Genomic DNA, 118,832 nt, shown 5'->3' on the forward strand with positions numbered 1-118,832 from the left:
GGCTTAAATCCTACGATGCTCATGTATTTCCTTTTTTCCTCTCATCGGTTACTTCCTGTCTTCTTTCTCTTTGTCCTTCACCTTTCATGAATTTCTTACACACAAACGCACACTCTCCAGTCAGACTCCTCCATGTGCCACTTCTTTAAAGTTGCTGAGGAGGCAGAAAGTAACCAATTGCTCCATCAATCCCATGTTGTTACAATCACAGGCAGCTGAGAGAGAGAGAGAGAGAGAGAGAGAGAGAGAGAGAGAGAGAGGGCGCTTTACAAGTTAACTTCTGCAAGAGCGACAAGACAAAGGGGAACAAGAAGGGAAAGGAATGAGGAATGAGAAAGAAGATGGTGAGTTTTAGAGTCTTGGCTTGTCGTGGCTTGTCACTTGAGGTCCTGGATCTATTAACCCTCTATTCAAACTCCTTGTGTATTTCTGAAAGTCTCTAGCAATCCCTATGCTTCGATTTATGTGTAAGAACATTTTGGCTATTTTTTGTGGAGCATTGAGTTGGATTCTGTACATTATAACTTACAGAGAGTTATAAAGGGGAGCAGAAAATCACTGATAGATGCAATGTCTGTCTCTTCTTGTTAGAAAAGACCAGCCAGCTTAGTGATAAGAATCACAGCAGTGAGTGTGAAGCGGAATTTGTCTGCTGTAAGAAAATGGCCAGCACTGGCTTAAATTGTATCCTGGGGCTCTCAAGGAGACTGTACTGGCAGAGTTTAACCCCCACCTGTCCAAACACACATTCTTTGTTGAATTACCTTTTAGGTTGAGCCAGTACTTCACAAAACACCTAAATCTAATCTAATTGGCTCAGGCTTTGCCATGATTTTATAAGCAATATATTTCAATATTCCAATTTATATAATTTTCCACTGCAAAAGCATACATACACATACAGCAGACACACTGATGTAGACTTATGCATCACTTACAATCCTATTTAAACCACACAGATGCACACACAAACCCTAATTGTCGGGAGAACATGCATTAGAGCATATTAATGAATGAAGCAACCACATGTTCTTGTATGTTTTTCCTTAGTGTGTAGTTGTTTTGGGACTATAAACAATCCTGAATCCTGAAGGAATCATTTGTTGAATTAGCCATTTTCATTGATGCTGATCTGGAGAACCGTCCTGTCTGTCAGTGACCACCTTAGCACCCAAGCTTTGACTTGGCAGCTTGGTATATAAGGAAAGCAGGTCAAGAAAGGGGTCAAGAGGAAAAATAAATAATTCATTGGTCACAGATCATAAGGGCCAATGCAATCAGCCTTTCATGCATCAATAAATAAATACATTTTATTCATAATAATCTGCAATCTACTTTTTTTCTACAAGGACCGCCACAGCACAACACTACAGACTTCCAACGCATCATCGGGATGTGTCAGAACACTCAATCCCTCTAAATAGAGACTGCAGATAAAGTGCAGATGCTGCTGCCTTTAACCCTTGTGCATCCTTTGGGACTTTTTTGTCCATCTGGGCATTTTTTTTTACTCTTTACCTGGATACCAGGTTTTTTTTTGTCTGTGTTGGCGCATATTTTTTTTGCAACTGATACTCTCTCTTGAAATCTAATCTAAACTAATACTCAATAATCAATAGAACAAAGTTAAACACATTTACTACACTCTTGTGTCATTATAGGGACAAAAATGTCCACCTCCAAAAATATCGGTGGATACTTTTGTCTCTAATGACTCATGTTTTTGGAAGAGATTCTGGTGAGGATCATAAAACAGAGTTTTCAGTTCTGACTGGCTGAGTCACGTTTAAGACCATGTAGAATCCTGGTAAACACTTGAATGTGACTGCTTAACAGCCCTTCCCACTGTGCCTAACAACACCTCTGAGCACTGTTAGTGCTGTAAATGACAGTGTGCTGTGGCTCTTGTTGCCTTAAGTTTAGATGGACAAAATGTGTAAATGTGTGTTAAAGGCCAGTGAATTTAATTAACAGATGGTGAAGTGTTTTTAAAGGCTGAAACAAATATTAATTTGTTAAGTTTTTATAGCAGTTTTTGGAAGTGGACATTTTTGTCCCTAGACTCAAGAGGGTAGTAAGTTAAAAAGACACCTGAGGGTTAAATGACTGTAAAGAGACAGCGGAGAAAGGGAAGGCATTGACTACTGTCTATCTGTCTTAACTCACTATCCTTCACTCTGATTGGCTGGTACTGATGCCATAAATACTATGTCTGCATGCTGGAGAAAAAATGAACTCTCAATTACCGTAGTCAAAGAAATAGCCTCAGCTCCTTTTTGCCAAAAAAAATTGTCATTCTGGTGGGCCCAGTGGTGCCACAGAAACAGATACCAATGTTCTAGAATTTACACTTATCAACAGTGTATTAGTACAGAATGTTCCCAGTGCTGCGGATGTATTTACCTGTAGAGTGCAGGAGCAAATACTCACTGAGTTGGTATCTGCACTGAGGTGAGGTAATCCTTTGTGACACTTCCTGCAGACAACAGGAAGTAGGAGGGTTTATTCCAATTGTACTTTTCAAAGGTTATTTTAAATGTTCTACCTCTGTGTGACAGCTTTGGACGCAACAGAGCAGGTGTTCCTGTTAAAGACGGCCTTCTGCACCTTTAAGTGTTGGAGGTTGCTTTGAGGATTCACTGCATTCCTGTGAGTCTTTGGAAGCAACTCATTTTGCACTTGAGTGTGTGTGGGGGGAGAAGTCTAAGTCTAAGAACAACAATGAGAGCAGCGAGTTTAAGAAAATCTCACTTTCAAACATATCACCAGTCACTTTCTAAAAGGCACATTAGGTAGGTGTTGAAACTAAACATTGTGTAAACATAGCACTTGGTTTCTGAAGCTAGGTCCTTAAAAGGACAATATAATATCTCCTATGTTAAGGTTATCACAGATAATGTGCTTATTAAAAATATTGAAATATATACTCACTAATCCAGCTGCTCAGTGTGTATGTTCAGTTCGATTTGTAGTTGTGCTGTTGTGCCACAGCCTTCAGGCAGGTTGAGGACCAGTTGAACTGGAGACAGAAAAGCAGACAAATAGCCTTCTGTCATTTTTTTTCTCCACTTGGAATCTAATTCTCAGGTCCAAAAGAAATGTGTCAGCTCAGTGCCAGAGAGGTGTCGAGGCCAGCGCTGTCTCACAACCTTGGTGATTCTGGTGAGGATCATAAAACAGAGTTTTCAGTTCTGACCGGCTGAGTCATGTTTAAGACCATGTAGAATCCTGGTAAACACTCGAATGTGACTGCTTAACAGCCCTTCCCACTGTGCCTAACAACACCTCTGAGCGCTGTTAGTGCTGTAAATGACAGTGTGCTGTGGCTCTTGTTGCCTTAACTTTAGATGGACAAAATGTAAAAATGTGTAAAAGGCCAGTGAATTTAATGAGCAGATGGTGAAGGTTTTTTAACCCTGTATTTCACCCCTAAACTACATTTTTTCCTAAATAACCCCAAAAGTTAAAATAACAATATTATAAATAAGAATGCATATAAATAACAACTGGTGATGTTGAAGCTTAGAGTAGAGGCTCGGCCATGGCAGCACCTCCAATGAAACCAACATTGTGTAAGCCACTAAGCTACAGTACCCTTGGTCTAGAAAGCATAATATATGGACTGCTCTCACTAGTGGACCTCAAGTGAAGGCAAACTGCCTGAAAATGTCTCACAGGAAGAATCATAACTCATTGTTCATCTAAGTGGACTCTTATTCTGTTAAATGTATATGAAAGCAAGAGAGACATCCGCTTGAAGGAACATGTAGTCACACACTTGAGAGGACCCATATATTCTGACCTATTATGTAATAGTGCTTACCAGCAGCATAAGTCTTTACCTGTCATTATGAGACTTTGAAAATTCTTTGTAGTTTACCTTTTGCTAAAGATGTGAATTCTTACTTTCCAGCTGCAGTCTACTTCTCCCTCTCGTCATTATGATTGATGAAAGTAGTCCCAAAGTCATCAGCAGAGGGGAAACTATTGTTTTCTCATTTTTGAAATTCTGACATGCAAAGCTAAGCTCAGACAAATGATCATCAAACACCCCATTCAGCAAGAGAAGGGACTGTGTGGAGCTTTCTTTATCCCTAGAAACTGAATAATGGTACTTGAACAAAGCACTTAATTCCCATTACTTCTAAGGGCTTGGTCAGCAGCCAGCAGCAGAAGTAGGCTGTGGTCATTTTTATGCACTAGCAGGTGTGAATGAGTGGAACAGGATGAATGTGATTAATCCAGGGAAAGCGTTTCGGTGTGCTCAGCAGCCCCTCCCTGGATACATTTTAATTTGTCTTTTTTTCTCTTGAGGGGAAAATCAAACACATGATATTTTGCATTGTAATGGGCTAAAGTGGTGCAAACTTCCATTCGATTACCTGTTCCTCAAGCAAAACTAATCTCAAATTATTTCTACTGCTCGGGGACCCATAAATGCCAAGTCAGGGCCCAGCCTCCCAGACCATATTAATGCTGTTTATCAAATTATTCCTATTGTGAGCAGTAATGGATTGAACAAAGTAAAAGCGGTCTATGGAAATGACAATGGAGAACTTTGTCTGACAAGTGAATGAATGAGAAGTGAAGCCTTCACAGTGCTAGGACTGCATGTGTAATTGTAGACTCTACCTGCTTTGATGTGTTCCCTTCCTACTGTGAAATAAAAATGGCTCATGAGTTGTTGGGTCTAATCTAAAATAGGCAAAGAGGTGAGTGGATAAGTGCTAGGAAGATTGCTAGTGACCTGTCACAGTATCCACCTGTCACTCAAAGTGATCACACCCTTAATTATGTATCATTTTGAGCCTTAAAAGCATCTGAGTGTTATAAGACTTTATTATTCTTTTGTGCTCTTCCGTCGTGACCTCCACTTCAGCAGCACTGAGTAGGCTATGACTAGTATAGCCCACAGCACCATATTCCAATATAGAAACATGTGATTTGGATGCACTGCTGGTCTGAGATCAGCATACCTGTGCTCCTTAAATGTCACGCTACTTAATATGTCCTCCAGGTTCTCTGGTCATATTTTTTACTCCCATTTTATGCTACAGTGTTTTTTCACAGCATTCTCACAATCTCCTCATTTGCTGGATTGAAGATGATTAATTAGCTGGAGGAAGATGGATGCACTGTGTTCTATGTAAAATAACATTTAGATGAGACTGAAAAGAGTTGTGATCGCTGGCAGTTTAGCTTCACCGCAGCTCTGAGGAGACATTATTCCTTGCTATCTCCTGCACATAGGACATTTCACTTTAAGAGATACACCAGGACAGAGTACTTAGGAGGTCAGTAATCAGTTAATGTACATCTCATTGAGCGATGTGGGTCCTTTTGTAGTCTGACAACAGGGCTGCTAAACCATAAGGGCCTCATATGATCAATATGTGAAAGGCAGATCACAGAGATGAATCCTATTTGAGAATGTAATGAGAAGCACTCACAGTCTGCTACAGAAGAAGACAGGATTTCCAATAGCAAAGCTGCTTTAAAGAAACAACAGGTTTTAATCATAGGCTGTAAAAAAAAATGGATGACCCATCCATGATGTAACCATAGGGTTTCTGAAGAGTGTTTGGAATCTGTGTGGGAGGGGTTGACTGCAACCAATACAGACATAGAGGTGGAGTGTGAGTGAAGCTGAGGTGGGTGGGCAGTCATGGAAGCCGGCGATGTGTGGAAAAAAAAAAAAAACAGCGATTTCTGGCCTGCAGAGGTTGTGAGTGGAACTGCATTTCTAGAACATACAATACATGTATCTGCAGGCTGATTGTTAGTTATGTGCTATACATGTGCAGAGGTAGGTACACATATAAACAGCAAGAAAGTGCACAGTACAGTAGAATCAACAACATGATTCAGGTCAAAGAATGTTAGGATATCGCCTTAAACGGACACATTCAAATGTTTTGTGTGATCATTGAGTTCGTTTAATACATCTATGTGGTGATAGTATACAATGCAGAGAGAGCTGACACTATCTCTCTTCTTCCCAGGATCCCAGACTCTCTCTCTCTCTCTCTCTGCATGTGTGTGTGTGTCTTCAGATTGACCAGAATCAGAGACGTGTCCACTCTGATTAACACTTGTGTAAATGTTAACCTTGTTTGTAGTGCAGGTAATGAACACTGACTCTGGATGGGAGAGGAATACAGAATAAAAGCAGGAGAGGACATTAAGGAAGGGGGAGAAAAAAAATGTGTAAATGGAAAGAGAAAATGTAAAATTGCACTTTGGAGTACAAGGGGACATGATGGTGAGAGGGGAGCGATAGGTGACAAATTTGGGGCATTTCATCCCTTCTTTGTCCTTCCTTCCTTTCTTTTGAAAGACAGGAAGATTATTTATCGACAGTAAATAAACCCAGTGAGCCATGCTTGTAGCTGAACACGTTTCTTCTCTTCCTGCCCTCCTGTTTCAGCTCTTTTGTTAAATGGGCTGCACTGCACCTGCACTGCATCAATCTTGTTTCTCCTTTCTTCTCCATTCTTCTCTCTTTTTTCTCTGATCTGTTCCTTTCTTTTCTGCTCCCACAGCACAGCTCTCTTCATTTCACATCATCACTCATGTTTTTTTTTCCTTCTACTGCTTCTCTTTTTGTGATTACTCGTATTGGATTTCACAGAGAAACTGTAGGACTTCTGATCTGTAGTTATTTCTTTTTAAATTTAAGCCTTCACAAAGACTGTACGGTCACTTTTTACACATTCTTTACTTTATTGAAAAAACTCTTCTTTTTTTAACATAAAGAACTGTCAATGAGGACACTGTGACATACTTTTAAGGATTGTTCCAAATCCACAGCCTTCTTTTAGAGCTCTCAGTGAAGAGGTGATAGGGTTCACCTTTGCTGTGTCTTTTCATATGCCATCTTTTTGTGAAGCCTTTGTGCCCCTGCTGCATTAAAGCAGGCTGTTGACATAACTTCTTAAATTCACCACTACTCTTCTGGCAAAAAAAGAAATTGAAGCATACTGACAAAATATTGTGTTATTTATCACATACAACCATTTCCATGAAGCTGTTGTGTTGTAGTGCTTTCCTTTTTGTATGCTTCCTGATCTAATATTTTGTAATGTCATTTAGTATTAAAATCTAGTTATCATAATATAGTCTATGCAGTGCAGCGCTCTGCTGTGTGTCATCCTGCTCCGCTGAGTACTATTTCATTTTGCAATGCTCTGTTTTAACTGGAGCCCAGGGCTACTGGAGAGGAGACGAGAGGAGAAAGGAAGGGAGGAGAGGAGAGGAGAGGAAAAAGGAAAGGAGCTCAAGGCTATTTTTTTAGCACACACACACACACACACACACACACACACACACACACACTCCCTCCCACCCCCCAAAATAGTTCCCTTATTTTTGGCTGTCCCCAATAACAGGAGAGTGGCTGCAGGTGAGGGAGAGAGAGAGAGGGAGAGATGTTCTTTCCTGGGCAATAGCACAGTCTGAATCCATGCACTAAAAACCATTTAGCTTTGTGTGGCATGGGTCAAACTACATGATCTGACACACACACAAGCGCATACCTGTAAGAGGTAGTGACATCTGACTGAAGAGTAACTCCTTGAGCAGACAGCAGAAACATTAGGCATGCTTGTGTGTGTGTGTCATGCTTATCACGTGTCTTTTTTGTAATAGCTGTGGTAGCTCTTAAAAGTTTAATCATCAGAAGTTCAGGGTTCATGCTGTCTGAAACAATCTTAAAAGCAGTGACTGGTTTCTTCAGCAGAGACATGGCTCACTTTATAGCATCCAGGTTTACAAGTACGGCTGAATGTCTGCTGGCCACCTGCACATCTTGGCAACTTCTTACAGAGAAAGAGATAAAAAAGATGGTTGCACACTTTGTGCAGGGTGTGTGTGTGTCTGTCTGTCAGTGTTTAAGGACAGAGCAGACTGCAGGCTGGTCTCTCCTCACAGCTGATGTCTGATACTCTCCCCTCTTTCATTTCACCTCTGTTACAGTTTTTTTCTATCCTGACATTTCAGGCTAATCTAGTTCGGCAGACTGATCATCGCTGCCCTGCAGAAACCTCACTCAGCAAGGACAACCTTTCAACAAACCTGCTCATTTATCTCATGAATTCAATCTATTTTTTCACTTCTTTGTTTTTACTGTATAGGAAACTATGAAATAGATAAAATATAAACATATTGTGATGTTATCAACCAATCAGGTGTTTTATTTTTACATTTTCTGTGGCAGCACAGATGCCATGGTGTCAGTGAGTGGGTATATTTTTTCCACCTGTGTCCTGAGCCAATCATGTTGCCTTGGAATAGGTGCACCAGCTGATACTAAGAGCGCAACACAATTATCACTGCTTAAAGCACACACACAACAAAAAATGTGGCTTAATCTGGATTATATCACTGCCAAAGCACACAGGTTATATTTTCAATAGTCTCTGTAAAAACATATCTGCACAGGAATATAAAGAATCTGTAGTCTGTAGTATTGACCAACCAAGTGAGAAAGCATTGGTTGTATGGTGTGTGGGTTTAAACTATTGACTGTGTGTCCATGCATTTTCATGTGAGTACAGACTTTTCAGTGGTTCTCACAAAACTGGGAAACCGAGGGAAGTCTAACAATAGCACCTACTCTACATAGAATGAAGCTCAATAGGTCAAAATGGAGACTTGTGTGGAATGGAGCTTAAATTGAACCCATTTGCTGTGTCTTCCTCTCTTGTGCACATTGCTGTCTGTATTGTGGGGCTTAAGAGAGCTCACTGACTCGTCAACATTCGGCCCTATTAGCAGACAAAATTATTCAGACTGCAGCTTTCATCCAGTTTTACACCTGAGTAACCAAGACTATGCTTGATGAGGTGATTGTTTAAATCAGCCAAAATACCTTAGCCATAGATGGCATCATTAACTGGGTTTTTACCTGCATGCTTCTCCAGTTAGAGCTTCATAGTGCTAACACTTTGTAGGGACATTCAGTGTTTCAATTATTGTAACTGTTTAATTTTATTATTTAATGTGCAGTGAAGAGAAGAAGACGGGTGAGGGTCAGAGTGGGGTGAACATATCAAACATTATGGACTCCCCTACACACTGTCTGGACTAAGAGTTGTGTGTGTGTATGTGAGAGAGAGAGAGAGATGCTGAGTGAGTCAGCTTGTTTATAGATGTTCCCTCGGGTGGGATTACTCACCTCCATCCTTCTCCAACCTCTGTGTGTGTGAATGTGTGTGTGACTGATTGTCTCTATGCAAATGTGTAATAAAGTATGTTCCTGGAGCATGTGAAGAATTATTGACTTACTGTGATTTACACGGCTGCTTAAATATCTATCGACTGTAGATGTATCTTTATAGTTATCTATGCTTATTCCCAGCCTTGCTTACTGAATTGTTACCATGGTGTAAACATACAAAGTAGCAGCACCATAGCAAAGACAAACTAGACATTCATAAGTAACGATTTGTCCTTTTAACGATAAGAACACCAATAAAAAAGAGCAAAAGATCATCCAGTGGTCTGTCTGACCCACAATATCTGTACATTTAAAAGTTTTCTACAGACGGAGAAACGTCCTCTGAATGTTCTCTTTATATGCTCATTTTTTACTTTACAAAGTTACCCTGACCTTTCACTGTGATTGACAGGGCTGCCTACATGATAATTCTTAGCTCCCTTCTTCTACAACTGTCTGTATTTGCTGTGAAACCGAAGCACAAACTGCTTCCAGATTGGTCTGTAATAGGGCGACTAATATGGAAATTGGATCCACTAACAAGTGAATATACATTACCACATGAAGGCAAGAAGATAAAGCAGATATTATAGGTAAAGGATTCCTTGTCATTTTTAACACATGATTTAGCAAAGAACCTTCTAAACATTTAAGCCATTAGTTGCTTTTTACCTCCGCTGCAGGTGTCCTGAAGAAGCTCTGAGGTTCACTCAGCTGCTCTTGGACAGTGTTGGAACATGTCAGAATATTTGCCCCTCTGGCTTTTTATGTATCATTGTGCATCAGCGTGATCCTGGCTACACACACATACACACAGTGAGTATAAGTGGTTGCGAGTGCTTGTGGGGAGAACGAATCTTGAAAGAAATTAATTAACGTGCTTTCTCTTATTCCCTTTGTGTGTGTCTATAAGTGCGGACTCTCTTTGTAACTGCATGATGAATTGCCATCTTTAGCAGAAGGTCTTTCCCATATTTTACTCTGCCACCTCCAAATTATACTAATATGTAAATTATCCTATTTCAAAACAGCAGTCTAGCATTATCATAAACAGGGTGACAGTCTAATAAAATGTGTTCCCGCAGGGATGCAGCAAGTTCCTCTGCTTGTTTTCTCAAAGGACCGTACCCCAGTAAGAAAAAAAATCCCCTAAAACACAGAAGCACAATTTCAAATGATTTGCCCCATCCTGTTTTATGTAAATAGTTGCCTTAAACTCAAAGGTTCAAGGCTTTCTTTATTGTATATTCTTTATTTGTTCCACAATGTCACAACAGATTTTTACTAAAGGTATGTAAACATGGTTTGATAATTGATTTCCAGGCCTTTGAACCATCCAGTGTGTATGTATCAGGCATGCAGAGAGAGCGAGACTCGAAAATCACAGCGAGAAATTAGACATTTGTTTGCAATGTAAAATGTTCTTTAAGGGTGTTAGGTGAAAATCAACAGTTTAAGAGAGGGAAGAGGGAAGATTTATTGTCTAAAAGGTGTTTATCATTCTACATTGACAGCATTGAGATACCTATACCATGTGCACAATATCACTTAACCATCACAGATACTGCTTTTGTACCATGTAGTGATAACAAGCCGGATGGTCCCTCTCCTCTTTAGTGTGTTCAGTATTTCTCTTCATGGGGTTCCTGGGCAGCAGAGTTCCTAGATCATATGATTTGTTTTAATTTTTAATTTTTTTTGGCATGGTAAACCCTCTTCCAGAGCTCCTATAGTTGTACCAAGATTGTTTGATTGACAGTTGTGAGAAAGCCAGTGCTCTAAGGAGGCACCCCGGCCTGCAGCTCCCCTGAATTATGAATGAACTGGCTGAAGCTTTTACCTTCCAGTGTCAACTTCACATCTGCACAGGGATGCCCCCACCCCTATGCCTGCCTGCCCACTTTATGGAAATACTGTGACAGAAATGTAAATTCTGTACAATCTTATCATACACAAGCATAAAGGATTTGACTACAATAAAATCCTTTAATTGCAGCATATCTTTATAAACACCTCTAAAACACGTTGTTGCTGTACAAAGCCAAAGAAATCAAACAGGCCTGAAATGACTCGCTGAACAAATGAAATTGTCATTCTGTTGGCCAGCTTTATGGCTGCTATTTGCAGCCTGTCCTGTTTCCTGGTCCCTGAAGACCTCCTGTGTCAGAGTCCCAGTCTTTTCCCCGTTCAACACCATCAGCCTGCCAAACATTTAGTAAATCAGCTGGCAAACGCTTTTTTTACCAGTAGGCAGATTTTGTGGGATCTTGGCTTGTCATCTTTCAGGAATATCAATTCAAAGCAGTCAGCCCTCTGACCCCGATAACCAGCTTTGCATCGCCTCTGTCCACCATATTAGCTTTTCAGCAGCAGTTTCTTTGTGATGTTTTAACATCTTGTTTGCCCTCTGCTTCTTGACGCTCTTCCCTCTGTAGTAGTTCTGCTTCTGCTCCTCTATGAATTTGATACCAGCTCCCATTCTGTCATTCAAACTGCCCAGACTTGCATCTGTTTTTGTCTCTCTAGCTGACCCTGTCTGAGCAGAATCTAATTCTTTCTCAGCATGAGCTTCTAGCTGCCTCCCTTGTCATTGCATGAGCTTGTCTCTTCTGTTTCACTGCATTTATCTGTCCATCAAGCTACAACCTGTCCCTTGTTCAGCATCTGCTCTGGTGTCCCTGTCGGGTTCCTCCAACCTGGGTCTGTTCCAAATCTGTACATGAAATTTGTCAGTCCAGTTTGTTTGATCAGGTCACCAGGATCTAACCTTTTTAGAGCAGTGACTTTAGTGACAAACTGGAGGAGTCATTGTGAGGCATCCCTGCACAGTCGGGAGATGAACTCTTTAAATGTGCTCTGTTACTGTATTTCTATGTATTTCTATGGCCTGCTCCTTCTACCTCTGCATCCAATGAGGTTCCCCTTCTCTCTGGGGTCACCTGACCCAGACACCTGCCAACCCAGCTGTTCCTCATTCTCAATTAACCCCAGTGAAAATACAAAGGCCGCATTTCAGACAAGTTTTTCTGCACTCTGCCACATAATGGTGGGTGACCCCTTTCAGTTTTTTATCATGTCACAAGTTTGGATTTCCTGGTGCAGGATTTTAGCTTCTTTTTTCTCCGGCTGTTTCACTATGACGCTGTATAGGGTGAGTCTTAGTGTCTGCATTTAACAATAACAGTAATTCTGACCAAAAAAAGTACAAATATAGGATACGTAGGAATAATGGTCCTTATATGTAATTATATGAATTAATTTTACTGCAGTCATTCTGTACAAGTACTCCACAGTAGTCGACCCCCTTCTTGCCTAAACACAACACTTACATTACAACACATGGCAAGCATAGAGCGGATGTATGGACTGTGAATTATGTGAGAATGTATTTGACTCCATATTATATACTGTATGTAGCAGAAACATATTTTGTGCAAATCCTTTCTAGAGTAGCATCATTTTTTCTTTGTTGCTTACGTATTTTATTTTGCACCTCGTATGCTTAATATTTGGCTATTACATGTTAAAACTATACTACTACTACTACCATGTTTGTTTGTTTTGTTTTGTTGTGGTAAAACTTCCCAAAGGTCAGTTCGCTTTAGGACTTGTGGACTAAGCTGCTTGGAGCACATTTTGTAAACCAAATGGGCGGTGTCAACCCTGTTGCCATGGAAACTATGAATGAACTTTCCCACAACGCTGACTGGCTGATTTGTGAGTGATTTATCAATGGATTGCTATCAATGGGGGGAAGAAATAGGTGGTTGCCATTTAAATTAGTTATTTTAGGTTCAGGGTGGTTTTTGAGACATATTGAGTATTAAGTTTAGCTGATATTCATATTTGAGTAGTGTAGTTGTATTATAAAGTTAGTGACAAAGTGACACACCCTTTATTTTATTTGTCATTTATAGATGCTCTGTGAATTTGACCCCTGATTTTTACAACCTTATCATATAGAGTGAATGGACACCTGCTAGCCAATCAGGAATGAGCATGTTTCATAGGGTAAGAAGTTGACTGAACGTAGTAAATGTCACATTTCCTCTTTCATATGACGCTTCCCCATATGAAGTGAGACAGACAGGAAGAGTGGGATGTGACATCTTTCTGGACCGTTTTCAATGGGATATTGATATTAACCCGAAGGAGGAGTGAAGAGAAAAGAGAGAGAGAGAGTCGGGGGAGAAAGAAAGCAAGATATGTGTGTGTGTGTGTGTGGACACACACAACCGCCGAGAAGTGAGGGAGACGCGCACACACTCAGCAGAGAGAGAGAGAGAGAGAGAGAGAGAGAGTGAGAGAGAGGGAGGGAGGAGGGCGAACTGATCCTCAGTCGGTGTGTGAGAAGAAAAGACGAAGGAGAGACCTGCTCACACGCGGACACACACTCTCTCACTCACACTCTCATAAGACACACGCAAACACACACGCGCGCGCTCCTTTTTCTCTCTTGCGCTTGCACGGAGCGAAGTGTGGGGGGGGAAAACGCGAAGGGAAGAATGAGGAAGAAGTCCGCCGTGCTGCGCGCCTCGTCCCAACTAATGCGGGTTTGCTGATGAAGCACCGCTCCGGTCATCCGATCATACAGGTCACTCAGGTCGCGCTGTATGGAAACCAGGAGTAGGCAACTGCAGAAAAACAACAGCAACAAATAAAAAAAAACTGTCAGTGCATGGGAATCCGGACTCCTCTCCCCTCCTTTTGTGCGTCTCGGTCCGTGGATACGCCGACTTGGCTGGCGTATAAGAGCTCCCTGCGTCTCCATTACCATTCCCCACTACTGGCTTACCTCTACTACCACCACCACTCCTCCTCTTACTCCTTGTGCTGCTAGTATTACTAGTAGAGCTACCGTGCTGCTTTTACTACTGACTGTCTTCTCCGGATTGTGGACACGCACGGGATTTCAAAGGTAGGACGTTGTGCAGTTTTCGGGGGTGCTTTTTTCAGTGGGCATAATGAGGTTAATAGTGATGAATGAGTGGGGTCTTCGCCTCTGTTTCGCGGCATTGTCTGGTGGAAGGTTTTTTGAGGGAGAGAGGTGGAGTGTATGGGATGCAAAGGGGACCGTTGCCTCTCAAGGAGCCCCGTTTGGAGACTTGAAAGCACCATGCGTCGGAGGGGTTTGGATGCGATGTGGAGACGATGTTTCCTCACCTCATCCTCCCCCACCACGCGTTCCACACAGCGCCTTTCCTCCTCTGTGGTATGGAGATTGGGGTTTAGAAATCACTGAGTGGGATAGGAAATTTCATTTTTGTCATTTTTGTGTTACTATAAACAGCTAGTTAAGGCATTTTTTTTTGTTTTTCGTTTTTCACTCCCACTCCCTTTCCATGTCCTTTCCTCACATTTTTAAAGTCCAGCCTGCCTGCCTCACTTATTTATAGAGGAATAAGAATTACGGATGCAGAGCACGTTCAGATAACCACGCTCTCACCTTTTTATAGGCGCTCAGTGTGGAAGTCGGGTGACAAACATGCGCAGTCCCGGCTACATTTTCCCTAAAATATGGTAATCCTTGCAAAACGCGAAATGCGCATTGAGGGGCACATTTGCGCAAGTCTGCAGGTCCCCCATCTTTTGCGCCAGATGCTGCTGGGCTGATGGAGTGGCTTTGCGCATCAGTGCAGAGCAGGTTGATGAGAGAATCTGAGTCCGGACCCAGAGGTTGAGTTTCAGTGTGTTTCTCAGTAAATTGGAAAATGATTTTTTTTTGTGAAATGAGAAATCGTGGAACCAGCGCGATGCCTGCTTTGGGAAATGTTTCCTTCTAAAAGAGTAATGGAGCTTCACACATCAGATATTTGTCCTCATAAATCTGGCACACACACAATCTTAGAGGAGGCGGCAAACGGCAGCTTTTGATTCCCCTGATGTGACACTACAAACGCCTTGTCTTGTGAGCAGTGTTTGGCACATCAGGCAGGTACCATCAAGGCTTTCCAGGCATTTTTTTTTTCCTCAGCTGACTTCAGTCGAAGCATTATGGGCACGGCACAGAGGAACTGCAGCTCATCTGCTGAGGGTGGCATGAAATATTTATTTACAATATGAAAAAAACGGCAGCCAGGGGTCTTTACTGCTTTATTTATCTTCCAGCAGTAATGCAGTTAGTTCTTGATGACAGAAAAATATCTTCCAGCAGTGGTGCTTGATTGATTTTACGCATCACAACCTAATGTAATGTGTTATCTAATGATGACACAATCAAAGAACTTTTTCTTCACATTTGAATTCAGGTTGACTCTCAGTGAGTCCACATAAAGCAGTGATTATGTCTGTTTTTAATGTGATTGACTGCACACACCAGGCTCATGGCTTCAGGTCTGAGCCCCATTCTTGGCTGAACATTATTGTATATTGTGTAATATATGATGATAAATTGTCATCCAGTGGCATTGTTGCCATCAGTGTACTGCCAAATTCCAATACGATTTTACAGTGGTGCCAGGCTTATTATAGCTTTAAATTGTGGTGGAGTTTCGAACATATTAAAGGGCCGGATCAATTTCAAGATTTCTCATGCACCAAAAAATTGATTATAGTTTACTATAAACAGGGTCCGCTTTGCAGGTCAAGCCATGAGCATGTTGCTGCAGATCAGATTTTTCTTTCTGTCTTTATATATATATATATGTATTTTTTTTTCAAATCTTCCTTGGCCAGTCAACATTGTGGCTCAAGGTACTTATGCTAATATGTGATGCTGTGACAACAATAGCTATTAAGCTAATGGGTAGCCACCCGTGTCAAACCCAGAAGCAGAGTTCATCTACTAGAAATCAATAGTCTGATTGGTAGGTTTCTGCTATATGCATTCATCATTTAGTTTATACCTGAATGCACAGCTACATTCAGTGAATGTGAGTTGTATATATCCTAGGCAGGAAGCAGGCCACTGATTCTGTCAGTGAGAAACATGCCAGCTCAGTATCACAGTAATGCAAATAAATCATTGCCACATTAACTTTAGGAAATGCATGGTAAACAATCCAGGTATAACCACTGGGAGGATCAGCAGCGTTTATTAGCCAAAGTGCTACATTTAATGCTACAGGAATAGACTCCTCTATACGGCACGAAGACAAGGTGTGCTACTACCAGCGTAAACACATGACACTTACAGATCTGTGTGATTGTCCCAGATAAACGCAGTAATTTTACCTTGATGATAAAAAGTACCACTGAACATAAGAAATATGGGACAGTCTTGCTAAATGGCAGTTTTCTGGATGATAAGGAAGGACAAACCTTCCAAGTAATGCATATAAAGACTATCCAGGTTATAAGACGGCCCCTCACTTCCTTTGATTAATTAGGGAAAAACCTCATCCACTAATTGTTGGCACAGGGAGGGATAACAGTTACAGACACAAAAAAGTAAGAGAGAAAATTGAGCTGAAAGAAATCCAATTTTGGGCCTAATTCCTCAAGGAACTATAACTCCTTAAGCTGTTAGATGCTCCTGTATGTCCCCCCACCTAGTAGCTAACAGTGTCTGTCAGCACTTTGGTGTATATTATGGGTACATCATTGGTTTTTGCCCCGATAACAGCTGCTTTCTTGTGCTGGAAAAATGGCAGCATGACTGAACCAAAGCAGCAGAGATGTGGGCGCAAAAACTAGAACAGCTGGCAAAGCAGAGCTAAAATGCCCGCTAGAGCTGTGGGATAATAATGGGTCTATATATCGGTTAGTGCAACTTAAAGTGCAATTTCTATCAATTTTAAGGTTTATGAGTCTGTGATAATAATGTTATCCTGTGCTTTAAATGTTATACCACAAACACTTTTATGTGGCTGAGATAAAGATAAAAATTTGCCTGTGGCCAAGTTAGTAGATAAGAAAGAGTTTTTTTTTTCTTTGCTTGCGCAGCTCCTGTTTATTCCCCACTGTTTGCTCATCAGTGTCCTCCCACATGCCCCTTGTCACATCCTTGATAGACAGACATACAGACAATGTCAATGGATAGACAGGCACTAGGAAGTAATCCCATGTATTACAGTGCCAGTCTGATAATTTTCTCCTCTCCAAGTGTAATAATATGACGAGACATCTTGGCTTGAGGATCGGCTGCTAGGCAGAACCGGGCTAAAAGAGCTCAACATCACTCTAATGACGGTAAACGCAGACCATTAATCTTCAGTTGTTTGCAGGGGCTAGTGTGCGTGTGTGGGTGTTTCTGCTTTGTCCTGCTCTTACACTTACACACAGTGGAGTATCCCTGTGGTTTTATCTCGTTAGGGGAGGTGAGGTCAGCCCCCTCGTCTCCAATTCCTCACTTTTCTATTCCTCCGCCTTGCTGGTTTCTATATTGCGTGCTATTCATTTCCATTTCTGTTTACCTCACCATAATTCTTTGTCTCTTTCACTCTCTGCTTTAAATATTTTATCGTCGCCTCTTGTCCCATAGTGAGTAAAATACATCTCAGACAGGCTTCTCCTCTGAGCATTAAGCTGAGGCATTTCATGGTCTGTGTGTGATTCACTTTCAGACGAACATTAGTGCTTTATGGTGAAACTAGATTCATGTCTTATGCACTTTGCCTCTTGGCACCTTTGGGTGGCTGTTTTTGGAGGTTCCTGAGCAATGACAGTACTGGGGCAGAGAAGGAACAGCTTGCCTCACTGCAAGCACATGGTTTTGGTTTTCTTAACTGTATATATGGTGCTTTTGTTTTTGTCTCTGGGGAGAAGGATTCAGTGGTTCTCTGTGTTTTTTCTGTCTTGTGTTCCTCTTGAAATAAAGCCAACTTTTTGAGGTCATAGCACTAGAGGATGGCTGGATATTTTGAATCTTGATATTTCTATTACAAAATCTAAAATGGTAGCCGCTGGTCAGCAACCTACAGCTCTCTGGGGTTAGCAGCACGGTTTGGTGCTGATACTGATGGGGGCATCCTGACAGCGATGCTCTTATGCAGAGAGAAAATTGCAGTTGCTTATTCCCTGAGGATCTATTTAACATCCAACAAAACCCAGAAATATACAGAACAGGTGCTTATCTTAAGTCTGAAGTGTAATCTGCTGATTAAGTGTAACGCAAGTAAGATTGTGTAAGCAATGTTTAGCTGGGTTTTCTGTTTGTGAGGATGAATTTTAAGCAAGCAGGAGGGAAGGAATGAAAACAAGAGCTCTGGGTAGCTGTATTTTGTTAGAAGGGACTGTGAATGCTGATATTAAGTTACATCGGGCACAATATTACTGACGTTGTTGTGTGAGGACTCTGTTATGCCATGTCTGCCACGTCATTTATCCATCAATGATCCCTCTCTTTTTACGGAAAGCAAAGTTACATAAGTCATTGTAAGCACGTGTACTGCAGATGCAAAACATTGTGGTTTGGTCCACTGCCAGCCATACTAAATCTAAAGTTTTTAGTTCAGTAAGAAACTACAGTATTGTTTTGAAAATAAGATGATGTCACCATAAGCTTAACGTTTGCATCATAACTTCTCAGTTCAGAATCCCGACTTCTGAACAACTCTGTTCACAGTGGTCACGTGACATCATGCAGTCCCATGGCACTGTAAAATAATTTACAGGGGTGTGTGAGTCCTGGAGGGCACACTGGGTTTTACACATATATGGAGCTACCTAGCCCGGTGATGGTCTGGCGTCCTGTCCAGGGTGCACCCCTCCTCTCGCCCGTAGATTGCTGGGATAGGCTCCATGTTACCGTCAACACTGAGCAGCAAGTGTTAGACACTGTCTGCTCCTGTTAGCTTCTGTGTGGATCATGAGATGATGAATATTTGACATAAATTAATAAAGTGTGATCTATAAATTAACAGTATTTCACACATGTGGTGAGCATGTTAGACCAGAACAGGTTCTGCATCTGATTTTAATGTCTCCTAATGTTCTAATGTTAATGAAATGAATAAAATAATGGTTTGTTGAAGTAATGAGCAGAGTGGGACTGTCATTGACTGCTGATTTAAGGGATGTGAGATGAGATACTTCACATGATTTTTTTATTCATACAGTTCTTGTGTGTTGATTTTGTTTTCACTGTTTCCACATTTTATGGCCCTCTCCGCTAGAATCCACTACTGTATTGAAGCTATAGAAACCACTCAGTTGTAAGGAGAACAGCTGGCACAGGGCATTCTGTTTAGCCATCAGCCTGTTAGAAAAATGACATCCTTAAGTGAAAACAACCAAATCCCAAAGCACACTTGAATTATTGATCACTTGGAAATGCCACATAAAGCCTTGCGTGGCCACACAAGAAGTAGAAGGCAAAAAGCTGCTGGCTCCCATCTAAAAATATTTGGTTATGAGCTTAGCAAATTGAAGTCGAATTAAATAGATGTGTAATTATCTTAAGATTCGATTTTTTTTTTTTAACATCTGGGTTAAAAGCTCTTACACCAACAGCTGAGCCCACTCAGTTGATACTGAGTACTGTGCACAGCAGTCAAACTGAACACTTGTCACGGTCAGTTTATTTAACCCAGATATTTAAATTCAACATCGGTGGACTGATTTGACATTACACACACTAACTGATTTATGTAGCAAGGCTCTGTCAACACCATTAGTCAAGGCTATGTATGTGTATGTATCTTCAATGAACATGCACACATGTAATACATCCCTGGTGGAGTGCGTGGTTCATTTAGCTTTAAAAAGTGAGCAGCTTCTGAGGCTATGCAGCACGTCATTTAATAGAAATTCAGGGGTATATTACGGTTGGAAAGTAATGATGTAACTATTGATGGCTGGTGAATTGTGCTGTGTCTGCATGTAAGGGTGTTAGCAGTTAATTATGTGGAAATGGATGCTGGCATACAGGAAGCTTGTTTGCAGAGAGTTCAAGCTGATCTTTGTTTCAGGTCTTGGTTCCGTGGTTCTCGTTATTGATTTGATTCAGAGGATTAATCCTCGTAGTGTGCGTGTACAGTGTTTTCAGTTGTACATAGTGGTAATTATCTTTCCATGGAATAAGTAAAGGGATGACCACAGCATTATGTTCATTATGTTTAGGGCTTGGCTACCTTGTGATGGACATGTTGCTCATTCTTCCAGCCCCATTCGCTCATCCGAATGGCTACGATGGTTGGCAGTGCCAAAACGCATGCGAGGCAGCGAGTGCCAGACAGTTGTTGGAATTTTAGTTCCCCACCAATGCAAATCTACGCCCTCGGAATCCTGCACATCTTTTAAATGTCATAATACAAAGAATGTTGTCTCATATTTAATATGGTCCAGAAATCTGGCTTAAACTATTCATACACAGCACTGTGGACAGAATTATGTGTGTAAATAAGCTGTAACAGCTCAGACAAAAATGCAAAATCTGCGTGGAGGTTCCTTTTTTTGCTGCAGGTTATTTATACATTTGTGGACTGGTTTTTATTTTTTAATTGTTTATTCTAGAAGAGCACATGTGTATGCATCTCCTTAAAAAGTTAATGATCCACAAACACTTGCATATTAGAAGTGACTTTAAGTTCAGAAATGACTATACATCTGTTTCCTGAAATGTGACTGCTCATTTGTGTCAGCACATATGTTTTATAAATGCATGACAGGGTTAACCAGATCAATGAGGAAATGCTGTTAATGTTATTTGCATTTAGTTTCTTCTCTGTAAGCCTCTTGTGCTTAGCACAAACTGCATACAGTTTATTATGTTGATGTAATTTGCCTGCCTCTCTGGATGCACTTGAGCGCATTGTGCATAGTCTACCCTCATAACCACACACAACTATATACAGATGGATATTCTTCCTGTGGAAAATGACCCAATGATGTGCAATTAGCTTGTCATGTGTGGTAACAGTGCTGAATATGTTGTGCTGGGCTGGGCTGCAGGGATTGAAATTGATACCTAGCAAATGATGATGTTATTTGGTACTTTCAGTTTTGCCTCATTTTGTTTGTGTGGACTCTGTTGCATTGAAATTGATTAAGTGACTCAGTGTTGGGATTTGTGCTCTCTGAATGAGGCACTTCATCTGAAATGTTGTTAAAAGAGTCACCAGCAATGGCTGCTTTTCATATTAGTATAGCCAATGTAACAACTACTCTAAGTGTCCCAGCAAGCCTGGTACTGAGCCTGGTACTGAGCCTGGTACTGAACCAGCATGCACAGAAGGGGGACTTTCACTGATACACCTTTGCTTACCATCAAGATGTACAGATCTCACTGTAAAGGATGAAGGACAGCAGTCATATCCACAGTAAAATAACAGGATGAAGAGCAGGTGCAAGATTTATTGTTACAGGCTCCTGAATAAATAACTTCCAGCTAAGCGCTAGAGTCTTTTTAAGTTAACAGATGAAATCGCAGACTGAAGGGAAACGGATAAAATAAAGCACAAAATTCATAGTCCTGTAACAGTTTGATAGAGGTTCTGGATGTTTAAGTAAATTTACAAGCAACTGTTGTTAACTGAAGTTTAGTGAGTGTTATCAGAACAAGCCACTCCTGGTCGTACTGTATTAGGCCGAGCAGAGTGTTATTGCTACAGGAATGTGGCAGAGAGATTTCGGAACTAGAAATCCGCACTGCTGAGCTCAGGAGTCAAAGTTAATCTTTGGTGTGGTTTTTTTTGGATTTGGAAACATTTTACCTGCCACATATGTTTTCCTTTTTGTTTCAAATTTCCTCACTTCTTGATGCCTCCAGGAGAAGTGTCGCGTAGTGTTGTGCAGGCAGAGATGATATTTCAGCGTCAGCTAGATTTTTTTCAGACAAATACAGATTTGATGTTTCACTGCGTCACTTTTTACTCAAAATAAAACAAATACAAACCATAGTTGGTGAGTTGGTGTATAACTAATAATTGTCTGTGGTCTTCTCTTTGAAGGTTCAACATCTTCACTCATTCACAGTACCGACATTGACGTCATCATGGGCCGTTGGGATCGCTCCTCGCTCCTGTCCCCTGCCCTGAGGTTTGCAGTCGTTACTGTGATTCTCCTCCTCGAGCCCCATCCCACATTGGCAGGTGCCCCCCCTGAACCAAACTTGGGTGGATCGGTTTCGGCAGTCTCCGCCAATAAAACTGAGTGCAGCAAGGCCGAGCCATGTTCACACGGGGTGCTCCTTCCTCTCTGGGAGCCCGTAAATCCGTCTTTTGGGGACAAGGTCGCTCGAGCAACGGTTTACTTTGTGGCTCTGGTCTACATGTTCCTGGGTGTGTCCATCATTGCAGACCGCTTCATGGCATCAATAGAGGTTATCACATCACAAGAGAAGGAGATCACAATTAAGAAACCCAATGGGGAAACCACCACCACCACTGTCCGGATCTGGAACGAGACCGTCTCTAATCTCACCCTCATGGCTCTGGGCTCCTCAGCTCCTGAGATTCTCTTGTCTGTCATAGAAATTATTGGTCACGGATTTCACGCTGGCACACTAGGTCCCTCCACCATCGTTGGTTCTGCAGCATTCAACATGTTTGTCATCATCGGGATTTGTGTGTACGTTGTACCCGACGGCGAGACGAGGAAGGTCAAGCACCTCCGTGTCTTCTTCGTCACGGCCACCTGGAGTATCTTTGCCTACATCTGGCTCTACCTGATCCTGTCAGTCATCTCACCTGGTGTTGTACAGGTTTGGGAGGGGCTGCTCACCTTCCTCTTCTTCCCCATCTGCGTGGTGTTCGCCTGGGTGGCCGACCGCCGCCTGCTGTTCTACAAATATGTCTACAAGCGCTACCGCACTGGCAAGCAGCGTGGAATGATCATTGAGACTGAGGGTGACCGTCCACTTCCCTCCAAGGTATGCTATTATCTGCTGTCACTTAGGTATTATGATTCACTGATTTGACTATTGTACTTTATTGTTTAAGTTTGTTTATGTTTATATTTATTATGCTTTGTTTTCCCCAAAATTAGTCTCAACATAACGTCACAGACCACTTAACACAGTGACACATTAGGTACTCTGTATCATTGTTTGGCCACACCAAATAACATGCAAAAGCTGTTATTAAATCCAAAGGATGTGGTCTCACCAACAGTTATTAAGTAGGACAGTCTGGTCTGTGGAACTTCCTGTTTATTGCAAGGCACTGCACTTGATGCCTAGCAACCCACAGTTCATATTTACATTAAAACGTTTACTCTCTACCTGTTAGAGCTCAGCTTGTGGAGTGTGTTATAAAAAGAATCCAGCTGTGGCTAGTGTGCAATGAATCCTGGGATATGCTTTTGGTGAAGCATCCACCTGATGCATCCTTCTTGACCAGGAAAGAGAAGAATGCATTTGTTGGCCACATTTTGAATGGGACTGTAAACAGGCTTGCTATGCCACAGTGACAGCCTTGAAATACGTCTAGGATTTAGCACCAGAGTTGGGACACAGCAAAGATCTACACAAACTGCAACTAAATACAGATCAAAGCTAATTAAACCCAAATCTCCCACATAACATGATGGTTTGGCACAGTGGAGTAAATGAACTGGTGCAAGTAGCACACTAACAAGGTGACCATGTGTGAGTCAGGTGACCATTAGAATGTAACTTGCCTGAACATTAGACTGCTTCTTTCTTGCTAAGAAACCTCCTTGTTATTTCTCACCTCACACAAGCTACAGTAGAATCATTTTATGATGAGCTATCCAGTACAAATTAATTAAGCTGTTGTCATCCAGACACAGTGTGGATAAGATGAGGAAGATGTAGGCGGAAGTGAGCTCATGAGTAATGTGTATCTGAAACAATTATCTGTATTATTGAATGGAATTCTGCCAAAATAAACTATGCTATAAGGCATATTACTGCAAATACACACAAACATGTTTTTAAGTATTGCCACCTTTTAATTTCCTGTTTTGACTATCTGATGCTCTGTGAGATGATGCAGAGCATCACACTAATCTAATTAGTTTCCCAGCACAGTGATGTAGAAAGTACATTGATTCTCCACTCAGTTAATTCAGAGCCTCTTTGTGTCTCTTCCTCCAAATTTGAAAATTGCTCATGTTAGCATTGCTTGTAGTTCTCTGATGAGATTATTAAGTATCAGTGTTCCATTAGTACATGAAAAGCACTTATATCTACTGGAAAAAGAATTACTAACATAAAACCAGCAGTGTTCCTGAGGGAAGAGCTTAATTATTTAAGGTTTTAAATCTTGGTTAAAGAGCTACAGACGATTTGTTAAAAAATCTGTTCTGAACAACATTTGTAGGAAAGATACATGCTGTGATAAGGTGCTATTGAACACAACAGTAGAAATAGGATTTAGACAATCACTGCTATAGGCCATTTGTAGTACACATACTCGTTTCCTTCAATGGTGCTGATTAATTTGTCCTATGCTCCATTTTAAGGTGGACATTGAGATGGATGGCAAGATGCTGAACTCTCACGGTGTTGACTTCCTGGATGGACCACTGGGTTTGGATCTTGATGAGAAGGACCTGGATGAAGAGGAAACCCGCAGAGACATGGCCAAGATCCTGAAGGAGCTCAAACAGAAACACCCTGACAAAGAGGTGGGTAACAAAACAACTTAAAAGGATAAATTGCTTCTTCTCCCTCTGCCAGGGTTGTTGTTGTTTTTGTCATTTTTTGCACTGCTGCCTTTATAGGAAATGAAATAATCAGCAACAGATGATACACCTTCTCTTTGCTCTCCTCTTACACTGTGATAAATGCAGATATGGTCTCATTACAACATCTCACATTAATTTGACAAAGATAATTCTAAAGGAAACTGATATGTTTGCTTTGAAATTATCTTTTTTCAGCTTGCTGGAACTCATTAGTTCATGTCAATGTTAACCAGCAGGAATAGCATAGTCTCTTTTTCCCCCTGTCTGCTAAGGCTTAATACATTCAGAACATTGTAATAAAAATCAACATGCTTAATTTATTTATACAAGATTACATGCAAAGATTTTGTGATATAACCCATGCAGTTATGTAGATAAGACAGTAACTTGAAAATCATCAGTTTTTTCTATCAAAGCCGTCTGATTATCTCAGATGTTTCTTCAGGTAGGAAAAACAAATTACTTAACCTTCAGTGATATTTTTATCTGCTGCACACGCAGCCTCGGTAATGGCTGATCAAGATTGCAGCCTGTTTACAAGAAGCTTCGTCACAGCATCTAACAATGGAAGCATGTAATCAGAAACTGCTATTTTTTTTGCTGAATTTGGTTGTATTAAAACAGTATCCAGACTTGGGGTAATATAACCTTTTCCTTAAAGCCACGATGCACTGTTGTTGTTGCTGCTTAAACGTGTTTTATTTTTATCAGTCTTCTGTCCTCACTACTCTTTGTCAATGCAGTCTTCACGTCAGTCAAAATATTAATTGAACTTTTGTCACCACTGCTGAAACTGCTGAAAGAATGGGTGTAAAAAAACATGTAGAATAAGGCATTGTTAATAAAATAAAATAAAATAAAATAAATCTTTAAGCATAGATTTGGTTTTGAGATAATCATATGTTGCATTCAAGGACAAAAAGAAAGCTGAAAGTCTGATTCTTTGTTTTTAGTTTCTGGCAGTGCTGACTGATGTTCAATGATTTAAGCCAAAAGATAAGAAGCCACAAATGTATTCAAATCTACTTTTACTAGGACATTTGAGAACTATATATCTACAGTATACAGTACACATCTAGCTGGTTTACCCCATACTGTGCTGTACATGTGACTCATTGTAAAATCACTGCTCTGTGTCTGTCTCTGTGATGATGGATGTTTGACAACTTCAAACATGTCTCCTGTGACGGAGCAATCTGAGGGTCAGGACTCCTCTAATCATGCAGAGAACATGTTCTTTACACCGTTTGTGCCTTTTTATCTTTTGTTTCACCAGGTGGAACAACTCATCGAGCTTGCCAACTACCAAGTCCTCAGCCAGCAGCAAAAGAGCCGTGCTTTCTATCGTTGCCAGGCCACCCGGCTGATGACAGGTGCTGGCAACATCCTGAAAAAACATGCCGCCGATCAGGCAAGAAAGGCCGTCAGCATGCATGAAGTTCGCTCCGATGCTGGTGAAAATGACCCCATCTCTAAGATCTTTTTTGAGCCCGGTTCTTACCAGTGCCTTGAGAACTGCGGCACAGTGGCAGTGAACGTGATACGACGTGGCGGTGACCTGGGCAAAACGGTTTCAGTGGAGTACCGGACCGAAGACGGCACCGCCAATGCTGGCTCAGACTACGAGTTCACAGAAGGCGTGGTGGTGTTCAAGCCCGGTGAGACGATGAAGGAGGTCCGCGTCGGGATCATTGACGACGACATTTTTGAGGAGGATGAAAACTTCCTGATTCACCTTTCCAATGTCAAGGTGTTGACATCAGAAGGCGAGGAGCCCGAGGAAGGCGAGTCAGCTAATCACGTGGACTCAGTGGCCTGCCTCGGCTTGCCATCCACAGCTACCGTTACCATCTTTGATGACGACCATGCCGGTATCTTTACCTTTGAGGACCCTGTATGCCATGTCAGCGAAAGTGTTGGCACAATGGAGGTGAAGGTGCTGAGAACGTCAGGGGCTCGCGGCGTGGTCATGCTGCCCTACAAGACCATAGAGGGAACTGCACGAGGTGGCGGAGAGGACTTTGAAGACAGTCACGGTGTCCTGGAATTTCAAAACGACGAGATCTTGTGAGTAACATCCCTGTTATCTTTGAATCATAAATGATTTTCATGCTGATATTTATCAGCATTACTGTCATTTTTCTTGATAATTTTTCATGCTCTGTGTCTGTGTAATGTTGCAAATGCTTTTGCTGATGATGTGAGAAAGCGAGGGTGTTGGTGTGATGTGGTGGTCACGATGAGCGGTGAGGTGGACTGCTCAGTGGGCACTCAGCGAAATCAACAATCCCCCTACACCTTTATGCGTTTTACCTTTACTTTGTACTTTGTCTCATTCATTCTCTTCTTTTATCTCCATAAGTCTCTTGATTCTTCTTTTGACTTCAGACTCTGCCGTGCTGCTGTTTTGGTCTGCTGTGGGTTTTATTGATCTGTACACTTTGTATTGCTGTACACTCAGCACTATAGCTCAGCGTCGGAGTTCAAGGAGCCAAGAAGTTTAGAAACTGGGTTATTGCTGGATGGTCGATGGTTTGAATTTTAAGCAGATGGATTGTCAGGACATTGGAATGGAATGAGAAGAATTGAAGTTTCTTTGAGTAAGTTGTGTAATGGAAAACAAGGAGGAGCTGGTTGCTGGAAACAGTACAAGAACTCTAGAGGGGGTCAGAGAAATGCTAAAAAGGAACATCAATCTGGTTGCTTTAATTTAGGTCCACAAAAGGTTTAAAACAAAAATGCAGTTGTCCTTTTGTTGGCCTTTATTCTGTGTGAGAACATCCCAGAGCAACCACTCCTGCAGTCAGCTAGAGGCTTTTTTGTTGTGTTTTCAGGATGAAAAAGGACCTGATTTTCAATTCAAGGATCCCTGCTGTGAAATGATGCCGCCACAGTTCAAAGCTCTACTTAGCCAAATGCTTGTAATGCTTGTTGATGGTGAGTCATGGCGAGGTTTCTGATTGCTATTTAACCACATTTCAGAAGACCTTTTACCACTGTGGTTACTGTGCTCACAGCCCACTTTTCATCACTCACAGTGGAGGGATTTGGCTCCGGCCACAGGCCAAATGTTTGCACTGTGGTTTGAAACTAAGTCCCCTTTTTGTTCTTTAAATCTTGGATTGTAGTGAAATAATTTGACACACTGTCTCAAACACGAACCAGGTACATTAAACGTTTAGGTTTATGTTGTATGTTGTATGCTGTTGGTGGTTCTACGTGTTTTTTCATGTGCATTTATTGTCCTTGTAATTGTTTGTGTAGACCTTACACATACAGCCATGAGTGCTGTGATGTAGGGCGCTCATGTCATGCTTGTTCATTGAAACTGTGTGCTGGTTTGATAAGCTCACCCAACTTGTCCCAACATGCAGCGGTGTCAAGCACTGATACCAAAGTAGTATTAACCTCTGTCTGTCTTTAGACATTTCCACTTTTGTACCACGTTCAAAGATTTTTTTTCAGCATGGAGGAGGTGCACTGTCTTCTTGGCGCTTAAGCCAGGTTGGAAGGTTCTGCTGTTCTCTGTTCTTGTAATGGATTAGATATGGCACAGCAAAGATAAATTATGCTTGACTGTAGCTGTGTGTGTGGGGAGTACATGTAGAACTCTGTGTATCTTCAAGCTGGCAGGCTTCAGTTGTTAGCTGCGGTAGTTCGCTTTGGAAACCAAAAGTTTGCTTACAGTGCTTGTTTGGAAATGTTCAGTCTGTTTGCGAGATGGAGAAAGAGTTGTAATGATAGAAAACTAAGTGTGCTGTCATGATGAATGAATGGGAGAGATGCTGTCTTAGTAACAGTAGTCTGAAACTCCCTCTCTGTTTCTTAGCCTCTGCTGTTTTTGGTCAGATTTGAAGCAGATGTCTGCAGGGCTGTCTTTTTCAGCCTGTGGCCGACTGCATAGTTTCCATAGCTTAGAACTCTCACAGCCAGGACTAAGTGGGTTTTAATAACACTTTGTCCAAATCAAATGATGGACTGTCCTTCCGGCTATCATGGTTACTCTGTGTGTGTGTGTGTGTATACCTCTGTGTGTGTGCTTCTTTGGGAGGAGACAGTGACGCAGGATGACTGTAAACTACGGCACAAGTGCCTCAAGTGAGAAGAATTTCAGCCATGGCCACATCTATATGCAAGAAGAGGAAATTTTGTAACCAGAAAATGTTTGACTTCCACACAGTGTCATTCAACAACTCAATCACTAACTCCCCATAGAAATCATGTGTGTGTGTGTAAGGGTTCCTTTACATACAGCACACAAATAGAAATGCAATATCAGGGTTAGGCTCTGCTTCAGTATGCAACCCTGTATTCACCATGTCTTAATGAAAAGTGAAGCAGTTGCTATATGTATGACAGTCTGCAGTGTGGATATTTGGTGAGTTACAATGCTGGTGTTTAATACAAAGTAGCTGATAGACACTATGGCTTCTTATCATGCAATCATTTTTCAATCAGTGTCCCTCATCACCTATAATCAAAGGATACAGATGACAGGAAACACATTATAACCATAGAAATTATACATATACATTTACTGTAAACCCAGAAGACAGACTTTGAATCATGTAAGTTTCACATAACAGACATATTGGGCAATGTGATTTTTTTGTTTTATAAAAACCAGAATTCAAGATTCAGATTTAAAGCGTTTATTGTCTTATGCACAATAAGAAAACAAGTTTCCTTGTACAATGACATTCTTACTTTGCTGTCCACACTGAATGCCATAAAGGTTTATGGTATAATAAACAATAGTAGATAATAGAATAGTAATAGTGTAATGCTCAAACACATAGGAGAAGATACGTTATTAACGTGAGTGAAAATTTAACAGCCCTAAAATGCACCTCTGCAAGCTACAGAGGCATTCAGTCAGTACACATAAGTTTCACACCCGTAATGTGACGTGAGTTAAAAATAGCTGCTGCGCAAATGTAGACAGATCCATAATGAAGAACATTCACAAAATAAACATGCCATTACCTTTATTGCCTAAATTATTTTTGCACTGCTCGTCCCATGATGTTTTTCAATGCATTCCCATAGAAATACATTGTAAGTCGTAAACGAGCCGCTGGGGCCCTGATATATTCCTTTAGGGAGAGCAATGAATGATTTTGCAGCAGAATAAAGGAATTGCAAAATAGCTGATCTAAATAGGTTTGCCTCCAGGCTGACTCTACCCTGATTCTGTTTTCTCTGATAGAACGAGAGAGAGATACCGTGTGTAGGGAGGGAGATTAACAAGTGTGAATAGATGCAGTGTGGGGAGGAGGGATGGGACAGAATGATGGAATGGATGCAGAGTGGGGAAGGAGAAAGAGGAAAGTTTTGGTCCTTTTCAAGTTTTGCAAACTTCCCTTATTTAACATTCCTTCTTTCATCCCCATTTTCTCCTCTCTCCTGTTATAGCTCACTTTCTCTCTGTCAGTAAGGGGCCCGTTGCAATTTCTCTCCTGAATAGTTCGGAGGGTTTGTCCGGTGTATTATGACAAAGATGGAAAGGTGCGTGAGAGACAGCAATAGGAGGAAGACATAGACAACAGCACAGCCGATGCTCAGCACTGTCAAATTATCTGTACACAGGCTCAGAGCTAGATTGTCTCTGGTTTGCTGCTCTGCTGTCCACCTTGTGGTGTAATGCATCAAAGCAGATGCCAGAGTTTGACAGGGCTATTAAACAACTGTTTTTCATTTCAGATGATTCCTACTACTGCTGCTGCACTAATGCAAACACTTAGGCTGTGACTTCATTGCTATTTTGAATGACTTTGTAACTACTATTACCCAACCGTTTATACAGCTATAACAGTATCTACTGTTGGTGTTATTATTACAATTAGCACTAATGCTAGCTCCAACACTACTCACGCAAGTCATTGAAGCCTAAAGGAGATGAAGTTTATTAAAGAGGCACCAACCTTAACCCTTAAAACTGTTAAATGTGAGTGAATCAGAGGCCTGGAATGCTTCTGTGTAACAGTGATCTTCAATATGTATTCCATAACAAATTGTAAATCCTGTTGGCCATACCTGCCACAGCACAACATCGTCCCATGTAAACAGATACTGGTAGACAAACCCATTAAAATCCAAAAACACCTGAGGAGTTCATACCTTCAAGAAGTCTGTTTTCAGAGACCTAAAAGTGCTTGTGTGTGGATGAATTCATGTTTTGGATGCTTTTGTTTGGAAAAGGCCTTTTTGAGTTCATCTGAAACTACTATAATGAGGTCAACTTGGCTGGAAACAGGTGGTGTTATTTCACCCACATGAAACCTGCTGCCAGACAAACCTACTAGGGGACTAAGCACAATTAGAGGGTGTATTAAGGTGTATAGTAAAAAAGAAAACAATCTATTACCATCATATCTGTCATATGATGGGCAGTTTTATCCAGAGCACCCTAAGTGGCTCTATTTTTATTAAGGATGTTCCTGGTGGAATTAGCAGACCATTTCATACTAAATGGGCCAGCAATTTTACTTTTTTCACTTACTATTTTTAGATAATAAAGAGAACAGCCAGGTTGAATATTTTCAGTCTCGTATTGGCCGATAAAATGTACAGTAGATTAGGAACAAAAAAAAACACACTGTGGTCCATTAGTTTTCAATGAAGCAGTGTTTCTGGGGGAATGAGCAGTTGTTTCACACATTAAGGTCAAAGAGATGAGAAAAATGGAGCATGCAGGTGGACGCACAAATTCAGACACACATGCATACTCGCACAGGTACGGAAACACAAACACACACACACACACTGCACACACACTGCACGCACACTGGATATACACACACTCATGCAGGAACGCAGCATAGGCAACATCACACATGCATTTGTTTTGATAGAAAGTCACTTTTTGACCCTGTGAGTTACTGAAGACACACAAACACACATGTAAACACATAAACTAATTATGCAATTTCCATAAACAGACAGCCAGTGGAGAAACATGGTATGGTTGAGAATCAAATTAGGTTCCCTCCTGCACACAGTAGAAGACATACACACACATGCACACACACAGTGAGCAGACTGGGACTTCACACTCCAATAACCAGCACAGATTGGCCTTTTGAGATGTATGCTTAGGAGCTATAGGAATATGGGATGTGGAATCATACATTTTTTGTTACGCATGAGTGTATGCTTTTTTAGTAGTAGTAGTTGGACAAAGGAGGGTTTTTATATATCCATTGTGTTTGCTCCTAAAATTAAAGTATTTACATTCATCAGAGTTAATATACTGCTAGCAATTTTGAGTACTGGTAATCAATTTACAATATTAATTATTTGCACAATATGTATCCATTTTTTTTGTTTCTGGTTCATTGCTAGCAGAATAAAGACATGACACTTGAGTACCGGTTTATTCACTCATATCAGCGAGGCATTACGTGGTAATGAGGCTTGATGAGGTTTGTAGGTCACACGCATGTACATCCTTCTGTGGCAGCAAGATCATTAGTAAAAAAAAATGCAGAATTAATTAGAGGAGGATGATAACAAGTGTTGTGGGAGGACAGCATTTTTTTCTCTTACGAAGGACTGATGATTAAATTGTGTGTTTGCTCTACCTGTGGAGCATTTAAATTTCCTGTTGTTTTCATAAATTCTTCTGCGAGCATTGAAGCAACCTGTGAAATAATATCTGCTGGAAGGTTTGTCCTCCATAGGTTTACACACAGGCTGTGCTATATGGGGTGTGAAGGTTGTGTTCTCACGTTACAGAGATCATTGTTATGACATCTCTTAAGGCAGGAGACTCACACCTGTTAGTGTGTGTGTGTGTGCTGGGGTGGGGGTGCATTTTGCAGAGCAGGAATGCTGTCTGTTTTAACAACATGAGGAGTCAGTTCAAGCAAATTTTGAACATTAACTAATTTTCCTATCTCATTTCAATACATGTTAAGTTTTAGAAACTTAATATTGGCTGATAAAAAGGATAGGCACATCTAGTGGATGATTAAAATGATAGCCACAGTCATGTGAAAGGGTTAAGTGTAGTAAGCATGTGGGAGAGGGGAGAGTCTCAACACACTGACACAATGTCTTGGCATTTTCTCACCCTACTTTTCCACAGAAGTCAGCTTTTATCTCGGGCAGCCTGCCACAATTTTTCCTCATGAAGGAGAGTGCAATCAATGTTTGAAAATCCCTTGTCAAGATCATTATGCGAGTTGAGAAGCAGTTGCTTTATTTACTGTACCAAGCACTAAATTGTTGCCAGCCTATTGCCTCGAACTGAAAGATTAATTTATCCTTTCATTTTAAATGGACATTCCCATAAACATAATGAGGGGCGGCGCTGAAATGTGCCGTTCACAGTTGTACTGAATGATTGTTTGGGAGGTGTTACAATAAGCCTCTTCTGGCTTTTTTAGTACATTGAATAATAGAGGGGGAAAAAAAGAGGAAGAGAAGGAGGGAGGGCAGGTCAGCAGCTTGACAAATGAGCCCTAACCAGCTGCCTCCACAAAACACTATCGCCTTGGCAACTACTGGGATGGAGAGAGAGAGAGATGGAGAAAGAGACAGACAAACAGAGAAGAGACGCAGAAGGAGAGTGTGATAAAAGACATGGGTACGATGGGGAAGAGGGTGGTCTGAGGAGTAGAGGGAGAGACCAGATGGGAAGCTATATTTTCTCATCATTTCTTCTTACTGCTGCCAGATGTGCCTTCTGATTGTGTTAATTATTTGCATTTGGATCTATCAGTGTGAACAAGATGACACAAGTCATTTTGCAGTAAAGAAATCTGGAGGAGTCTGCGATGCACTGCAACACACAGGTCATGAATCTGAGCGTTCCTCGCTCTAGGACACAGGAAGTGATGCCATTTGTTCAACAAAAGATTTAGGCAACACCACCCAGAGGAAAAAATTAATTATCATAACTTTCTTTTTCTTAATACCCCTGACCAAGTCAAGATTTTAGTGACTGATTGTGTCACATCTCCTATTCCTAATTCAGCCCTGCAGCACATTCGAGCGCGGTAGCAGCCACACCCATCACCCAGTGATGGCTCACATTACTCCTTAATCACATGTACTGTATAGGCAGGTTATATTCACTTGAACTCAAGGATGGCCTGAGTAGAGTTTGGTGGACAGAGGCCAAGATCATGCTGAGGTCATTTCTACTGTAGCTCTCTACTGTTCAGTGTAAGTAGGTTCATTCATTTTTGTATATTTGTGTGTATGTAAATATTTTCAGTTGTATCATGCAAAGAAAGTATAGTAAAATATACAGTAACTCTCTGGGAGGTTTTCAAAGAGAACCAAACTGACAAGGCTGCATTTGATCACACCAACATACACTCCATGTCGGTTTGTTTTCTTTTTTTTTTAACATCAAGGATTTGAAGAAGGTTGTGAGTCTTGATGAATTATTCCCCGAAACAACGTGGGGAACCAACTTCAAGGACGGATTCTGCTTTGATTCATCTAACCATACCAGACTGATTATCTGCCTCTGCACCGTGGCACATCTGACACATTTAACTTATTTTTTGTTGCAGATTTCTGTTCATTAAACAGTCCGACAGTTCTCAGATGGTCTTTTTTTTACTCGCTTTTGTGTTAAAATGATAACTCCCCTGGCACCTACCATACCTAACCTTGCATTCCCCTGTAACTGGATGTTCTGTACATATTTAATTGGGACTAATTTGATGATGAGGCAGAGATGAGCCATATTTCAACCTGTGGCATCCCCATATCTGCTTGGCACGTATTTATACAAAAAAAAGAGCTTTAATCAGAGTGCTGGTGTATTCCCTGGCCTGTCTGCCTGTCTGCCCTGAGTAGTTTTAATGGATGACTATGAGCAGGCTAATGCTATTATCCTGATGTTAATTTTTTGGCGAGCAGGGCCCTGTGATATTGGAACTGATTCTCACTGGGTTATTTATCCTACATGTTAGTCACAGAGGCACCACAGAGGCAGGAAGGCTGCCAGATAGGTGTCTATGTCTGTATGTATATGAAATTGGGCTTTGGTTATTTTTTGTATTATAAAGACACAGGTGTGAGCAGGAGCTTGTGTGTTAGGAAAACAGGAAACAAACTTGCCAAGGGGGATCATCCTAAATGTTCCTGATTATTCAGAGTGCGTGGGGATAGCATCACCTGTATGAGGGGGAAAAAAAAGTTTTTTTGAGTTGTTTAATGAGGGGAAAAAAGTGCCCAAAGCATGCGCACATCTGTCGTCTGTCATGCAACTCAAATATTATAAAGTCATTTTTGAAGTACAGTCATGGTTTTCATGTAGGCTGGTCTCAGTCCAATGCTTTCACTGCTTAGTTGTGTGTGTGTACGCTTGTTTGTGTGTGTTTATGGATTAAGATACATGAGGCTATATGTGGGTTTTTAGGAAGACAGTATTTTCTGCAAACAAATTGTGTGTCTGTGTGAGTCCAAGCATGGTTTTAATTTGCCCATTAGCACCTGCTCCGCATGCAGAACACACCGGCTTTACTTGTTCCTCTCTCTCTGTGTCTTTTTTTCCCTCAGCATGCCGTTCTATTAGTGCGGTGTTGCTGCGGGTAACCGCAGCAATAGCTGGTGCAGTATGCGGTCAAACACTGCCAGTTGTAGTAAAAGCTCTGACTATTTCACGCTCTGATAGGCCTCTCTTTCTATCTCGCTCTTTTGGTCTGCCACTTATTGGGCTGCACAGAGAGGACAGAAAAGTGAGGGAGGAATCAATGGATGCAGAGAAAAAGTTTACCAATAAAGGAAAGACTGTAGATAAATGAATGGAAGAACAAGTAGAAGGAGAACAACGGAAAAACTAACAAGGGAGTAAGAGTCTACACTGAGATACAAAGGCAAAAACATTACCCTTCAATCCAACCACAGAGCCTGCATGATCAAACATTAGCCTCTTTTAGCTTCTACCTCTCATCCTCGACTTATCCTCTGCTCCCCAATCTCTCACACTGATTGGCCCACACCACTGTGCATCAACCATAAGTGTGCAGCTTGAGGTTAGTGAGGTGTGCTCACCAGCATATCCTCAGACTAATGGCAGAATAGGTTGATTTCTAATGATGCCCAGAACAACTGTAAACACTGACAAACACTAAAAACAGAAAAGCAGATTAGCTTTAAAAGATTTGATCACTGCTGTTTTTTTCCTGGTGAAGATAGGCTGGATCTTACAATCTGCATGAGCATCAAGCAGCCAAAGAAAGATCCATCCATCAATTTGGTCCAGACTTGTAATATCAGGCACATGGCACCATTCATGGTCCCCAGAGGAAAAAATGACAATGTCTCAGATGATTCTTTGACCTCCACAAAGATAAAGATAAATATAATTACTGGATGCATTGCCATGACATTGTGCATTGTTCATGGTTCTAAGAGGATTAATCATTATGAATCTACCTCTAAGCCTCACTTCTTTCCTTACATTGAGACAAAGAGAGACATGAGCTCCAGCAGCACGTAATATAAATCCTCTGCTGTATAATCACATATGGGGGCTGATGGAATTCTGCTCTGTCTGCATTTGAACACATCTCCTGTCTTTGCTATAACAACTCTCGTGTCGTCCAGGTGATGGAGTGTCTCTAAGTGTTTCTTAACCCTCCCTGAGAGCATATCTCATTTTTTTTTTCTTCTCGCCTCTCTCTTTAGGCTCCCATGTGACCATTTTCTGTTTACAGCATGTTAACATAGCCAGCATAGTTCTGGTCAGTTAGCAACATGGGGAACTTTTCCAAAAAAGGATTTGACTATGTTTGCCCACACTGGACTTCTGATAGTGGTGCAGATGTGGTAGATGATGTAAAGTGTTTGGCTGCAGACATCAGTGGTAGCTTATGTTAACAGCCCTTACAGCATGTGGGTGGAAAGGTACTGCTCAAAAACACATGATTATAATGTCATTACCATAAACACAAAAGAAATGTATGAATTTTTAACACTTTCAGGGTTGATTGGGTAAATGATATCATGTGTTGCCAGTGGCCTTTAAGGAGTGGATTTGCCTTTGAATGGTTGCCAGGTCACATCCTTGAATAAGAGGTATGAATGTGGGAGGGTGTGTTGTCAACAACCCCTTTCATCATCATCTTCCACATAGGTTCCAGCAGAGTGCTCCACATGTGAATTGCAAGCATGTTGGTGTAAATTGTTGTTTTTTTCTCTCTCATTATTCAAATGAAATAAAACCTCTTTGTCTCATTGTTTGCTCAGGGTCCTGAAGGAACATTCTGCAAATGAGCCCAGTAGAGAAAAACACAGCAGTGCTAATGAGCGACAGAGTGGAAAGTCAAAATGTTTTGCTATATTAAGCCATCAGTATGGTAAACTGTGACATGAAGCATTTATTTTATTTATATCTAAATCTATCTAATTCAACCTTAATCACTTGATACTTTTTAAGTCTGTAATTTTTAGTTATTGTTATGTGGGAAAAGTGTTGACTTTATCATGCGTTTGAAGTGACTGAGTAATGCACCTGCTCATGCGGAGGTCTTTAAATGATTTGCATGGATCAAGTCTTTTTTTTTTAGGATGTTCCAAAATCACAGGATGAGAGATTATAATGTAAGATAATACATTTCTATCAGTGCAAAGCTTCTGCTTTTCTCCTGGATGGTGCATTTTGCATGCAAATCTCATGGAGCCTGCATAATCACAGGTTTCTGTAAATCTCAAGTGAAATACCATCCATTCTGCAGTGCTGCACCTAGTGGACATCACACAGATAAAAACCCTCTGTGGCACGTTTCTGTGGATACAGTACGTGGAGGAGAAATGCGATTCAGGTGAACAGAGAGGGCACACTGTAGGGTGAGCTGAGAGCAGTGATAACCAAGTTAAACTGATTTGTGGTGCTTAGTGGCCCATATCACTGCAATGGATTTGATGCAAGTGAGTGAGTCTTGCCTGCAGCTTAGCTGGAATGTGATAGCAGTCACACTGGGGACAGTCACACACACACAATCCCTGCTCTTCTGAGCAGCACTGCTCGCTGCATCGAGAAAAAGACACACATCATGCTCCCTGGTTAAGTGCAGTGCTGAACATACAGTAACACACATACACACTCCTGCTGCAGCAGCTGCAGTGTGAGCTAATCTGTACAAGCTCCAGTGTGCAGAATCCTGGGCTTACAGAGATCAGATACCAATTCATCTGTCTCTCTTTTTCATCTCTTTCTCCCTCCCTGTCTTTCTGTAGTGTTCAAAGCTCTAAATATATTACATCCACATGCTCTCCTCATTGAAACAGGCTGATCAGGAGAATCCAGGCTCTGATCTTTGATTAATTTCAGCTATTAAATCTACTTCAGTCAAGAGTGGGATTTAAATAAAGAGGAGGAGAAAGCTTAGAGATTTTTAAAGCAGCAGGGAACCAAAAACATCAGTTATTGTGTTACCTTTTCAGATTTTAAGCCCCAGTTTGCTGTTGGAGCACAGTGCCATTTCCATGCCCTCTGGGAGATCGACAGGGTCTGCATTTGTCTAAGAAACACCAACACTGTTATGGTTTGGCAGAAAATGTGTTATACATCAATCCTGGATTGCGGGTTTAAGAAGTAATATTCCTAGAGGATGGAAAAGCCTTGTCATGCCCCTAGATGAATTTCCCATGTAATCTATGATGTCTTGATGCCCTAGTTTGGCTGGGACAATGTCTGGATGTGGTGCTTAGTCACTGGCTCGGACAGTCCTCTGGATACACAGATCAGTCACAACGTCCCTATCTTCTCTTTTATGGCTTTTTCCCAGAAGTTTGCCCATCACTCATAAATATCCCAACCTTGAACTTTTGATTGAACAGCATAGAGATCCTGTCCTGTTTTTTTTCCCCTTCTTTTTCTTCTACACACATTGCAAAGGCATGTAGGTGTACAGGAGCTTCTCTTCACATTACCCGCAGCCTTGCATGAGTCAGATTCCGGGCACTCTGTCCCACTGCACACAACAACACAATCTGGCTGCTGCAGGCTCCAAACTACCTACAGTAGTGCTTTATCTGGAAAAAAAAGACTTCATGAACTGAAGAATGATCTTTTGGTTCTACCAAATTTTCCAATCTAATAAACCCCTCTTATGGAAAGAGCATAGAGTGACGAGATGTGAGTGTGTTCAGTGGGTGGGTGAGGGTCAAATAAGCCGTTGGATTACTGCCAAAATGTCTGCTGACCTCAGTTACACTCTGACTCAACAGATGTGAATTGCTGTGAAGAATTTGGACTACTACTTCTTCCGTCCACTCTGCCTTCCTGTTTTTTTAAGAACTGGCCAGGCACAGCATTCAAGACTGTATAAGGTACTAGTCATGCAAAGATTATGGTTCTTTCAAATGTATAAGAATTACACCAGAAAGACATCTGGCCTGAGAGTGAAAGAATGAAATGCAGCCTGTGTGTGTAGACTTGACTCCTGGGCATATGGAGGGTCTTTATGCTAAGCTAAACAATGCATGGCTGAACAAGGGAAACCACTATATGTCCTCTGGACCATTCCTTTTCTTGTTATAACTTTAAGAGACAGCATACAGCCAGGCACACAGGAATGAATATAACCATTGTGTCATTTCGAGACCTTTGGCCACTGTGTTGTGTGTCACATCTGTGTGTTATGATGTGGCACTGACAGTGTTTTTCTGTCATTGCTGTTGCCCCCTAGCTGGTCTTCAAACCGTGAAGTGTACAAAAACCTTGTGTGTGTGTGAAAGAGATACAGTGGATGTTGCTTTGTCTGTACCTTTTTTTTTGTTCCTGACTGTCTTGGAATAATTGCAAAATAGTGGCTGAAACACTGACCTGACATACAGTATGTGTATGTGAGGCAGACTTGTCCTCTATGATTATGTGTATATATTATTAATATGCATGTGTACTAATGCAACAGATAAATTATACATAGCTCTTCATGTCAGTTTGGATCCTTTGGGATCCGACCCCACCGAGTTCTCCCGCGATCCCGAGATAAGTATGTAACTCAGAAATTCCAGCTGGGAATTCCCTTCCAGCTTTCATAGATTCCGTGGAGGGATTAGGTGTGTGTGTGTGAGGACTACCTTGATGTTCCCGTATTTCACAGAGCCATTACAATCTACCACTGTGTAGTAGTGTGCCATAGGAATTGAACCCAGGTCTAAGGCCCCCAGTTTATCATTTGACCTGTGTATAATACTGGTGATCTTACATCTGGGTGTTCAACCTCTGCACTGAGACTTAGTGATACTGTAGACCGCACAACACTCATAAGAGTAACAGATCTGGTATGTTAATTAAGTGGTACTTCTCAAATCATCTGCCACTGGGGAGAAATGGTAATCACTGTTGCCAAAACAAATCACCCCGATTTATATTGGGATCTTTTGTGAGCATATTGGAAAAACTATAAACTGTGGCAAATGGAATGCTTCTCCTCTAGAGACCACCAACCACACACAAACAGCATCTCAGGAGATTTGAATTTCCATTGCAAAAAGCATTTTGTGCATTAGAACACCTGTGCTCCTTAAATGGGAGTGTGGGACAGGCCACCTAAAATATTAAAGGATGTTATGGAAATGTTCCGTGTTCATGTAGATAAAAGCATTCTAATGTGACTACCTACCTGCAGTTTCCCCCTCTGAGGTAGAAGACTGTAAAGAGCCAAAGTAACCCACCTTCTGTTTGCAGACTTTTTGTGACCAGCCAAATTGTGATAAAGTGATACAGATACAGATCCACAGCACATTCTGTAAGCTTGGTGGACTTTCCATGTACAGAATAAAATGCCTAGTGCTATGTTTTCACCAGCACCAGCAAAATGTTGCTTGATATGTTAATGAGAGAAACCACTTACTGCTCTCAGTGTTCATCAACTAATTATATGACTGCTCATGCAGTGTTTTTTTCCTCTGTAGTTACTGTATGAGAAGGCATGTGTGTCTGTAAGTGTGTTTAGTTTGTTAAGACTAATTACAGGCCTTTTAACAAGAGGAATGGTACCTGACCTGATGAGGCATCTCACCTGATTAAGAAGAATGAGGTTGAAGTGAGTTTACAGATAATAAATGACCCCTGAGAAGAGAAATGGAGGAGAAGCTGCTGGCATTTAAGGCTTTGCTCCACTATTCAAAGTCATTTTAAAGGTTTTCATACCACAACTAATTACAAAAACACACTTTTTTTGGTCATGGTGGAAAACCTTCAAAATGGCAGTGAGATCTTAACCAAAATTCTCCATGGAAATGCAGAATAATGAAATTCTTTTAGCGTTAGCAGCTCTTAAAGCAGAAAAACCTACCTCACCTATTATATAATCACAGGAAACTATGGAATAATCTGCTGCCTTTTGAGTAAAAATAGACATCAAAATGTGACAATTCAAACCTTTCTACACTTCCAGACGTAAGTCATGCAATATTGAATCGTATCTGTGGTTTTATGTCTTGCTCATACATAAGTTTATTTTTGCATAAGCTCTAATACTGAGAAGAATAACAGACAAGCCAGAAGGCAGTCATTAAAACTTGAATAAAATGAAAAGACAGAGAGAGAGAGAGAGAAAGAGAGAGGCACATAAATCCACTCTCTCATCTATCAGCAGTGGCAGGTTGTCTATATGTTGGAGGACTGAGCTATCCCACAATGCCCTGGTGGCCCTGCTGCCTGTCTCCTTGGTGACAAGCATTTCCCTGGCGAGCCATGATTGGATGAAGGGACTGTCAGTGAGGAGAGGGCCTGCATGTGTGTGTGTTTAAAGATTTACGACTTAAGATACTGACAATGAGAAATGCCCTCATGCCTGCTTCATACTTCATGTGCTCTCTCTCTCTCTCACACACACACACATTTTTGTCACTTGACCCTAAAATTAATGGTTGTTGTTGAGGACATGCAGGTTAATCGCAGGGCTCGTCAGAACAGGCTTATCAAGTGTGGCTAAGCTGAATGATGAAAATGTTTGAAGTGATCCACTTCATTCAACGCTGACAGATTATGTGTTTATTAAGTGTGTTTGTCTTGTGACTAAACTGACGTTTAGCTGTTTTACTGCTAGTTTCTGAACAATCTGTTGTTTAAATAGTGGCTGTTGCACAGTAGACATGTGAGTCTAGCACAGCAACACGCTTTCAAGCAAGACCAGGACTTTGGCTCTGTGTGATCAGTGGATGGCATTGTGACTGTTTGTGCTCTTTTGTCTTGATAGGAAAAATATGAACTGTGTGTACTATTAAAGTCCCTTGCTATAGAGAGCTGCCTTTAATCTTGTGATAGAGCAGCATCAGCTACAAACACACACAATGAAATCTGGATTGATTTCCAGGGAGGGAATTTGTTGTTTGAGAACTATTTGGTGCCATTTGGAGCTAGAGACAATGTAGTGTTGACTGTTGCAGCATCTTTGTTTACTCAGCTTTTGCTCATCAGTACAGTAAAATCAGATTTCATGCTTGGTCGTTTTTTTAAAACTTATTCATTTCAACTTAGTCCTTCAAAGACATGGTAGCAACCACAGGAACAGAAGCCTCTCTGTTTCCTACTGTTTCCACCAGCTCCTGCAGGATCCCCAGCCGATCCCAAGCCAGCTGGGAGATAAGCCCTACACTGAGTCTTAAATCAGCCCTGGAGCCACCACGACCCAGCTGGCTGTGCCTGGTAAACCTCCAGAAGGAAGCACCCAGGGAGCATCCAAACCATCCTAGCAGCAGATCTACTGTACTCTGAGCCCCTCCAGGAGTTACAGAGTGTGAAGAATTCCTTGTTCTTTGTCATCATTAATCAAAGTTCAAGGCCATAGACAAGAGCTTTGCCTGATGGCTCATGGGAATCAGCACACTGATCGCGCCACTGATCGCTACACCCTGCCTACCTCCTCCACCTGAAACAGATTATCTCTTTACCTGAAGGGAAGCTTCTGACCTTCTTACAGGAGAGCAGCATGGCCTCAGCTTCTGATAGGTGTGCCAGCTGCAGCATATTCTGACACCTATTAAAGGGAGTGCTGAAAGCCCGCTTGTGATAGAAAGACTTGTCTGCTTCTGCCAAGTCAAGCAACAGTTGCAAAAGCTTTTCTCGTGTCTACAAAGTGTTGTGTTGCTTCACCATTTACTAAAATCACACTGTTGATGGATTAGTCCTTTAAGAAATGCATAGCTGAGCAGCAGTAGAATTGTAACATAGTCAGGCCAGTGGTGGATGTAGGCTGATCCTGTTTCCAATGTAGCACACTGACTCCCATGATGCTGCAGAGGACGAGAGAGAGAGAGAGAGGGAGGGAGAGTAAGGCCTCCGGCTCTCCTTCTTCTCATTCTCTCTCTCTTTCTTTCTCTCATATGTCCTCTTCTATCACACTTTCACCCTCATTTTAACTTTCTCTCAGGGATACTTTAAGTCTTTCATCACTCTCAGCTCTTTTTTATGCGATCTCTTTGAACTTTTTCTCTGTGTTTCTCTGTTGTACTGACTTTCAGAGACATGCAGTTCTGCTTCTCTGACCGAATAAAACTAATCTGTAAGTGATTGTCCACTGACTCATTATAAATTTGACCTACATTTACATTAAAGCAGAGGCCACGGTGGCAGTTAAAGTTCAACTGTGGAGTGTTGTAGGTCCCTCTCTGTTCTGTGCATGCAGTTCATATACTGCCATTGAGCTACTGTTTGCAAAGGCAGTGAAAAACTTATTGTAAGACCTTTGATGCAAACATTACTTCATAAAATCTGCTAATGTTGGTGATAGTGGACAGCTCTCTTTATTAAAAGAAGCAGTCTTTGTCTGATTACACACATAGTGAACATAAGAAGGGTTATTTTAGGATTCTTTTCTTTGACCTACCACTGTTAGAGAGGGACAATTTGTTATTTTGTGACTGGAGATGATGCCAGCAGCCTGCGGTTGTGTCCCATTTCAGGAGCCACCTGTTTCTAAGGACAAAGTCAAACCTGAGTCTCTTTATACCTTAAAAAAAGGATTGCAAAAGAATACCCATCTCCTCATGTCTTGTGTCGTTTCAGCAATGGATTTTGTGATACTGAGACAATCTAAGGAGGAAGGCCATGTTTCAAAATGATTAGTGTTTTTAAACAGTTCAGTTAAAGCCTCTGAAATAAAACACCAGCATGTTTAAGAGTTAGCACTTTCACTGCAGTGTGTTTCTATGCGTATCTATCAGTGGTACGCAGGGACTCCTGTTAAAAATTAAACAAGACCCAGAAATGTCTTCAAAATTAAAAACGAGTGGGCAGAAAAGTCTTGATGTTCAACATCACGCTTTTTTGCATTTCACCCTCGGACATTTTATTTTTATCAAATATTCCTTTGTCGGCCGGACTGCTGCTCCATGTGGATCAGTGTAGGCAGTTTGTGGGAGTCTCTGATGTTCATTTTTGTTTGTGTGTGTGTGTGTGTTCTGGGTGAGAATTTGTCTTAAATTTTGATTCAAAAACAACCAGCCTGAAGCAGTCAGAGTTGGCACCACTCTGCAAGCGAGTGGGAGTAAATGACAATCAATACAAAACCACTGCATCAACAAAAGATGAAAAAACCAAAGGGTATTAAAAGAAGTGAATGAAGGGGAGGAAGAATCAGTGTTCAGGAAGGCCTGCTGACAGTACCCAGCAAAGAAAATAACTCTTCTAAGTTTAGCACTATAAGTATTTTTAATGGGAAACATACAATGGAAAAACACATGAAGGGCTTTGTTGTTATAACCTCTTATAATATTTGATCAATTGCTCAATCAAAGCTGCAGCCCCTTTTAAAGGTGGAGATCAATGTGTCTCTCTTCTTATATACTAACAAGCTGAACAGCATGCGACAGCCAGACAGCAGGTGATGCAGGGCCGTAAATGGTTTAGACACAAACATACTAATACACACACACACACACAGACACACAGACACACACACACTGATTGGCCTACAGTTGCCCTTCTGTCTGTTGTATGTCACACAGAGAACAAACAGGGACAAGCAGATACTAGCCATGCCCTGCTGTTTAGACACAGACCTGTGTGTGTGTATGTGTGTGTGTTACATCCCCCATTGTTTGACAAGTCTAATCAGCAATATTTAGAATTGTCTATCTGCACTGGGGAAGATGTGTCAGATCTTTCGTCGGCTCATTTACAGTAAAGGTGTGTATGTGTGCCTGTCGCTTTGTGTCACCCTAAAGCCTTTAAAAAAAATCCCCCATTACACACTCTTCCTGCCTCCTCTGCTCTGAATATACAGTATAACCAAACTTTTCATGATCGGCCCACACACACAAGCACAAGCACAGACTTCACTGCCAGCCTCCTCTTCTCTTTTCCAACGCTCTCAGGCTGCGGTACTTCAGATTCAGTCAAACATTAATGGAAAAACACTCTTATAATCAGTCTGTTCGTTCAGATTATCAGAGGATTAGCACCCTTGAGTTCTCCAAAACCTGATGTAATTTCTGGGATGGCTCAGGTTTTTGGACTGCACAGATGAGATGTCGTCATGTTGCTCCCCCAGTTGTTGTTTTTTTTATTTTATTTTTTTCAATTTAAGTTTAAAAACTGTTTCAACAGCTTAGAGATATATACTGAATATGGAGGCTGTGCTTAATATGTCATCTGATATCTGTATAGACACAGCCATATAGATTAGTTTATGTATAAAGCCCCAAATGATTTAGATTAGTATTCATTTACTGAAACATTCTTAAAAACATACAGTATTTATGTCATATAGTGCATTAACTATATCCAGTTTTACCCATAATTGGAGTCTCTCAACATGGCAGCTGTGTATATGGTAATGGTGCTGTCAAGCTCTGCACTATGTTAATAATTGAGTTTTATACTTGAGAGTGACTATGCACATTCAGACACTTGCACTTCATGAGCTTAGACTAAAAAGCTTGTGCACACTAACAGAATGTACAATATACAGTACAAGTGTCCCTGTTGTGCCATTTGTGCACTTTTGATGTAATTTTGTGCGTAGTTTCATGCACGTGCAAACATGGTGTGCACAGACCTGCCTGTTAGAAATGCTTCAGTTGGTCAGAAATTAAGTATGGAAGGTGAATAAGAGCGAGAGAGGTGGGGGCGAGCGAATGAAAAAGAAGTGGAAAGAAAGACCAAACAGAAAAATCCTGTTTCCATTGCTTCACAGAAAGAGAGAGAGAGGGAGAGAGGAAGCCATGAGGAGGATGGCAAAGTGACAAACGTCTGGCCATAAACTGTAGCCAAGAATCGACAGATCTAAAGAGAGGGAGGGATGAAGGAAGAGGGAGCAGAATATATAATTAAAGCTGTGATTATCAGGGTCTGAAATAATTTCTCCCAGTAGGTTGTGTTGGACTTGGCGGCTTGTGCATCTCTGGAAACTCCAAATGACATCACTTGTTTCATTTCACGTGGTATTTTTTTTTTTTTTTTTTTTTTTTTTTTAGCTAAAGTTGTGTCGGACATTGTCTACTATGTGTTCAAGTGCCTGTGCTGTGTTGCACCAGTGTCATACATGTATTTCTGCTGATGCATCCTGATCTTGGTGACAAACTGTTAAGCTTTCTACAGTGTCTCACAGTGGAAAATTTATCGTGGATCAATAGATACCCCTGACCTTCTTGGAGAGAGCGAGGCAGGGAAAGAGAGAAGGCGAGGAAGAGAAAGGGGTCAGCGATAACTGCTGATGTGAGACGAGTCTTCATTAGACACCACACAGTTCACTGCACTGATCCTGGACCAGCTACTGGATGGCTAGTTCAGTCCCTGTGGGTCTTAATGTGTCCTGCACACTGTGACTGCCCATTCACTTTCCATTCGGATGAATTTATAGGTGTTTTTATGCAGCGACTGTCAATGTACAAATGTGCCAAGGTTGTACAACAAAAATCTTTTAATACCAGGAAAAAAATCAGTTAAATCAATTCTATTCATACCTAAAACCCTGAAATAGAAGCTAATAACAGTACATTTTTTAAGTTATTGTCCAGTGAGGATAGTTCATCTTCTTGTCGTGTTGCTGTGGGCTTCTTTTTTAAACAAACAGCTCATCCTCATATGAGTGGTGTTTACACAGCTAGGTGCCCTCCTTTTTTTGGGAAACATCCACATGAATTTCTAGCAAAGCTTCAACAGTGACTCTGCTTCTTTTTTTTTTTATCCCTGTGGATGTCACCACTACGGGTTGCTAAAATGTCAACATTCTCTCTCTCCCCGTGCTTTATCTCTCTCTCTCGCTCTCTCCTTCTCCTCTTCCCACCATCCTCCCCTCATTTATCCATGCATTCAATCATCCTCTTTCTGTTTCAGTAACATTAAGTGTAGATTTATGTCTCCTTAAACAGAAAAAGTGGGCTTCACCTTTCACTCCCTTCAATACCTTCACTGACAAAGGACGCTCATAAAACACAAGCACACACACAATACCGTACACCACAACCCCATGGAAATATTTAATTAGTAAGACTTATGATTATTGCTTTACCATGCCACAGGACAGAGACACAATGATGCAGTGCTTTACTTTCCACTGGCTCTTCCTGTGTATGTGTGTGCTTTGATGTGTTAGCATGCTAGTAGTTTTTTTGTTCACCATATCTTCTCTATTTTAAGACTGGTGCTGACATGAATAGACAGAAAAAAAGACCAATAATGTTAGATGTTTGAAAACAAACAAGAAGGAGGTGAGACAGAAATAAGGCCACTTTGGATGTGTCTGGTGGAAGAGGAAGTGAAGGGGAAGTTCATAAATAAACCTGTAAAGCCTTTGCTTGAGTGCCTACGAGCAAAGGCCACACTTAGACCTCTATATATTGCCAGCATTCTTCCTAGCTTTCCATTCGCCTTTCCTATTCTCTCTGGGGACTGTCTCACAGGAATGTTTCCATTCCCAAGCATTCAAAAAAAGACGCAGTTGCAGGGGTCAGTGTGCATGTGTGTGCATGTTTATGTGCACGGGTGCATATTTCTGTGTAGAGAGCAGCAAACAGTGAAGAAAAGCTTGTGCGCGTGTGTATGAATGCATACGCATATGTGCACGTGTGTGTGTGTGTGAGTGTGTGGTTTATTATCGATCAGGTCTCTCCTCCATCATTGGTTATCGGAGACGGCAGCAGGCACAGCGCACTGCTCCACATTACTCACTATCTGTACACACATACACACACCAGAGCTCCTTTTGTCCCTGTTTTCCACTCTAATAGCAGATAGTGTAGTGAAATGAAACTTGAATCAAAGTAGGTCTCATGGGAATCCACATGATTAGAAGTATGAAAGATGAAAGAGACTGAACTGGACTCAACCTAACCAAGTCCAAGTTAATATATTCAGGTTATCACTGGTAATGTAAATTCCTTGTTTCCAGAGTGCTGTGACAGCACTGGAAAATGGTGCAACTGCATCCATAATCATTCAGGGAATGGGGAGAAAACAAAGCCTAGGTGTAGTGGAACGAATCGACACATTGGTTAAGTCCATGTCAGCAGTGAAGGGTTAGCGATGTGACAAATTATCTCAGGATGCTGTTCGCAAAGGAGAGTGCAAACCCAATGATATGCTTTATACCAAATGCCCAGTGTGCATGCAATGAAGAAAACTACTCACACACTGAAGCCTTTGCATTACCACGTCTATTGGTACTCGGTTTATCAAATGTATCCCAAATCACATCTACACGCTTGTCCCTGCAGGCTCCTTCAATTCTCCTGGACATATGAAGTGGATCTGAAGTGAAAATCAATGATGGATTGCAGGTCTCTACTGCACTGTGATTGTTTGACAGAGAGTAGCAACATGCAGAGTGTGCTGTTGTTCACTCACCAGAGAATGAAAAGAAACCGACTTGCAACAAGGAACAGAAGGCATGGTTTTATAGAATGCATGACAGATGCATGCAGAGTTACATAATAAACATAGATCAGAAATAAAGTTGAGTAGCCTAATGGTTGCAAAAGACGGTATATTGTTCAAATTTTTAATTGAAGTTTTGTCTTCTCTTGTGTAATTGTGTAAAATATACATTGTTGAAAGAGACTGCCGTGACCCGGATTTGAACCGGGGTTGCTGCGGCCACGACGCAGAGTACTAACCACTATACGATCACGGCTCGCCACACATTTTGATGTCCACAAGCCCAGATAAGTTTAGTGCAATACAAGGATATGGTAAATCTATATATTGTTTAATTGTTTAGCAGAGAAAGCAGAAAGGTTCACTGTTTAGCATACCACTACACTGGGTTCACAACCCAGGAGAGACAATGTTTCTGGTAGCAAGAGAGGTAATAGATGGTTCTGTGATGACCCATTTAACAACACTTTGTGCTGTCTTCAGACTGAAGAACATAGCCCCTGAACTTAGACACAGCTCTATAAGCTCTACTGTTTATTGAATTCCAGAGTAGACTTTGTGGAGATGGCAGTGAGTTTAACATTGTGGTTAATTCTTTGGAAAGAGAAGAAGGCTCTAATGTTAAGTGCATTCTCTGGAAACGGAAAGACATTGCATTAGAAATGCTAGAAAGTGAATGTACAAGAAGAGCCTCAAACTGTCTATAGTACGGTATGGAGACTCTGAGCAGAAAGTATGCAGAGAGCAGGGAGTACTCCGCAGATGCAAGACATTACGTTTGACCCTAAAGAACTCAAGTGATTTTTGTGTTTAGTGGACACAAAGGGGAAAGGGGCTACTAAAGTCTAGTATAAATATAGAATTCTAAATCTCTGCTACCATAGATCTTCAGTCAAATATATAGAGAAGGCAAGCTGTAACCCCTTTTCTAATGCACAGCAGGATCAGAAGGTTCTGCTGTTCTGTAAACTTGACTCACGTTTTATTGAGCTCAGGTCCCAGGATAGTGGGGCACTCTGCTCATGGCTGCATTGACTTAAGAGTGCATGGACTATGAGCTCATTATAATGCACAGTTAGAAGGTCCTGTCTGGTCTCTCAGGTGGTTACAGAATGAATTACACTCTTGCTCCCATTAACTACAATGAAGTTCATAGGGTAACATTAAATACACACACCTGTGTGTCTCTCTCACTGTCCCTCAGGTCTATTTAACTCATATCAAGATAAATTTGTGAACTAAGTGTTCCTTCTTTCCTGTTTTTTGTAATGGTAATACCTCTACTATGCCACTCTACTAAACACATAGCCGACTGGAATGAAGTAAGGCATTGAGTGCTTCCAAGCTGTAGTTACACAAACAGTTTAGTTATCTTCATCCTTCTTACACTGCAAAGATGACATTTAAAAATTAAAATGTTGCCAACGTGTATTCAGTGGGTCTTTTAAGGTGGCTTTTAGCAAGCCTTGGTGAATGCGAGGTCATGGCCAGCTTTTGGGATTGTGTTTATTATTCTACCAGCAGTCCTCACTGTTTTAGAAGTGTCTTATATCAGAGTCTGAATGTCAAGAGGCCTTCCTAATGAACTTTAAGCCCGTCATCTGCTGGGAAGCAGCATGGTACGACATCTGTCATAACACATGCAATCTCACGCACACACACATGTGTACACAGGGAGAAAGAAAGTGCAGCGAAACAGGTGTGTTTTCTATAGCAAAATAAGGTCCATCCTTTCCTCACATTCATCTTAACTGTTTTTTAACACCTTACTTTTTTCTTTTAACCATACAGCATTGTTTCCCTATTTGATTTGAGTTTGCATCTATGTTCACTGTGTTTTTTACGTCATTTAATTCGTAAATGTAAATATTCTCAGATCCATGTGGGTCTGTTCTTTTGTGACCTTAAGCTTGGAGCTGTAGTTTCCCTGAAGATGACAGAGGAGTGGCTAGACTGGAACCATACCTTTTCTGTCACAGATTTTCTCAGCGACTGAGCGGTCTTCCCATTTGCTATTCCCTCCGGTCATTCCCACTGACAATCCCAGCAGTATTCTGGTTAAAATGGGGGCAGCGATCTGTTTCCCAGTGGATACCGGCCTGCTTCCGTTCCCCACTTCCACTGTCCTGGTTCAGCCACATATTAATAGCATCTACCTACAGCGACGTCTGAGTGCGCGCTTGTGTGCGTGTGTGTGTGTTGCATTCTATGAAAACTGAGGGAATTAGAATGTCCATCACATTATTTAGCATCATTTACAGTCTCTAATAATAACAAATAATTCTAAAAAAAATACACAACTCCTCATTCGAATCAGTGTTTTAATAGAGTGTGTGTTTTCTGTGTTAATATATTATATCTGGGCTGATGTCTGAGAAAACAGGGTTACTGTTAGCCATAAGCTAAGCCCCTAATAACAGAGTGAAGCCCCACGCTGTCACTTTAACAGCTGGTAGGAATTCCACTGGGAAAGTGTCTTTATATCTGTAGTTTGCTGTGTACACATATGCCTATGAATGAATTTGTGTGGATGTCTGATGCAATAAGGGTATCATCAACTAGGGAGCAAGCATCATGGACACGCACGCCTGCACAGTTTCCTGCAGGCACAGTCTTTAGAGCACAGGCAGTATCACAGGAAGGGTTATCAAGGCACACACTCACACACAGACACACAAACACCCTCCAGCCTCCTTAGTGTTTTATGGATTTGACCTCTAATATGCTAATTCTCAGGGTGCAGTGGGTGTTCACCAGATGCGCACATAAACTCTTTCATAACTACAAAATTATGAAAAACTCACAGCTGCATAGCCAGTGACAGCAGATCTTTATGGAGAAAAGTGACAGTGCTTAGCATGATGCTGTTGTGTTGTGTGTGTCTATCCGTCCTAGCAAAGCATGTGCAAACGTAAAAGTAAACAGAACACTGTCTGACCTACTTAACGGCTCTCATCGTGCACACACACACACATTAAACTCCAGATTTATTAAATTTCTTTCTGATAAAATAAAATCTCTGTTTGTCTGTAGAATCATTATATTATTCATATTTTGTATCCTTGCTAATATTTTATATGTTGATATGTTTTTGTCAAGTATTCTGTGCCTACATGAGCTCCTTGAATGTAATTAAATGTAATTAGCCTTCTGATGATCAACAAGGTACAGACCAAAATCATATAAACACACTGTAGGTTTAGTAATGTCTCCTGGTTAGACTGCTGTATTGTCTCACAGCCCAGATCAGGTTGTATGTGGGTTGATTTGTCAGGAGTCTGTTATGTTTACTGATCTTCACTGCAGCAAATTGAGTCTCTACCTGCTTCTTCCATCACTTGTTTTTACCTCAGTTATATATGATGTACCAAACCTTATTTCCTCACAGTAACTTCTTGTTATTTCTGTTGCTCTCTCTGCACCAACATTTTCATTGCAAATCATGTTCCTTATATAATACACAACCTGCTGCAGCAGTTTTTCTTTAGAGAGTACGAAGGAGAAAAACTCCTCGGGATGGACCGCAAACGAAAAGATCAATGCTGACTAACTCAGTCTGCAGCGCGCAGGAAGATCTTCTGCTTTTGATGTGATGCTTGGCACTGAGCATCTGTGATAGTCATAAACGCGATACCCAGCTATGAGGTATGGTGAAAATGTTTCCCATAAAAAGATGTTCCAAGTAATCACATCCTGTTTAATGCTTTCAGTGCACTGAGCCATTTCATATTAAGGAATATTTCACTAAAATAATGTAACAGAACCTGCCAGCACAAGAATGACGTCACTCCATTGAGATAGATATTGGTAGTGGTAAAATCTGAAGAATTAACAGCAGGTCTTTTATGCCTATCTCTGTCTATCTGGTACTTACCTCTTTCTGCCTCTAGTTCTGTACCCTCCCTGCACCTTCAAATTCACCATCTTGATAGCTTTTTGTTTATTCAGCACTAGCAAACCTCACTACATGGTTCTAATCTCTCTGACAAGTCTTCACCATACCTCTCTCACTCCATTTTCTTACATCGACTCTAAATCCTTTTTTTTTTTTTACTGTATGAGAGCAACATTAGCACCGAGCAATATTATGACAACACTATAGTAACCATTTCATGCACACAGACACACACACACACATGCATAAAATACAAATTGATGTGATGAAGTGATTTCTCACATTCATAAATCATGTGAAAAGCAGTCGCTCGAGTAATAAACACACACACACACATGCATTTCTGCAGGATATCAGCTCACCCTTGAACTATGGCAGGTGGAGAAAAGCAGGGGGCTGTGTTTGTGATTGTGTGCGTGTGTGTGTGTATGTTAATCCCCTCAGAGTGATTAGTGTGCTGTTTTCCCTCTTTTCGTTCTTCCGTCCATCTCTACACACACACACACACACCATAAGACATCCTTATCAGACTGTCAGGATGTGAGATGCCACCGCTGTTTGTTGCACCGCCGACAAAGATGAGTTGTTATGTGCCCATATGGTGGCAATGAAGAGGATGGAAGTCACAAAAGCAGGAGATTAAGTGACAATAAGGTAGCATTGGCTAGTTGTGTTGGAAAACCTTGCCACTAATGAGCTCCATTCTGTGTTGTAGAAAAATCAGGCCAGTATATGAGATTTCCCCCTCTTTAGCTGGTCCTGCTGTGAATCGAGTCCTAACAAAGGCTTAACGAGGACTGTTTATCTGTATAGTTTAATTCAAGTTAAAGATAAGGGAAGTACTGAAAACCCCTATCCTGGTTCAGTTTAAGAATACTGCAGTAGATCCCTCTCTGGCCATGCTACACAAACAAAGCAAGGATCCTTTACTGATAAGCTTGTCACTAGTATGTAAGCCCTGTTTGGTCCTGCACAGGTACACAAGCAGAGCTACAACCACCACCTATAAAGAAAATGATCTAATCCCGTTTCATCAGTATGTCTGTGCCTACTGGCACATACTCTGGAGAAAGTGTTAATGTGTGTCTGTTATGTGAGATCATGGCTTAGACACAGGTCAGTGGACCAGCTGTCTTTTATGCCTTTGTGATTGAGTGTGTGTGTGTGGATATGTGTACAGTGCTTGGCATGTTTGCAAACATATGTCATTTCCCTGCAGGAAAAGTTAACAGACCATAACTGAAGCAAAGTAATTTGAGTAATTGAATCGCATGAAAGGCTGCAGATCCCCGCTGTATGTGTGTGTGTGTAAATGAGAGATGTGGACATGTTGGACATAAATAACAGTCTGGAGTAGGAACATGTTTGTGTAGGCTGTACTACAAACTAAACACACACATACAGTGACATAAGGGGCCCACAGTTTTCCATTCTGTACACTCAGTGGCCCCTCACACACTCAATAACTTCTCTAAATCACCAAAACATACACATGCTTTCTTCCTCTCATGCACTTTTCTTTCCATTATTATGCTACCATTGGCACAGGGGGGAAATGTCAGCACAGGCCTTATTTTGATAATCACGTGCATCCCCTCTTTGCCCATTTTAAACCTGGTCTCTTCACGCACATACAGACAGAGACTGTATCACTGTCTCATCAGGCTGAGCCATAGCTGCCCTCACCATTAATTTGTCTGGCATCTCTCTCCTTTGACTGCTGCTTGCCACCGCCCTGTGCCCTAAAAAAACCCTGAGTGTGTGTGTGTGTGTGTGTCAGTGCTCTCCCACTGCTTGGTGATTCACATACACTGTGTGTGTGGTATGTGTACATGCAAAGATGAGAGTGCATTTTTATTTAAAACAGTTCAGCCTATGTACGGATCATGGTTGCTATAAAAACAATCCATATGCAGTTTATGCAAATGCTATGTGGACACATGACCTTAGGCCGAACTATTTGAAGCTTTGCACCAACCTATTAAACATATTTCTGTGATGCTGGGCTTACTGTCGCATCAAACCAGCCCAGTGATTTCAGCTTTTTAGGTTTAGTTAATGATTTTACCCTTTATGCAGCCTTTTCAGTTAGTTGAAGAGAAAACAAAGTATTTGAACAGTTTGTTCGTTACTACCCAATGCCAGGCTGTTATGTAAAGATATCTTGAAAAGCTGTCCTCATTCAAAGTTGATAAAAAAAACGTATTAATTCATTTTTATTCACTATTTTGTATTGCATTCATTTGCTTTTCCTCTACCTGCTTTATATGCCACATATTAGGTCATTCATTTAAATAAATGAATTTTTTTCAATTTTTCAATTCACTTATTTATGATCATTTAATTGTCTGTGCATAATAAATATGCATTAGTGAAATCCTTAATGTGCCCCCTGTAACTCACTGAGGGACTGCTCTCTCACACATTCAGCAATAATACAGGGTTAATAGTAGAATATAACAAAGCACTGCAGTGCCCATTAGTACATCAGTACATGAATATATGAAAGATATCTGTACAGGAAGCAGATGGCATTACATTAAAAATAACCTCTGCCCTGCAGGTTTATATTTGTTGGACTAACTTGGAGTGTAAGCAATGGGATGGATGCATTTGGGGTCAGAGTTTCTTGCGGCTGATCATTAAAACTCAGATCTGCCTGGAGCTTCTCTCTAAGGACCAGATGGGTCCATCAGGCTCAATCGCACATATATCTGAAGACCGTGACAAAAACCATCGTTAGTTCATACTTTTCCACAAAATGTGACAATATAAAATCATATTTAGTCTATTGTTAATTTTCCTATCTGCCTGTGATGTAACTCTGCATTGTTGTTCCGTCTGTCCTCACCTTTCCCCTACATCTTTCTCTGTCTGCCAGATGTGATTCATCTTAATCTTCCTCTGCATTCACAATGAATGACAACTGTTGTTTTTGTCAACATGTTTTTTTTTCTGACGTAACTGAGTCAGGGAGGTTTACACAGCGCTGTGCGGGATTACTCTCTGATCTGACAGGACTGAGAACAGTAATACTGTAAGCTCCAGATCTGCTGTGTTACTACTGACTCTGCTCAAACGCCACATTGACCAGGTGATTCTCACACACAGTTGTTTGTCTTAAATTCAGCCCTCTGTCCAATCCAGAAAAAGTTGGCATTAGTCAAAGATGAGAAACTTTACCGATCAGCAGCTTTTGACATTTCTAGGCAACCAGGAAGGAAACCAGGAAGTCATTCCTCTTGGTTGAGAAATTATCCACACATGAGCTCCTGTTCTTCTTCTGCATGCACAAAAGCACACAAACACTCACTGTTGATGAAACCTGACAAAAAAACCTTCTAGCAATTGGCATTCTACTGATCAGCTGGACCTTTTTTAACTGTCCACACGGCAGACCTGGACAGAGGGCTGGAGACTAAAAATAGAATCTGAGCAAACGGTAAGATACCCCAGGCTGGCTGGCACTTCCCTATAAACATGGTGAGAGAGAGAGAGAATGAGAGAGGATATCCCAGCTCAGGTTTGATTTTAGTAATGTGTGACAGTACAGGTCCCTCCACACCGCCTCCACTGTCATCTTTTATTCATCTGCCACAATTTATATTTCATATCCACAGTAGTGAGGAAGTGTGTGCTGCTGTGAAGAGAGATTTAGAGGTGAGTTGGTTTTTACCTGGCTGTGTGTGGTGTATGAAAAGTAAAGGCTGAGGAAGAGGCTTACGAGAGAGTATTTATGTGTTATATGCTGTATGTTCACAGCCAAGTGGATTCTTCATACTGTGTCTCAATCTTTAATACAGATTAGTGTTTTCAGTCACATTTATTTTTTGTTTGCACAGTAAAGAAGTGTGATAAGATGCTTCGCAGGAGCATGATGAATGGTCACAGTGCAGGGCTAATCTCTGGAAACTGATTGGTTGAATTTAGTGACCAACCAGAGCAATCAATGGAGAACCAATTAGCCACAAACTAGCTCAACTGCCTAGTGTGAGTGAGCCAGAGAGAGGGAGTGTGTGTGTGTGTTTGTGTGTTTGTGTGTGTGTGTGTGTGTGTGTGTGTGTGTGTGTGTGTGTGTGTGTGTGTGTGTGTGAGGCTAAAAGCTACTTTTGGAAAGCACAGTACTTGGTCATTTTTTTAATACATAAAGTGTATGGAGGTATGAGTGTGTGTGCAAGTGTAAGTCCTAAATAGCACCATGTCTAATTAGATCCATGATTGGTGTGTAATAACTTATATTTTAAACCTGTATGTCAGAAGCATGAGGATGGTGTTTGATAACGTTCTTACAACTAAGCCCTAATAGTGATCGCTTCGAAGGCTTTTTTTTTTTTTTTTTTTACTTTAAGCCGGTAAATAAAAAAAGCCATATGTGGCTATTGTAGTGTCCTTATCTGTGCTTTCAGATGTGCTGAAATTGACACATCCATCTTCAAAACGTGCCATGGGTTCCAGCTGTAAATGATGGATGGCTAGTAGAGGCGTCTGTGGGAACTGTGGTGGGTATAATGAATGTTTTGGAAGGTGTATTTCTGTACGGGTATAAATACAATGTGTGAGAGTGAGTGATTGTTCCAAGGGTATAGATTCATCTTTAGGGTAAAGTCATTTATCATTACCTGCTAACGCTGTCTTTCACTCTCATTTTCTCTCCGTGGCCTTTTATCTGCAGAATACAGATTATAATTGCAGTTCAGTCCTGTTGAATATTGCATGTGGTGTTGGGTCCCCAATCTCAGATACAGACAGAAAGACTGAGACTTGACACGTCTGACAGTGGAATCACACCAGGGAGAAATTAGCTTGCAAAACAGCTTCAGTGTGTGTTTATCAGAGGAATATGTGTCTCTTTGATCAGCTGAACTGTCCATAGTGCTGAAAGTGAAGCTATGCTGTCTTCATGAAAGCTTTTCTTACAAATTATCTTCATAAATACAGTATGAAGCCATTTGTATTGAATTTCTATCAGTTATTTTTTTCCAGTGAGTACATATTCTGGTAAAGCAAGCAGTGTATTACTATTATTACAATGGTAACTTTAAAGATTTGCATTTAAGGACTTATTTTTTTTCTTACCTTCTAACCCTAGTGTGTTTCTAAAGATAACCAAAATCCAGCAATCATGTTTACGTCCTTGTCCATATCTGGATTAACTGAGAGTTAGGTGGAGTTTGGCAGAAGATGGCAGCTGGAGCCATTAACCATCATATTTATTTACAGGCGATAAACTGAGTAAATTCACTGAGGCCTGGCAGGGGTTACTGACCATGACCATATGGGAACAGCAAACAAAAGCAGACTGGTGAATTCTGTGATTTGACTGCTGATGGTTCTGCTATTTGGAAACCATTATCAGAATTCATTAGGATTCATATCTCAGTGGAGCTGACGGCTGCAGTATCTCTAAAATGGGCTGGGAGTAATGAGTGATCCCCCTGTGGCCATCTTGGTAAGATTGTCTCTTCCAGTGATATATGCCTCAGCTTATAACCTCTATGACTTCTCCCTCCCAACTTAATCACTATTGATCTCTGCATGCTATGCTGTCCACCCCCCATTCCACATATTGAATATCTCAGATTTTATCCTTGTCTTTCTTCCTCTTTTTCCATTTCAATTTCCTGTATCCCACATATATCTCTCCCACTTTTCTTCAGGCTTCCATTTTTTTAAATGTTTCCATAATTGCATCAATCTTGGTTTTCTGTTGCCTCCAATCTTTCTCTTATGCGCTAACCCTAACACCCTTGCTAGCTGCAGTTCATTCTCTCTCTCTCAGTCTTCTGCCAGTTCTCTCGTCTGTGTCCTTCGGTTCTTATTTATTTCTTCCTATTATTCAATAAAACTGTCTCTTGCTCTGTTGTTCCCTGGTATTCTCCTGTTGTTATGTCCTCTATTCTTATGTATAGCTTGTAATTGTTGTCAATGTCATCGCTAATTCATCTCTTGTATGTTCCTTGTCAGTGCTTCTTTCCTTTACTCCTTTTTTTCCTCCATTGTTTTCTCACCACATTCTACTATTTTACTCTTCTTACCTTTCTTGCCTTCATTGTTTCTGGACATCTCTCACTCTCTTATCTCTCATCCAATCCTCACCCTTATCATCCCTTCCCTTTTTAAAGCCCCAAGTCAGTGTTGAGTCTACTTGCTGACTGTTCTGTTTCCTTTCAGTTTCTCTCCATCTTTCCATAGCTTCATCTTTGTCCTCTCTCTCGCTTGAATATCTTACTTTCATACCTTTCTTTCATGCTAAGCAAAGATTGGATGAGTATTGGGAACAACAGTCACACAAGCTCTCGCTTTCTCAAAGCAGCTGCGGAATTCAAGAGGCATTTTATTGATTGTGCCTTGGAGGCAGTGTCTGTGTGTGCTGGTGTTTGCCATTTGAAAACTTGGACCTACAATCACTCACTGATGTAGGATTCTGTTCATGCCCTGTAAGGCTCATCCAGCCAGAGCGTGTTTGTGTCCCTGCAGCTTAAAACACAAATGTTTCAAGCTTTGTTTCAGTGTTTTCGTGTTATGTTATGTTTTATGTTGCTAAAACTTGCCTGGATTGATGACAATGTTTGGTTCCGTTCCACTGATGATGGTTAATTTGATGCATCAGATGGTCTGATCCAAAAAACTATCTGGGAAGTTAGAACACTTCTACTATCGTCATGTGATCTCACAAATCCTAATGCCTTGGTAGTGTAGTTCCAAAAAAAGTAGACTGTGTATCAGAAAAAAAAATCACACTATGATCACGGTAGTGAAGGTTCTGGTGTGCGCCCCGTGCGTCCCGTTCTCACCACTGCTATCTGTGAATTAGTTCTTGTTTCATTTCTTCCCTCCCCTCTTATTCCTTTCATCTTGCCATCGCTCCCTCTATATCTCTTTTCCATGCCATGTGTAGGCGGAAACCATCGGAGGTGAGAAGTGAGAGAGCGTGAGTGTGCCAGTAACCATGGCAACCTTGTCCTAATTGGCCGATGGCCTGGCAGGATGATTGGCAGCTGTTGTCAGTGAGGACTGTTCATGCAGACAGGCAGCCAGGTTGGACGGCCCCAGATGGGTCCTTCAGATACAAGGAGAATGAGAAGAGAAACACGAAGAAGGATTTATTCTCTTTATTTCCAGTTTGTGCTTTGAAATCAATCAATTTCTTGAAAAGCTGAAGGGCTTGTTGGAGAGGCTGAGCAGTTTGCTGCTTTGTGTGTGTGTGCTTTAAGTGTGTGTTTGTGGAAATTTACTGCACATGTCTGTTTGTTTGGCAGTCTTATCATGAAAAACAAGAGCATCAGGTGTTTCAGCAATCCTACTATAAACAATAGAAATAATGACTCCATCTGTGAGGAGCAAAGTTGAGATTTTTATTCAAGGAAATCTAATGTTTTTTTGCCTGCACACATTTGCAACAACAACCCAGAGCCCAGTCCCCATTAGTTAACTCATTATGTTAATGATAGGGGACAACTGTGAGTCATATTAAAACTACATTCATGTGGTGACAGTACTATTCTGGTTATGACTGGATTTTTGGAGTAGCTATGTTTGTTGCATATGTAAACATCTGGGTTTGAAAAAAATCTGGATATGCTACCTGGTGTACTCAGATAGAAAACAGGAAACTGTCGCATGTAAACACCTCTGCTGGTAAAGAACATAGTGACTGAAATCTAATAAAAATACTGCACTGCTCACTCGACAGGTATGAGCAGGGTTTGAACTAAGACTTCAGAGTTTGAGAAGCTCTGCTGTACAGTTTGGCAGATACAGCTGATGGTGTCTGTGTATGTGTACTCATTCATATTCATGAGTGTTTATTCATGTGTGTGTGTGTGCTTAGTGTGTGTATGTGTGTGAGATGCCTGCTGATTTTTGTTTACAGCATTTAGAGTTGATAGATGGCTCTGCTCTGCTTCCAACTGAGCAGACATGCTTCTTCTCATCTCTTCTTGATCATTGTCACTTCAAGAAGAAAACATCTCAGCAAATTGTTACTTATCTGTTTTCAGGTATTATAGGTATTTGTTACAGATTGTTCATTGCGATGTCGCTTGTTTGCTATGGCCCCTTTTTTCCACTGCATGTTTCAAGTCATTGTTAGCATAGTTATAATTTAAAACATTGTGCAGACGGTTTGTATATTTCAGTTGTAACAGCAGTTGTGTACTTAAACTGAGACTTGCTCACTCACAGAGTGCTCAAAATGACCTTTGCCGTCACAAACTACCAAGATGTTTGCTTTACAGGCTTACACGGACTGTTGCATGTGTGGAAATGTTAAAACACGACTGGTGCTCGTTTCTTTGGCTTTCTGCTGACTAACACACACACACACACACACACACACACAAACGGAAATATGCTTTTCCAGCCAAGGAAGGGCAGACGGAGCCGATAAAAAGATGTTTTCCTCTTCATCACTCTCCTTTCTCCTTCTCTTCCTCTGACTCACTGCTTTTTTCCTTTGCCACTTCACACACACACTCTCTCCCTCTTGCTCTCTCTCCCACACACACTCAGTTTCTGTGTATGTCTCACTCTCTTTCTGTCAGTTTCTCATTGTTTAGAGAAGCAGGGTAAACTAGCTGCATATTTTCCATGACTTCAGTCTCTCACAGCAGAACAACCTGCCACACCAGTGTGCACACACACACACACACACACACACACACATAAGTGTGTGTGTATGTGTACCCTAACCCAGAGTCACAGTAAATGGAGCAGATCCTTACAGTGAAATCACAGACTGCTCCTGATGTGTACAGTACACAGACACACTGTTCACAGTTTTATGGGAGGAACTCAGTGTTGACTTTCACAGATACTGAAAGACAAAATGTGGACAATTTAGATATTTACTCACATTAATCACTAAGCATTTATTAAAAATGTCCTGTTATAAGAACAAAAGGGACAAGAACACCTCAGAGTCGTATATGAAAAAAGTCGGCTGTAGTTTGGACAGATCATTTCAGAAAGTGATAATTGTTACTGAAACTGTGAAACACAAATAGCATTGCTATAGTAACCTGTAAAAACCAGACCTGTAAACATGAGTGTGGACGGTTTATCTCGTTTTACATACCAGGATATGCAGCATATACAGGTTTGATCATGCCATGCAAAGTTATGACCACAATGATTCTTCAGGAGTGTGAGCGGCACTCGCATGCTCGCTGAGACACATGCAGCCCCTCCCTGCAGTATTTTGTTGTGCTGTTTAAGAAGCTTGTATCTGGCTGTTTCTCCACTCAGCTTTGCTTTGATGTGGAACTGGTGCAACACTACATCAGGGAGCATTAATATTATATCACCACACACATTCATGCATGCCTTTGAGGAGACACACAAAGACTCAGCTCCTGCATGCTCAGACTGCTGCATCACTTCACTGCAGCAGAGTCTGTGGCGCATGTCTTCTCTCTGTCCACACAGTTAATTTTTAGATCATTGATAGAGTGTATCATCAAATGAAAGCAGTCGTTGCATTTAAGACATCTGGCTAGTTTGTGTGTTTTTTTTTATTACACTACCTTTTTGTGCTTCAGCTCAAAAACAAGCCGCTCACATCAGTTTGTGTCATCGTTTTGTATTTGTTTACAGTAAAAGCCATGTTCCACACACACACACACACACACCTCCAGGTAAAATCAATGCCTCGCTTTTTTCTTCCTTGTCTGTCACCTCCTCTCTGTCTTGTCTTGTACCTGCTCCCCTCTCCATTTCTTCTCCATCTGTATGAATAATTGAGGAGGTGGGTTTGAGGTAATTGAAGCTTATAGGTTTGGATGGATAGATGATAAATGGATGGATTAAAACAAAGAAAGGCAGTGTTTTACTCCTGGAGATAAAATACAATCTATTGAGGGAGGTGTTTTCCACTGCTGCCCCCCCCCCCCCCCCTTATACTCTGAATTAAATCAGGAAAACAGAGTGGCAGGAAGAGAAAAAGGAAAGGGTGAGTCTGTGAATGTGTGTGAATGAGACAAAGGGTTAAATGGGGAATCCCTCATTTTCCTCTCCCTCTTTATATATGTGTGTGTGTGACTGCAATAGTAAGAGGTTAAGTGCTTCCATATGGGACACACATACATACACACACAGGGGAGTAAAAAGTTTCCATGTTTAGCTTGACACAGCATGACAGATGTTGACTGTTTCTGTAACACTGTAGCCTACTGTGTTCCTGCACGCACGCACGCACACACACACACACACACACACATATCTATTTTTAACTTTTTTATGACTTTGTGAACAAAAAGTGTAAAAGGACACACATAGCCATTTATAGATGGAAAATGTGTAAGGACACAATCACACACACACATACACAGGATTTCTTTCTGCAGTGGTACATTTTCCAGTCGTTCAGCTCTAGGTCCATTTTTTTAGTCAGTTGCAGTGAATTGTTAAAGATTGTTGGTGTTTAAATGTTTAAACATCAGTTGACAGATTGCTTCCTGTGGTTCATGAAACCCCTTTTTAAAGATAGCATGCTGATAAAATCATAAACTCTGTGCTGTCAGGCAAAAAAAAAATCCATGATTGGAAATGTAAGGGGTTCTGCCAGGCAGGAGGAATAAAGGATTAGATGTGCTACATGTTGAGCTGATGTTCAGTATGGTTTATTCATTTGCACTGACGTTTGTGCAAATATAAGTCCATCCAGACACTCAAAATAAATGGGGCTAAAATAGGTTGTTCTTGATTTTTATTCCTACTCCTCCTCTTGCACAGATTTGACCTTATCTCTGTATTGGTACCATTTATTAACTGTATTACACATCTGTACTGCACTACAAGCTTTTCTTCATATAATGAAACTGCTGTCAAACATTAGATAGATAATTAGAAGAATGGGCTTGAAGTCTTTGCTTTTCATTGTCACATAAACAGAGATTTGTGTCACATACTGAAAAAGACATCAAACATCATCAACGCTGTGGTAAGCTTGTATAGAGGCTCCGCAGCAGCTGCATACAGACGAAAGCCTTACTGATGCTGTTCTCCATGGAAAACCTGTGCTGGATCTGCTGCGACAGATTGGGGTTAACATTTTCCTTTAGGATGCTTGGAACAAAAAAAACTGCTGAAAAGCAGCAAAAAATAGCCGCTACCAGAGCTGTTAATGTGAGAGTGGAATCCAGCATGAGCTCAGCAGTGTGCAAATATTTAAATCAACTCGCAGGCAGAGCTGCTGTTATGATAATTAAAGTGACAATAAGCAGATTTGGTGAATGGAGAATATTTTTTTAAGGATAGATGATATGTGGGAAAATGAACACACACCCAGAAACCCGAGTCAAATCATCTCCACAGCCTGAGGTAGTTTTATAATTTTGTTATTGTGTTCTTGTTACATCACTGTGTGCAGTTTGTGAATTACAAAACACTGTGGGTGAGGTGAAGTTCAGATTATACCCAGCAGCACCTACATGAAGTGCACAAGTGGCAATTTGAAGAAGAAAGTGACTGCTGCAGATTTTATTCCAACAGTTTATTATTTTCAATCTGTAACATTATCAAATGAAGTCCTAAAATTGAAATGAATCTTTTGTGGCAGGTCATAAGTGTCGACCATCTAATACCAGGAAATTACACAAGAGGATTTTCACCTTTCAATCTCCACAGATGCTTCAATCTTCCCTCTACCAGATTAGACCTCTTTGTTTTTCGTCTTTCTCCAAACTCTTTTTTTTTGTCTTGGCTAACTTTTCTCTCGTAGCGTCTCCCCTTTCCACCTCATCTCATTTTCTCTGTCAGATTAGATCACAGACATTGCTTTGCCTTGGCCATCTGTCCCCCAAAGGCTTCCACCGGGCTCCTTAAGACTCCTTTCAAGTCTTGGACTTTAATCAGGATGACCCTGCATCTAAAAGTAAAATAAAAAAATGGATTTGTGAGATATCTTTAGTGCTCTCCTATGAGTTTCTTCACAGATGACAAAACAAACATAATGGTAAATTTCAATGTGATCATTTTTTTTAACATCTCTTTTTATTGTTGAGAGCCTAAGCTCAAGTTTTTGACCTATATCTTATTCCTTTCGACCATATGCACACAAAATAAATATTTATGAATTTGGGGATAGAAACTGTCCCAAACAGATTTAACTATTTACCCTTCTGATAAATCCGATTTGCCCAGAAACCACTTCATATGTGATTCATATGTTCTATATGAATGGGTTATCTCAAGGCTTGTGACAATGTTGGGACGTTGGACTCATCTGTTAAGCTGACAAATGACTTTAATCACTTAGTCAGTCCATGGCCACCAACCGGACCAGTTAGTGACCAGAGGAGACAGCTGAGCTGCCAATCAGAGAATCAATAACCAGCAAATTAATTGAACTGAATGAGTTCATACATCACAGTCAAGGACAATAACTCTCCTTCCACCGTGTTTCTATTTGTCTTTCATAGTCTAGGTGTGTTTGTGCCATATCCCAAGGAGGTGGAGGGGGTGTGTGTAGGTGTGTGTTTTTTCACCCAGATGAACGGGCTGATTTAAAACGTTAAAGCGGAAGAGACAGAACAGATTGCATTGCTTCATAATAACTAATGAGAAGAACTTATCGTCTGGCACCTATCAGCATGCATGTTAGCTCACCAGCTCCCATTTAATCAGACACTGTTTGTCTGCTGAATCACTGTTTGAATTATACATGAAAGTCCAGGAGGTAATTATAGTGTGACCTGTAATGGCAGTCAGTGTTTGTGTGAATGCACTTAGAGGCTTAATTATTAGTGACATTAAAGTATATCATTCATCTAATAGGGCCCTGTACATCCCCCTAAACCCCTGAAGGGGACCAAACTTAAATTTAAATTAATTAATTAATTAAATCAAATGTGGGGCCGTTTGTCCCCATGCTTTTCAAATTGTTCATGTTAATATTTACACACATAATACATAAGTGCACTATCAGCAAATATGATATAAGATGACTTATATCATGAACACTTTATTTAACAAGCATTTTCCAGGCTACCATGTGAAAGCAGGTTTTATTAGAGAAAGAAAAATGTCATAGCTGTTAAGCCTCTCTTTCTTTATCTGTCCACCTGTCTGTCCGCCTCCTTTGCCCAAGGCAACCTAAAACCTAACCCTGTAAATGTCAGAGAAAGCAGAGGCTTTCAGTTTTCCAGTGGTGTAAATACTGGCTGCTGTTTATCAAAGGTCACACACGGCTGGGGTCACAGCAGGAAATGGTACACCTCAATGTTTCTACAACTCATATAGTTGATCCAGAATTTACCATTCTACAGCTGCATGTTGTAAACACCGGTGGCTACGACAGCACTGTTATCCTTGGCTTCCTAAACTAAACTAAAAAATGTCAGCATGTTAAATTAAGAAAACTAAACAAAAAGTCGTTTCTCATTTTCCAAATCTTCAAGGATCCCTGTGATCCCTCTGAAACATCAAGTACCCTACATTCACTGTGCGCCAGCCTGTAATAGCCTGTAATTTCCCTGGTCCTGAGGGAGAGGCAGGCGGCCATCTTGGCTCACTTTGAGAGACTGGAGAAATCCAATAGGCCTGTGTGTGTGTAACTCCCATAGGTCTTGTATGATCCAGTAAGTCCAGACTGGAGGTCATTGATCCTTCACCGATAAAGCCTCAGCAGCCAGGATCACATAATACAGCATCGATTGTCAGCAGAGAATCTGGTTTTCAGCCTGCAGCCGGACTGAGCTGACCACCAGTGTCGATGTCTGAAGTTTATTCAGCATTTGGCTGACTTTATATCACAAAGATTGAAGAGTTTTATTTATATTTGCCATCAATTCCAGTGAGACATAATGAAGACCAATGAGAGATTCTCATGGATCTGCAAGTAATCTATACTGAAGGTCCTGTCTTTATTCTGCTGACGGCCGTCTGAAGGTAGTCACTGTCTGTACTGTCTGTTATCTCTGACTGCAGTGATGTTGTGGTCTTGAACCGGAAACCAGCGGTTACATTTGGTGTAGCATGCTGTACATACACGATGACACCTACTAACAGAAGAGGTCGCACACTCTCATGAGGAATTACAAATTAAAATGTCTCTCTCTGCTAATAACTCCCCCAGGACTGTCCACTCATGTCTCCATCCAAACCGCACTCAGTCTTGTTTTCAGCGTGATGCAGCGTGTGCGAAAGTGCGGCCTGAAGCTCTGTATTTTTAATTAAAGGACAGGTAGGCATGATGTGATGGAGTGGGCGCTTCACACCACTATAAACATTACATGCCAGAGTAGAATGGCTTTATTTACAGTGGCATCAGGGTGATTTTTGTAATGAAACCCTTCATGTGTGCAGATGTAATGCCACACAGATCCATTACTCTGCTGCAGAATGTCTTCGGTTTCACCTCTGAAACCACGGCAGTTCTATTCTAAGATGTTTGATGCCATCAGTGCTTCACTGCCTGGAAAACAATACCAATACTCCGTGTGTGTGTGTGTGTGTGTATTTGTGTGTGTGTGTGTGTGTGTGTGTGTGTGTGTGTGTGTGTGTGTGTGTGTGTGTGTGTGTGTGTGTGTGTGTGTGTGTGTGTGTGTGTGTGTGTATGCGTGTGTATGTGTGCGTGTGTGTGTGTGTGTATGCGTGTGTGTGTGTGCTTATGTATTCACTGAGTACAATTCCTGCATTCATTACCTGCTTTCAATTGTTCCAGCTCTGTACATTGTCAGTTTTAAAGTTCTTTAAGTTTACATTAAAAGCAACAGTCTGTATGAATCATAATGGTTGAAAGAGCGATAATGTCTGACTGGGGCCTTTCTCTGTGGAGTTTGCATGGCCTCCCTGTGCCTGCGTGGGTTTTCTCTGGGTACTCCAGCTTCCTCCCACGTTCTAAAGACATGCTTGTTAGGTCAATTGGTGACTCTAAATTGCCCATAGGTGTGAGTGTGAATGGTTGTTTGTCTGTGTATGTTGCCCTGTGATGGACTGGTGACCTGTCCAGGGTGTACCCCGCCTCTCACCTGTAGATAGCTGGGATAGGCTCCAGCCCAACACGACCGTGCACTGCAGGACAAAGCGGGTTCAGATGATGGATGGATGGATGGAGATAATGTCTCATCATCACACATGCTTATAGATACCTGTGCTATAAACAGCTTCACTTTGCACACTCATCTCCATAAAGTCTGGCTTTATACCCTTCCATACAGTATATGCACCTACAGACCACACATGCACTTTTCACACATGCACAGCAGGGTTCTCTCTCTGTTCCAAATATAATTTTCCAGCCAATTAGCAGTATCTTTGCATTGTTAATTTTCCGCCCCCCTCAGTGTCTATGACTTGTCTGGGAATAGAGATGGATGCTGAGCTTTCTACCCACTGGGATTCCACCTGTTCACTTCAACCTACACACCATACCAAGGCAGTATGCACTGATTTCTCCACCATGCTGCCCTGTGCCTTTAGCTCAATTATACAGCAAGTTATTGGAACCAACAGAAAGAAAGCAGTGATGCTCAATGTAAATATTATGACAGTATAGCAGTGTTCTAACTAGACAGGGCATGCACTGGTCAAAAAACAAATAATCTACCAAACAATTAGCAGCAGTGATTACACTCTAGGCCACTAAATGAGAGCTAGAAAACATCTCTTCATTTTGTTAATTCATTGTACATGTTCTTGCTGCTGACAAAATCCAGTAGATTTAAAGAGAACTGCAGACTGTGCCTACAAGAAACCCTTCCACATTACACTGAGGAGCTATTAAACATTAAAACAGATTTATTTCAGTTGTGTTTTCCCAATTGTTCAGTTAAATCATTGCAGGCAGGAGGTGGGAGAAGGGTTATAAAAAAGATGAACAAAACTTCTACTGCTATCACAAACTGATGGTGGTTTGATAACAAACAATTATGTACCTGCTACACATTAGTCAGCGACTTACTTGCAGACTTAAGAGGATAAAATCACTTTAATGAGACCTCAGGCAGACATCTTAAGAGCATTAAGAAGAAAATTGTATTTATTTATTTGTATTTTTTGTTGCATTTTTATTTTGCATGCATTCATATCCGCATGGTGCAGTTTGGTGTTAATTTGTGTGTCACTGAGAGATCCTCCGGGCTGCGTTCAGGAATCTTTTTATTTAGAGACTTACAGCGGGAGAGGAAGTAGGAGAGAGGAGTTGAACTCCGGGAGCAGATGGGGTGATAATTATGGAGTCGCTAATGAAACAGACCAAAGAGGAAACAATTTCTCAGTTGGTCGCACAAACACTCTCAGCACACACTCACACAACATGAACTACGCATGCATACACAGATATACAGTCCAGTGCACACATCCCTTTGGTATGGTGTTAGTTTTATAGTTAAACATGCATTGAAAACACACAGAGACAAATTGGACACACACTGTTTGGAGATGTATTTGTACGCCCGCAGTCTGACAATAAACTTATAAGTAGTAAGAAAAGTTGACTTTATTTGGGTGTAATAATTCTGTACTTTATCACTTTTATAGTATTTTTCCAGGCCATATACACCATTTGCATTCTTAATTGTGTTATTTAGTTGAAAAAATCATTTTTATTTTTATAAGCATGTATGTTTTTCCTCCACGTTGCTCCAACTGTAAAGGACAAATATTTGGTCAGCACTTGAAAGAAAGACTGTAACCTTGTAGATGATGGCTGTTTACACACAAGAGAGACCAGAGGGGGAGACCATGTAACCTGTTTGTCAAAAAAAATGTTGAGAAACAAAATGAAAACAAGACAAAAGAAAGCTTATTACTTCTATTATACAAATACAAAGTTTTCAGGTTTATCTGCCTTTGTGTGACAGGAGCTGAGTCCTGTCACCTAACAGCATGGGTGTTTCTAGGCAAAACAGGCAATAAACAAGAACGGCAGTGGGAGGTGTGTGTGTGTGTGTGTGTGTGTGTGTGTGTGTGTGCGCGCGTGTGTTTGTGTGTGTGATCTGTGTAGAAGAGAAGTTGCCAAGTCACGAGTTGTTTACCTTCCAGGCAAGGTCAAGGACTCTGAATTTCTATCTCTGTGCTTCTGTCTCTCCTGTTACACACTCTCACACACACACACGCAGACATGCACACAAACATACACACACTCATGTGTACATTACATAATTACAGTACACTGAACATAAGTCCTCCTCATAATCACACAACCTGCCTCGTCTCTGCTCTCAGTAGAACAATGAAATCTGATTATTGTGTTCCACTTAAATCAGATTTAGTTTTGAATGTTTTGAATTTTAGATCTTTGCTTTCATTCAGCTCACTCATCTGACTCATACCTCAAATCTCTGTGACATATATAAAATATGATGAGGTGTGTATGTCATCCTAGATACAATTACCACTTTTGAATGACATTTTGGGTCACACTGCGTGTCACTCTTGTCTTCAGTAGTGCGCAATAGTGTGAGACAGTGAGTCCCGTAACCGGCAGTGTGTGGGGGAGAGTGCGTCCTCTTGGCCAGGTTGGAGCTCGGTTGTGATTGACAGGTGTCCAGGAACATCAGGGAGGAAACGTTTGCTTTGTCACAAGGTGCACCCATCACTGTCACATTATGATGATGTTGGTTATACTAAGAGTGCAATGTGCTTAATGCTTAAAAAATCTGTGTGTGTGTGTGTCATATTTCATTAAACAATTAGAATGGTTTCTTTTTTTCCCCCTTTTTAGGTGTAATTGAATTATTCATTTATTTTTGCCTTCAGCACTTTTTGTCCTCCATAAATCAAAGTAAGCCAACTCAGACTAATCAATAGAACTGATCAATTCAAGAGGCTAATCGTATGACCTGGGGAATAAACTGCCTGTTGGGACTGACATTTAGTGACCAGAATACCAAGCCATGAGCTGAAATTCACTATATTCACTTGTTTTTATTATTATTATTTAACGGTTATGATCATATGCTCTTGACAGGCAGCGATTAACACACAAAGACACTAAAATACACACATGCAGAAAGAAGAAATGGCAACACCCTGCAGTTATATATAGCATCCTTGACAGCTCTAGTTAGTTATACACCTCTGCCCTTATAGAATCTGTATATTCTCTTAACTAAATGTAATCATTACTAACCCAGGCAATAGAAGGCTGCATCTCTACTGCATTTGAAGAGGCCTTCAAAAACGACAGCCTTTTGTCCCACTTCAAATGTAGCCTTCTAAGGATGCGGTCCTCAAAGTGAGCCAATAACTCAGCTTAGTTTTTGTGATGACATTGTCATTGTTATGACATTTAGTCACACTCTCATTTTGACCTCTTCTACTAAATAATTCCTTTATATTATTTTGTCCACCATCTGTAGCACACTAACTCTAGAGCCTGTGTTGTCTCTGGCAGCACTCAATCGTGCCTCGAGGGAAACAACTCTGTGTGTGTGTGTGTGTGCATGTGCAGAGTAAGGCGAGTTCTGCCTGTCTGTGTGACAGGTTTAAGCTGAAGGACAGATGATGCTGAACAGAATGCACAACATTTGGGTATTTTTGATTTTTTTATATGTGACTTAACTTGGTTTTGTGTGTCTTTGTCCTTTCTGTTTTAAAACGTGGTTGTATAATATGTTGCTATGACAATAGCTTTCGTTGTGGCATTTTAGTACAGGCTTTTCACTGCTGGACTTCAGCCTCCCGGCCTTTCGCCTATAGATAGCTGGGAAAGGCTCCAGTCTGTGCAGTGACCCTGTACAGGACAAGCGGGTTCAAAAAATGGATGGATGGATCTCAGGCTAAAAATTCTGCATGTACCAGCTTCTATTGTGGTTTTGTTAAATTATGGTTCTTACAGATGCAAGTGTGCAGTTTTTTTTAAGATTAAGGACTGTAGAGAATGGAAAGTAGAAGTAATATTTTGGCCTTAATTTCTAATATGTCTCCATCTAAGGATAATGGCGGGTCCAGTGTTTCTCAGCCCTGACCTCATTCAGTGGAAGGAGCACAGCAAATTAGTGTTTTAGGGAGAGGTATTTGTGATCTGCATTAATGCAATGTGCTTAGTTTCACTTCCATTCTTTCTCTCGGCTCTAAGCAACCCAATCACCCTATAAGTATCAGCACAATGAGGTTTTAGAGGTGACAGGTGGGTTGTTTCCAGCCAGCGGCTTCTGTTTTTCCATTTAAATCCACTTTAGAATGATTTAATGCAAATCAAGCTGTTGTTACCAGTACACTGTGTAATACAATAGTTATAAAGTCTGCAAGACCCTATATTTATCACAAGCAGCTCTTTTTTCGGTGTTGTGAATCTGCATGCTCCAGGAAATGGTATAAGACTGGAACTGTGTTAATATGCTGCTCAGCAAGAAAAGCAAAGCCGCTCACTGATAAGACACTTTGATTTCTTAAATGCCAAGCAGGCTGAGCGAGCATTCTGAAAAAGTTTATAACCTGTTTTGTCACCCGAGCAGTCACAGGCAAGTGATGCCAATTAAAGCTAACATGTTTCATCTGTAATGAGACATTTCTTGACATTGACCCTGTCTGCTGTCCACTACATGTCCTTCCTGTCATCTGGGTTTCAGCTGTGTGCTCAGCACAGGGAGCAGGGGTAAAGTAAATTGCTGAGTATCTCTTCTTATCTGTGGAAATCTCTCATCTCATCATGATAGATAAGGATTTTGGTATTTTGCATGCTAGCTTTAGCAGCATGTTAATCACATTCCATCATATTGATTCTGTCATGCAGGGCTCAAGGAACAACCTATTATGAATTCTCAATTAAGTTTCAAACCTGCTCTTAGCAAAAGCAATACTGTAATGGGAAACTTTTCACTTTGCACTTATGAAAATGCCTCCCTGTGATAGGTTGACCTCTCCCGGCAGGTCACAGGCTCCCTGTGGGACCACCGTCTGCTCACCTCACCCACTGTCTCTCCATCTTCTCCTGCCTGTGTTCTACCACCTTCTGTCGTTTTATCACTAATTGTCTTTGTCACTTGAATGTTTTCTTTCTCTGCTAGTCAAAATGTGTTTTGTTGTTCACAGCTCATAACCATCTCCCTACATAGCAAAGGTTGCCTTGTAATGCTGCTGTAAAGCAGAGGAGCTGCACTTTGCATTTTGTCTCTGTTGGTCTCATTCTTTCTGTCATTTTCCATTTGCCTCTTTTCTCTCCTGCCAGCACAGCTTCACAATTCACCATGATTTGTAGAGGTGTGTGCATTTTCTGGAAAATGAACATGTGCATGCCTCTGTGACTACCTGCTGCCAAGTGTCTGGCATGTCTTTTGTCAGATTTCATTGCTGTTGTCCAGTAAATGAAAAGTGTGTAAGAATAAAACAGAAAGAGAGACAGGCAGTTGAGGTGGGGAGCAAAACACACACACCAAACAGAAAAGGCTTTCTCAACACCCAGATAAACATGTGAAGACTTTTGTGGAAAGAGAGGCTTGTGGAGTGTGCTTTTGTTTTGTGTGTACTGTATGTGGGGGTGTGTAATCATGTGACAACTGTGCCCGGTCAACTATGCCTCCACAGCGGAAGAGATGCATCTCACCTTGTCTGACAACATTCAGACAACATTTCTGTCAGACTCCTGACCACAGAACTATCTGTTCCACACACTAAGATTAGACTGGTGTTACTGGAACAGCAGAGGAGATGGATAAACAGACCTACGTTAAAAGGATGTGATTGAAAACAGCACTGCTTTAGCAGCAGCAACAGCAACATCAATCAGCCTATAAAGCCTTAATGGTCTTTTTTTTGTGAAGACGATCCTTTTTTTGCATAGCACAGTCAAATTATCAATAGAAATTAATCAGCTTTGACTTCCACAGAAATCTATTTTCTATTTTATAATTCACCCTGTTAGGCTACAAAGAAGGAAATAAGTGTTTATCTTCTCTGAATGTCCACCCTGATCCCTGAACCTCAGGCTGACGATTGTATACATTCATCCATGTATACACTACCTTATTAGGAGAGAGGTCATAAGTTCACTGTGTGTGTGTGTGTGTGTGTGTGTGTGTGTGTGTGTGTGTGTGTGTGTGCGTGTGAGTGTGTGTGCAGGCACACACACTGGTCATATATGGGCACAGCAGAACGCTGTAACTGCTCTGTATTAGCCACCATGACATGAGTCAATATCTGATTTATTTAAAGGTTATGGTGCGACTCCCTCTTTCCCCTAGCCTGCACTTCACAGCAATTTAATGGAGTACTGCTCTGTATTGTACAGAAGGTCCTTACTCCATATCTCAAAGTTCAACAACACACACCAAAGCAATCTAGATGTAAAAATGAATACTTGACTTTAAGGTGAACTGTCCCTTTAATTTAGTTATGTCAATTAGAGGTCCACCAAAGCAAAACCACACTGAAATCAGGTCTAAAGTTAAGATATCTCTTTATCTGACTTTTAATTAAATAGATGAACCCAGATGAATTCACTTGTCTTCTAATGATGAAAAGTGAGAAAGGGTGAGAGAGAATGGGGGAAAGAGGATGAAATATGGGGAACCAATCTGTCTCTGAGAAAAAAAAGGACTTACTGTCATTTGTTAAGGGTTTACATGCTTAGGTTGTGTTTGTGTTGAGGTGTGCCAATAAAGCAATTTGAATTGAGAATGAGACAATGGAATACAAAGAAATGAGTGGGAGAGGAGAATGAGTTGTCATTGACTCAAGCCAATAAAGCAAACTCCAAAGAGAAACACAGAGGGGAGGTGAATGAGCCTCTTCAATCCATGCCAGTAAAATTCATTAGAATACTGGAGGGTGAATTAAAAGAGATTTGGAGTCGATGTGTAAGTGGCAGAAAGAGAGGCTGCCATTGCCAAATGGAACAGTGTGCCACTGCTAAACCTAATCACACAACAAGGAAAAAGGAGGAAGGGGAGAGTTTGCACAAAGTTGCCACAGAATCTGTAGATTGAGAAGAAATGTCAGTGGGAGGAAAGAGATTTTTTTTTTCCACCTCATAAGTTTGTAAAGGAAAATGGCAAAGAGCACGCAGCCGACAGAAAGACAGTGAGCTTTATTGTATGGTGTCCAGCTCTGTGAATGGCTCTGCCAGTCGCTTTTCCCTGCTGCCTTTTGTGTGGTCAGACTTAGCGCCGGCAACCAGTTCATACTGCTGTTTCCTGCTAGCAAATTAAAAGCCTAATGCTGTAGGCCCAACATGTTCACAGAAGTGTTTTAGAGGGCTGCTCTGTCGGACGGGGAATGGTAATGAGCAACGCTGTTATCTAAATGACTGTTTTCCATTAGAGCAGGTTCTTCTAACAAGTTTATATCGGCTGGATCCCTTCTGTGTATTAGTATTGATCTGTTATTTCAAAACAGGGAGACATTATTTTCATTTAATCATCTCTTATAACACAGTGTTACAGCCATACAAACATTTGCTGTGGTGCTTTAGTAGCAGTAAATGAGATGTTAAATGGGAAAGACAACTCAAACAGATAATCCCTTCTTTAGCTCAACAAGGATGCCCCCATTGGCTTGACAGGTGATGTAGGGCAAGAGCACATTAAGAATACAGTGATGTGGCATAAATCAATCTCTCTACACCGTATAAAGCGAATCTCTGCGTGTTGTGTGCCCGTGTGTGAAGTTGAAGTGGTTCGGATGAGTGGTTGTCATATTTTAGCTACAAGTTGTTTTATCTACGGGCAGCTGCACAGAGCCCTGGGTTGTTTGGGGGCCTTCATGATCTGACAAACTCTGTTCCACAACAATGACCACAAGCCTTTCCCCTCCCCCCCCTTAAACAAACAACGACGATTCACAATGACATTTCAGCGTCATGTAATGATGTCATATTTCATTTGTGTGTGGTTAGCAGCTCAATCACTGACTGCATCGCATTACAAATTGTACTCAAACGGATCCTTGTGAGCTTGTTTCGGTTGCTATCATGCTAAGCAAAGAAAGCATCTGATTAAGCAGAGTCTCTGTTTGCCTCCAAGATTGTCTCAGTCAGTAACAGTAGTGCTGCCACTCACCTATGCTGTGGCAGTGGGTGCTAATCTGCGCTGGACCCAAGAGACTGCAGGCCCCTAATTATTTGGCCTCCTAAATAAATTAATATAAATACATTATATATTTATATATAATATATATGAGCAGTTTCCCCCTTGGATTAATGAAGTATTTCTGGTTGTGATTGTGATTCTGATTTATCTTGATCTATGTGAAAGTGATCTGTTTTTTGCTCACACAGATTTTATCAGCTGCCCTCTTACACTCCTACACTGTATGTACTTGCATTTTTTATATATACAACCACTGAGTCACTGACACGCACAAAGTGTGTGATCGAGTGTGTAATCAAAGAAAGAGTGAGAGCGAATGGAAGGAGTGTTGAGAGGACTATCAAACCCGTATCACAAACACACACACACACAGCAGACACACACTGGTGAAATGGAGTGAAAGGGATTCAAATGAAGATTGAAGAGAAAAGTGATGTGAATTCATGAGAGACCAAATCATGAAAAGTGAAGTGACTGAAAGGTGTAATCCTCTTTACCCGTGCAGCACTGATGGAATTAGCTTGTACCTTTTCATCACTAACAACCTCAGTTAGGAAACACCTGTAACAGCTAAGTGAAAGTGGGACCTTTCAAAAGGAAGTAACTTTAATACCTGGCATTTATATTCAGCTCCACTTTCAGCCTTAAGATGTGGCTGAGATGAAAGGTGGTTATCCTTATCTTTCTGCTGTGTGGCTCTTCTGACGATGCCTTGCAGCTGTCATTAGGACGTGAATGCTAAAGATAACAAGAACTGTCTGGTGCATGAGCCAGCCAGATTCACTGCCCCCTTTCTCTTGTTTGTGCACACATGCTCAGTGTAGATGTAATAACAAAGGTTTTACATTGTAGTTTAAGACTGAGCATGAGTAGGTAAAGGGAATAGAAACTAAAAACTTAAAGGTAGGGTAGGAGATTTTGAAAACTCAGTGAGAGTCAGCCAGATTTTGAAAGTAAACACACGCCCCGTTCTCTCGGAGCTCACCACGAAGCCACGCCTCCCAACCAGTCTGTGACTTCGGCCATCATGCACGTACCTCTCTGATGCGCACAGAGCAGGAAGAGAGTGACAACCAGCCAATACTCCACGCAGGTGCGCCTCGCAGGATTGGCTGATGTTTTTAGCGTTTTATAGCATCCACAGATGATTCATATTCTTCGTTTTAAAGCGAAACTGCCGAACTAATTGGTTGCTATCGGATTGTAAAGAGAAGTTACACTAATTTAACAAAAAGCGCATCAGAATGAAATCTCCTACCCTACCTTTAAAGGATTAAACATTCTAACTTGTAAGGTCCTTTGGAGAGAAAAAGACTAAGTGATGATTAATCATGAAAAACCCATTAAAAATATTTCAGCCTTGTGGGGAAGAGAGAAACATTCAGAGTCAGATGATGCAGGGTAGAAGAGTGAGTGAAAAAAAAGACCAAACCACAGAAAATACAGAAAGAATAAGCATTTGCCATCAGTCCTTGGATTAAAGCATCCACTTTACGCTTGTCCCCAATGAAATCATCTGTCCTGTGTTTTGACACCGGCGCCTTGTTGTTTGGGAGATGGATAAAGAATCGGAGCCCACACACACACAGGAGGAGGGCTGTTATTTCAGTGTGCTGAGGCAAGTCTTTATCTGACACTTAATCCTTAAAATTACATGTCTCTCCAGGATGATTCTGAAATATGAAGATCCTCAAAACAAGCGAGTTTTCCTGCTGATTTCAGAGAATATCAGCTCGTAGAAGAAACAGAAACAGGCGTATTAACGCTTTTTAATTATTTGGAAACATTTTTATTCTTGTTAATTCAAAGGAGTGTTGTGCATTCTGTTTCTTTCCATTTGCAATAATCTCTCAGCCTGAAAGCTAACATAGAAGTGGCAAACACTGCAGTTCCACAAATGGCCACTTCAGGGTGGTTTAAAAAGCAAGTCAGTCCCTACAAGTCTGCATGTTAGAATCTTCAACTTTACAGCAGCTCTCTAAATTATTTCCCTGCTCAATACGGGTGGTGACATTTGAATAATCGGGTCCTCTAGAATGCTTTCCAGGCGCAGTCGGTGAAAAGGAGTTTTTTTTTTTTTACTGTGGCTGCAGGAGCTCTTCAGTCTACTTGAGTATGCCTCAGCCTCCCTCAGCGCTGATCCCATCATGCAGCTTAGAGCTCATAAATGGCCTGAAAATGATGCAGCACTGCAGCTGGTTTGGCAGCATCCACTGATTAGCATTCATATGCTCTCTCTTGCTCATTTGCTACTTTTATATGTAGAACATGATATATGTACTATATTTACATATGACTTTGTTGTGTGGCTACACCATCTGTGACTCCTTTTGCCCCTCTTTGCTAACTCCAACTATTTTTTCTTCTTCTTCTTCTTCTTCTTCTTCTTCTTCTAATTGCAATTAGACCACAGTTTGTGTGTATGTGTGCTTGTGTGTTAGTTTGTCTAACATTTGGAGGGTGCTGAGCTCAGCTTTTTCTCTTAATCGTGACTTGAATAACTAAAAGTGCCATTAATTAGTTTCTCTCTCCCCTCGCTCTAGTCAGGAGGCAACATACACAAACACTGACAGACATTCAGTTCTTGGATGCCCCAACTAACCACAACTTGTCTAGCCCTCATAATTGTTATGTGTGTTGTCCTCATAAGGGAGGAAAGCCCCCACAATATGACTGTGCACATAGATTTATGTCTCTGCCACACACACACACACACACACAGAGACACACACACACATGCAGTTTTTAAATCAGACTTATAAGCTCCTCCAAGACATTTCCTGTGTAAAGTCTTGTGTGTGCATGCTTGTGTTTAGATTTGTGTGTGAGGGAGTCCCATGGATTTTCCAAACTCCTTATTTGGTTAACAAGATAAACTGCAGATAGGCATGAAGGGAGAGCAAGATAGCCAGACATTGTGTAGAGGGAGAGGGAGAGGGAAACTCCCTGTGATGAGAGAAAATAGTTTAAATGACACAGAGTATCTGATGATACACACACACACACACAGACCCACACACACAAAAAATGGAGGATGGTCGCTGTTTATGGCTTTGTCAACTTCATTTTGCATAGTGCTGTCCAATAAAAATGACCATTAACATAAACATTATTTCACAGCCCTGTTCAGTGTCAGACTCCCTGAACCTCTGGCATTGCCCCTGAAGAATTTATTTTAAGTTTTGTTTTTCATCCTTATTATTAAAGCATACCACAAGCTGAAGGTTAATAGTCTTCATTCCAGGCACCTTAAATAGCTTTATAACCTGAGAAATGTGTGTGAGACCAAAAATGCTGAAAGGCTTCTGGATGCTTTTCAACAGCCAATACAACTGCACTGTGAAGCAGGACACCTGTTCAGATTCATGTTTCAATCATTGAAGTTAAATACCACACAGTGGCAGAACAGACATATTTCTTAAATGTCAGATGATAAATTTATAACCAAACAGATAAAAACCGCCCACAACAGCAGGTCTGTGGCAGGTGTGTGTGTTTGTAACCTGTTGTGTTTCCATTAGCCTCCATGATGTTGGGATTATGTGTATTAGAGAGCAGACTGGATCTTATTAGTGGAGGCCTGGCTGAGCGCTGTCGGTCTATTGTTGTGGTTTCCCACACTGGCCAACATCATTATCAGCTTTGTTTTATAAAACCGCTGCATGTAAATTGTACACACACACACACGCGCACAGGGCTTCTCCTGTGTGAAGCTGTGTCACACACATGGATTTGCACACTCCTGCTAATAAAATTGCACTCTGCTAAGTAGAGACACCCCCCTTTGTATGTTAAACTGTGTGTCTTTAAACTATCACAACTTAAACACACACAAGCCTCGGTGTTGACACACTCATCCGTACACACAATTAAGAACATACCACAAACCTATATATGTGCATGCACACGCTTCTTTTGTTTAGTCTGTGACCATAGTCCGCCCACAAGCAATCTGTTCTACACAAACTAAACAGTTCACAGCCTGAAAGGCCAGTTTTTACACACATACACACACACACACAACTCCCACTTTTGCAAACTTACATAGAAAATGTTTGGACAAAAGAGATGCATGGAAACAGAAAGCACCCAAAAGCTCACATGTTGGGATTAAATCACGTCTTCATACACAGGTTGGGTCTGTCACAGTGATGTCATTTGGTTGTTGACACCACACACACACAGAACCATCTGTGTGGCAACATTTTCCTTCTCAATATTAAAAATAAAACGGTGGTTCCCAAACTCAAATTTTCCAATCCAAATAATGTCACTAAGGCAGAGGGAGTGCCCGGCACCGCAGCCTGTTGTGCTCTGCAGTGTAGATGCAGTATAGGCAAGAAGCTCTGAATGATAGAACAAGCTCATGAAGTCATTGCAGATGATTAATTGCTTATGTTAATAAAAATAAAAAATAGCTTAAAATGTTTGTTCTTAATCATTTTTCTGGTGACCCAACTGTAGAGAGTTCACACAGTCTCCCTTTGGTTTTTAGTGGCATGTTTGCAGCACAAAACTGCCAAACATCACCACATATCTTCCCCTGTGCTGTTTTAGGTGTGGTGGAGTAATTGTCATGGAGCAGTACAGTACATCATCTGATCCAAGACAAATCATGTAATCGTACTGCTTCCATAACACTCAGCACTCATGGCAGATTTTCAAGGTCCAAATTGCACGAGCAACAGAGCCAGAAATGTGCAAAATCTTTTATTTCATGAGAAGGTGAATGTGGAAAATTCTCAAACCACATGTGAAGAAACTTGGATCAACAAAAAGATAAACTGAAGCTGTATATTGTGGCAGTACAAGTGTAGGAGGAGCAGGAGCGTGATGGAGAAGCAAGAGAGTAGAGATCTGTCACAGCTGCTCAGATGTTGTTGTTATTTTTTTTTTAATGCTTTTTAGCAAAGTCAGATGGAGGACGTCTCTCCGGAAACACAGATGTACACACATTGTGTCCCTGGAGTAATATGTGTGTGTGTGAGCATTTTTGAATTCCTGCAGCCAAAGATTCCTTTAGCGTGCTCATGCGTGGGCGTGAAAGCATGCTAGTGTGATACATTTGTGAATGCTGGCATGCACATGTGATTCCACCTCTGTATGTGTGAGGATCTGTGCGGTGGTATCGCTGTGGGTATGTTGGTGTCAGCACCAAGAGTTAGAACTGAAAATTAGGACATTTTCTCAGTTCAGATTTATTTATTTTTTTATGTTAATATTTAGTCAAATGGATGACAGTGTACCAATGAGGATCCTCCCAAGTACAGAACCTTCAACATGTGAACATTCACACAAACACAGAAGAATTCACACTGCCTTTACCATATATACAGATGGCAAATTAAAATGCACAGTCACCACTTACTCCAAACAGTAACTGTAGGCTACTGTGTATTATCAAAGTGTCCTTTACACACATCACTATACACACGCAGCACAAATCAGCATAGTGTATGGTGTGTGTGTGTGTGTGTGTGTACAGTATGTGGCGTCTTTCTCAAACACACTCACTTGTCAGCGCACACGCACACACACCATTGGTCTGGAAACAATCTTCTCCACCCCTGTTGGTTACCCAAACACTGCGTTGCCATGGCAACATGTCAGCGTGCTATACAGTCAACCAGCATGTTTGTCATACAGAGAAGTGTGTGTGTGGGTTCATGTGTTAAAGAGGCTGTGTGTATGTGTGAGCTGAGAGTGAGACAAGCAGAACAAGATGATAAATCTTGTTAGTTATGGATTAATTTTGTCTAATGCACTGTCTGGATATGCTTGTTTCATTGTACAAGTATGTGAGAGTCTGTGTGTGTCTGTGTGTGTGTTTTTACCAGCAGCTGGTCATCTGTGACGTTCTCCACAAAAAGTCATCATCCTTGTACTTTTTTAGGGGGAAAAAATACACCCTGGTGTCTCAGCACAAATGATTCACTGTAAATCAGTTTTTATTCTCCTTCCAAGCTGTGAGAGTGTAATTTAAAGAGGACTATCAGCCACTGATAAAACATTCCAGAAAAATGAGGTTAATAATACTGACATAACATTTGTTCAGTGGCTGATTTGATTGGAATGATTTTGTCTTTTAAGGGAAAATTCAGCCCAAAGCTCTTCTCATATGGGACCTGTGTTGCTTTGGGTCCCTCTGAGACTTGTGTTAATTTTGGAGGTCTGTGCTCTCAATCCTGTGCAAATCTGTCTGTCTGTAATTGGTACAAAAAAGATGGGTCATCTGCAAATTGGTATTGCATTTTTTTTTTCAAAGAGTTTATGGAAACAGAATGAGGTAAAGTTATAAATATCCTTGTGTACTTTAGCTGAATTATTAGTTGAAATGGTTGTTAAGCTTCATACTTTCCTGGATCGGGATGTAAACAAACCCTGAATCTTGGTCTTCCTTGCTTTCCATCTGCATGGAGGATCAAGTGCCTTGCTCAAGAACTCCACCTTGAGGCAGGGGAGGGTTTTACTCCCATCACACCTCCAGCTGCTGCTGTATAAGTGCTAGCTGGCAGCATGTTTGGTCATGAGTCTTTCCATGGCAGAAGGTGAAAACTGCCCTCCGTCTGCTGCTATGGAAAAGTAATAAACAGACTAATCCCATTGTGTGTAATGAGTTAACCTCTGACATTTGTATGTGTGTTGGTGTTTGCATATGAGATTTGTATAGATTAACCCTTACTGTGTTTGTGTTATGTAGTTGATAGATTAAGTTTCTCTGTATAATTGGATTATTAGCAGATGGCTGTGTGTGTCTCCTGTCATTAGCAGCATAACATATAGATTTACTCAATCGTGAGTGCAATTAAATGTGTTTGTGGCAAACTGAATTAAGCCCTACCTTTACACCAAGCAATTGCTAGATAGGTAGATAATCTGAATAATCTTTGCGCTAATATACAACGGGTATGTTTTTTGAGTCAATATCACTGTCAAAATGGCAGCCACAGAGCTCCTTTTCATCATGTGGAACAGACAGTGTGAGGGTGTCAAATCAGGTCAGCAGGATGTGTGTTAGACAAATCCACAAACCTGGATGTCAGCCATCACCTCTGTGGACTTGTTAGCTGGATCGTTGTCCTGTTGGAAGATCACTCCTCTTGTCAGCCAGATTTCCTGATATTCTTCCATGGTTGTCTCAGAAATCAGCTGAGCTGCTTCCTGTAATATGGTGACACTCCTCCAGGTAGTCCATCAGCAGCACTCTGGAGAGTCTGCGGAGATTCTGTTTGTACTGTTGATTTATCATCTTTCAATGTACACAACAAACTCTTTAACAGCATAAAAACACTCATGCACATTTACTTTTCAAATGGCTACTCAGTTGATAGGGCATGGATTCGAATGTAATGTTGCTAAAACAACTCTGGCTGACCATGAAACACGAGTTGCAGGGCTGTGATCAGAGATAATGCTTATATAAGCTCTCTGAGTGTGTGTGTGTGTGTGACCGTATCTCACCCTATAGGCCAGATTATGAGTATTCTGTCAGCTGTCTTTGTTATTGCCTGTAGTGGATCTGGATCACAGTACAGCTTTTGTTCCAGACTGGAAACACAAGATAAACACACACACACACACACGCTTACACCCACAGGTGCTCATTCAGACTCACACATGCTGTATATACCGTGCCCTCTCCATAGCATTGTCACCTGGAATATGAGCTGCCTCGCCAGATATGACGGAGGCCAACTGCCACAGTAAATACACAGTCACACACACACACTGAAGCATTTTGGCTTGCTGCTACACTTATTGGTTTATTGGTGAAGACTCAGCTTCCGAGAAAGAAATCATTGGCTTGTCTTTGTTCATTGGCAGAATGCTGTTAAGGTTTACGGTCTGGTTTATTGCTGATTTATTGTCATCTTTCACAATGAAATTTCACATTGAGGGCAGCAGCAGGACAAAGATATCTGTATGTGTCATATGTGGCTATTTCAGTTTCTGGGTATCAGCATGTTCATTGATTCATTGTATAGATTTCTCTCCAGTTTCTCTTGGCTTAAATCAGGAAACAGATGGTCTTTGATGCGCCTGGTTGAGGATGTTGACTGAAGCAGCAGCAGACATTTTCGTTAAAAGCTTTCTTCATTGTTGTATTCCTGCTCCTATTTCACCTGTCATTGCAGCTGATGATTTCTTATTCTTGTACTATCTCAGACTGTTCACTGTGACTAAAAAGTGTTATAGCCAAAAAACTGCTCCAGGTTCAGAGAGATGAATAAATCTTTAGGATTTCTTGAATTGGCTGGATTGAATTTTTTTCTGATTTTCCCACAAGTATTCAAAGCTTCATAAATTTAGAATTTCTAAGACTCGTATACAGAATCTGTACTGGAGTCCCGAAATCTGATTGATAGCTTGACAAATTCATCGCCCTGATTCATGATTGCTCACTTACAAAAGTGACTAATAGAGCTGATACATTCTCCAGCCACTGCCACAATTCATTTGGCCTTTACCGTTCTTGTTCTTATCGGGGGGTCTGATATCAGGCTGGAGCAGAAGATTAAACTGAACCCTGTTCAGGACTGCAGGCTGGCAGAATGAAGAGTTTATCAGCTCGATCTGCTCTGACTGATGTGATCTGTTCTGATAACATCAAAGACTAATCTGACATCTGAGTTGGAAATAATATTTTTTCAGGCAAAAACAGTTAAGTGAGAATTTTATGTAAGAAGATATATGCTTGTGGGAAATTCTGCTCTTTTCTGTTTCTGCATGATTTTTCCAGTTTCCTGTCATTTCCTCACTTTTCTGTCTGCTCTGTTTCCCTCCTTCTCTTTTCCTCCCTTGTCCTTCCTCCTCTTCAGTAAAACCATCAAGGTGAAAATAATTGACGACGAAGAGTACGAGAAGAACAAAACCTTCTACATAGAGATTGGAGAGCCTCGCCTGGTGGAGAGCAATGACACCAAAGGTCAAGAAAACGGTGAGCCTAGCGACCCTTTGAACATTGACCGTCTTGACCTCAGAATGTCCGCCGCACCGCAGAGGTTGTGTGTTCTCAGCACATGGAGACACACTCCATGTCTTCTTGCTCCTGCAGTCTCCTCCTGACTCACTGTGGACATGAACATGCAGCAAGCTGAGGGTCACCTCATGTCACCACATCCACCATGAGTGTGTGTGTGTGCTGTTTGTGTATATACCTTGCCATTTTGTTTGTAATACCATGCATGCATTCACCAACTCCCTCTGTGTGTGTGTGTGTGTTTACGTGTGTTGTCCCATACAGGAAGACCATAACGGTTAAGATCTTAGACCGGGAGGAGTACAATAAGCAATCCTCCTTCTACCTTCTGCTTGAACCCCCCCTGTGGAGACGCAGCGGAGAGAAACAGACAGGTCTGACAGCCAATCAGCACTGAGAATTTTGTTTATGAGGTTTTAGTGGATCCTTAATCAACAGGCCTTTTTTCCGTTATCACCCACAACATTACAAACTCACACTGCTCATGCTCAAGATATGAAGCCACACAGTGCCGTCCCGATTTCATAATTTTCAGCAGGTTTTGAATATGCAGTGTGTTCACACTATAAAGACACAAAACGAAAACACAGTTGTCGTACAGCTCTGCTCGGTGGTGGAGAGAATGAGGGAGCCGCAACTGATTGTGGGTGGTGATGAAACAACTCCAAAACACTCAAGCACACAAAATAATAATAATGATTATTATTATTATTAGGAGATATTTGGAAGGAGCTGTTCTAGGAATTTTTACAATTTCATTTTAACTGGGTGTGTTGAGTAATTGTGACATAACAAGGAGCAAATAATGGATATCAGGTGATCAGTACATTTGTTTTCTGCAAACTAATTGACTTCTGTGCATGAGATTATACACATCTCTGTGACACACTCACCCCAGTAGGTGTGATCCTGTGGTAATGGATTTGGGTTTTCAATCATATTTATTATATGCACAGCTTAATATGATAACCTAGAAAGTAAAAGGCACTTTAATGGCACCCCAATAAGAGATGAAATCAAAGCATCACTAGTAGTTTTACTGTGAGTGACAACCAGCAGAGCAGCTCCCTCGTGTTTGCTCAAGTTTTAAAAGGCCTGTTGATTTAGGATTCAGGTTGAACATGCACTGCACAGACATTGCTGCTCCCTTTGTCTGTCTGTCTTTCTTTCTTTTCTTCCTCATTCTTCACTGCTTCTCTTCAGAGATGCATACAGCAAACGTGGTGGGAATCACACCTGCCCTCTGCTTTCTTCTTCTTCTCTGTTGTTTCCTACCTCATCCGGCCCAACACATTCTCATATTCTGTATGATCAATTGTCAGCTGATGTTTGAAAAAGTCACAGCTTCCTTGAAAGTGTTCAATACAGCCGGATTATGGAGTGAGAACAAAACACAGGTAATGAAGGATGTTCTCTATGGGGATGACACATGTACCTGCAGCAGAAGAAAGAATAGAGTGGAGTCGAACCTTGATGCTAGTTGCCTAATTCTCCTGAGCTTCATAAAACATTATGCACAATGAAATTTTGACATTTTAGAGATGTGTGGTTTTTAAAGGAGAGCACCCTGTAAAATGATGCTTTCATGAGTCCACCTTACACTTTTTAGTGTGACAGGGTTAGGGAGGGTTTTACATCTACATGTTTGTGTGCGTTTTCAGAGCTATGCGTCTACCCATCCCATGCTGAATCTGGTTTACACTGTGTCAATCCATTATCTCATCCAAGGTACCCACCTCTCTCTGTATGTAATTTAATACAGAGTGGTTAGAAAAAAAAGAATTTTCCACTCATTTGATGCCTTTCAAAAAAATAAAAATAGAATTCTTGGTATTCAAACTGGAGTGGTTCACAAGCAAAATGCATGTTTGTGAGGTAAATCAGTCCATCAGGTTGCTATCTCAAAGGATCTTTATGCTCTTAAACTCACTTTACCTCTTCTGGGTACACTCATTAAAAGTAGCTCCATCTCTGTCTCCCTCTAACGCACAGACACACACACACAGCTGTGCTATCAGTGTGTTAATGGCAGCGTGTGTTTACCAGGCATCAGCAGTGTTTATAGTGATGAGGGGATCAAAGACGAGGGCTGGATATCGCATTATCACAGTCAGGAGATCAAATACACCTCCGGGATACACAGACACAGACACACACTCACAAAGAGGCTGCATTAGGTTCGTGTGCTTAATGAGTGTGTTTTATGAACTGATACATGTTGTGGTTCATTGTGCTAAATGAGCCCTGCATGGATCTTTATGTACTTGGACCATAACTGTGTGTGTCCATGTAACAGTGTTAGATGTCCACGTACTTATCGTTGTGTAATTATGTGCCGCTTGTGTGTTGTATATATCTGAGGACTTTGCAAATGGCTGCTCATGAACCTAAACCTTGGAGTGTAGAAACATGAGATGAGATGGAAGTAGAAAAAAATAAAAAGCTGTGCAGTATCTGTACAGTTAATTATTTACTTGGCAGCAATTAGAGCTAACTAAAGGCCCCGTTCACCTACTGTGATCATTTATGTACAGTATCTATTGTGTAAACGCAAAAAGCATACACAGATGTGTAACATAATGACACAATGAGCCTCTCAGAAAACAGATTTTTTTTTCATGCTTTTGTGTCTCTGGTTCCCTGTTAGTGTTTACTGAGGCTGCACTTGCAGTAAATTAAGTCCTCTCACACAAAAAGCTCTTCAGAGAGAAACTACAATGTAGAATTGATTTTTTTTCAGAGCATTTAGAAATAATCCAACATATTCCATGTAGGCTTTAAAGCATTCTGCCCTAGAGACAACAGCTGAAAACAGACCCACAGCAGCACGTTTGCTCTCCGGCGGTGATTAGTATGAGAATTGTGCCTTCAGTTATAAAATCCAGAAAATAGCTTTAACATGTAAGTAGTGTAAGGCTGAGAGAAGACAGTCAGCATCTCTTTTTAGAACTCAGCGAAGTCCGTTTCATCTTTTATCAAACTGGTACTTTAAATATTAGTGAAGTGCTTTAGCGCCAGAGGTAAAAGCCTGAAAGTCTTTTCATTTTTTTTTTCGGTTGGTTCATTGAGCTGTGTTTGACTGTAAGCAAAGGAGGTTGACAGGATTATTGCAATGACTTAGCAAGCATCGTGTCTGACATTTGCTACGCTGATATGAGGCATCAGAGCTAGGGGAATGGAAGAGGAACATGATAGTCTGTTTGTTGGATTTGGCATGATATTACTACTACTACTACTAAAAGTACACTGTGTGTCAAAGTTCAGATGTGTGGTTGCTTGATTCTCATGAGATCATAGGATCACAGAGTTACACCAATTTATCTTACCAGGATTCAAGCTGGATGGCTGGTTACACTAACTGGTAAATATATCATCCAATCACCTGCCTGTAATCTTTTAAAAGCTTTCGTTCTCAGTGCAGCATCCGGATGGTTTTATTTTACAAACCATTGTGATCAACCTAATATGACCTTTTATGAGGATGTGATGTTTACAGAGTATGTACAGGCTTAGTGCTTTTTACACTGTGGATCTACAAAGCGTCAGTCCATAGATTATGGCATAATAATGCAATCTAGCTCAAACACACTTTTTAATCCCAGTCTGCCTCCAGAGTGCTTTTCTCATCGACTCTTCACTCACTTCTCATTCTGGCAGCCTTCATGGCCATTTCAACCATCTCCATAAAGCAGGTGTAAATTTGTACCCAGCTTAGGTTTGTTTGTGCAGATGAAGCTAGTTATTTAATGTTTGCATGTGGAGACAGATATGAAGTCATCTCACAGCATTGCTGAGAACACACAGAGGATCCATCTTCTTTAAAGAAAGAACATGTGTCTCCTAGTCTGAAGGTGTTTTGGGTTAAAAGCTGATTTTACTGGAGGCTTTTGATGTCTGCAGATGACCCTTTGATAGTGCATATTTTTATTCTGTAAAAAGCCTGGGGACAGCAGGAGGCAGAGGAGAGTTCACTGCAGCCTGTGAACCTTCATCAGCAGCATGAGAAAGGAATAGAGCTGAAAGGGAAACCAGCTGAAAATGCACACACCCTGCAGAGGGTGATGACCCCATGTCCTACTACACTTAGTATCAAACATGCAAGACACTCAGAGTATACATTGCATTGAGTTAAACATGCATTGCCACATGTGCCTACTCATATATGTATCTGTGTGTAAATATATATGACAGCTTCAGACTTACAGCAATGTCACGCTTTCATCCTCAGCCTTGGTGTCCTTTCACTGCCCCCCTGTGTGTGTTTCACTGTCTGCATATTTGTGTTTAGTCATGCAATAAAACACAGCATCATTATTAACCTTGATGGTGCATGTGTCAAAACAACATTAATTAACATTAACTAATAAGTGACAATACTCTTTATCATGTCAATTGATGTTTGTGTGTGTTTACAAGCTCTCCTCTCCTCTCCTCTCCTCTCCTCTCCTCTCCTCTATCCCATGAACAGATGAGACTTGTCATCTGTCTATGAACTTCTCTAAAACTTCTACTTGTCCTGCTGCTTTTCTGCCTCCTTTTGTGAGACTCTCCAAATGTGTGACAGTGTACCAGCTTCTTCTACCCCCCTCTTCCTCCTCCTCACCTTGTCACCGGCTGTACAGTTTAATGCTGTCAAAAACCATGTCTACCCCTGTCTCCTTGATGTCTTCTGCCTCCTTCCATCTGCTCATCTCCTCATGACACTGCCGCTCCTCGTGTCTTTTATACACTAACAATTTGCCAAGATATGTTCCTTTATCTATCCTTACCTCTCTTGTCTTTTGACTGATCGATTGATCCCTTTTCTTCCAGTCCCTCTTGTCTGTCCTGTATCACTTTGTTTTAAGTGAGGACTCCATCAAAGCATGGCAAGGTGTAAGATCTAACATGCACACAGAACATGTGCTTCCTCCTATTGGCCCTTGTTTCTTTCAGGGAAGCAGCAGAAAAAAACTCAGACACTAAAATCTTTATGTAAAATATATGTCCATGCTTGTTGCAACTATCAGTAATAGCACTGCTAATGGGAGAGAGATGCTTCCTCTCATTTGTTCATGAGTAGAGTAGCAGTTTCAAAGCCATGTTGTCAAGGTTGCTCTGTGAATGGTACTATAATCTGCTCTTTGTTGGTTTGGTCAAACAGTTTGCTAAAGCTCATTCAAACTGAAACTAAATTAGGAAGCAGAAAAAGAAAGAAAATGAATGCACATTGGAGGTTGCATTAGGGAGGAGCAGAGACAAAGAGGCCACAGGAGGTGGCTCGAAAGGAAAATAAAGATTAAGGAAGCAATAAATGGGATTAGAACTAATTATGTAACAAAAGTTCAGATGTTTAAGAATAGTGCAGAGATACATTAAAACCTCATCACGATTTTGAATCAGCTTATTTAAAGATATAGCACACACAGTATAGTATAATTTAAATTTTACTGTTAATGGAAAATAAAACCAAATTTGATTACTTTCAACACCCAATTCCCAGAGTATTCATATGCTTCTTCAATTATTCCTGTATATCTCCTCTGGCTGTAAATCACATTCACTTGTAATAAATTGAATTGAGCTGCAAAGGAGCAGAGAGGAGGACACCAGGAGGGAAAGAAAATCCAAATGATAAATGGTGCAGACATCAGCTGTGACAGGAAGCAGCATCTCACCATGCAACATTCAACCTCTGTCAGGTCCATTTACACACACACACACACACACACACACACACACACACAAAGAGAGAGAGAGAGAGTGTAGCTAACAAGGATGCTGCCAGGTCATGTTCAACCCACATGAGGGTTAGTGTGGCCTGTTAATTGAGTTCATTAAATCACCATAAGATACTGTTGTGTGTGCTGTTGTGTGTTCGTGCTTGTGCAAATCATTGTGAATTCAAGTTAAGTAAATTAACCTTGAAGAGCATCTCACCAGGCAGTTTCACAGAAAAGGTTGTAACTTTAAGGGCAAATATGCAAAGTGTTTTTTTTCTTTCTATAAAAATGACCCCACAGGTTGGTTGCAGAGGCAGTTCATTACTACTCATTTCAGTGATGGTAGCTGAAACACAGGAGGAAGTAAAGAGACATGAGACTGTAGAGCCACCAACTCACATATAATAGTGAGGAGAAAGGGATGGGTTGATGACAAAACATGTAAAGAAGCAGACAGCAAGACAGAGACAAAATAAAGGTGCTTGTTGAGGGATGTTTGTGTATTCTGACATCCCTCAGCAGTCATCACAGTGTGGCACTTCAGGTGACCTTAGCTTTAAAGAGGAGCCAACATGCTAAAGACATCCACTGAGTAAAATTGTAGTATTTAATAGTATTTGCTGTTGATTGCTGCCAAAGATCAGAGAGAGCCTCTAAACAGAAACGTTATCTGCAAGGAAACCTTAAAGCTGTTTGGGTTTCCTGCTACATGGATGTACAGGGAGTCACTGTGCATCTTGTTTATGATGGAGAATGAGTTTGACAAAAGTGCTCCTGGCTGAAATTTGCGTGGCTGAGCTGTAAGCTCCGTGGAGTAACTCCACCAAGGGCAACAATTTACCAGTGAGTTGGTGTAAAACCCTGATGCACTGAACTATAATGGAGGGCAATGTTGTGGGTACCTATTCCTTCATGGACACATTGGTCATTCTCCCTGCCATCTTTGATAGAGTCAGTTCTGGCTCTAAAGGTGATTCTCAATAAACTGACACAGAGCATAAAGAGAGGGAGAGGAGGACTGTGTTTGAGAGACAGAGAAACAGGAATAACAAGATAACAGTTTTCAGTTCAAACATTCACTGATCTGTGAGAGGGGCCCCATTGTGAAAAAAGCTTCTAAATAATATGCATTTGTTCTGTTTTAAAACTGCTATTTTCTGCTCTATTTCTCACTTTCTCTGCCTGTAAAGGTTGCTGTGCAGCTACTGTTCTGTTCTAACACTTGTGCCGGTTGTTGTGTGTTTTCAGAGGAGCAGCAGAAGGAGGAGGAGGAAGAAGAAGAGGCGCTGACAGGAAAAGCTGAAGAGGAACGGCGCATAGCCGAAATGGGCCGTCCCATGCTGGGAGACCATGTCAAACTGGAGGTCATCATAGAGGAGTCATACGAGTTCAAGGTAAGGCAGAGTGTGTGTCACTAAATCAAATGAGGAGGAACAATAAAGTGTGATCCATGAACAAACACCTGTTTGTTATGATGCTGCACTCTCTCCATAGGGGTAAATCCACATAACAAACACAGGACTCATACATGACCTTGGACTTAAGCATGATTGTGTTAGTCAAAGAAAATCAGCTTCAAGACCTGAAATTACTTCAGTAAACAATCTAATTATTGTTAACAATCAAGGAGTCTACAGTGGAACATCAAGGACACTCCCTGACAACAAAATTGCAGTGGTCACAGCAAATCGATATTGTAACTGATTGCAGTAATGTAGAAGTGGATTAATGTTAGAAGTATTTGATAAGGTTTGTCACATCTGCTGTGAGTTGAATTTTGTGGCAACACAGAAACCAGAGTAAGAAGTGCTCTTCCTTTTAATGCTGTTAATGCTGATCAACTAATTGAGATAAGCAACACTTATGATAGAAGCCTGACTCTCTTCTTTGCATTATAATCTTGCTTTAAAAGCTTGATTTGTTGCATTGTCTGCTTTTAGTACAAGTAATATAGTTACCAGTGCTGCTGGAACTAAAAGACACAGACACACACATGCTCATAAGCAGTAACCACCTCATATATTATACGCTCACAAACTGTTCTGATACATACAGGAAATAACTGTGTGCTCTCCCTCTCCCACGCACACTTTTAAGACAAGAGTAGATGTAATTACCGGCCATGTTACACATTGTGTGTCTGTGTGCTAATGCATGTTCTTTACTGCCGCACCACCTACACACTCACTCCAGACGGACAGTTAATAACACCCATAATAGCTTGCCACTTGACAGGATACTATACTTTGTCAAGTAGTTCACTGCAGTTCACTGAGTTATCTGAAGTGTTGCTCATCAGCAGATTGTGGAGTACCACAGTGTTCGATGTAAGAGTTACATCACTAAAAAGTTTACTTAGAAAGTTAAAAGTTTCCTTTTGCAACAGAAGTCAACCTGCCCAAGGAGAATAATATGTCAGAATAGACATGAACAATGATGTGTCATTATTTGTTGCTCTCAGCTAGGTCACTGGGGTTTATAGCACAATATACTGGTGGCAGAGAACTCTCATCCATCTTAAGTGTTTCACTTTTGACACACGCACACAGATAATAATAATACATCGATGTGGCTGCCTATGGCTCCTCCAGCCACCGCAGATTCATTCATACACCAGTGAGTGCACTGGAGGCAATGTGGGTGAAGTGCCTTGCCCAAGGACGCACAACAATGACCAGGGAGGAGCTGGGGTTAAACCGCCAACCTTCTAGTTATTGGATAACCCTGCTCTACCACTGAGCCACTGGTGCCCTAAAACATAGATAGATATTTTACCATCAAACTGAGTTTAAAGAACTGAAATTAAAGGAAAAAAATGTAAGAAGAAAGAAAAGGAGATAAAAAAATAAAGCAACAGAAGAGAAGGATGGTATTACAGAAACCTAGCTGAGGATGGTTAAATATACACTCCAGACACAATAGACAGAGTAAAGCTGCTTGTATGTGTGCATCCACAGCAGCAGCAGCAGCAAGGCACTATTTACACCTCTAAGCTCCATTCAACACAATTAGCATCCCAGTTTCCCTCTGAAGTGGTGAGAAAAGGAGAGAGAGCAATCCCCACCGCTGCTCTAATTAGTGTGTGATGTGTGTGTGCATGTTGAAGTGTGTATGTGTGTGTGTGTTATCTCAATCTGTCATAGTTTCTTTCTTTTGAAGAAAACAACAAAGAAAATATAAATACTGGGAATGAATGTGGCAAGACAGGAAATACTGGGAAGAAAAAGGAAGGAAGATAAAGCAGGAGTAAACAGAGAATTAAACTTGACTAGGTCCTGAGAAGTTCACTGCTGTCAAACAGTTAAATAATCTACCAAATACAATTTCTACTGTAAATATATTCTTTGAAGACTTGTTAGAGTAGATTCTTAAATGTAGAATCAGCACAATATAAACATGTGGGAAACTGTTATCAGTGACGTGTGCTGTGACGCCCACTAGCCATCGTTGACAGAGGTCAAGTTGTCCCATGTAAGAGTGAGGTCCTTTGCCAGCTCGAGCATGATCATCCTGTGTGTCCTCTCGCCTGAATGTATCACCCCGACGCCTCTCCTTCAGCAGAGATTCTAAGAAGTGTCTCTCAGTGCCATTCCAGTAAACTGCATAGCATCTGACAGCATTCATTACCTCCTCACTGACAGGGCTTGGTGTTCGTCACTGTCACCTGTAAATATTTGCCATAACTACAAGTGACCGTCTAGAGCAAAAAATAAATGTCAATGTGATTATCTTTTTTTTCTTCCTCTCCACCCTAACTTTATTTTCCCATTCATATTGACATTTTTCGTTTTCTCTTTATTAAGTTACTTTTAATGCACAGAAAATGTGCAGCTTACAGCTTCCTGCAGTTGTAATGCAAATTGTTGAGGTCCCTTAGAGAGGGTGTGGGCTGTTTTGCTTTAAGGTGGTAATTAATTTGATTAAGTTCAATGTGCAAACAGTGCAGATTACTTTTGTTTTCTCCAAAGATGTGTTGGGCAACTTTTAAAACTTTTCTCCTCATCATTCTTAAAGTATTAGGTACCAGCTCAATTATTTTTTGGCATCTTTAAGATGAATCACAAAAATCAATATGATACATTTGATTTTATTTTTTTTAAAGCTCTATAAACATTAGAAAGACATGGTTATCAGTCAATACAAACAAACAAACAAAAAATAAAACTTGTCAAGCTGAAGTTTAAAGAAGTTTTGTATAATTAAATGGTGCATTAAAAAACATGCAGTCCTGGTTTTTAATACATCATTCAGCCGGCATCATATGTTGTAGTTTTATTGGTGAGATGGACCAAGCTGGAACACAGTTACATACTGTACATGCTTGTGTTCATGCACCAGAAATTCAGAAATGTTTTGAAAGATTATAAAGATGACTCTCATTTTTATGCCACACAGGCTTGGCTGATTCGTGCACATGATTGATTTCATGATATTATGTCCTTTGGCAGAACACAGTGGACAAACTGATAAAGAAGACCAACCTGGCTCTGCTGGTAGGAACCAACAGCTGGAGAGACCAGTTCATAGAAGCCATCACTGTAAGCGCAGGTAAGGCCAATGATCTGTGTGTGTGTGTTTGATGCAGCGCTCTCCTGTGTACAGCTCTGAAATTTTACTGGAGTCATCTGAGATGGTTTTATGAAGCAGATGTGATTGTGTGCGCGCGTGTGTGGCATATAAATCCTTATTAGTATGAACAGCTGCAGTTTATAGTCTGTTACACTCTGTGGTGCTTTGTGCATCCAGACAACCAATGCAAAGAAAAAATATCTCAAATCTCATCTACAATGCCCTCCTCTGTGTAAAATGAAGCAGAGGGACTTTGTGTGTGTGTGTTGCTGGACAGTGGACTGGCCTTTGATGGTTTGGGCAGACAAACACTGACCAGATGGGAGATAATGTTGAGAGCAATGTTGGGAATGACTGTGATGTGTGTGTTTGTGTGATAGAGAAGAAAAGAGAGGCTCTCGTGATAATTTACTACTAGGCGGTTTCAAAGAGCTTCATCCGCTTCAGGATCAGATCAGCTAAAATCCCAAACTGGCCTGTTGATTAAATCTGCCATGAAAGGCACTGGTGTTAAAAAAAATCATCTCTCCTGATGATGTATGACAGGTCTTTGACAAGCAAGCATAAAGAATAGAGTGTGACCTCGCCTACATATTCCTGACTTCCAACAGAGATTAGAGGAATAATTAATAGTAATGACATGTCACTGTCAATGCATACGTGCTTTCAGAAACATGCAGTGTGGAGAAGTATGGAGTAGAAATGTGGGTCAAGACTGAGTTGGTGAGAGAGTAGCAGAGAGATAAAGGATGAGGAAGAATGCAGGTCACAGAACTGTCATAGAAAGGGGCAGTTTTTTTTCAGATTCACTGCAGAATCTTCACAGTTCATTGGTTACTAGTGATAATTTGCCCTCTGGAGGCAGCATGGCATTACTGCAGCTCACACAACAAAGTTCTTGTTGCTATGAATCTCTTAAGTCAGTTACTGCTTATTAAGTAGGTTTTTAATCCTGGCAAAACTGTGATAGAAAAATGATGCAAAGCTTCTGTAACCTTAGTAAACATGTTTGTTTATTGTATGTGAAGGAATAGCCAGCGTTTTGAAGACCAAAGAGATACTTATGAATGGTGTATCACAGTCAGCAGCTGCTCAGACTAGCATAGTGGAGTATAAACACTAGAAACAGGTTAAAGGTAGGGTAGGAGATTTTGAAAAGTCAGTGAGAGTCAGCCAGATTTTGAATGTAAACACACACCCTTTTCTCTCGAGTTCACCCCGAAGCCATGCCTCCCAACCAGTCTGTGACTTCGGCCATCATGTACGTAAGATGATTATTTTTTAAAAGATCTCCCACAGCTCGGACTCTCTGAATATGTGAAAAATCCAAGCCTACACTTTCTGATATATCTTTATAATGAAAAGCAATTAATTGTTAAACTGTTTAGGGTGTGTTTATACAGAACCGTTACAGATAATTGTCAAAATGCGAAGGCATTGTTGGATAAAAAAAAAAAAGTAATCCAATTTGCTACAGCTGCTGTGTTCACAAGTGGGTTTCTGTTGTTCTGTTGGAGCATTGTTTGTCTATTGCCTGCTCAATCACTTTAATGTCTCAAAATAACTTTATCCTGTGTGTGTGTGTGTGTTTGTGCTTTAGTTAGTTGGCCTGTCAGCTAGTCTTTGTTGGCGAGCTGATGCCATTAATGAAAAGGCCTGTCTTCGCTCTCTTATCTGGGATTAGCTTGTCGAGGCTGACAGAGTACTGTGTGTTTGTTTGTGTGTGTGTGTGTGTTTAAGAGAAAGAGAGAGAACTCTAAAAATGTTGCAAGTGCCGTTTTCACCAATTCAGCTTTGTTCACACATTCGCGTTTTCCATGATTCAATTACTTATATGCACGCATATTGTAATGAAACAACTGAAACACACATTATGCTGCACAAACACACACCTGCATTTGACCAGCCAAATCAGATTCAAAGTCCTGTCAAAGCAGAGGCTGATTGCTTTTTCAGGGCCTTTAAACCCAAATGTGATTGGATTGTGGGGGTTCAATGTGCCTGAGATTAAAAGCTGATTGGATGCTTGTAGTTCAAATGGCCAGTGCACATCCAGCTATGAAACATTCAAGAACAAGAACAATACCAAGGAAGGAGTGAGAGAGCAAGTTGACGCTGAAAATACAGAGAGAAATAAAAGTTGTGACACTAATATATATAAACATTTTTTTTCATTATAAATGTTTTGTAGCTGAAATCAATCTATATGGGGTCATTATCAACACTTGGGCTTTTTTTTTCACCACTGCTCATTTATGCATGGTACATTTGTTTTCACTCATTTAATTTGGCAAAGGTAGAATGTGAGGCATGAGGGGGGTCACCTTGATGGATGGATGGATGGATGGATGGATGGGTGGATGGGTGGGTGGGTGGGTGGATGGATATGGATGGATGGATATGGATGGATGGATATGGATGGATGGATGGGTGGGTTTAGGATGGATGGATGGATGGGTATGTGGGTGGGTGGGTGGGTGGATGGATGGATGGATGGATGGATGGATGGATGGATGGCTGGATGGATGGGTGGATGGGTGGAAATTGGATGGGTGGGTGGATGGATGGATGGGTGGGTTTAGGATGGATGGCTGGATGGATGGATGGAAAGTTCCAGTCATGGTCATTCAGGCCTGGATGGTGACCAGGGAGAAATGGAGAGAATCATTTGAATTGAAAAACAGCCAATCTTTTTGGATAAACTGCTTGGACTTGTAGAAACTGAGCATGCATTTACTTGCACACTAAGCCCAAATAGAGACATATTGTTCAAAGGTTTGAACAGGTCCACAGTGACTGTCAGGGTGGTGGATGTAATACACACTCTGATAAGCTAGCTTGGTCTAATCTCTCTCTGCCTCTGCCTTTTTTCTGCATTTATTCTCTCTCCGTTCTTCTCTCTCACTCTTATCTCCTTTCAGACATATTAGATTGAAATCAAGATTACACTGTGAACGAGCTCAAACATTCCTTCATCTTGACCGAAGCTATAAGGAAAGCTTCTTATTCTCTCTCTCATCCTCATTCCCAGAATGAAATGTCAGATGAAGATCTCAAGCCCACCAAGATTTTTTCTTTTTGCAAGATTGTCGATTTCTAACCACTTAGAAGACAGACATGTAAAGGCTTGAACGCCAGGTCACCACATTGTAACACCAATTTGGCACACTGGCGTACATGTGCGTACTTGCACATGCACATGAAACGCTTCCCAGACTGTGACATTCATCTCAAAGCAAGAAACCTGCATTTAGCCAGCCTTAAAACCCCTTGAAATGTCAATGTGTTGGGGTGTGTGTGATGTATGTGTATACACTGACCTGTTTTCTCTAGTGTCCTTTTGTGTGTGTTGCATGGCTAATGGAGAATATTCCCCAGATAAACTAGCACAGAGAGGCAGGAAGGGATTATGTGTGTATTCATCTCTGTACACAGAGACACAAAGTGACAAACCTTAGGGAGCAGCTCGAGTGCGGTAAACGAATGTACTTGTCATTTACGTGTTCTTCAATCATGTTAATTTTTTTATTTTTATTAAATGCAGTGTTTCCTCCTATATTATAAATAAACCCTGGAAGAGTCTTAAAAGATGATGTATAGATATTGGTTGTTTTAGACATTCCTCTGAGTGCGTGCACACTTTTGCACACTGACTGGCGGGGAGGTGAATTAAGATTAAAAGATTAAGATTTACTTTATTAATCCCTGTAGGGAAATTAAGTTGTAGTAGCAGCATATCTCAGAAGCATACAATACAATAAATACAATACACACACACAAACACACTGCAGCAGACAAATGAACATAAATGCAGAGTTAATGTAACTATAAATAAATACAGCAGAAATAACATTTAGGAGTTTGAAGCAAGGCAACTGGAGTTGTTGGAGCTGTTAAGTTGGCTTGCTTCATGCTCTATACTTTGATTCCTCCCAGGTGAAGATGATGACAATGAGGAATGTGGAGAGGAGAATAAAAATACCTGAATGACTGAGAAGTAACATCCCGTCCCCACAGTCCACAGTCCTTTAAAGACTTAATTTACATTCGGCAGCTGACGTTTGAATCAGAATCGGAATTCTTTGTATAATCCCAGGGGTAAATTGCTTGTCACTATTAAATAACAATACACACACACATTGTCTGAATAAAAAATGTCTTGTCACAAGGTTTAGTTCCATGAACCACTGACCATGAACAAGAATGACGGAAGAGCACAATAACAAACAAAAGGACAACAAGACGGAGGGAAAAAAAATCAATGGAAACGATATCAAGGGGAAGTGAGGAATAGTTAGGACAGAGGGTGAGAGAAAAGTGAAAGAAAGTAAAAGAGATTGATGTGGAACCACTCCACACTTCACTGCCCTTTAATTACTAAGTCCACATCATGCTGTTCATCACCTACTCCTCTGTGTGGGTGCGTTATTTATAGACGTATCCACATGTGTGTGTGTATTCCACACCCAGGGGAAATGTAGGTAATTTCGGTGTTTGAGGAAATTCTGAAAAAAAAAGCACCTTGTGATTTTATAGAAGAGAACAAATACGCAGACTGCAGGCGTTTGTTAATTAAACACTTTTTGTGGGGCGATTATGTGCTTTGATATATTCGGCTTCTCACACTATTTGCATTACTCCTTTTCAGTTATGCTCACATCATCACCTGTCTGTTCTGAGCACAAGCTGTAATTTCTATTCTGCAGATGATGAATGAGGATGAATGTCTGACTCACAAAATGACTGACTGTTTAATTGATTTGTTATTTGCTGGTTGACTGTCTTGTCAAAGCTAGGCTGACTGGCTCATTCACTGATGGACTGTGTGTGACAACCGCTCAAAACATTTGACAAATTCAGAATGATGACATTGTTCCACACTGGCTTCTCAAGGTTTTGAACTATGATTTTAGGTTAATGATTTTATTTTATGCTGCAGTTCATGGGAGAAGGATTCAGCCTCGTTTAACTGTCAACTGTCTGTTTGAAGCTCTCCAGTGACTCTGCTGCCTGTCAGGCTGTGTGTGTGTGTGTGTGTGTGCGTGTGTGTGTGTGTGTGTGTATGTGTGCGCGCACCAGACAGACAGGCTGACAGGACTAGTGAAACATGAATATAAACATGAGCAAGTCAGCATGAATTCTGACAGGCACACTACTCACACACACACACACACACAAAATTATACATGGAACCTTAGAAGGCAGTTTCTGTTCATTTACAGACAGGTGGTCTTTGTTTGGTCCAACACATTTTGAGAAATTAGATGTGACTTACTTGCAGAGTGATTGTTTTTTATTAGACAGGACAGAAGAATAATTTGAAAATTATTGACATGAGAAATGTCGTCAGAAATGCAAAGAGGTTTGTTAGAAGACCACACAGATGCTCAGAATGTGACTTCAATTTATTTTTGACAATAAAAAAGGAACACTAACAAGAAGCAGAAATTGGGCGGCCGGGTTTGAAGATGCACGGTTGAGTGACAGGCTCACCATACTGCCATTAGGGATTCAGATAAGATTAATATGTGTCTTTTGTGTTTCCTTCTGTTTGTATACATGCACAATAGACTTATTTTTAAATACCACATCTGTCCAGTTGCACACTTTAAACCCAAAGTCCTAAACACCTCACTGGGCTAAGTGCATGTGGCGAAGAATTGCTATCCATCATCTGCCCCGACCTATGTGAATGTGGCTTCTAGGCATGGTCAGTAAGCAGCAGGAGATATATAATAATAGAGACATTCACCACATCTGTAGAACAAGAAGGAACATATTATTATGTGTGTGTGCACATGTGTCAAAGGATATATTTATTATGCGTATTTCAGTGCGTCTCAACAGAAAAGAGCTGTGTGAGCAGTTTTCTAGCTTAACATGCTCTTGACAGATCTTTTTTGTTGTTGTTTATTTTATTTATTTATTTATTTTGTCATGCCTTTTGTTTATGTGTTTGTTCTGTCCTGGTGTGATTGTTACATTTCAGATTTATTTCATTTTCTGACTGTGTGCAAACCTCAAGAAGACGAGCACAAAAAGAGCTCACACGCACAGAATGGCGTGAATAGACTCCACAATGGCATTTAGAGAGCGACATACGGTTGCAGAGGGATGAGGCAGATTTAGAGGGATGAAATGCCGAAGTGACAGAGAATACTCAGTTATATAAAGGCTATATCAGCAAAATGTGAGTGAGGATGAAAATGAAGAGGAGATAGTTTGAGTCAGGCATAGAAGGAAATGAAGGAATATGAAGGAGCAACATGAAAAGGGGAAAAAAAAGAGGAAGACTCAGCAACATGATTGTTAAAATACAACAAAAGAAATGTGGGGTCATGTCATCATTATGCCAAATATCTATATCATCTGTAGTTCACGACCATCAGTCTCACCTTAAGACCCTGCATAATTCTTCAAGATTTAAATTTAAATCTGGAAATCAATTTGAAACAGTACACAACATTCCACTTATCCACAGAGCGATGTCACCCTGAATGCAGGGTGTGTAATCGATGTTTACACATAGAAGGACCAGAAAAAGAAAGAAAAGAGATGAAGGCTGCGGTAAAAGGACACGTACGAACAGTAAAAAGAAAGAAAGAAAGACACGGAGAAATGGCTCCTTTCAGCTGTAGCAGACTGTGTGGGAGGAAGAAGAGCTGACAATAAAAAGTGACATAACTCAGGTGGTCTTGTTTTATAATTCATCAAGAGTGCAGACAAGGTTGCTGCTCTCTGCGCTGACCTTCTACTGTTCATTTATAGTTGATGATTTGAAACATTATTTTAAATTACAATAAACGAGGTACATGACTAACCCCTAAGGAAACTGTTGACCCTATTAGAGGACATTAAAATCTATGTTAACACATGCTAATATGTAGTAATTGCATAAAACACTGTCAGAATCCGGTTCTTGACTCGAAGTATCGAGCTGTTTTGTAACATAATGTTTACCACAAAGGGTGAATACCTAATAGCCCTTCTTCCTATTTTTTAAGCAACTTGGATCCATCAGTGTTTACTTACACCCATTAAGACATGTATGATAAGAGGATTATTTGGTCACACCTGCACCCACACTTTGTTGGCACACATGGAGAGACTAGGGGGGGAGTAATCTGGTTTGGGGTGTAAACATTATAGAACAGTCATGGGTGCAGACAGATGTGTTTTTGACTCTAAATGTAAATGCATCCAGTAAATGATAAGGCTGAAATCAATAAGAGACCATGGCGTGATATTTACCCCATCAGTGTATTTCATGGGAGCAGCAGGTAGTCTCATTTATCCATTCGTTCAAGTCATTTATAAATACAGCAGAACATCAGAGGCTTCAAATGTGGGGCTGTCATTGTAATTTGAATTACATGTTTTTCACTAACTCTGCCCTCTTTTAATCCCATTCAACACACGCAACACGGTCTATAGCAGCATCTGTTTGGCTGTTGTCCATGTCCGAAGGCAATGATTGCACTCTGATACTCACACACACACACACACACCCACACCAGTCAGTGGGTCAGAAATGGTATCTGTCTTTTATTCTATTCATGGTGTAAATGGGTGTGTGTTTATGGAACTAGAAGGATAGAGAATGCCTGAGCTTACTTTGCTTCTTTGTAAACAAGAATTATTTGATTCCTCCCAGGTGAAGATGATGATGATGAGGAATGTGGAGAGGAGAAGCTGCCGTCATGTTTCGACTACGTCATGCACTTCCTCACCGTCTTCTGGAAAGTCCTGTTCGCCTTCGTCCCACCCACAGAGTACTGGAACGGCTGGGCCTGCTTTGTCGTCTCCATTAGTATGATCGGACTGCTCACAGCTTTCATAGGTAACCCCCCCCCCATCACACCATCCCCACCTTTACAAAGATTTTGTTTTTGTCACAATGTATGTGATTATGAGTCCTTTCATATTTCTACAGGTGATCTGGCCTCTCATTTTGGTTGCACAGTGGGCCTGAAAGACTCTGTCACAGCAGTAGTCTTTGTTGCATTGGGAACCTCTGTACCAGGTGAGCATCTGTGTTTGATCTATGCTGTGTGCATGCCTAGAGATTATCCAACACTTCCATTGTTTTAATCTTAAATCTTAAATATCCTTGCTGTCTTTCCACTGGCTTTAATCAAAACCCCCTTTCTCTCTACACTTGGCATTTAACTTCATAAGGTCATTATGAGCATAAAATATGCATAAAAAGGTCTTTCATTTCGGAATAAATTTGAGTTTCACTGACATTTTCAGGTTTTAGGAACTTTTTTTTTCTTGTATTTTTCTTGTTTTTTTCCCTTTAGTGTGTCTGCCACACAAAAAAGAAACACCTTTACAGTAATTCCCTGTGCTGATGACATCTAAAAACACCTAATTACAACTGCTGACATTGTCTATTATGTTTAAGGGTTTTGTGGGGTAACACTAAGGGTTTACACTGGTAACAAATAGATACATTTAGGAACTAAAAATGTTTTTTTTTCCACTTCACTCCAGAAGATACATTTTTCTGTTCTCATATTTAGATTTTTTTTGATCATGAGTAGCCCACTAGTTCCCTTTCTTAACACCATTTATATATATATATATATATATATATCTAGGTGGCTGTTAGATGAGTCATTGTAGTCTGCAGACAGCAACATGGATCATCCTCTAAGCATGAAGAATGACCGTCTACGAGCCAGCTAAATATGTTTTAACCTTGGCCCCATCATCTCTCTGTTCACGCACAGGACACATGTTCTCGTATACAAGTGTGAGCATGCTGACACATTAGTAACAGTGACACGCATATACACTTACATTCATATACCTGCATTACATTAAACCTCGAGCTTTAATGTGTGGCTTGAGAGATTTTACACACCTCTGCCCACACACTTACATCTGTACTGTGACCACCATAGCATGGGGCTATTTGTCATGTCAGGCTCAGGTGGTCAAGTCCTCCCATCTAGGGAGCCCGGGGATAACAGTGATGAGCTATAAACTACACACACATACATGTACACATACAAAAACACACACTCTAACATGCTGCATTTGTGGACAACAACAGAAACACACCACACACACAGCTGCCCGAAACACGAAGAAATAACACAGGTGATGTGTGTGGAGCTGGTGAATGGAAACAAAGTGTCTCAGCCTTACTGAGGCTCTCAGCCTCATTAACAGAACCTCCAGTGGCCCACACACAGACACACAGTTAATAAAACCCATCCTATGCTGCAGTTCCATGATGATTAACCTCGTTTATCACAGTTAGCCTGGCTAACACGAACACACAAACACACACACACACACAGGGAGATAGGAAGAAAACAACAGAAGCAGAGTTGTTAAAAGAGAGTTACAAACTCAAAAAACTATAATTTGTTCTTCTTTTAGGGTTTTTTGGTAAAACCTCTTAGAGTTGTTTTTTTATTTACATTTTTATGATATTGTTTACTGTCTATGTATCCTTTCACCAAAATCCAATCAATAAACTGAGAATGCTCCACAGACTTCAGTTAAGAAGGGTGTGATGTTACATCCGAGTAGTAATCTTTTAGCGAAACAATAATTCAGGTCTATTTTGAGAACAGAGAGCTGAATATCAATGTCAAAAATAATGTAGTTGTATGAGGACGAGTGGACACAGAAGGTGAAGGTGCTTCAACAAGCAAAGCTGACAACACCTGCTACCCAGAGCAGCGTGTAAAAAAAACCCAGCTATATTCCTGTTAGACTAGTTTTAACAAGAAGAGGACATGCTCAGCATTGCATTTCCATGACAAGGAATCAAAGATCTACACAAAAGCCTTCTTTCAATTTGATGTTGCATTCGGCATCTCAAGAGGATTAACCCTAGTGTGTTTCTACGTGAGAGAGGGATTGCCAGATTATCATGAAAACATCAGTACTCCCCAATGAGTCCTTTCATTTTAAGAGGCAATGGGGAAAAGAAGAGAGAGATACAGAAGAGAGACACTGGTTGACTGACAGAGTGAGGAAAAGGGCAGAAAGCTCTCTAGGGAGACACACTTGCACAGAAGGAGCTACAGAGTGGAACCTGTTTGACACAAACACACACGCCGCTACTGAACATGCAAGCACCCACGCACTCACCCACTCTGTCAGGCTCACGGGCACTCAAAGACCAATTGATGCACAGACATGCACATCTTTGCCAGCTGGTGGAGGAATGGCATGAGATTGGACCCAGGTGGTGTCGCTCATACACACAGTCACAGTGTGCGCTTCATACAGAAACCCACGCACACACATTAATAGACCCCTGACACACACACATTTAGCAGCCCAGCCCTTAAAGCTTTAAGGTGTAACAGAGCATTTATTTTTGCTGTCATGGTTCATCCCTCCCTCAGTCTCTCTGTTCCTCTATCTTCTAGCCTTCCCATCATCCTCTCCTCCGATGTTTGGCTTCCTCTTCAAGAACGCTCTTCCTCCTCTTTTTATCTTCTCTTCCTCGCTTTCTCTCCGTTCTTATATCTTCTCCCGCTGTATCTGGCCGATAAAAGCAAGATGACATGAGTCACTAATGAAGAGATGATGGCCAGTAAATTACCCAGAGTAAAGAGTGCTAAATGACCATTTGGCTGTTGTTAAAATTTGGCAGACGTTCTTTCGCTGTGGTGAGGAGGAACATCCCCTTAGAGCTGCGTACGTGAAACCAGGAGAAATTTCACCAACCGGCACAAGGCTGATTAGCGGCCAAGCCAAGATTTGTTTGTCCATGCAAATTGAGAGCCAGCATTGTAAATTATTGATCTTGGACCAAATTCCTGGCTAGGAAGGAAGGAACACTGTACCAGGATTAAAGATTATGATTTCTAATTTAAGGTTCCCTGTCTAAATGTGGAAAACAGGATTTGCACACTGTTCTTTATACATAATTAGAAGTGTTCTACATTTATGAAGTGTGTAAATTATAAATGTTGAGGTAGGTAGTTCAGAAACACTTCATTTCAGTTTGTACTGTTCAGTACATTGACTGTCAATCCCTGTCATCTTCTGAAAATGCTTTTCCTTTGTGATGAGGTTGGCACAGTGAGAAATCATCCCCAGAATTTCACCTGAACTTTGACAACAATGTTGTGTTTGCTAGAACTTGTAAATCAGAGTTGCTCTAACTTAACCTGTCAACAAATTAGCTAAAAATATATATTTTTGTGGGATAAATTATAAGAACACAAACATGTGGAAGGACTGTGAATGAGGAAAGGATTTAGATGGTTAGAATGATGTCCTGATCTCTCTCTGTCTTGTTCTTCCTCCATCCAGATACATTTGCCAGTAAGGTAGCTGCTATCCAGGATCAGTATGCAGATGCATCCATTGGTAATGTGACAGGTTCCAACGCTGTCAATGTTTTCCTGGGCATTGGGGTGAGTCCAGCATCTTTAATTGAGGACTGAATGATTGATAGCTAGTGAAAATGTAGCGATGCTTGTAATCATCACTGCAGTGATAATCACTGTCGTGTATTTGTAATAATTGATATGTTGTTGTATGAGTGCTATTCATTAATTTTGTGTGAATGCACATGTGATTGACAAGTGGCACAGTCCATCACAGCCATCTGTCACCTATCATTAAGTCCATATTTGCTGTTCTGCCGATGCCTGACAGGTGGCGTGGTCCATCGCTGCCATCTACCACAACAGCCAAGGAAGAGAGTTTCGGGTGGATCCTGGCACTCTGGCATTCTCCGTCACACTCTTCACCATCTTTGCCTTCATCTGCGTCGGCACGCTGATGTACCGACGGCGGCCAGAGATTGGCGGAGAGCTGGGCGGGCCCCGGACTGCAAAGGCCCTGACCAGCATGTTATTTGTCAGCCTGTGGCTCCTGTACATCCTGTTCTCCTCACTGGAGGCCTACTGCCACATCCAGGGCTTCTAAGATGATGATGACAGGAAGGGTGGTGGAAGAAACCGGGGGAGGTGGATGGATGGATGGATTTAGAAATAAGGTTGTCTCATTGATCCAATTCTCCCTCCCTCTTTTCCACAATAGATTGAATGATGGATGAATGGAAAGATGTACAGATTGAAAGACTGGAGGATGCATTAAAGCATCTAAAAACATCATGGAAGGAAGCATGAATGCATGGAAGGACAACACTTAACATGAGAATCATAGGAGCTAAGAGAAATTGCTCAGAAGATGGAAACATGATGGGAAAGGGAATACATTTTTTGTCTCACTCTACAAATCCAATCAAATCGACATAAACCCACTCATGTTTAACTAATCCCACTAAAGTTGCAAACACACAATGCGTCTCAGCCAGCTCTCACCTGAGGAGCGCAAGGTTAAAATTGACTTGCACGACAGCCATTTTCCAGTCGGAGCGGTGCACCTGCTGTGTTACATTAATGAGTGAGACAGATGCTAGCTTCAGTATGTACATGCATGACCAGACGATACTAAAAATACAATCAGAAGAAACCGGATACAATTGCCACAACTGTTTAATGACAACAAACTGTGTGTGTGCTGGTGTGTGACAGTGTGTTTCTGTGCTTGTGTGTTGGAAGATGGTGAAGTACTGTGAAAACAAAATGCCTCTCATTTTGCCATCGCTGCGTGAGATGGAATATGCTTACGTATTGGAGCTCTTTTCTCTCCCAGCCTGTAGAAATCCTGAGTAAGACTCTTTCGGTGGGAGGGCACATTCAGCGAGGCGAAATGTTGTGAGGTTAGACGTGTAAATACGAAGAGCTAAAACGTACATTTACAGCTCCAATATTTTCCTTCTGAATGTCTCGGTTGCGCTCCTGAACGGGCCCTCTTTCTGTTGCTTTATACTGTAGATGTAACTGATTTAAGGTCTAATTTGAATGGAGAAGGGGTTAGTGTGCTTTACCTTTAATAAGGCCACGTCTGTGAAGACAGAATGGCCACTCTACCGTTAAAAACTGTTAGAGAAACTATTATCATGCATTAATATCTAGGTTAATCTTGTGTGTTTTTTTTTAAACTGTGGGATTCTGTAGGCACCACCCTCTGTGAAACTTTTATCGGCCTTGCCTCCGAATTGTCTATGTCGACATTTATCTCACTTTGATGCCGCTCAGTTCACTTGGTCAATGTCCCTGTGCGTCTTAAGCACCTCCTCCTGGCTGGTCAGTGGACCAATCCAAATCCTCAAGGGCTTTGTAACAAACAACCACTAATCCTTTACCCTGACCCTTGATGTATAATTGTTCACATCAATCAGATGGATTTTTAACATCGGCTTCTATCACTGAACCTCAGATATATATCAGTTGACAGGATTTAGGTTTTAAAAGGGAACACATCTCTACATCTCTCCATTATATGCCCAGACCAAGCATTCAAAGCTGCCCAAACATTAGAAAGAATGGCCTGCTGGTCTGAAGTGCCCAGTCAAACAAGGCTACCACCTGCCATGGTGAAAGGCTTATGTAGTTTAAGACTCAGGCTGACAAAAAGAGACCATCCATATTCTTTCCTAGGCCACCTCATGATATCATTATATACACGATCCGTAAAGCTTGTAGGCCTTAACCTAAAGGAAGCAATTGACATGTGATTTTATATTATTTCTTTATTCAAGGAAGGTGTTAATCTGCATTGTTATATAATCCATGCCAAACTTTGAAACCGTTACTCTAGCAGCCAGTTTAAAACCATCAGCGGAAAATGACTTGCTGGTGGTGAATGGCTGCTGTTGTAATATAATAGCCCTGTAAGAACATCTCTCAGAGGTCAAGCTCATCTAGCTTTCGTTGGGTAAATTATAGGAGCAGTGGCATAATCATCACCAACTGACATTATAAAAATACTAATTAGCTATTTTTTTCAGAAGTAAAGAAATAAATATAAAGAAATACATAATAATAAATAAATAAATAAAGAAATACATTCACACAAAAGCATACGAATCTCGCAGCCTCTCGAGATCTACAGACATCAGACTGTTAAATGTTTTACAGAGATCTCAGCAACAGATTGTGGGATATACCATATAAAGCATTAAAGTCCATAGATCGATTATATGGATCTGATTTGGCCAGAATGTCCCTGCTATTTTTTTTTGTTTAATTAATATATATGATAAATACTATTTTAATTTTCATCTGTAAAATAATTAGCCCGCAATTCATTTTTAACTTAATCTTGCAGATGGCTTTTAACCCCTGTGAGAGAGTAGAACTGAGTCAAGCCCTGGACTTGGAGGAGTTTGGCAAATCCAGAGTATCTTGAGCTACACAGAAAACAGCTTAAAAAATAAAATGTTTGTATAATGAAACAATCTTTAGACAGCCAAACAAATGAAATATAGATGAGAATTTGCATTACTTACATTTGCCAAACTCTGCACAACGTACGACTCTCCATTAGAGTAGCTGTTCTCTTGTGAAGGCCTTGGAGTGGCAGTTTACCCCTGTTTGCCAAAGGGAAACCTTTCTATCAGAAACGTAATATTTGCAGTCCAAACTGTAAAGGCTTTTCTAACCACCGATCTTTCTTAAAACACCAAATATTCATATTTCATTAATAATCTGAAAAAAAGACAAAAAAGCCTTCGATGTTGTTTTAACCTGACCCAAATCTTTCTATTTAAATTTGTATGTATTTGTCTCTTCACTGGCATGGAGTTGAAGGTTTATACACTGTAAAAAAGTTATGCTAGCTTGTGCATAAAAAAAGAAATAACATAGTGGAAGCTGTTTGCATTACCGTTTGAACAGGGAAGCTATCTTTGATATTATAAATCATGTTGGATTTTCTTAAAGTGCAGGAATGAAATGCTCGCAGTAATGTAGGTTTTTGCATCAAGTCAATTTTTGCATTTTTTCCCAGAACTTTTTTTTTAATAATTTATGGGAGGTTAGCTCTTTTGCTACTCTGACCTTGTTGCACCACCTCTCTCAGTTTAACTACTTTGACTTAAGTCTGGCATAGTGACAACTGTTCACAGGGTTTGAACAAAGAAGGGAAGCTAACAACAAAATGCTTGACTTGCCATGTAAATGGTGCATTTTCTTTGAAGATGGAAGTCGCAGTTTCTAATTTTTCCAGTTGGAAATGTAAGAATGGAACAAGAAACTTCACCTGATCCAACCTCACAATCCAAGAGGGCTGCTTTGCAAATCTACAGTTGTGAAAACCATCGTGATATATAGTTTTTAGCTGTCTCTGTCTTACACAGAATACTGTCTATCTTCTATCTGTGGGCTTACTAATCCTTACTAGTGTTTGTATGCACCAAATACCATGCAGTGTGTGTACTAGCTGGTCTTGCTAACAGCTGTTACCAGCAGTATCTTGGTTTTCCAATACATCCTGGAATGCAGTCAACTTGGTTGTGTGACGTCTTTTAGCTCCGACTTCCAATTTCAAAACCCAAGTGTGACAAAGGCGCTTGAATTTAGCTTCCTGCCTTGGTTTGGACTCCTGAGGATCCAAAGAGTCAAAGGTCACCTCTGTACATATAACACTAAGACCAAGCAGGGGAGGGCAGAAGAGCTGTGGATTACAGTTATTTTGCTCTATTTTACTCTGTCACAGTGTCGTTTCAAGAAGAAGTGCGTTTTAAATGAAGGAAAAGCATTGCACTGGTTCTTGTCTCTTGATGTGAAATGGCTATTATGCTGTTTCTAAGTTGCTTCTGATGTAAACAACAATAAGAGATTTTGTTTTTTGACTCTGATTTACACAATAATAATGATGTATCAGATGTAAAAAAAAAAAAAATACAGTGGTGTTGAATCAGTTGTAAAACCATTGACGATGTTGCTTCTAAATGTAAAGGTTGATGATATGTTTATGTTGCCTGGTACACTTCTTGACTGACTGTCTGACCGACAGGCCGAGGAGTAAATAAATGTAACGGCAAGCAGAAATGAGTGGGAAAAAGGAAGGACAAACACCCCCGCTGAGCAACGTGCTGCTCAGACTTTGCTGCGGTGATTACAAAGTACTGTTGGGGGGGAAAAAAAGAAACTTTTACCAGAGCTATTCTCTAACCTTAAAGTAACATTAAACAATGTAAACGGATGTTGAGGAGAAGGAAGACGTGGAGGAAGAAGATTAAAAAAACAAACAAATGAAAAAAAAACATGAAGATACAGCCATACATTGATTTCTGGGTCAGTGAGATTGAAATGGACTTCTCCTGCCCAGCATGTGTATTGTTATGGTGTCTTTAACTGTCCCTCTGTGTCTCTTCGCCCCTCTTTCTCTGTCTTTCTTTCACAATCTGCCAAAGTAACCGAAAACAGGCAGTAACCCTTTAGTTCTGTATTTTCCTCCCCCCCTCCCTTTTTACCTCCCCCATCCCCCTTTGCCATGTTTTCCATATTTTGGAATGTCAATGTGCTACTTGTTGACACTGTGCATGAATGATAACATGTCTGTAAATAGTTATAGAGAATTGTATCCCATTCCCATGGTGTTGACAAAAATAATGGTTTGAATGTTGTACAGATACTTTTTTTTTTAATCTTTTATTCTGTTGAGTTACATTTTTATAGAGCTGAAAGACATTTTGATTAATTTAAGACGTCTTTTTGTTTTGGAGTAACTTGCACATTATTGATTAATTCATTTTTGTTGAAAAGGCAATATCTGCTGTTATTGAATGAGAGATGAGACCATAAAGGAGTTATGTATCTTAAATAATAATCTATAGGGGAGTTGCATGGGTTATTTGTACAAAAAAAAAGAAGACACTGCTTGCTACTTCTAATAACGTGGCTGTATTCTCTGACAGGTTGAGGTTGAGGAGAATACTGTGTGTACATCTAAAGGTTATTTTGTCATTAAAGATATAATAATAATATTGTGTATATACTGTACAGTGTTATAAGTGAGGTGGACTGTATGGCCATCCCGCTAACTATAGAGAATTAATTCTACATATTTATTTAAAGGAAACAAAAACACTCACTACTCTCAAGAATGACATATATTGCCTTTTTGGAGAAGTTTGCTTAAAGCATGTCTCTGCATCGCTCTTTCATCTACTTTCTTCTTGGTCCCTGGTCGGTTTGTTTCCTTTCATCTCCCCCCCTGTGCTTCTTTTTCTGTTTCAGATGGTCAGTGTTTTCACAGTTTGATTCAGACAGCGTCACATTTTCTGTTTCTGTCTGTCCCCCCACTGACTCAACAGTTATCTCCATCCATGTACATCCATCTATAGTTACGTGCAACATATCTGACTGTGTCTCCATCTGTCCAACTCTCTCAGAGGATCATTTGTCTGTATTTAAGTCGCCATCTGCCCGATTCAGAACCGTCTGTCATTTTTCTTAGTTGCTAAATCCTTCTCTTTTCATCTTTCTTTTCTGTAATCCCCACTTTGCCTACAACATTGTTTCCATGCATCATTTCTTTCCCTGTCCCTCTCTTCGCTGTCACAGGGTGTAGGTGGGAATCTTATGTTTGTCAGTTTGATTTGGAGTGTGTTTTTTTTGTTTGTTTTTTTTAATGAAACAATAACCACAAAAGTTATAATGTTTGTAATAATGAAGGGTTTTTTTCTTCCTATGTTTTGGGTTTTTTCTTTAGACGCTGTTCCTCTGTCTGTGTGTGTGTGTATATTAATTTTATTCTTTTTTTTTTTTGATTAATTTTTGTTGAACACCAACTGATAGAAGGAAAGTTGTTGTATGTGTGTTGCCACTAACTGTGACTGCTCTCCATGGTACATGGTACTTCTGATAAAACCAGTAAAATAAAGTTTGGGATACCCTGTTTCAGAGACCCTGTGAGTCCACTACTGCCTATCGCCTATCTACACCCTGTGAGTGAGTGAGTGAGTGAGTGAGTGAGTGAGTGAGTGAGTGAGTGAGTGAGTGAGTGAGTGAGTGAGTGACATGCAGTCTGCATTGAATAGCTTTAATATAAATGCTTAATTGTTATGCACATGTGAAGTAGCCTTCAGCCTCCTTCTTACTCTGAACCTCCCATACACACAAACACCAATTTCTTTTATAGTCTCAGACTGCTGATGATGAAAATGACAATTGTGTGAATGGTTGACACATATTAACCATCATTTGATTTGTCATTGTGTGAGCGATAGAAGCGACAGCTGCATCAGCACTGATTAATTCTGCCTTTATGTATTGTCCCTAGTTGCTCTGCTGCTGCATTTTCCTTCAGACATAAATCTTTCTTTATAGGAGAAAATTCAGGGAAAAAAATACAGTATGAATTTGTATTGAAATGGTTTACTTTAATCTGTCAAAGGACAAAGCATTGGTGAGACTTAAATGTTTGACTAATAAACCTGCTATGTGTCATTTTGCACATTTGCATTGTTAAGCAGAAATCATATAGTAGTGTTCCTGACCATGAAAATGACAGCCATGGTCAACATTTCAAGGTGATTAAAATAACTGTTGTGAGAATTTTCTTTGTAAAGTTCTCTTAGAAAGTCTTACATAAAACTAAAGCCGCAGCAGATGTGCCAAAACCCCTTGTTCCAGTTGTGAATGGCCAATTGAGTCGCTATCACAGACACTCAGGTCAATGTCTACTTTTAGTACAATTTCAGCATAAGCTGCATATTGTGCAGAAAATGCTCCTTAAACCCAGCTAATACCAGTGTCACATGAATTTTGTCACATTGGGAAAAACTGTGGAACATGTGTGCACATAAACGGTTACATTATTGACTGACAGGAGCTCTTTGCAGATAAAATGATCAGATATACTGGACGGCATCTGTGCATGTTGCCCTGTTATGGACTGGTGACCTGTCCAGGGTGTACCTCGCCTCTCACCCATAGATAGCTGGGATAGGCTGCAGCCCCCTGTGACCCTGCACTGCAGGACGAGGCGGGTTCAGATAAAGGATGGATGAAACTGTCGGCCATATTTTTTGCTACAAACGTCCGTGGTTGATATGAACTAAACACAGAGTCAAACTAGATGACAGCTGGTGAAGCAGAAAGGAAATTTAATGAATACAAACTTACAACATCCAGAGCTTTTAAAGAAATAACATCACATATACAGTCAGTACAAAGTCTTTACTGTCATATATCGGCTGACCGATAAATGAGTTGCGTTCAGATTTTTCTTCTTCCTGGGCTGCCGTTCTACGATGGATCATTCTCCTTCTCTGTGAGCAGAGTGATGGATTCGTCTCATTACAATTAAACCCTCTTCCTGTCTGTTATTTTATTTTTTTTCTGTGCGAGTGTGTCTTATTTGGTCATTTGATGTGCGAGACTCTGCTGAGATGTTTGTTTTTATGATGTTTGCTGCTTCCTGAGTGTGTATACGTGAGTCAGCGAAAGAAAACCTTGCTGCAGTATATCTTATGTTGTCTCTTGTACAGGTGTCTGCCTCGTCTCTTTTCATTACCCGCCTCTGCTGTGTCTGTCTAAAATCTCATTAGGCTGTCACATTTGATTTTCAGACAGGTACTTGTCTGGACGGCCTTCTGCTTGAAGGTTAGCATGCTGGGAAATTATTGTAAATTTATGTCTGTGTATGTGAGTTTATGGTTTCTGCTGAATAAAGCCTAAAACTGTCAGAAAGTCTGCAAACTTTACACAACCATTTAAGTAGCAACACTGGACTCAGCCTTTGTGTTCATTTCTCTTTGTTTTAGCTGTCAGGGCTCAACAACATGACATTAAAAGGCTACGTCTTGCACAAGTAACCAAAGTTTTGACAGACGTTGGACTCCCTGTTGTCTATTTTTCTTAGTACACAGCCCTAAAACATTGCCACTATTAGCTTTAAGTGGCTTACAAGCAGTGAGAAAGTGGCTTATCTCTGCGCTTTTGGTCTCCTTGACTACATTTCAAAGGTTTTGCAGTTGTGATAACGCCCAGAATAAAATGATTCTCCCCAGGGCCTGGGAAGCCATTTGTCATTTTCTGACAGGAAGAAAGGCGATTCTGGGTTTTTTTTTCTGTGGCTCACAAAAGAGATCACACTAAAGGAAAAAAAACATGACATTTAATACCCTTGGATGCTTTTTGATCTTTGAATTTGTGACAAAAATGGTGTGTTAGTGTGGCTGAATCAATGCCGAATTAATCATTAAACCATTTCTGAAGCAAATCATTCAAAACGACACAGTAAGATACTGAATATCACCAGTGTAGCTCGCCTGTGGTACAGCCCAGCAGGTGTGTTCATTTCTCTGCCTGATTAGGCCTTTCTCAGTGTGGTCCATGCAAACCTCCAACCTCCTGTCTCCATGTATGCACAAACAAAACCCAGGGACATTTGGTGAGTGACTAATTACCATTTCACCAGATGCGCTTTCTAATGTGTAACTGCATAATGTTAGCTTATTTTTTGAATAAAAAGTGACGCTTGTGATGTATTCGTGTTTAAGGTTGTTTTGAGCAGCTTCAGTGAGCACAGGTGCAATCAGCCCTCATGGTGTGCAAGTCTCTCAGAATCGCTGATACCGCAGTAATATTTGCTTTGCCTTTTCTGGAGTTTGATATGTGATCATCTGTGCGTTCATCTAAGGTTGGCTACACCTGATGTTTGTCAGGGCCATGAGCCCAATTGGAGGCTTGTCACAACCACTTATTTGTCTTCAAGTGTGTTGTGTCATAACAAATATTTTATTGCTCCTGATCTAGTCAGAGCCTTCCTGATCTCTGTCACAACAGGGCTGACGGTTGACAACAGTTTACCGACTTAAGACACGCTTGATGAGTGAGTTTCTGTGAGATTCTTTGGAATCTCCACAGGGAAACTGTTTACTGCAAACAACAGTAGGCAGGTGTGTGGTGATATAGTCATGCTGAATTGTCCAGTGTGTTCAGAAGATTATAATATTATAAATCAGTCACAATTGTGCCCACGTCTCTGTGGTCTCCCACATTTTTAAAACCTCTAAAGATGCATGAAGATAACCCAAATTTTACCTGCTTGTTTATTTTTCAAAATAATAAAGCTACTTGTAGCCATGGGAACCTATCAGAAATCACATTACATTTAAAGCCTCTCTTTCTCCTGGCAGTGCATTTCTATAAGAAATCTGTCCACAAGTCTCACAGTTGTTGTTATTCTGGAGCTAACCAAGCTGTCATCCTCCACTTCTCAGACAGGACAGAATAATGTCTGAGTCAGACACAGAAATGAGGCATGAATACTAGGAACTCTGCCCACTTCAAAGCCCTTTACAGGAAGGGTTTTGTTGAAGTGCCACACTCGTACTGAAGTGGCATTAACCCTGTGCAGCATATAGATAAATATAAAAACCATGTTTTGAGAGAACTGATACATTTATATGGTAAAAGATGAGAGACACTATGTAGACCTTTATCCTGCTGAAGGGGCTAATGTTGTCCTGATGCATACATGATTTAAATTTGTTGAGCAAGAGTACAGTACATGCTGTACACTATGTAATATATACTGTGTGAGGCCAAGCTGCATCATCACCTCACCTACACACACACACACACTTCTACATCAAGCACACACTGCTCAACTTTTTGTGTAGCTTGCCTACTCCATTAGCTGCTGTCCTATCCACTAACATGAAGGACGCGGTGTGTGTGGCCTGTACTGGAGCCAGCCACCAGGGGGGGATCATGTCGTCATGTAGTCAATCTTTACATGCAGCCAATCCTATGTACCTATGCTCTGTTTGTATGTGGATATTCTCATCAGTTGTGTGAATATGGTGCATAGCCAAAACCTTTCTTGGTCCTATCCAGTTCTATGATTTAATTTTTTTGTGCCTTTTGCCCTGATTAATGTGTAAATTGCTGCTCACTGCCGTTAATCTGGATTTTGAGCCGCCTTCTTACTTTCCAAGACACCATTGGCATTTCCCTGAATTGATTATTCCGTTGACATACCTCCTTGATGATCCTTTTCTTTAAATATTCCAAGAGTGAGTCTCTCGGCGTCTCGAGCCGTGCTCTGTTCCACATAGAGCAGATCAGCTGGCATTTGTGCTGCAGAAAGGTCAAGCCTATGGGAAAAGCAGAAAGGGAGGGTGGAGGATGCCTGGACAGGGCTAGGGGGTTAGTTCTTAATAATGGGACCATCAGTAAAGGTCCAGGTTGAAGGGACACACATAAATATGCTCGCACACACAGTAGAATAAAATATGCAGTAAACACCCACACGCCATCATAGGCACTAACACTGCACATTTGGTCTGCTTTTACCTCTGCAAATTACTACCTGCTTCACTGGCTTGATTGACAGGCCTAAAGTACAGACATAAAGTGTGTGTGTGTGTGTGTGTGTGTGTGTGTGCTTTTATTATTTTGTGAGGACACACAGATTCTGCCCTTTGGGAACAAAACACAGTGTTATTTAACAAAAAATAAAATACAGGTGAGGACTGGAGTGAGGGTCGAGTGCATGGTTGCCTTTAGACAAGTACTGGTTATGGTTAGGGTCCTCCAGAGTCAAAACATCACTGTGTGTGTGTGCGTGTGGTCATGTTAGAGCAGATGTTTCACTCATGGAATGGATTGAAATTAAATGTCAAGCAAATACCAGAGCATGATCCCCTTAATACAGAGGATGTGTTCATGTGCTGCAGTGTCAGCAGTGAATGTACACATGCATGCTGTGACTTTCTGTGGGCCTTTCTGTTCTTTGCCTCAAAAGACATCATTGTAATACAGTTTGTCAACAGTCAAAATAGTTTTTATCTGTATACTGCCCTTAATATGTTACAGTCAGATTCCACACTACACTACAATCATTCACTTTTGTTGGAAAATCAAAATACATGACAGGACTAAATAAAAATTACCTAACCTAATCTGGTCCCAGCTGACAATATTGGATCTTTGATTTCAAATAAATTGTTAACTGTGATTGATTATCTATTTCAAGCAAGTTCCAAGTCAGTGAAAGGTAATTTTCTTTAGTGAAATGGATTGAATCCAGTGGCGAAGGAAAGGAAGGCTCTGCAATAACGTAAAGTGTATGCAATTTGGAATTAATGAGCTAAAACGTGCACAAGTAGCGGTGTGATGCTTTAACACTTATAAGTCTTATTCAAATCTTGAAGCCACACTAATCAATGTCTGTTTAATGATGATGGATAAAATGGCTGCGTGGTGTGAAAGGGGCCGTTCGTGGTGATGAATCGGACCTATTCAAAGTTTCCTGTCATTGTTTTGAGGTGAAACATGGGATGGAAATGTTTGAGATCTTCTGGACAGAGCTGAGATAGATGCTTCTTTATGCTAAGCTAAATGCCAGCTGCTATAGCAGTAGCTTCGGGTCATTTCTCTTGTCAAAAACTCTGTGATTGAGTGATTGGCATTATTATTCTGTGTACATTAGCAGTGTCTATGTCATGAGAAGGTCCTGTTCTTCCTCAGTCAATAGAACATGTGTCTTTCCTCTCCCTCCCTCCGTCTGTCTATCTGCCGCCTTCACTTATCGCTCTGGCCTTTTTTACCCATCTCTCTTTCAGTCTATGTGTTTTTGTCTCATTTGGTCCTTTTCCATCCTTTCTCTTGGTAGAAGTTGATCACCAAGTCCTTCTCTTTAACTTACACACACCCACACACTCACACACATATCCACTGACACACATACACTCGACAGCAGGTTACTCTGTGTCAGCAACTGTTCTCTGCTGAGAGGCTGTGGGCGATGTGATGATGTCGAGTTACTGTGGTGATTCTCTGTTGCTGCGGAGACGCTTCGACTACAACTAAATCCAGCAAACAACCACAGTCGCACTGACATGACATGACATGTTCTCAATTACAGAGACATGCATACATGGAAGATGTGTAGTTAGGACCAAATATACACAAACCCTTAGGCACAGTTGACCTATTTTAACTTTACACCTTCACAAAATAGATGTGGGAGTCACCTTGTGACCTTTCCAATGCGTCCTCATAAATAAAAACAATCACACATTTGGTCAATAATAGACAGTCAGATCAGACTCCTGGTTTCTGATAACGGAACATATAGATGTATTTCTCTAGATTTTACATTTTAAATACATTTAAATACAAATAAACAGAAAACAGATTGTGTCAATCCTTAACTCGCCTGGGTCGTATTGAGGCACTGCATGGGGGGGTTCTGTTAAACATGTGTGAATGCCATTTGTAATATATTTAATTTTCCATAATACTTCATAAACCTACTGTAATAATACTGTGCAACATTAAAACAATAGGAATTAGGGTTCAATTATATAAATGGGCA

At 40.8% G+C, this 118,832-nt stretch overlaps 1 protein-coding gene and 1 non-coding gene across 3 annotated transcripts; one reads left to right on the forward strand and one right to left on the reverse strand.

Moving 5' to 3' along the window:
* The first annotated feature begins 13,572 nt into the window (after positions 1–13,572).
* On the forward strand, positions 13,573–112,382 carry slc8a1b (solute carrier family 8 member 1b). Of its 2 annotated transcripts, none has more exons than XM_028423032.1 (11): positions 13,573–14,135; positions 22,048–22,967; positions 24,524–24,688; positions 26,025–26,815; positions 84,230–84,348; positions 91,341–91,486; positions 94,541–94,640; positions 102,316–102,501; positions 102,595–102,684; positions 105,951–106,054; positions 106,299–112,382. In XM_028423032.1, exons 2-11 carry the CDS (start codon positions 22,092–22,094, stop codon positions 106,569–106,571), a joined length of 2,850 nt encoding a protein of 949 aa, XP_028278833.1. In that variant the 5' UTR covers positions 13,573–14,135; positions 22,048–22,091; the 3' UTR covers positions 106,572–112,382. The 2 variants fall into 2 exon arrangements, with proteins under 2 accessions (XP_028278833.1, XP_028278834.1); XM_028423033.1 differs by lacking the exon at positions 84,230–84,348 and adding an exon at positions 84,655–84,764.
* On the reverse strand, positions 48,730–48,801 carry trnah-gug (transfer RNA histidin (anticodon GUG)). Its single transcript has one exon. It is a non-coding gene; the product is annotated as a tRNA-His (tRNA).
* Positions 112,383–118,832: the final 6,450 nt, after the last annotated feature.

The sequence above is a fragment of the Parambassis ranga genome, chromosome 15 (assembly GCF_900634625.1).
Source record: "Parambassis ranga chromosome 15, fParRan2.1, whole genome shotgun sequence".
NCBI lineage: Eukaryota > Metazoa > Chordata > Actinopteri > Ambassidae > Parambassis > Parambassis ranga.

What these genes read in the sequence shown, in the direction of transcription:
- slc8a1b (XM_028423032.1), top strand. Translation starts at nt 22,092, where the DNA reads ATGGGCCGTTGGGATCGCTCCTCGCTCCTGTCCCCTGCCCTGAGGTTT. An exon ending in AGAAACACCCTGACAAAGAG is followed by an intron (nt 24,689 to 26,024) that starts GTGGGTAACAAA and finishes TTGTTTCACCAG; the next exon opens with GTGGAACAACTCATCGAGCT. An exon ending in AGCCATCACTGTAAGCGCAG is followed by an intron (nt 94,641 to 102,315) that starts GTAAGGCCAATG and finishes GATTCCTCCCAG; the next exon opens with GTGAAGATGATGATGATGAG.